Source organism: Canis lupus, chromosome 31 (assembly GCF_003254725.2).
Source record: "Canis lupus dingo isolate Sandy chromosome 31, ASM325472v2, whole genome shotgun sequence".
Taxonomy (NCBI): domain Eukaryota; kingdom Metazoa; phylum Chordata; class Mammalia; order Carnivora; family Canidae; genus Canis; species Canis lupus.
Genome location: NC_064273.1, coordinates 35,828,070 through 35,944,302, shown reverse-complemented (window position 1 = coordinate 35,944,302; position 116,233 = coordinate 35,828,070). Strand labels below are relative to the sequence as shown.

Genomic DNA, 116,233 nt, shown 5'->3' with positions numbered 1-116,233 from the left:
TAAGTGAGTTAGCGTGCCCCGGCTCGTTGGTGAAGCTGGAGTGGGGGCCTGGGCAGTCGGAGTCCCGAGTCCCGCTCCCGAGTGGCGCGGGTCGGCTGCCCAAATCAGGCGAGCTTACGCGTCCGAGCTTGCCTGACGGGTGAGCGTAAGGCTCTCTGTGGGGCCTGCCGCTCTCAGGAGCTCGCAGTCCAGTGAAGGAGCCAGACGTGTGAGCGGGTCATACTCCAGCTGGGGTCAGGGCAGGGTTACAGGGGGGCGGTCAGCAGGGGACAGTGACTGTCAGCATTTCCCAGAAGCCCCATGGGAAGCAGGTGTTGGGAGTTTGGGGTGTGGGTGAGTACAGAGGGGCCTTCCTGGCCTTAGGTGCATGATGGTCCCTGTTGGGAGGTGGGGACGGGGCGGTGTGGGGTGAGGGGGAGGGTGGGGCTGGCTCACGAGGAGCCTGCGAGCCTCCTTGTGAGCATCAAACGATGGCCTGGGTGGCCACGGGATCTGATCATGTTCCAGAGTGTTCTCCAGCTGGTGAAGATAATAGATGGGCAGGAAAGTTCTCGGTCCCTGGCTTACGCCATCACAAATAAAGAGAAGCAGCAAGTGCACAGGATGGAAGGGCCTTCATGTCTTGGGGCGATCCCCAGGAAGGGAAGTGGGTGCAGATGTCCCTCAGAGCTCGTCGGCTGCAGAGCCTAGAGCTGGGCCCTGAGCCTGAGAGCAGAGGCTTCCAGGGTGGGGTGGGGATGCGGTGGGGGCGGGGGGCTGCCTCCCTTACAACCCTGCGTGGCCTCACAGCTGCCCTGGGCTGGTCCCCAAAGTACCCACACCGGCCTCTCCATCCGTACTGGGCCCAGAGGAACTGGCTCTACTGGTTCCGTGAGATCAGGTGATGGAAGCAGGAGAGTCTAAATCAGACCTGGAGCTCTGACCCACAGCGAGGCCCACTCTGCCTCAGCTCAGTGGGCGAGGGGGACAGAAGGTGAGGGAGATGTGGGGCAGTGGGAGCTTCGCGCCCTCTGTGTCTCTCTTCCCCGTGTACTTAATTATGGTTTTTTGTTTAATTTTTTAAATTTTGCCTTTTTATTTCTATATTTAAATTCAACCTGCCAACATAGAGTCTAATCCCCAGTGCTCATCCCAACACGTGCCCTCCTCAGTGCCTGTCACCCAGTCAACCCCCTGCCTATCTCCCCTTCCACAGTCCTTTGTTTGTTTCCCAGAGTTAGTAGTCGCTTGTGGTTTGTCTCCCTCTCTGATTTTCCCCACTCAGTTCCCCTCCTTTCCCCTATAGTCCCTTTCACTATTTCTTGTACTCCCTGTATGAATGAGACCATGTGATGATTATCTTCTTCTGACTTACTTCACTCAGCATAATACCCTCCAGTTCCATCCACGGTGAAGCAGTTGGTGGGCATTTGTCCTTTCTGATGGCGGAGGAATATTCCATTGTGTCTATAGACCACGTCTTCTTTATCCAGTCATGGATATCCAGTCATGGACATCTGGGTTTTTCCCACAGTGTGGCTATTGTGGACAGGCTGCTGTGAACACTGGGGTACGGGTGCTCCCCAGAGCAACGTACACACTCGATGCAATCCCTATCCAAATACCACGGGCTTTCTTCACAAGCCTGGAGCAAATAATCCTAAGATCTGTATGGAACCAGAAAAGACGCTGAGTATCTAGGGAAATGTTGAGAAAGAAAAACAAAGCTGGGGGCATCCCAATGCCGGACCTCAAGCTCTATCCCAAAGCTGTGATCATCAGGACAGTGTGGTCCTGGCACATAAACAGACATAGATCATGGAACGGAACAGGAAACCCAGAAATGGGCCCTCAACTCCATGGTCAACTCATCTCCGACAAGGCAGGAAAGAATTTCCACTGGAAAAACAGTCTCTCCAACAAATGGTGCTGGGGAAACTGGACAGCCCCATGCAGAAGAATGAAACCGGACCATTCTCTTACACCAGACCCAAGGATACACTCAAAATTCTGGAAAGATCTTACTTATGTTTTAAATAGCACTTACGTGACATTTGGTGCGTGAGGTGGGTGTCATTCCTCCTGCCGCCTTACAGACAGGACCCGAGGCGGGGCGAGGCTCGGTGCATGGGCACGGGAGCCCAGAGCCGCACTGCAAAGCCAGGCCCGTCTGGCCCCAGAGATGCACTTGTCTCCGCTGAGCCGGTGGTTCTCAAGGTGGGGTCCCCGGCCAGCGGCAGCACCTGGACACTTGTGACAAACGCGAGTTCTCAGGTCCTACCCAGACCCATGAATCTGGGGGCAGGGGCGATCAGCCATCTGGGTTCGAATGCTCCCCCACTGGGGGTTTGGGCCTCCCCCAGGGGTTTCTTCACTTAGTTGCCACCTTTGCTGAGCACCTACTCACTAAGCCACCTGCCACCGTGATGGGCCCCACAGGCATCCCCTGCCTTCTCGGAGCCTGGGATGAAGAGCCCTGGCCTTACAGCAAAGCATCTGTGGTCAGGGGCAGTTTCGGGGTGTTCTCTGCATCCAGAGGAGTGGCAGGAGCCCTGCAGACGGGTGGGGAGCCGCCGGTTCAAGGGGACTGAATCCAAGGGACAGACGTGGGCGCTTCAGGTTGGGGTCGGCTGGCTGGCTGAGCATGCCTGTAAGTACCCTTTATGTATATTTTTCTGGAGACTTGTTTCTAAGATTTTCTTTATTTATGTGACAGAGGAGAGAGAGAGAGGAGAGAGAGAGAGAGATCACGAGCAGGAGGAGGGGCAGAGGGAGAGGGAGAAGCAGGTTCCTCGCTGAGCAGGGAGCCTGAAGGAGGCCTCGATCCCAGGACCCCGGGACCACGATCTGAGCTGAAGGCAGACGCTTCACGGGCTGAGCCCCCCGGGTGCCCCTCCTGGGACTTGTTTTTAAAACTTAAAGGCAATTAGGAGGAGGCCATATGTCTTTGCTTCAGCATTTTGGCTACTGGACAAGTTTAGGAACAAAACAGAATTTTTCCAGTGGCCCAAAGCCCTGATGTGCAAGCTGCAGGCCAGCTGCCACTATGGGGTCGAGAGCCTGGGGCTCGTGTAGTGACGGGCTTCTCGCAGCGTCTCCGAGGCCAGCTGGGCCGCCTCCCCCTCCTCGCTACTTAGACGGGGTTCCGGGAGACCCAAAGGGAAGTGCAGACCCTCAGCTACAAAAACGATCACCTTTTGCACAGAGTAGGGATGAGCTGAATGTAACCAAGCAAACAGCCCTAAACACCCCAACTGCCCTTGTCCCAGAGAGAGGCCCACCCCTAGCCCTGCCCCCCAACGCCCTCTCAGACCCCGCCGCCCCCTTTCCATAGGAGGGGAAGGGGGTCCTCAGGGCCTTCCTTAGCTGCTGCCTCGTCGGGCACAGGGGCTGGACCTGGAGACCCCACCAGTTCTACTCAGTAACCCGAGGACACCTGTGGGGCAGTGGGTTCCGCCCCCCCCAGGAATCTGTCTCCGTGGGACAGACAGCCTGACAGCGTCCCTCGTGTCCCCCCAGAGCCCCTGCCTTCCAGGCAACATTCCTATGTGGGAAGAGATGGTCTATGCAGGTTGTCCTTTGGGCCGTGTCCTCTCGCCTCTGCTAAGTCCTCGCGGGGCTGACCAGGGCTCGCCGGGGGGGCGGGGGGGCTCCCCTGGGGCTCACGGCCCCCGGCAGACACCGCTCGGCCTGCTGCCATTCTGCTTGCCTCAGCGAGTCACAGGCCTAGACGGATTCCCAGCGTGTGGCCTAGACCCGGCCCGGGGTTGCAGAGCTGCAGGGTCACGTCACCAAAGGGTGTGGATCCGAAAAGGGGAGTCACTGCAGCCCCTTTTGCAGACAATCTCCTGCATGGGGGCGCGGGGGGGGGGGGACTGTTGCATTTAGTTCTCAGAGCAGCCCGGTTGGGGCAGAGGGGGAAACTGAGGCAGGGAGCAGTGAAGTTTCCTTGTTCCCACCAGGAAGTGACAGGGCTGGGACATAAGTACAGAGCCCGGGCTCTCACTCCCTAGGCCGTGGGCCTGGGCTGTGTGCTGGGGAGCCCCCGTTCTGGGCCCTGGCCTCACCTCCCAGGTACCGACGTCATCCTTGGGCACCCCGAAGATGCTGAGAGGCGGGAGTGGATGTGCCCCGGGGAAGCGGCCATGCAGCCCTCCTCCAGTGGCCTTCGTCTCTGGCCCTCCCGGGTCCTGCTCGGGTGTGGGGCCGCCGACAGGCTGTTCCCTGGGTCCTGGCCAGGTCCCCGTCCGCGTGTACAGGAGGCTCATTAATAATTCCGGCTGGCAATCATCCAGGGAGAAAGCAAGCCCCCCCACCCCGCGCTTGCAGCCGGGACAGACCGTGACAAGAGCCAGGCTGCGTCAGGGTGCGGGTCGAGGAGCAGGCCTGCAGCAGTTCACGAAAACAGGCCAGCGCTGCCCGGTGGGCTGGGGACCACCCTGAGGGAGCCCGGGGCGCCCCGGCCGCCCCAGCCCTTGCCCCGGCGCTGTCCCCACAGAGGATGGCAAGCTAGCCCTCCCCACGCCAGCCTCCGCTCGGCCGGACGGAACGCGCCTGCACATCTGCGGCAGCCACCTGTGACTTGGAAAGAGAGCCAAGAAGTGGCGAGACGCTGGCCAGGTGGGCCCGCGAGCCCCTCGCGGGGACACCCCCAGTCTTCCTGTGCTGGGGGAGGACAGGCCCCATTGCTGGCGGCTTGCTCCGTCACTGGCAGCAACAGCAGGCGTGATTGGCAGGGGCCCGACCCGTCTTTCCCTGCTCGTGCCGACGGGGCCGTGTCCTGGGCCGTGTCCTGGCCTGGTCCTTCAGCTGCCCTGGCCACCTTCTCCTCGGCCGTGTCCCCTCCAGGTCCCCCCTTAGGGACCTAGTTAGCCATCAAGTAGCCATCTAGAATGCCTCCCTCCCACTGACCGCCGGCAGCGCCTGCACGAGAACCAGGGCTCCAGTGTGGCACACAAGCAGGCACGATGTTTTGTAGAGAACTGCATGTCCCTAAGGCTCTGGGCATGGGGTGCGAACCTCCGTGTGGGCCTTTCTCATCCTCAAGCCCAATTCAGAATCAACTTCTTCCACTGGCCAGGGATCTACCTGCTGGAGCTGAGAGCATCTCCCACCTAGTGTGTGCCCGTGAGCCTGCCTGGCACCCTCCCCGTCACCCAGGAGCTCAGGGTGCAGTGGGGGCGGGGGCGCAGGGTGCCTCCACGCAGATGCAGTGTGACTCTGGGACTCTGGGTGTGTTACCTGGCCTCACTCACCTGCTCCCTCATCGCTAAAGCAGGTGCTTACCTGGTCGGGGTGCTGGGAGGTGTGCTCGTGTGGCACAGGGTCTAGGCACCATGACCGTCAGCTGCTGTAACCCTATACGTCTTCCTTTTTAGGCGTCACAGCCCCGTTGTGGGACAGCCACAGTCCTCTGCCTGCATTACACCTACGTGTACCAGTTTTTCTTCTCTTCTAGGGGCAGGCACCTGATTGCGAGCAGGGTTCTCAGTGAAGTGCCCAGGGGAGAGGCGCGCGGTCGGCGTGGTCTCTCCAGGCGGCCTGACCGCCTCCTCCCGCTCCTTGCTTCCCCATTCGTTCATTGCTGCAGCCGTCTGCTCATGCATCGTGTTTGTCCGACGCCTCCCCTGCGCCAGCAAGCCCACTCCCTTTGATCCAGAGCTCCCCCCATCCAGACTCCCGTCCCCCGACTGCATTAGGAAGAGTCATTTTAATCTGTGCCAGACGCCCGAGAATAACCAGCAGCAACAAAGATAAGCTTGCTTTCGAACAGTTAATGTGCCGGCTCATAATCCGTCCCCTGTGGATCAAAGGGAGCCCCCCCCCGCCTCCACCGTGTCCCCCGCGAGCTGCAGGTGATTGATCCAGCCCTCCCCATCACGTCACCACCCCCAGCCTGGAGGACTCCAGGAGTTTGTTTGGGTCCCGCATCCGCCTCTGAAGGACCGATGAGCTTGGATCTACGCCGCCCGATGACACACGAGACGTGGAGCTCCTTCTGGAACACCATCAGACGCAGCCAAACATCCCTGCAGACAAAATGCCATCGCTTTGAACTTCTCGTTTTGAAGCTGACTGTTGTCTCAAAGAGGCAGCGGAGGCTCCACAGCGCTGCCCCAAGGAGGTGCCCCACGCACCCTGACGCCCGCCAGCGTGGCCGTGCGCCCGCCTCACTCTGTTGTTGAGATCCTCACAGGCTGGGGGACTGGATTCTCGGCACAGGGTGGTGCCCCAGATCTTGACCCCCTCCCCAGACAGGTCCCAGCCCTGCTACTCTGTCTCTGACCCAGCGACCTCCTCTGCCCCAGCCGGGGTCTGGGGCTAGTTCCCTCCACGCCTCACAGCCTTGCCAATGACGTATGCTCCTTTGGGGGCATGGTTAAGGCTTACAGTTGGCAGTGAATTAATTACACTAAATTATAAAATGACCTTTTTTATTTTATTTTATTTTATTTTATTTTATTTTATTTTATTTTAACGTCTTTAAAAGATGTATTTATTTATTTATTGGCGAGAATGGGGGGGGTCAGAGGGAGTGGGAGAGAATCTCAAGCAGACTCCTCGCTGAGCGCGGAGCCTCAATGCCAAGCTCAATCTCAGGACCCCGAGATCATGACCTGAGCCGAAATCAAGAGTCAGACACTTAACCAACTGTGCCACCCAGGTGCCCCTAGAAGAGCCTTCAAATGGGTTACCCACTTGCTTAGCCAGTGGGCAAGTGGCCATGTGCAGCAGGTGATGGGGGCAGGGAGTGGGGTGATTTTCTTGTGAGAGTTAGTGAGTGATTAGTTCTCTTTCCAGAAAGAGCTGATCAGCTGGTCAGATCTGGCGGAAAGAGTAATGACCACTTATGGAGATATTGCTGGGCTCATTCGTTATTAAAATAATTTTAATCACTCAATCTTTCAAATCCCTACTTAGGCTGGAGGGTATCTCTGCTCTACAGGAGGTAAAGGGGGCCTCAGGCGTCTGTCACCCGACAGCGAGCATCCTCACTTTCCTCCGGAGAGCATCCCCGCCCCCGCCTCAGCTCTGGGTTTGGGGAGGTGTCACCTCCGCGCCCGGGAGTCCCGTCTGTGACCTGGACTACATCTGTGTTTACTCCCAAAGCAAAGGACGTGAAACCGTTAATCGCCCCGTTGTTTTCCCCACCTGCCTCGTGAGGACCAGGTACCTCCCCACCCAGGCTCCCGGGACCCTCTAGGATCTGGGTCTGTATTTCCAGACTTCTCTGTCCATGTGCTCTGTTCCCAGGGCCAAGACGCCCAGATGGGAACGGCGTTTCTGCCTTTTAAGTCTTTGTTTTGCCTCAATTCCTCAGGACTGTGCAAGGCCCTCTTCATTCTTATCTCCACCCACCGAAGCACAAGCCCAGTTTGTAGACCGCCTCCTCCAGGAAGGCTTCTGTTCGACTCTAACCTCAGCACTCGGTTTGCAGGGAGACACAGCCCCCTGCAGGGTTCTCGGCGGTCACATCTGTGTGCACGCCCCCGGCCCCCACTCCTCGAGCGCACTCCGGGGAGGGGCTGGGACTGTCACTTGGTCATCTTGTCCCCTCCTTGAGGCCTTTGGATGTAGATTTGAATAAACAAGCCTAAACAGATGCTGGTTGGATGAATAAAGTTTGGCATCTCGGAGGAGCTGGAAGGATGAGAAAAAGAGCCGTTTAGCCGCTTACAAAGTAGTTGGACGAAGGCCCCCAGAGACCTGCATGCTCACTGGGTTCATTCAGTGCCAAAGGACGGGATATGTCAAATAAGAAAACACCCAGCCAGAACCAGCTCCAGAGGAAAAATATATTTGCTTACACAAGCAGGAAAAATCATCCTCCTCCACAGCTCGGCTTTGCAGGAGGGCGGTCACCTCAGGGGCTCGGCAGCGTCCACACGGGACCAGGTTCACTCCATTTCTGCTTTCTAGCCCTGCGGTTGGCTTGTCTTTTTTTGTCGGGACCCCCCCCACCAGCCGATGCCAAGACAGCAGCTGCTGTTCTCAGCATCACACACAGACCATAATGTTCAGAGTAGAAGAGGAACTTCCCTTCTTGTGTTCCTTTTCAAGAATGAGGGAAAATAGTCTCCCAGAAGCCCCCAGCAGGTCTCTCTTTATGTCTCATTGGCCAGAACTGATCACCTGCCCCTGCCTCTGTTGATTAACTTTGTTAGTTTAGTTGTTTCGTTTTAAAAAATTCTCACACATAGACTGCAACATTAATTTTACCCTTGTGAACCAACAAGATAATTTTATTTAAAATGATAAATAAAGATTCAGTGCTTACCAGGACTCTGCACCTTGGTTTTGGTCTTTTTTCTTTGCTCTCTTCTCTAATGAAGTATTTTATTTTTTTATTTTTTTATTTTTTTAATATTTTTTTATTTTTTATTTTTATTTATTTATGATAGTCACAGAGAGAGAGAGAGAGAGAGAGAGAGAGGCAGAGACACAGGCAGAGGGAGAAGCAGGCTCCATGCACCGGGAGCCCGATGTGGGATTCGATCCCAGGTCTCCAGGATCGTGCCCTGGGCCAAAGGCAGGTGCCAAGCCGCTGCGCCACCCAGGGATCCCGAAGTATTTTATTTTTTATTTTTTTATTTTTTTGTATATTTTTATTATTTATTTTATTTTATTTTTATTATTTTTTTAAAAAAGATTTTATGTATTTGTTTCTCAGATCAGGAGTCTCTCTCATAGTTTGTCTCCCTCTTTAATTTTTCCCCACTCAGTTCCCCTCCTTTCCCTTATTGTCCCTTTCACTATTTCTTATATTCCTCGTATTAGTGAAACCATATGTAAGCTAATTGGAGAAGGGCAATCACCTATGCTATCAATTTGAATTTAAATATAATAAATAAATACCCAGTACTGAAATTGCTGGGTCGTAGGGCAGTTCTATTTTTAACTCTTTGAGGAACCTCCACACAGTTTTCCAGAGTGGCTGCACCAGGTCACATTCCCACCAACAGTGCAGGAGGGTTCCCTTTTCTCCACATCCTCTCCAACATTTGTTGTTTCCTGTCTTGTTAATTTTCCCCATTCTCACTGGTGTGAGGTGGGATCTCACTGTGGTTTCGATTTGTATTTCCCTGATGGCAAGTGATGCGGAGCATTTTCTCATGTGCATGTTGGCCATGTGCAGATCTTCTTTGGAGAAATGTCTGTTCATGTATTCTGCCCATTTCTTGACTGGATTGTTTGTTTCTTGGGTGTTGCGTTTGATAAAGTTCTTTATAGATCTTAGATACTAGCCCTTTTTCTGATATATCATTTTCAAATATCTTCTCCTATTCTGTAGGTTGTCTTTTAGTTTTGTTGACAGTTTCCTTTACTGTGCAGAAGCTTTTTATCTTGATGGAGTCCCAACAGATCATTTTTCTGAATAATTATTCTTGACAAAAGTTCACATTCTTTAGTTTTTAACTTTATGTGACTTAATACCATGTTAGTGGTATCTTTCACAAGGATCTATTAATTTCAAAATTGCCTCATTACTTTTTTTTTTAAGTTTTCCTTATTTATTTGAAGAGGGTATAAATCATGAGCAGGGGGGAGGAGCAAAGGGAGAGGGAGAAGCAGATTCCTTGTTGAGCAGGAAGCCCAACTAAGGGGCTCGATCCCAGAACCCCAAGATCATAACCTGAGCCCAAGGCAGATGCTTAACCCACTAAACCACTCAGGTGCCCCTTGCCTCATTACTTTTAATTTTTCATAAAATTGCCTGGGATTCTCTTCAAAAAGACATTTTGTGGCTGATATAGCTGAATTTGCTGATGAGTTACATGGAGCCTTCTCTGCAAACCCCCGTGTGGCCAGATGGCAAGCAGTCTGTGCAGGTGCCGTCTGAGCCAGCTCTGTTCAAAGAACCGTCTCAGCGTCTCAGTATTTCAGCCCAGATACTTTCACAGGCTCTGGGTTTTGGCTTCCACCCAGAGAATCTTTCATAAATGTTATCATTTGGCAAAATGTGCCAAAGGCTCTTTTTAAAAAAATATCTTGTCAAATGTATATACTGACAACCATAGACCTGCTCAATTTTATTTCCACTCTGAGTCTATATATACATTTACAGATATATGTGTGTGTATATATCTCCAATTAAAATGAGCTCTATCAAACATTCACCTCATCGACGGTGCTGTTCCAAAGAGCAATTTCAGAATCCCAAACTCATTCTCACACACCTTGTAGGGAAGCGTCGCGCAACATATTCATTTCCTCTGCTTCTCTTGTGGCGATAAATTTAAATAGTCTTTCTGTCTGCTGTCTTTTTTTTTTCAATAATTGCAAAACATTTCAAAATAAGATGTTTTTGATTGTCTCTGTGTCGGATACTTTGATTAAAGATGTCCAACCAATTTTGAACAAAATGCAACCAGAGCCTAGCGGGCCCAGTAACACGCACACACAAATCTAGCAGTGCTGTAAGCCATCCATGGTGACTTGTGAACAGCTTTTCAAAGGTGCCACGATAAAAAAAAAAAAAAAAAAAAAAACACAAAATAAACACACACACACAAAGGTGCCACATTTCTAAAATCTGGCGGATGATGGGCCTCCAGGGGGAAAGCACACACCTCTGGACAAAGGGCTTCTTGTTTGTGATCTATATTAGCTGGGTCACTGAGAGTTTAGAGTTCTTTTACTGAAACTGTATATTATGAAGATTTGCAAGTTTTGACACCTGCTGGTTTTATTTCAATTAAAGGTAAATTGCAGCTTGCTAAGACTCATTTATGAATTATGTGTTCATTACAAATAGTTCCAGCTGCATCTCTGCTCCACGCTTTCTTAATTTAATAATAGCGCCTGTTTACATAATGCTGCGTGACGTCAACATTAGCATTGATATTAGCACAACACAAACAAATGGTGTCATCAATAGTGAATATTTAACTGTATTTGCCTTTATATCTTCCACTTTTAAAGACGTCCAATGACATATCTTCCGCGGAATAAATGTTCGGAGCTTTACTTTTATTTAATGGTTTGAATAAAAATTAAGCAATTATTCAAATGAACTTAATTGGCTTTTCTTTTTGAAGCATCTGATAACACGTATATTAAGCCGTCATCACTTAGCTGCAAAATTCCGCCCGTGGAGCCAAGGCCATCACGGCGATTGCCTCCCGTAAGTACGTTAAGAAACACAGAAAAGGAATAAAATTAGTAAAAAAAAAATTTAAAAAAAAGGAATAAAATTAGTTAGAATTGTCATTCGCACCAAGTAAAGCTGTGCCTCACAGACACCAGCCGCACCGGCTGCCTGTGCCGAGTCTTGGTGTGTCGCCAGCCGTGAAAGGATTTCTGACTTTTTTTTTTTTTAAAGATTTTATTTATTTATTTATTTATTCATGAGAGACAGAGACAGAGAGAGAGGCAGAGACACAGGCAGAGGGAGAAGCAGGCTCCATGCAGGGAGCCCGATGTGGGACTCGATCCCGGGACTCCAGGATCACGCCCTGGGCCAAAGGCAGGCGCTAAACCGCTGAGCCACCCAGGGATCCCCCGGATTTCTGACTTTGAGGTGAGGGCTGGTTTACTTAGCAGGCCTGGGTCCTGGGCTTTCACAGTCGGTGGTATCACGGCCCTCGCAGCAGCTAAGTTTGGACAATTTGTGTGAGTCGGGCATTCGTATCAACTTTCTGGAGAAACACAAATCGGGCAGTTTAACATTTTGATTGAACGTGCACTTTGATTTTTTTTTTAAAGCTCATCGTGGCCCAAAGGGCTTTAATATAACCCCATGCTGCCCAACCATGAAATCCTTGGTGGCGGAGTTACACCGTAAAATGCACAACAGCCCCCTCGTGGCAGCCGTCTGACCATGGCCTGGGGGCCGTGCCAGAGCCGGGTCTCCATTTCCTGAACCCCCGTCCCAGCCCCCCACCTATCACTCCTGGCCGCTTCCCATCAACCTTGCCCGTAGGGGCCCGTGGCTCTCTGCACCCTGTTCTGGCTCAGGCTGCTCACTGGACCCGGAGCAGCAGGGGCCCAAATGCTTCTCCCGCCCACCCCGGCCCCAAGTCTGGAAGGGGTCGCCCCCTCCCACCCGGCCAGCTGGGCCTGCGTCCTGCATGCGCTTTATCAGGGATCTCTTCCTCTTGTCCCTGAAAAAGAAGTTTTAGTTACAGAAGCAGGGAAATGGGTCACAGCTGGTCCTTGCCCAGGTCCAACCCTGTTTTCGCTCGCGGTCGCGTCTCCCTGGCTGGCAGGAGGTGGCAGGAGGCTGGCAGGGCCCAAGTGCTTGGTGACGGCCAGCATGCACGGACACGGGGCCCAGAGAGCACGAGGGTGAGGCCAGCCTTCTAGGTCCCACTCACGTGTCACCTGCCGAGGCTTGTTGCATTTCTGTTACTTCCTGAAGCTCTGACAATTCAACCCCTTTACTTTTATCAGCTCAATTCCCTGCAGGGAGGAACTTACCCACATCAGCGAGGGTTCCTTTTTGACCTGACACCCAGCTCCTCTGGGCAAAGTAATATAAGTGCTATTTTCAGGGTGTGTGTGTCTGTGTGTGTGTGTGTGGTAGGGTGTGCCTGAGTGGTGGGGAGGAGTGTGTGTGTAGTAACGTGTGTATGGATGGTAGGGAGGGTGTGAGTGTGCACACGCGTGTAGTAGCGTGTGCATGGATGGCAGGGTGTGAGTGCACACGTGTGTAGTAGTATGTGCATGGATGGCAGGGTGTGAGTGTGCATGCGTGTGTAGTAGCGTGTGCGGGGATGGTAGGGTGTGAGTGTGCATGGACGCCCCGCTGCTGGCAGCCCTGCAGACCAGGCCAGGCACAAGGATGCCCGAGCCACATCCTTCTGGTAGGTGGGCTGGTCCAGGAGCCCCTGGGGTGGCCTTGGAAACGGGGTTCACCCTCTGTGAACCCACAGCGCCATGTCCCCGGGCGTCTGGGGCCTGCCCCCAGCACCCCGTCCACAGGTCCACACGGCTGTTCCCTTAGAAAAGCCCTGTGGGTGTCACGGCTGCTGCAAACCCCACATCTGAGCTCTGCTCTTGGCTTTAACCCCTTCCTGCCCTGAGCAAGTCTTTCAACCTTCCCGTGCCTCAGTTTCCTTAACGCTAATGGCCAATTAATCCCTCCCCGCTCCTGCCCAGACCTCAGGAGGATTTGGCACGAGCACGGAGGCGAGGTGTGCACGGTGCTCGCGGCTCACAGACGGATGCTCTATAAACCCAGGCCGTCATTATAATAAAACGCTGGCCTCCACAGCAGGGGCCTAATTATAGGATCTCCGAACGTTGATAGACAGGGGCGGGTCTGTAGCTCGGGAGACTGCTGGCTGCCACCTGCGGGGCCAGCTTCCCTGTCACCTGGCAGGCTGGCCCGACGTGCTTCTGAGGCTCTTCTGGTTTTGCTGTGGCTTCGCCGGGTGCACCGCGGGTCCCTTTGCTCGTGATCCCAGGCCCTGGTGCCCCAGAGACTGGGCCTGCTGTCCTGGTGCCTCCCCCTATTTAGGGGGAGAATTGATGTGATGCCTTCCCATCCCCCAGGATGGTCTCGGGGAGGAGGTGGGGACAATGTCCCAGCTGCTGAGTGGGGTCCAGAGCTTTCCTCTGTCCTGCTGCCCAGCTGTGCCTGACTGGTGGCGTGTCCCCAGGCTCCCTGCATCGGGGCCCTGCACTTTACCATGACATTCAGACAGGACGTCCCCCTGGGGCAAATGCTGGTTCTTTTCCTAAAAAAAGTCTCAAAAGGAACTGGACTTTTCTGGGAATGACCAGCTCTCATTGAAGGGCACTTTCATTCCTTTTTTTTTTTTTTTTTTTTTATGTAAGGGCAATTTCAATCATGTTTTCTCAAAAAAGCGAAGAGGAAAAAAGAATTTAAGGGAAGAGAGACACGGAAAAATGCACAGCTGACCGCCAGCTCCCAGCCAGGGGCTTCTCGGGGTGCCAGCGCCACCGCTGTGGCCCTGCCCCCCACCATCGCTGCCTGCACCCCTCCCTCGCAGCCCGCCTTAGTCCCTGTCCCGAGGGCTCCCGGCAGGCCTGCCGAGCTGATGAGCCAACCGGACCCCGTGGGTCCCCCCTACCCAGTGGGAGAAAGGCTCTTCCTCACCCCCTCTGCCTTCCATCCCCTGCTGCCGAAAGGGAGGCCTGTCCACACGGCGGTGACACACTTGCGCTTCCTCCAGCCTCCTTAGGAAGAGATGCTCAGGGTCCCTGGGCTTCCAGAGGCTTCCGGCGCACTGCTGTGGGCCTGGTTTGAGAAGCGCAGGTGAAAGCAGAGGACAGACCCGGAGCTTGGCCCCAGCCCGGTGTCCCCAGATATGCAAGGGGCGCTGGTGCATCAGTAAAGGATACTCAGTGCCTCCCCACCCCCGGAGACAGATCCCTACCGATACCTGTGCTGTGGTAGGAACCTATTCCAGCCCCTCTACGGAAGCCGTGGTTACCCGCAGCCTCCGTGGGTGAGATCACGGCTGGGGTGAGGGTGGCTGGTGCCCAGCCCCGAGCCCAGCCCTGCTGCGACAGGCCAGAGACTGTCAGTTCAACACCATGACCCCGTGCGGTCGCAAATTCTTTGTTTGGGGCCGTCTTGTGCCTCAACATCCCTGGTCCTATCCACCAGATGCTGAGAGCAGCCCCCATCAGGGTGTGACAACCAAAGATGTCTAGACACCAGACACTGCTCATGTCCCCTGGGGGCCAGACTGGCCCCCTGTGGTGGATGAATCACTGTCTCAGTTTGAGCCTCAGTTTCCCCTTTAGTGAAATGATAGGAAGGACCGTTCCCTGTCATATGTCGGGGGGGGGGTGTATGGGGGCTCAGAGATGCTGTGCCTACGCTGGAAAAATGCACAGCACTCGCCCTGGGAAAGTGGTGTTTCCGGGAGCCCGAGCGCTCGGGACGGAGCCGGCACGGACGGGGACGGGAACCTCCCGACTGCTGCTGCCCCAACCTGGCAGGTGGCAGTGGTCATTGGTGCTGGGGACTTGCAGGCTAATGGGGGAGACAAGGGGGGCACCCGGGTGGGAGAGCTCAGGAGGGAGACGGTGGGCTGCGGAGCACGGGGGCCGCAGTCCCTGCACCAGCTGCCGGCACCCAGTGCAGGCCCGGCCCACGGTGACATCCCAACACATACGCCAGGGGTGCCAGGTGAGGGACACAGTCAGAGGGGCGGTCCCGAGAGGTCTCCAGGCCTCAGCCCCCAGGACCACACTCGTCCGCCCAGCAGGCCTCAACAGACGCCCTGAAGCTCTCACAGGCCCTCCTCGTGGACTGCAGGCCTGGAAGGCTTCCTGGAGGAAGTGGGGGAAGTCTCCCGTTGAAGGATGTGTAGCGCTCTGCTGGGGGACTGTTGTGGGGTGTGTTGTGTCCTGCCCCAAATTCCTGTGTTGAAGCCCACATCCCCTCCCCACCCTTGGCCTTCAGAATGTGACCGTTTGTGGACCTAGGGTCTTTACAGAGGTAATCAAGGTAAAATGAGGTCACTGGTGGGGGCGGGGAGGAGGGGGTGATACAATCTGACTGGTGTCCTCAGAAGAAAAGGAGACGACGAGGACACAGATGCGGCAGAGGGAGGACAGCGTGAGGACGCAGGGAGGAGCCAGCCCTGGGGGGACCTCCAGCCTCCAGCTGGGGGGAGTGGACTTCTGTGGGAAAAGCCCAGCCCGGAGTCCTTTGTTGTGTGGCCCCAACACAGAGCAGAGCTGCCTTCTGGGTACCCCCCCAGGGGGGCCTTATCAGTAGGGCCTGCCTGCCGGGGCCTGCCTGGAGGTGCCCCAGGGAACCCACAGCTGGGCCAGGAGGGTGGGGATGGGGGGGAGGGAGACCCGGTCCCCCAGACCTTGGGGTTTTCCTTTCACAACACCCCCATCGTCCTTGGGTCCGAGAAGTGCCTGCTGGGAGTGACAGATATGGCAGTGTGACCCCACAGGGTCTCCAGGGGGGCCTCTGAGACCCCTACTCACATGTTGGATGTGGGACCAACTGTTTCCCTAAAGACGCCCCCATGGGAGGACTGTCTCGGGGTGAGAGGGCCGGAGTGGCCCTGCGCATGGCCCTGGTGCGCAGGTGGACCCCTGGGAAAGCGGGGTGCTCGGCCCGTTCCCCAGAGCCTCGCCGTGTCCTGACCCTCGCCGCTGGGCCAGGTGGGCAGAGGGCCCGTCGAGCTCAGTGCTCCCCAGGAACGTTCTGGTCGGGGCTGCAGAGAACGCGGGTCTGAAAGCCCCCAGGGCCAGAGCCAGTGGGGTGGGCAGTCACCTCCGGGGGCTGGGGGCGGGCGCGGGGCCCCACACCTTCCCTGTGAGGTAAGTGTTATTACGCCCCGTTTCCAGGTCCAACAAGACAGGACAGGCTGGGAGGCCTCATAAACCAGACCACGGGCCGCCTGCCCGGGCCAAGCCGCTGGGGGTGGGGGACGGAGTCTGAGCGACAGCAGCAGTGACAGCGGCTCCGAGCGCCGGCCCCAGCAGGCTCCTCCTCGCTCCCTTCATGCCATGCCCTGAAGACCCCCTACGTGGCTGGGAGCGTGGGGGCCACCCTGCGGGGCATGGGGTGCTATAGGCGGCACTGGTCAGCGTTGGTGGGGTTTGAAGACACAGTGAAATGGGGTAGGTTGGGGGCGCCTGGGGGGCTCAGCAGTCGGGCGTCTGCCTTCGGCTCAGGTCATGACCCCGGGGTCCTGGGATCGAGTCCTGCAGGGAGCCTGCTTCTCCCTCTGCCTGTGTCTCTGCCTCTCTCATGAATAAATAAATAAAATCTTTCAAAAACAGGATGGATTGAGTGGGGCCTGGGTGGGGTCCCCCAGCTGGCCACCAGGGTTTACGGGGCAAATACAGTCACGCCTTGCCTGGGGCGCTTTCCTAGGAAAAGAGCCCGAAGCCTTTGGAGGACGTTTTCAGAAGCTGGATGTTGCCCCCCCAGCTTAGAGCCAGCTTCAGGCACGGGGCGTCCAGGCCCCTGCCCGGCTTCGGTTGGCTTCGGTGGACCAGGTTTATCCCTGTCTGGAACACCTGCTGGACTGACCCACTCCAGACCCTCCCCATTGCCCTGGACGCACTCACGCAGGGAGCTGACCCCAGTGGGCTCGCTCGGGACAAGAATGGGAGGGACTAGGAGTCAAGGGTTCTGGGTTCGAGTCTAGATCCTGGCCCTGAACTGTCACTTTTTCACTCTGGGCCTTGGATTCCTCCCTGGGACAACTGGGAAGGTACCGAATGGTCTCGGGGATCCCCCTCCCACCCCGTCTTCCACTCAGTAGGATTCCTACCGTCTCCTAATTCTGTTAGGACCACCCCCACCCCGTGCCCCCGACGGCCAGGCTCCAGGGTGTGTGTGGGATAGCCTCGCTGCTCCTCACACCCTTGACATTTGATGAGGCCCGTCGACCCCACCCCTGTACACAAGCTCTTCACTTTAGAAAACAAAAATTCCAGACAGATCCGTGAAATCCCATTTTCACAAAATAGCCTCCGAATGAAATTCAGAATGCTCTCACTTCGAGTGTAAACAGCGCTCCTCAGCGGCACTGGCGGGGCCTGAGCCCCTGTCCCCGGCGGCCCTGGGCCCGGTGCACACCACATCCCGCGAGCCCCTGCCTGCTTCCAAACCCCCTTCACGTGCCTCGCCGCGTGGAAATGACGGTGTGACCAGGCTCGAGGCCTGGTCTTACAGTGAAGTGAGCTCGCAGGGAGGCAGGTACCGTGATCTGCGACGTGGGTTGTTCTCCATCTTTTTTTTAAAAAAAAATTATTTTTAAAGATTTTATTTATTCATGAGAGACACAGAGAAAGAGGCAGAGACACCGGCGGAGGGAGAGAGGTGTTCCCTTCTGGTTTCCCCTGGCATCCTGCGTGTCCCCTCAACAGGGCCCTCCTAGGGGCATCTGTGGCCTAGAAAGGGCTCCCCCCACCCCACCCCCCTGCAGACAGCCTCTTCCGGTGGAGGCGGCCCCGTCCTCTCTGGGCCAGCCCGTCCCACAGCTCCCGGTGACCCCCGTGTCTTCCCGGGCCCAGCTCCGGCTGCCCGTTTCCACAGAGCACGGCTCTCTACCCACCCACCCCGGGAAATCCAGACCTTCCGTGAGCCACCCCACCTGCACCCCCCCCTTATCTGACTTATCGGGTACCCGTCCCCAAGCAAAGCCATATTTCATACCGAAGGTGTCTGATGAATGCTTAGCAGCCGACAGCCAGAAGCTGGTTGGGACCAGAGGTTCCTGGGAGGGCCTGGTGGGCTGGTCCTATTCTTTCCCCACAGGGATTCCCTTTCCCCTTCTAGAATGGGAGGCCCAGCCCAGTCTTCTCGGCTCACCAGTAGCGGCAGGGGGTGAGGTCATCCTTGGAGCTCCCCAAGAAGAGGATGGAGAAGGTGCTATTATGACCTTATCAGATCCTCTGTGTCGGGGTGCCGGAAGGAACCCCCTGCGCCCACACCCCTCGCGCCCCCCACGCCGGAGTCTTACCTCCCTACCGCCCGCAGGAGGTCGGTGGAGGGGCAGCCAGGAGCATTCGTCCCCTCCAACTCCCGGGGGGCAGCCCCAGCAGTGAGAGACGCCCTCTGGGCCCCCAAAGGGGTGGCTTTCCTGTCAACAGTCTGTCTGATGTCAGGGGTGTCAGAGGCGAGCACAGGTGTCCCAGGGCATTTCAGTGGGGGCGGGGGGGTGCAGCATGGACCACAGAGAGGGAAGCAAAGCTTTGGGGTCTGTGGATCTCCACCCCAGCCTGGAATGGCCGGTTCCTTGGCCTTGCTGAGCATCAGGCCTTGCGCACATCAGCAGGGGGCAGTGCCCTCCGGTGGGGGAAGCCCCCAGCCCGCGCGGCTGGCCCGGGCAGGGACACCTGGGACCCCAGCAGATTGGTCCTGATGATGCTGGAGCTGTGCTCACGGCCAGCCGGGCCCAGGCCGGCCACTGGGGCCCCCAGGACTCGGGACGATCAGCCCTCTGCCCCTGGGATCGAGCCTGCCTGGTGACGGGTCCCTGAGGTCGTCGGCGATGCTCATCAACACGAGACACTTGCCTGCCGGGGGGGCCTCCTGTGACGGGCTGAGGGGGCGCCCCACCCCAGAGGAGCTGGGGCTGCCTCTGGTGCACAAGGACAGGCTTGCTGCTAGAACAGCTCGGGCAGCCGCCCCGGGACCTCTGGCTGCAGGTCAAGTTGCAAGAGGCCCCCAAAGCAGGTGTTCCTCAGACGTGAACCCACCGGAAGGAACCCCGGGGGCCCAGCAGCAACCTGCGTTCCTGATCCGTGGAGGGACGGGGACGCAACCCCCCCAGGGGCTCCCAGGCGAGGCATTTTGGGGGTTCCTACTCAAAAGACAGGGGACCCCGTTGATGCCTCCAGCCCCAGCGTATGGCCGAGGTCCTGCTCGCAGCATCCCTGGCCCTTTGGGCAGAAAGTCACAGAAAGTCCGCAGGGGACCTCGGAGGCGCAGGGAAGCCAGAGGCCACTGGTTCCTTTTCAGCCGTTCCAGCTGCCTCTCCGTTAGAGGAGCCCAGGGGGACGCCGAGTGGGTGGTACGATACACCCAAATGTTTACCATCCGAATGTTTTCATGCCTCCAAATTCATGTGCTGGAGTCCTAACCCCCCAGTCCAAGGGCATTAGGATGGGGGCCTGGGAGGGGGTGAGGTCTCGGGCGTGGAGCCCCAGGCATGGGATCAGTGCCCTGGGAGGAGACCCCAGCGAGCTCCCTTGCCCCTTCCTGCAGGAGCCGACACAGGGAGAACTGAGCCTTCACCAAACACCCAATTAGCCGGTGGTCTACACGGCTCCTGAGGGTGCAGTTCAGCCAAGGGTGCTCACGTTGTGCGTGCATCTCCAGAACGTCATCTTGCACAACCTGAGCTCTATGCCCAGTAAATAACAGCCACCTCGCCGCCTCCCCCAGCCCCTGGAGCCTCTCCCCCACCCCCACCCCCACCCCCACCCCCAGGAACTTGCAGTGACTTCAGTCGTTCTGCAGGATAATGACATGGAGAACATGGGTTGCATGTCCAACGTCAAGGTCTGCGCAGCTGCCTCGGGGGACCGGCCCCTAAACCACCCCCGGGGCTCTGAGTGTCACCGCAACGGACCCGTGGCACCTGGAATCCCGTCATGGGAGCCTCGGTTTCTAAACCAAGGAGTAGGGCAGCCTGAGTGGCTCGGAGGTTTAGCACCACCTTCAGCCCAGGGTGTGATCCTGGGGACCCGGGATCGAGTCCCCCGTCGGGCTCCCTGCATGGGGCCTTCTTCTCCCTCTGCCTGTGTCTCTGCCTCTCTCTCCGTGTATGTCTCTCATGAATAAATAAAATCCTAAAAAAAAAGAAAAAGAAAAAAACAAGGAGTGGAATAAAGGGTTGCAGAAGGGGAGGTGGGTGGGGGAATGGGTTGACTGGGCGACGGGCACTGGGGAGAGGGCACGTGATGGGATGAACACTGGGGATTAGACTATATGTCGGCAAGTTGAATTTAAATAAAAAATGAAATAATAATAATCAAGGGCTGATGTAATGACCCCCCTCAGGCCACTCCCCTTCCCTCTGCTCCGCAGCTGGGCCTGCGCCTCCCACCTGCCTGAGGACGCCGCCCGCCCCGTGCCTGCTCGGCTCCCTTCCTCCAGACCCCTGCTCCGGACGTGGCTCATCCTCAGCGCAGGTGCAGGCGCAGGGCCCAGCCCTCCCCTCAGTGTGGCCGGTGAGGCCAGCGGTCATCACTAGGGAGCACGGAGAGAGAGGGTCAAGAACGCAGACCAATCTCTCAAGTCTCACCTGGAAGCCAGGTGACGTGTCTGAGGCATCCGGGCCTTTTTGGACAGATGGAGACACAGGATGTCAGGGGTCGGGCCTGGGGGGCTTTTAGCCACAGAGCAGCCAGGTAGCTGCTGCTTCCTTTGGTAAGCCTAAGCCGGCTTCAGATGAGACCCCTTCCCTCCTTCCTTCCCTCCCTCCCTCCTTCCCTCCCTCCCTCCCTCCCTTCCTCCTTGCTTCCTTCCTTCCATCCTTTCCTCCCTCTCTCTGTCCTCCCTCCCTCCCTCCTTCCTTCCTTCCTCCTCCCTCTGTCCTCCCTCCCTCCCTCCCTCCCTCCTTCCTTCCTTCCTTCCTTCCTTCCTTCCTTCCTTCCATCCCTTCCTCCTATTTTCTGGTCACTGTACTCACTGCTTTTACATATATCCCCTCTCCTAATTCTCAAAGCTGCTTTTTAAACAGTTTCTAAATGACAGATAAGGAGTTTTGGAGAGACGAAATCCCCGCCTGAACTTGAACTCAGGCCCGTCGGACACCAGGACCCACCTCCCTGACAACCAGGCTCTGCTCCTTGCCCCCCAGGCACCTGGCCATGGGGCCCACCTGCACGTGGCTGCCCCAGGGACGTGGAGCTGACCGGGAGAGGGGGCTCCACCGAGCAGAGCTCCCGAGATGCCCACCCAGCGCAGGGAACGGGATTAAGGCCCATGTCACATCCCATATAAAGCTCCTTTTGTTGAATTCCTTGGCTCGGGCCAACATTCCAGTCCCGTATCAGACTTGCGATAAGGAGACATTCAGGTCCCTCTTTGTGCTTTGTTTTTCTCCTTGGAAGGAGAGACGGGGTTTGAAAGAAGCCCATTGATCTGCACACTGGGCTCTGAGGGGGGAGCCCCAAAGCGCGGGGTGAGGTTTTGGGGAGAGTCACGGGACTTGGGGAGAGCAGATTTCCCCCCAGTCCCTCCGCTGGCACATTCTGCCCCCTGCTCACGCCGTGACCCAGCTCCCCGCCTGCGGGTTGGCTTTCCTCCTTAAGCCCCTCTTCTGACAACACCAAGCATCACGCCGAGGGGAGCCCCGACCCCCAGGCTGAAGCCAGGAGGCTTCAGGGAGGCTCTGGGGCCTGAGCACTTGCCGTGCCTGCCTCTGCTGGCAGCTCCACCCTCTGTAGGAGGCTCTCTGGGCCTGTCCAGGGGCCTGGGGCAAAATCCCAGCTGCTGTGACACTTGGCATCTGCTGCTGGGGGTGACGGGGAGGCCGGGTCCTGCTCTCCGGGGGTCCCCACCTGCCGATGCTGAGCATCACCAGCTGCAGACGCTCCGCAGGCGGGGCCAGCCCCAGGACCCAGACTCGGGGGCGCTCCAGGCAGCAGCCCCCCCGCCCCCCAGCATCCGCTCAAGGGAATGCAGTAGCTACATGGATCCCGACATCGGGACAACGTCGTGCCGTAAGCAAGAAAAGCAGAAAAGCAAATGGCAGAGCGGTTGGCTGAGGATGTGCTCAGTTTGGAAAGAGCCCCCAGAAGCCCCGGCGCTGGCATGCACCCGGGGCGGGGGGTGCCGAAGTGGGGGTGCCTGTAGACCGCTCACTGACGGCAGTGGGGGCAAGGCCGGCAACTCCGTGGCTTTCCGTGTTTCTCGACTGCCCGGACATCTAAGAACAAATTCGCACCCCTTCTGAAGTCTTTGAAAGTCGCGAAACAAGCAGGAGCTTCTGGGGTGACTCTGCCAATGGACTCGGTTCAGAAATGACCACCTCACACCCCGGGGTGTGGGCCTGGTCAAGGGGCCCCTGGGCCGTCAGACAGGAGGACAGAGGGCGGGTGCTTGGTCCAATTTGCAGCCTGGAGGTGTGTGCGCAGCATCTGCCCGGCCCGTGTCCCCGCAGCCTGGGCCTCCCTGGCAGATGGAATGAGGACAGGGACACGTGGCCGTTGTAAGGCCCACACGTGGTGACAACAGCTTTGAGGAGGAGAACTGACCACCTCAGATCTGTTCCCCAGTCACTTAGGGGGGCTGCCCGGAAGGGCGTCCTGTCGCCCGCGGCAGGTGGAGCGGGAGCACCAGGCCTGGGGCTGAGGGTGGCAGTGTGCTGAGTGGACCCGTGGAGCAGGAAGCAGCTGGTTCTCGGGACACCTTGCCATTCAGGGGTGGGGCCACACCCTACAAAGGTTCCAGAACCCGTCCCATTGGTGCATCTTTTAGGATGACCTGGGACCTGCCAGCTTCATCCCTGCAAAGCAAAGGCCCCTCCTGCCATGAAGTCAAAAGCACAAGGCTTCGTCGGCCTCTCTGGGTTCTGGGGCAGCTCTGCACCCTGCACCCTGGGGTGCACGCTGCCAGGTCAGAGGGGGACCAGAGGAAAGAATGCAGGCTAGACGGCGGTGCAAGCAGTCCTGTCCCGGGGTCATGTGCCTCGGCGAATTCCCTGTGACTAGAGGTGGGTGAGGGAGCCAAGGATGTCAGGCGAGCCTCCCGCCAGAGGGGGGTCCAGGGCAGACCCCCAGAGTCCTAGAGCCAGGGCGTTCCAGCTGCAGCAGGGAGCTGCTTGTGATTCAAAGGGCAGGCAGCTGGGCCTCGGGACAATCAGGACATGCCCATGGGACACCACCCCGGGCACGGGGCGCAGAACGAAGTCCTGACACTGCCACAACACGGTCATCCAAGATCCACAGGACATGATGCTCAGGGAGGGAACCCAGCTAGAAAAGGCCACATACCATTAATAGGGACCGTGCAACTCTTTTGCAGAGAGGAGGCAGCCTGCTGGTGGCCTCAGCCTGTGGGGAAGGCAGGCGGGAGCGGAGGGGACGGCCAGAGGTGGTGCACGTTTCTTTCTGAGGTGATGTGAAGGTTCTAAAATTGCACAGGTGATGGGACTCCTGGGTGGCTTAGCAGTTGAGTCCCGCCCTTTGGTTCAGGGCGTGATCCCGGGGTCCTGGGATCGAGTCCTGCATCGGGCTCCCTGCATGGAACCTGCTTCTCCCTCTGCCTGTGTCTCTGCCTCTCTCTCTGTGTGACTATCATAAATAATAAATAAAAATTAAAAAAAAACATATTACCTGGTTAACTGTATGGAATGTGAGTTATAGCAGCTCGATGAGTTTAAAAAGATGTTGTGTTAGAAAACATGACAATAGTAACAACCACGAAACCTGCACGCTAATGTGCTAATAGGGATGCCGCAGCTCAGGTACGGGTTGTGTTCTGTCCTTGACCGGTTCCCGACTTGACTCTGCGCTGCCAGGAGGCCAGGACTCCCCACTGCCTGGAACCCGGGCCTGGGAACGACCCCCCAGCTGCCTCTCTCCCTGCGGAGTCTACCTCCGACCTTTTTCTCTCCATCCCACTGACTGTTCTGCATCCACCCGGGGGAACTGGAAGGACAGGATTCCAGCCCTGTTCCTGGGCTGCTGGCTGTGTGACTTTGGGCCAGTTACTCCGCCTTTCTGGTCCATCCTGTCCTTCTTCACCATAAATTACTGGCCGTGCCCGAGGTCCAAGGCCATCATATTTGACTTTATGGCTTTAGCCACTTATAAATCTGAGCTTTGTCTGTGGGTCTGTTAGGAAATAATGAGAAAGTATTATGAAAATGCCATTGCTCTTTGCTTTTAGGATTTCTGGCTTATAAATTGATAAGATGTTTACCAACTCCAATCTCTCAAGTTTGAACGACGACTGAGAGTGACTTTCGAGGACCCCACTGAAGAAATGAGCCGTGCCCAAGAGCAGCAGCCAACAGGACAGCTTCCCTCAGCCTCCGTGTGCAGAGAGGGACAGTGTCCGGGCCTGCGGGGAGCCTGCCCAGCTCCAGCCTGAGCCCCCGGGCTGCAGAGGGGTCTGCAGGGTGCAGCCCTGACTCTTCACCCCATTCCCCGGCTGCAGGCCCCAGAGCGCTCACAGAGGGAGAGGAAAAGAAAGCTTGACATTGTAAAGTATTTTGAAGTCAACACGGAATGATCATGTTTATCCCTTGTTGCATTTCAGAAATACAGCTGGATCGGAAGAGCTGAGAACAGTTTCTCTTTTGGCATTTTGCTAAATAGAACACAAGGCCCCGTCCCTTTCTGGAGCCCTGGAGCCCGGAAGGCAGGATGCAGGGCTGAAGGGACACGCCCTCTACATGCCCCAGACCTGTTCCCCGAGCTACTCCATTGTTCCCCTCTTACCTCCTTCAGCTACTCCAAGGCTGTTTCCTTTTAACACACCTCACCCTTGAAGAATTTATGACAAAATTAATGCACAGGGAGCCAGGCTGACGGGGGTGGCGGGTGAGAGCAGCTACAGAACTTGCAGAGCGGGGTGCAAAGTAAAAATGCGGGGTTCCTTGTTCAACACGTATTAAGAACTTCAAGAGGTCCATAGCGGAGCTTTAAACCACACGCGGGGCCTGGGTGCGGGCGCCCCGGGGGCAGGTTGTAGGGCTGTCGGCCTTCGGAGCAGAGGGAACAGGACAGAGGACGTGCGTGTCTGTGTGTGGCCCCTACCTGGGGACATGCGCTCGTGCACGGGAGGAAGGTGCTGCATTTCCTGTCCACCCGCTCACCGGTGCTCGTCGCCCCCTGGAGAGGACACGGACACGCCTCCGGGCCCTGTGAGCAGCACCAAGCCACAGGCACGAGAAGAGCGCAGGCCAAACCTCACTGGAAGTTTGCACGGAGCTGGGCTGCGGGCATGATTCAAAGCCTATTAACGAGTCTTACACCGAGTCACCAGCCCTTCCTGCTTGGCTTCAATGGGATAAGCAGGTTTTAGAAAGCACAATAAAAACAGATTTTTTTTTCCCCCCTGACAATGCAACACCAAAATATGAGGAGTGGAGACAAAGTGAGTCCAACACGTTCCATAAATAAATCCATTAAAAAGTGGGTGGAGGGCAGCCCACGTGGCTCAGCGGTTTGGTGCCGCCTTCAGCCCAGGGCCTGATCCTGGAGACCCGGGATTGAGTCCCATGTCGGGCTCCCCGCGTGGAACCTGCTTCTCCCTCTGCCTGTGTCTCTGCCTCTCTCTGTGTGTCTCTCATGAGTAAATAAATAAATAAAATCTTTAAAAAGTGGGCCGAGGGCCAGAGTTGACATCTTGCCAAAGGAGACAGACGGTGGCCAACAGACGCATGAAAAGGTGCTCAGCATCACTGATCATCAGGGAAATGCGCATCCAAGCCACCATCCCCTCACACTGGACAGAATGGCTGGTATTAAAAAGACAAGAGCTGGCAAGTGCTGGCGAGGATGCGGAGAGAGGGGAGCCCTCGTGCCCTGTGGGTGGGAGTGCAAGCTGGTGCAGCCGCTGGGGAGAACAGGGCGGAGGGTCCTCAAAATGTCAAAAACAGAACTCCCAGGGGACCCAGCAATTCTACTGCTGGGTGTTTACAAAAACATACAAATCCAAAAGGTGTTGCAGTCCCGTGCTCATGGCAGCATTATTTATAATCGTCAAGATACGGAAGCTGCCCAAGTGTCCGTCCATGGACGAGTGGATAAAGAAGGTGTGGGGTAGCTATAGAGATGAACACGTACAACGGAACATCACTCAACCGCTAAAAAAAATAACGGATTCTTACATTTGCGACAACATGGGTGGGCCTAGAGGGTACGGTGCTAAGTGCAATAAGTAGGCAGAGAAAGACAAACGCTGGGTGATTCCATTCATATGTGGAATCTGCAAATAAACACAAAATGAGCCAGGAGTGGACGCATAGATGCGCAGACCAAACTGGTGGTTGCAGGGGGCAGGGGGGCCGGGGCATCGATGAGACAGGGGGATGGGGATTAAGAATACGATCTTCCAGGTATAAAATAAGTCAGACGTGGAGGTGTAGAGTAGGGCCAAGAAGAGAGAGTCAATCACGTCATGGCAACCATGCATGGTGACAGGTGGTAACTAGCCTGTCCGGTCACGGGTCTGACCGTTGAATTACCATGTTGTACATCGGAAACTAGTATAATATTGCACGTCACCTGTACTTCAGTTAAAACACACAGACAAAAGCCCCAGGCCAAGCCCCAGTCCCTGGACGCTGAGGGGCCACAGAAGAGAGCTTCCCTTGCAGCTCCCTGACCTGCTGGCTGAGCTCGCCCACAGCTTGCCCTTCCGCCTGCGGAGAAGGCCTGGAGCCAGGAGGAGCGGCCCACCACCCCCGCTGACGTCAACTGACACCGAGGGCCGTGCTCAGGGTCAAGTACATAGTTAGTGGCCGAGGCAGGGGGAAATATCCAAGTCTCCTGAATCCACAGCAGACGTCCTGCCGTCATCCTGCAAGTGCCGGATGGTGTGGAAACCCCACGCTTCTTGGAAATCCCATGATCAGGAGCCTCAACCGCGTACCCCACGTGTGGCTGAGATCTCACTGTCCAGCTGAACAAAGCTCTCCCGGCTCCGCTGGTTTCTATCAGACTCAGTTGAGAGCGTGTCTGGGGAAAATTAATGGGTGAACCTTGATGCAAACAGGGTTTTCAGGGGGCGCCTGGGTGGCTCAGTGGGTTAAACCTTTGCCTTGAGCTCAGGTCCATGATCCCAAGCCCCACCATCCGTCTGTCTGCTCAGTGGGGAGCCTTCTTCTCCCTCTCCTGCTGCCCTCTCTCCAGCTAATAAATAAATAAATAAATAAATAAATAAATAAATAATCTTTAAAAAATATATATTTTTAAATTCATGAGAGACACACACAGAGAGGTAGAGACACAGGCAAAGGGAGAAGCAGGCTCCCTGCAGGGACCCCAATGTGGGACTCAATCCCACGACCCGGGGTCATGACCTGAGCCAAAGGCAGATGCTCAATCACTGAACCACCCAGGTGCCCCAGGTTTTTTTCTTTTTTAATTATTTTCTTGTGATTGATCTTTATTGGTAAATCTTTTTTGTTATTGTTGCTTAAAATGTAGCTTTTAAAAACTACCAATAAGTGTTTATACAAAATTTGGATCATGCTGTACATAAAGCTTTTTGTCACAGACCATGAACATTTTTCTGTATTAAATATCCTTCTGTATCATTTTTTTAACTAGAATATTTTTTTTAAAAATGAGAAGAAAATAAATAAATAAATATTCTTCTGCATCCTTTTTAACGGCGACAAACTATTGTATTATATGGATTTATAATTTATTTAATCAGAGTCTAATTAGTGGTTCTCAATTCTTTACAACTTTTTTTATTATAAACTGGGTTTTTTTTGTCTCTTTTTTTTTTACTTTTTCTAAAAACATTTATTTATTCATGAGAGACACAGAGACAGGCAGAGACACAGGCAGAAGGAGAAGCAGCCTCCACGCAAAGAGCCCGATGCAGGACTTGATCCCAGGACCCAGGGATCACGCCCGGAGCCTGAGGCAGGTGCCCAACCACTGCACCACCCAGGCCTCCCAAGTAAACTGTTTTATTTTAATTCATTGCTGAATGAGGTTCCTTAACTTGGAACTTCTGCAAAATGAAGGAATTTTAGGGGAAAAGATAATATTTTGGCTGAACTGAATATAGGATTACATAATAACAAAGGGTCCCATCTATGAGTAGTTCAGGTACTGACAGTACAGGCTGGTCTTGTGACATCATGGTTCCCTTTCCACTTACACTTGGGAAATGCTCCAGTTGAAGGAGGGACAGAGGGATCCCTGGGTGACTCAGTGGTTGACCATCTGCCTTCGGCTCAGGGCATGACCCCAGAGTCCTGGGATCGAGTCCTGCATCGGGCTCCTTGCGTGGAGCCTGCTTCTCCTTCTGCCTGTGTCTCTGCCTCTGTGTGTATGTGTGTCTCTCATGAATGAGTGAATGAAATCTTTAAAAAAAAAAAAAAGGAGGAGGGACAGGGAAACCCTGGCACTTGGGGTCTTTCTCCTGGACACTGGGGTCTTCCTTCTCAATCCCTCCTCTTCCCCCCAGTGCTCAGCTGCTCATTTGTCATCCTGAAGGGCAAACGTTCATCTCCTGCTCCACCATTGCTACTGCTGTTCCCCATCTCCTGGCCTCAGACATCCATGGAGACGTCACCCTATGTTTGCATCGTTTTATCTTAAATTTTCATCCACTGATGTGGTGGATGACATAACCTCAGTGTTGTTAATGTTCAGCCAGACAAAGCCATATGAACATGCCGGATCCAAGGGGAGACCATGTGAACACCCACATGCACCATGGCCTGCCACTGACATCCACAACCAGACCTTGGTCGCAGGAATCGGAGTCGGGCCATCTCTGTCTTTGCTCTACATGGCTGTATGCCCAGAGGAAGAAGAGAAGGGACAGGGGAGGTGAGGGCTCCGTCTGGACAGAAGTGGGTCTCCATTCCCCGGGCGCTGGGGTGCCACTGCATGGCTCAGTGTGGCTGCCTGCGAATCGGGAAAATCAGACCCGGAGTCCAAGCTGAAAATCTGCAGTTAATAATCAACTTTGTCTTCTTGGAGGAGAACCTCAGTCTGTCCAGGAAGGTCAAGTTATTATTTTTATTTAACAAGACTTTTTTTTTAATACTGGGAAGACTTAGAATTTAGTGTGGAACTGATGGGGTGAATCAACCACAAATACTAGTATTTCGGGATTAGGTTCACAACAAAAATACTGGGCATGTTTGGTATTTATTTTGGTATTTAAAGAGTTTGGAATATTAAGAGGATTTGGCACATTATAGTAACCATTGGATCAGCCCTGTGATTGGGCTTAAATTGTCATTAAGTAGTTGGTTTTAGGTGTGTGATTTCATTGGAAAAGCATAAGAGCATTTTGCTAAATCTATACCTGATATTGGGACAGTCAAGGACGGGTGTTCACCTCGTTCAAACTCTGTTAGATTTAGTGGAGTGGCCTCTACTTGGGGAGCTTTAGTTTCTTCAAGCCATCAGAAGTAATGTAAAAAGAAAAAAAAAAAGTTTACAATGCAAATTAAAATGCTTAAGGGAATTGGATTTATTAAGTTTGTAAATACAATTGATTACGTTAGGGAGTTTGGGAGTTCAAACCGAGTTGTTCAAATATTTGATCAGATTAAGCCTCCCTCCCCCCGAGGGTGATATTAAAATCTGAATTTACAGTAAAATGATTGGATCTGTAGATTGAACTTCAAAACCCAAGGAAAACTGGATGTCAAAATGTGAAATAATATATTTGATATTAATCTAAAATTTAAAAAAACACAAAAATGGTCTTTCTAGCCACAAAATCATCTCTCAAGGACCCCCAACGCCTCACTGATGGATGGTTTTCCTCTGCCTGTGGTTGTTGGACCTCAGCCCACAGGACCCATCATCCCAGGGGGCACCCTGCTCGTGCCCTTCCCACCATCTCTCCACCATGTCACCTCTCACCCAAGGGAATTCCATGTGCATTGGATAGTTGCCCTGTGGTTTTGGGTGGAAAATATGGCTTTCTGGTCGGATTCCTTTAAGACTGTTCTATGAGAGGGGCCCCTGGGTGGCTCAGTCAGTTGAGCATCTGGTTTTGGCTCCGATTGTGACCCCAGGGTCCTGGGACCGAGTCCCACATCGGGCTCCCTGCTCAGCGGGGAGCCTGCTTCTCCCTCTCCCTCTGCCTCTCCCCCTGCTCATGTTTGCTCTCTCTCTCTCTCAAATAAATAAATAAAATCTTAAAAAAAAAAAAAAAAAAAAGAAGACTGCTCTATGAGAAAATAGACATTTTCCTCTGAATCTGACCTGTTCCTGATGCATCCATCCGTACCTGGAAGTCTGGCCACCTGGAGAAGCATTAGTAACTCTGTCCTGCACATGAGCACAAGGAATGAGGTGTGGGAAGGTCCTCTCTAGGGGTAAAGCTGACGAGGTTATTAAATAAAACTCAGGAAAGTTTGCCACTAAGTGACTCTCTTGGGTGTTTTTTTTTACTGAGCTATTTATTGCCCACTGCAGTCGAGTTTTAGAATGTGGGGACTGTCTTTATTCGTATTGAAGGAGAAGACAGCGGCAAACACAAGTTCAACGAACAAACACGTGTGCTGCCTTGCTTGTTGTGTGCGAGTGACGAACTCCGAGGGAGGCCGGACCCGAGAATACTGTGTTCCCGCTGGTCCTACCCGAGCATCCCCATGGAGGACAGGAGGTCGACCAGTTCACCTTGGGGTTTCTGGGAAGACCCATGTGTTCTCCACTCCCACGATGGAGCTGTGAGAAACCCCTGGAACTCTTGCCTTTTGCAATTTCCTCCTGCATCCCCCACCACCGATTCCCGAGGCGACGGCTTCTCTCCTTCAACATCTTCATTACCTCTGCTGAAAAGACAGATCCGGTGCGAGCCTGTCTTGCTCTGTTGCCCCAAATATTAGCACCTACCGCCGTGAGATTCCCCCAGAGAAGCATCCTCCCCAACCCCGAGCCCGGCCTTGCCCAGGGGGAAGGCCAAGATCTGGCTCCAGCGAGCCACTGGGCCATGCCAAGTGCTGGAACCTTCCATGCATAGTTGGTCTTGAACTGCTCTTTGGAAGCGATGAACTTTGTGCAAAGGAAAGCGGATAAAAATTGCATTTTCGGGCAGGGTGTTTCAAGTGCTGCTCCCCACCCCCGCCAGCCCAGGCACTTCTTTGCCAGATCATTCCTTTGGGGTTCACCTTTGCTTTCTCCTTGTGGGCATGTCCCAGGAGTGAGTGAGGCCAACAGGGAGCTGCTGAGTCTGGGTCTGGCTCATCCTCTCTGGCCATGTGACCTCAGCTCGGCTTAGCTTACCCAGCCTAGATTTCTCTTCTGTAACCAGAGACAGTAACAGCCAACACCCAGGGACTGGATCTCAGCCACATTGGCACACTGGGTCCCCGTCTCCCATCTCTGGCGGCGGAGCAGGGTCTCACAAGCCAGCCCGAGGACTACCCAGCGACATGCCGGCCATCCCAGGAACCCCAGGGGCATGGGTCCACTGTTTTGGTGATTTTATATTGATCGGGGTGGGGTTCATGTTAATGGACAGCGAGCTGAATAATTCTGATGGCAGCACAACTGGATTTTGTCCTGCAGAGATGCTAATCGCTTGTCCACCGATAGACCACGGCCCAACAGGGACTGTGTGACGCCGTGTAGGGTCCTAGGCCATGTGGTCCGTCCTTCACAGATTACTGTCCTGCGTCTCTTCTGTACTCTTGGAACCGGCGTCACCACCCCCCGGGCCTCCTCATGCTTGGGACCGATAAATCGTTGACAGGTGCCCACTCTCTCCAAGAGTCACGCTTTTGACTTCTCAACAATCCTCCTTCACTGAGGGCGAGGGCGTCATCCTCTGCTCGCACCCCTGCCCACCGGCCGTGCCTCCTCGGTCCGGGCTCGTACCCTCCTCACCACCCTGCCTCCTTCTCTCGCCTGCCCTCATCCCCTCACCGATTCCCCCAGTCCCAGGCTTGATGTGTCTATTTGCAACCCAAGACTCACCTCTCCAGGGTGAACCTCTCTCCCCTGAATTCTCATCCTGCACATCTGCCCCATGCCTCACGAGCATCCCGAGGGTAACGGGGCCAAACCAAAGCCCTGATTACCCACCAAACCCTGAACTTGTTTCTTCTCTAACTGAGCATGTGGCAACTCCATCCTCTGGTTGTTCAAGCCAAGAGGAAGCGGAGGGAAGCCCAACCCTGAAATGCCGCAGCCCAAAATGTTGCATTCACTCGTTCACTCCATCTCACTGACTCCGGACTGCTCTCTGTTCTCGAACACCAGACGCAGGACCACCTGCCTCAGGGTCCTCCATCTCGCTCACAGCACACACTCAACTGAACTTTGCTGGGACCCCTGCTGGCTCCACCTTCAAGCCTCAGGACCTTTGCACTTGCTCGTCTCCAGCCAGAATTTTTCTTCCCCTACTAACTGCTTGGGGTCCTCCCTCACCAATTCATGTCTCTGCTCAAATCTCACCTGAACATCCGATTGAAAAGTGTGGTCCTCCCCATCAGCCCCTCTCATCTCCAGTTTTTTTTTCAAAAAACTTTTTTTTGAAGTTTTTTGAAAGGACTCTTTTTCAAAGGACTTCCTCTGTCCAACATACTCCGATTCCCTGCTTGTCTGTGTGTCAGTCTCCCGCGTGAGAATGTGAGTTCCGTGAGGTGCAGCCCTTCTCAAGGCACAGTAGGCACACAGCAAGGAAATATTTTGGGGAGAAAGGAAGGCAGAGTGAGCTCACAGGCTGTTATATGAAACAACTGGGCCAGTTGACCCGGTTATGGTGGAAGCCCCGTAATTTAAAGTCCCTGATCTATAGATTCCCTTGTCTACAAGCAAGGCAAACAGCAGAGGAGCTGACCGGGGAGGCAGATGAAAAGCAAGGAAGGGCCAGAGGAGGGGCTAGAGCACTGAGGCCCTAACTGGGTGGCCAGGCCCCACACCCCGGCCCTCGTCCTGAGTAATGGAAAAGGCCATCTCCCTGTCCTTTGCAAATCCAAGCCTTCTCTATCCCACTGGCTTGTGCACCCTTGATAGCAAGAAGAGGAAACCCACAGCCAGCAGGATCAAGGGCTTCCTCACAGCCCACAGATCTCTGCCATGCAGGCAAGGCCCGGCCCCAGGGGGTTCAGGGGCTTCGGGACATCCCAGGAGAGTGTCAAGCACACACTTCCGGAGCTGCAGTTCTCAAACACTTAGCACAAGGAGTCCCTGAGAATTTGTTCACGCTGATGCCTGGGCTGTCTCAGGTCCTCATTCAGAAGGGCTGGGCCCAGGTGTGTGTGTACGCTGCACAAGCTCCTGGGGGATTCTATTTTATATTTATTTTATTTTTTAAAAGATTCTATTTATTTATTCATGAGAGACACACTGAGAGAGAGACAGAGACGTAGGGAGAAGCAGGTTCCCTGCACGGAGCCTGATGCAGGACCCAATCCCGGACCCTGGGATCACAATCCTAGCCGAAGGCAGATAGATGCTCAACCCCTGAGCCACCCAGACGTCCCAACTCCTGGGGAACTCTGAAGCTGGTATTCCCTGGACCACCCTTTGAGCTCAGGGAGTCCTTCAGAACCCACAGCCTACAGCTGGTGAGGAGACAGCAGGACTTCCAGGTCCTCTGCTCACCCTCCACTGGCTTGATCTCCCTTTTTATGAAACTGATCCTAGCTTTGGATTCTTCCTCCAGGGCCCAGACATGACTGTCTGTACCGCTCCCCCCACCAGAGATTGTCCAAAAACCAGAGGGGTGCAGAAAGCGGCCTTGGGGTCATCTCCTTGTTCCCCAACATCCTCACCCCTGTAGAGGAGCAAATGGAGTATAGATCAAAGCAATGAGAATGAAGAAAGTCCTCTTGGGGATGTGTAGGGCAGGACAGGGGGCTCCCTGTGAGAAGCCAGGGCACTGTCCCACATTTATTTTACCAGGAGAGTCCTGTGCTCTGCCTCTTGGCTGGGAACTGGAGGGTGGTCTGAGTTCATCCGGGTGACCCCCAGGACTTAACATGGACCTTGAAAAGTCAGCACTGGGTGGGGATAGATGGATAGATGAGTGAATGGATGGGTGGGTGAATGGATTGGTGGGCGAGTGGGTGGATGGATGGATATGTGAATAGATTGATGAATGAGTGAATGGGTGGATGGATGGATGGATGGATGGATGGATGGATGGATGGATGGATAAACAGCCTTTATTTCTCTGGCTTGAGCTTTGGATTCAATACTCCCCAGGGGCCTTGCCAGTCCTACTTGTCTGGTTTCCATCACTTCAGAGGCAGAACAGTCATCGCGGAGGCTCCTAAGCTAGGAAGGGAAGCGTGAGCATAACTTTCCGGCGAGACAAGAATGAGAAAGGGGTTGTGGGGGTGAGAAGGGGAAGCAATAGCCAAGTGGAGAGGGTGAAGAGATTGGAGGAGACAGAGAAACGAGGTGAAGTAAACTGAGTCTGGCAGCTTTGAAGATCTACCCAATTGCAGGCCCAATTACTTCTAATAACACCTTGTGGCTCCGCGGCGCCTTTCTCCTCGGATCTCAAAGACTTTTACTGACACTGTGAAGCTGCACACATGCCATCGAGGGAGATACTATTATTAGCTTCCTCACCGCCTCAGAGGCAGGAGGGCAAGACCCAGAGAAGGGGAGCCACTGGCCCCGGGTCGCGGGCAGCTCCCGCGGGGCCCCGCCGGTGCACACAGGGCATCATTCCCTCCGTTGCAGCCGCCTCCCTGGCGAGGCGTGTGGTGTGCCCTGCCTTGCCCAAGCTCTCAGAGAGTGTCCCAACTTGCCTCTGTAAGAAGTAGTAAGTCACCGGCTCTCACAACGCACCGGGAGGTCCCAGGGGCTGCCAGCCTCGCGTCTGGGCAGGGAGCCGTGCCTCCTGAGCCCCTCCGTGCGTCAGGCTGTACAGGGATGGGGACACTCTCAGGATTTGGAGCACATGCTTTATCCTTGGGTAGAAGAAAACCAGGGGCAAAGCAGGGCCCCCGAAGATCTGCGGGCTCGCTGCCACCCCCTCCCTGCACTGCTCACTACTGGAGTGTCAAGCCACCCCGCTCCCCCTCAGTCCCTCCCTCTGCCGCGGTGGGCTTCCCTCCCTGCAGCTGCCTTTCCACGGTGCTCCCTGCCCCAGATGCTCAATCCAGCGCCTGTTGTCACCGGGCAGGGCCCAGGGGTCTGTGGGTCAGGCGGTGGGCAGGGCGACATTCCTCGGGCTTGAGTCACTGCGGGGAATTTGTCAAATAAAGCGGCCCTCTCAGGCCCTCTCCCTCAGAAAAACACTTTCTAGCACAGCAGCCAAGAATGTACCCGAAAGGGCGTGATTTCTTGGCTTTCTCACTCCAGAAGTACCCTTTGTACCTTTATTGAAATGAGAAAAATGCAGAGCATTCTGGAGCTGCCGTGGCCTCAGGGGAAGTCCTGTGCAGACAGCAGGGGTGAGGCTGCTAATCACCGTTGCCTGGGGCAGGGAGTCCTCCTCCGGCAGGTTCCCAGGCTTTGGAGGAGGGAGGGGGCAGCCCTGGTGGAGGGGGCCGCCCTACTTTGAATGCAGAGCTACTGAGAAACACGACTAAGAGCCCAGGAATGAAGGTGGAGGTGGGGGGTGGGGGGACCAGGCCAGAGCTGCGCCCTGCTTTTGACACTGCCTGTCGCACACACTCCCTGTGCTTTCTTAGTACGAGGGCCCCACGGCAGTAGGAGTCTGTTCTTGAAAGCTTTGTAACTCCCAGGGCGAGCACAGCTCCTGGCCCCTTAGCAGGCGCTCAAGACTTTCCTAGGAGATGAATAGATGATTTATGGTGGATAAGGGATGGAAGGATGGACAGATGGATGAATGATGAAAAGTGGATGGATGACGAATGGATGATAGATAATGAGGGATGAATGATGAATGTTTAGTGAATGGATGGTTGGATGGGTGGATGGATGGATGGATGATAGTAGGTAGATGGATAGATGGTTGGGTGGATGGATAGATGAGTGATAGTGGATGGATGGATGGGTGGGTGGGTGGGTGGATGATGGATGGATGGGTGGGTAGTTGGAGGATAGTGGATGGATAGATGGATGGATGAGTGATAGTGGATGGATGGATGGGTGGGTGGGTGGGTGGATGGATGATGAATGGATGGATGGATAGTTGGGGGATAGTGGATGGATGGATGGATGGATGGATGGATGGATGGATGGATGGGTGGATGGATGATGGATGGATGGGTGGATAGTTGGGGGATAGTGGATGGATGGATGGATGATAGTAGATGGATGGATGGATGGATGGATGGATGGATGGATGGATGGATGGGTGGGTGGATAGAAAAATGAACAGGATTATGAGATATAAGGAACAGCTGTGGGATCCTGCCAAAGTCCCCATTGTCACAGGCTATTCAATAGTACGATAAAAGGGCCAAGTTTAAATGTGTGGTGTATAGGGAGGAGCCGCACTTGCTGCCACACACAAGCAGTCCACCCAGGACTCTTGGGCCAACCTGTGCCTTTGGGAGTCATAGGGTGTGGACAGACAGGTGCAGGGCTGGGGAGAGGAAGAACCAAGAGAGAAAGGGGAAGCTCTGCTCCACCCTTCCCCCCAAATCAGGCCAGGTTTGCCGTCCTGGGGAGAGTCTATCCTGGGGCCTGGCTCTGCCCCTTTGATGGGGCTTCAGGTGGCCCCATTCCACCTGTCCTTATACTGGCATCTTTCCTCTGGCTAAATCATAACAGAGGGCTGTGATTATTACATTTCCATCTTAAGAAGGACGTAAAACCGAAGCATTGAGAGCATGCCTTTCAAGCTGCGGCATGACTTTACAAGCTGCCAGTGAAGCTCTCCGAGCTGGGGCAAAGGGGGTACTAATTGCAGGTTGGTGCTGGGGGAGAGCCCCCTTTCTGGGGGTTGGTTCTCTGTGGGGTGCACAGGGAGCAGGAGGCTGAGAGGTGCAAGGGGAGCATGGCGACCACTGTCCAGCTGGGCCAGGTTCCCAGGACGGTGACCTCCAACGATAGGCGGTGCCAGGGTGCCGCTTCTTCCTTTCTGTTGAGGCTCTGATACTCACCGCACTCCCACCCCCTTTCCTGTCCGCCTGGCCGAGAAGCATCATTTTGTAGGCTGAGGGGCTTTAGCTGGAATCGAATGAGCTTGAGCCCCCAGGGCTCCCATCTGCACAGCCCCCGGGAGGGTGCAGGGGTCCTGGGAGCCATAGGGTGTTGTAGGCAGGGAGGAAAGTCCAGGGTGCGTTGTGAAGAGGCCGCTTTTAGACAACAGGCTTGCACGATGGAAACTTGATCAAGGCGAAAGGGCCCACGGCGACCACCTGGCTGAACACAGACAAGCCCATCGGGTGACCCACCTGGAAATATCCATAGGCCCTAAGTGACCAACAGGCTACTTACAACCGAAAATAGGAACGTTCCCTATGTTCCCAAACCTCTGCACCTTCTCTCTTCAAATACAGCCCCGACCCACGGCCTCGCGGGGGACAGTGTCTCCTCTGCTGTCCTGCCCCTGCCCCTTTGCGATGCATTCAATAAACTCTCTCCTTTATCCTGCATTGGGTGAATGCTTTCCCTGCCCGCACCACCCGCTCCCACCTGATCATCGGCCCCCATTTGGGGGCCCTCTCCCCCCGCTGCCATCTGATCAAAAGAGACACCACCACGCATTCTAGGTAGGCACTTCCGCAAATCGCCTAAAGAGATTACAGAGGGAAGGCATCCGAATGCCCACAGCCCCAACAATCTCTTGCGATTTGTTGCTGTTCTAAACACGAACTCATATTTGCGCCTCATTCGGATTTACTACTTTTGTACGCTTTTCCTTAAAGGGCACCCCCAATCTGTGTAGACTTCAGTCCTACAAAGCCTGGAGGGTGGTTAGGGTGGGCCTAGGTCCCATGACCCGCGCCTGTGCGTGCAGGAACAGGGAAAAGTGGGCACAGACACACAGGGAGAAGCTGTGCGAGGGCAGAGGCGGGGACGGGGTGCCACGGGGAACAGCCAAGGAGCGCCCCGACTGCCGCGCACACCAGCAGCTGGGGGAGGCCTGGGATGGACTTGCCCTCAGAGCCGCCAGGAGGAAGCCACTCTGCAGACCCCTGACTTCTGGCCCCCGGAGCTGAAGGAGCACCCCTCTCTGCTCCTTTGAGCCACCGGTTTGGGGCAGTTTTGCAGCAGCCCTAGGAATCAACCACCTTTTTAGGGGAGGGAAGGAGGGATCTATAAAAATGAAATAAAATCCCAGTGTCCAGGGGTGGGGCGGGGGATGATGTAGACTGTCAACAACGGACAGGGCGCTAGCAGCGGGGTGGATGACTCTGACCCTCACACTGCGGTCGGACACGGTGGCCGGCACGATTTTTTGGCTCGTGATGACACAGCCCTTCCCATCCCTAGCAGGGAATGGCTGAGATCGCGCCAACACAGCCTCCAGCCCTTCGTGCTTTGGCTTCTCCGGCAGTCGTGGATGATGGAAAAGGTTTTGTTTTGTTTTGTTTTGTTTTGTTTTTTTTCTCTTTAATCATAGCGGCCCGGCTTGCTCATCATTTCTTAGATGGTCTGTGAAGGGAGCGAACACGTTGCCTCCCCACGTTCTCAGGAGTCCTGTAAAGAGCTTCATGAGTCACTGGAGGGTTTTTAAAGATGAATGGCTGGTGAGCCGGCTTCTCAGGAAGATTAGCTGTAAGTCACGGCTGTGCCTGTCAGGCCCGGCCGCTGCAGCCCTGATTCACGGTGGGGGGCGGGGGAAGGCAGGGAGACAGCCTGGCACGGCCCAGAAGGCCCCCAGGCCGCTGTCTTCCGTGGGTGGGGGGCATTTCTCCATTTGGCCATTTCTTTTTGTTGTTGTTTAAAGTGTAGCCCTATAGAAATAGGGAAGTTCTTTTTTATTTTTTTCAAGATTTTATTTATTTACTCAGGAGAGACACACAGAGAGAGGCAGAGACACAGGCAGAGGGAGAAGCAGGCTCCATGCAGGGAGCCTGAAGCGGGACTCGATTCCAGAACCCCAGGATCACGCCTGGGCCGAAGGCAGATGCTCACCCCCTGAGCCACCCGGGTGCCCCCAAATAGGGATGTTCTATATGCACGTATATGTCGTTGTGTGCCTCTGGCTCTCTCTACATCTCTCTCTCTATATATATACACACACACACAATAGGTGGGTGTTCCATTCATTGCCTATACGATAGACATACTATAATGACTGGGAATAGCCCAGTGGTTTTCAGATTTTTAAACCTGGAGAAACTTCTTTATTGTGAAATATGACCTACATAGAAGAACATGCAAAAGAAAAAAAAACCCAAAAAACAAAAAAGCTCGGCTCCCCGGAAGATCACAAAGTAGAGTGAAGCCTCTGTGACCCTCACACAGCGGCTCCTGTGGGAACCCACCACCCACAGTGCCCTGGGCAGGAAACACCTGCTATTTAGGGAGGTGTGCTTAGGTGGTAATTATGACCAGGAGGTTGTTACCGGGTGGTAGACGGGTGGTAGAAGGGAGGAAAGGGTCTGGTGGTGGTGGGGAGCTCGGGGCGGGGGAAGGGCAGCGGCAGCCGGGACTGTGCCCCCGTGCCCCCGTGCCCCCCGCGATCTGTCCGTGGTGTTGTGTGCAGCAGTACTGCGTCCCTTTCCGTGGCCATACAGTATGCCTCTGCATGCATGGATCACACTGTATCTGTTCTACTAACATTTCTGGGCTATTTGACGTTTTGCACTGTTACGAATAGATGGCTGTGAACAGTCTGTCCTCTTCTGTCCTTGTCGTACCGGGGACTACGTGATGGCCAATGCATTCCTGCTTTTTCCCTTTCTTCTTTCTTTCCTTGCCGCCTCCTCCACTTTTTCTCTCTCTCTCCAGCTTTTTCTCTCTCTTCCGCCCTCCTTCCACTCTGGGCACCCCGTACGACTACGACAAGGGCGAGGACCAGCCTGCTCGGTCTTGTGAATGCCCTTGGTGGTGGTCCTTGCTCTGTGCCTTCTCTCTAACCTCCTGAGGGTATACTTTATACCAAATTTCCAGCCCTGGCTACTGGATCCCCACTTCCAGAAAGCATATGCTTTATGCAATTTGTAGGGTGCAGCCTATGATCTCAAGGTCCATAAAGGGCCCAGTTTTTGCTTGGGCAGATTCTTACTTGGAGATGACCAGCTTCCCTCCCCTTCTACTCTTCCAGACCCTGTGAATCCCAGTTATACCCTCCCATAACCCATCTCCTCCCGGAAGCCTGCAAGGTATGCCCTAAACCTCTGAATCCTCCCTCATGTGCACCCAGCACCCTGAGATTCATATCTCAGTCTCCACTTTGTGTGTGCAAGAATGGCAGGTGACTGCCTCAAGCTTTCTGGATGGCATTTTGTTCTATTTCTCTCAAAAATAAACACGCTCATGCTCTCTGGCTGGAGAGTCTCGTTCCTGGAAACTATGCTACAGAAATGCTACCCAAAGTGCCTCAAGATAAACGGATGGGAATATGCATCCCAGTGCAGATCGTGAGCACAGAGCATCAGAAATCATCTAAATGTCCATGAGCAAGAGAGCAATGGTACATACAGCCAATAGAATATCCAGCAGCCATTAAAAATCTGGGGAAGATGTCCAGGGAACGTAGTTCAGGGTGGGGGGTAAGCCACTTTCAAGGCGTCATGTCTAGGACAACACTGTTTAGAAACCCCCAGACCAGCACATGTGCAACCCCGGGAGGCTGTGTTCACTTCCCCTGGGAAAGCAGGATGTCAATGGGGGACCTCCCATGGCTTCCTTGATATGGTCTGTATTGTTCCAACTTGGGGTGAAGCCAGCAATTGTTTTTGGCATTAAGAGAAATAATAATAATACACCTCCTTTGATTTTATTTTTTACATTTTTAAAATCTAAATTCAATTTGCCAACATATAATAATACATTTTAAAGCGAAGCAATGAAACAAATGGTCACAACTCACAGAAGGTACAGTATCAAGAGTGAACCGTCTTTGAAGACCATCCGGCCTCCATCAAGGCTACTCAGATCTTCTAATATATGCAAACGTGGCCACAGGCCCTCCGTGAGTGAGCGAGCAGGTGTGTTCCAGTAAAACTGTTTATAAAAGCGGGCGGTGGGGCCAGAGCTGCGTCTGCCGGCCCCCTGGTGCAGAAGCATGAGAAGGATCCTCAGGCCAGATTGAGGAGAAAGCTGAGAAGTTGCCCACTCGCCCGGGATGGGCTGGCAAAGCCCGAAAACAGGGTGTTTCTTTTCTTGCCCTTGCACGTGGCTTTTACCAGCATCGAAATGATTCTGGAGATTGATTTAATGTAGGTTCAGGTTCACACAGTCTGACCCCCAAGAGCAGAGGGTCACCCATAGCTGGAGACATGGCAGGAAGGGGGTGGACAAGGGGTGACCATTTAGCCAAAAGAGCTTCTCCAACCCCAACTGCCCCACCCTCTGCTTCCGAAGCCCCACACATCCCTGGCTCGGCGCCTGCTTTCTTTCTCTGAAGGAAATGGGGTCGTGAGCATCAGCTAAAGTAGCCATGGCTCTCATTTCACAAGAATGATGAACAAGAGAAATTTCACAAAACACTCTTGGCAAAGGGTGAGGCCATGGGGGGGGCAGGGAGGAGGACGGTGGGTGGTCTAGCCCCGAGCTACAGCTCTGCCCCAGAGCCTGACAGTGCAGGAACAGATCTGGCCATGCAGGGAATTTGTCCCCTCTGGTCGGGTGGGTCTGACCGTGAAGGCCCCACCCCTACACTGACCCTGTGCAGTCCCCTCAGCCACCCTCTGAATTAGGACGGCATTTCCATTTTGAAGAAGAGGGTCACGAGGCTCAGGGAGATCGAGTAACTTTTCAAGAAAAGATTGCTTCAAAACTGCTGCAGGCTGGAGCTGACCGGAGACGCAGCCTGTCCCCTGGCCCCTGCTCAAGGTCAGCACCTCGAGCGCTAAGCCCGGCGAGAGCCTGTCTGCCATCACATCACAGCAATCTCGGGAAGGTGTGTTTGTGGTTTTGTCAGGCTCAGGCCGAGTGGCGTTGGTCAATGTTCCCAGGCAATATTCTGGGGTGGGGGCCTCCGTAGGGGTGACGTGAATGTCTACCCATCTCTGTTTCCTTCCTCTTCCTCTCCTGGCGGCTGTGCCCATGTCCATGTGCGTGTTATGCCAGCTGTGACTTACCATGTACGTGTGCGTGTCACCACCCCACGGGCGGGCCTGACTCAGCTCCCACGCCTGCTGAGCTGCGAGGAAGACCAGAGGGACTTTCCCCGGGCCTGACTCAGACCCGACGTGCAGGGAAGGGCTGCTCGGAAGGCAGTGCTGGCGAGGGGCTGATGGTGGAAGGCTCATTGTCACCTGTGTCAGTTCAGCCCATGAGTGCCATCTCTCACACAGTCACCTCCTGAGAGAGCCGGGCCCGCGGTGGCTATGCCTGTTCCAGGTAGGCGGAGTAGACGGCAGTCCCCCATGTGGAGCGCATCACTCCACAGGGTGCTCAGCACTTGTCTGCTGCACAGAAGAAATGTGTCTAGGACCCGTGTCACTTGTATCTAATCCACCACCTGGGCGCTGGGATGAGTAGCGTGCCCCAAGAACTCATGTCCACCCAGGAGCTCCAAATATGACCATAATAGGAAATGGTGTCTTTGCAGATGTAAGCAGTTAAATTAAAATGAGGTCATAGTGCATTTAACGTGACTAGTGTCCTTACAAAATGTCACACACACACACACACAGAGGGAAACCGCCCATGTGATGGCGGAGGCAGAAGTCAGACTCCCAGGGATGTGTTTCAAGCCAAAGTTCTCCACACAAGGCTGGAGCCTCCAGGAGCTGGGCACAGTGGGAAGGGTCCTCCCCAGAGCCTTCAGAGGGAATGCGGCCCTGACCACACCTTGATCTCAGAATTCACGCCTCCAGACTGTGAGAGAGGAGATTTCTGTGATGTCAAGCCCCCTAGGGTGTGGTCATGCGCACAGCAGCCCCATGACACCAATGCAATATATATCACAGTCTCCCCTCAGAGCCCAGGTCACAGGTAGTGATGAATTAACCCTGCAGGTTCCGTTTTCCCTCCCTCTCACTTCATTACAACTGGCCAAGTGACTGTGAAAGAGAACAGGGACCTGATGATGGTGATAGTGGTGGTGATGATGGTGATGTTGGTGATGGTGATGGTGATGATGGTGGTGATGATTATGGTGATCTTGGTGATGGTGATGGTGATGATGGTGATGATGATGGTGATGGTGGTGATGGTGATGGTGATGATGGTGGTGATGGTGATGATGGTGGTGATGGTGATGGTGGTGATGGTGATGGTGATGATGGTGATGGTGATGATGATGGTGATGGTGATGATGGTCTTGATGGTGATGATGATGGTGATGATGGTGGTGATGGTGGTGATGGTGGTGGTGATGATGGTGATGTTGGTGATGTTGGTGATGGTGATGGTGCTGATGGTGATGGTGGTGATGATGATGATGATGATGATGATGATGGTGATGATGGTGATGGTGGTGGTGATGGTGATAATGGTAATGATGATGGTGATGGTGATGATGGTGATGGTCATGGTGGTGATGGTGATGATGATGGTGATGGTGGTGATGGTGATGATGGTGATGGTGGTGATGATGATGATGGTGGTGATGATGATGATGATGATGGTGATGATGGTGTTGATGGTGATGGTGATGGTGGTGATGGTGATGGTGATGATGGTGGTGATGAATAGCCCTCCTGGCCCTGGGATAAATTGAAGTGACAGTCTTTGCTGCCATGTGGGAAAAGATCTACTGTCACAGAAGTCCAGCCAGTAATGTTCAGGAGAAATTCCTCCTTCTGAATGTCCTCGTGTGCTTGTGAAAATAGCTTCAGCCTTTCAATGGGATGAGTCTGGGCTGTGGAATTCTATGAGTGTCTGAACAAGCCCCTGGGGGCAGCAGCTCTGGGCAAAGAGTCCAATGGGGAGGGATAGGATGGGGTTGTACACATGGATTGACCACCGGAGGAGACCTGGGCCCAATCCCACCATCCCCAGTTCATCAGCTCTCATAACTCAGGGACAAGGACAGCCACTTTCCCTAGGCTGTAAGTCTTCCAGTTACCCTAGAGATCATCCCTGAGTGAGAGACCATTTTCAGAAGATTCTTCAAGAATCTGAGTGTGACTCAGATTTGGGCAATAATTTTAAAATCTTCCTTTTCCTAATCTCATGGTGGATTTCTTAAAGGAGTTTGAAAGCCAGGCTGCAGGACACAGATGAGAGCAGCGAGTCATGTTGCTCCTCGCTTGCTGAAATGGCCCTCAGGTTAACATTTCTTTGTTGATTTTGGATATCTGAGTAGACAGACCACCAACCTCAAGCTGCTTCCTCCACCACCCCATCTCCCCAAGTGGGCCCTGCAGACATCACAAACACTAAAAGGAGGTAGAAAGGCCCCAGATATTGGCAAAGGGAGCCATCGGTAGCCTCAGTGGCCTGGAAGCTGATGATCAAGGAATCTCAGAGATTTTCTCCAAGCCCCCCAGAACAGAAACAGCAGCCCTGGGGTGTGAATGCCCATCACAAGGCTCTTCCCATCATGTCACTTGCAATAATGTTTGCAGAAGCTCAGTGTCAAGGTCAGAATCAGCCCTCCACCCTTCCTCCTGGTTTTCCCCAGAAAAGGACAGAGAGGGTGGACTCTGCCCCCTGGCAGGACAGGAGGAAGGCAGAGGAGCAGGTCTCCTTGTTCAGACACTCCTCTGCCTATCCTCTCCTGGGACGTGTGGTGTGGGTCAGTGTCACCGGCAATGGGCAGGTGCGAGCTGTCTTAGAGCTTCCACAGCTGGTGGATTTCCTAGGACGTCCCCCTGCTCCAAGCAAAACTCATGGGGCATTGCCCCATTGCCCCCTTCCCCTGGTTGGCCTTATGTTAGGGAGCTCTGGGGGGGGGGCCAATCAGATAGGTTGGAGAGAGGTGTTCCTCTGATTTGGAAACTACCATGGAAACTACCATGCTTTCAGCACCCCTCAACCAAGTTCAAGAAAAAGCACTGAACTTGGGTGTCACAAATGCCCTGGGGACACAAGCCCCTCAAAGGCATGTGTGCACACCATTCTTGCCCTCTGTGCAAGCAGTGAAGGCTCAGACAGGATGGGACAGCAGGCTGAGGACTCAAGGCACCACACCCAGGACACCGGGTGGGGCAGGCAGGGTAGATACCAGGACCTTCGTGGATGTCTACATGGGGAGAGATGAGGCTGGATGCAGGATAATGTCATGGCAGCAACCACAGGGTAATTCAGGGGTGCACTTTCAGGAGTGGCCTCCAATCATTCATGTGTTGGTTCATTCATGCTTGCACTCATTCATTCATTCATTCACTCATTCACTTTTCCCTCTGCCTGGAACTGTCCCCTCCTGGAAGGTCTCATTCTCTCACACAGTTTTGGATTTTTGCCCAGGTACTCCCCGACAGAGATGCCTTTGCCGTGGCCGCCCCTTCTGCCTGTGGCCTGTGACCCCGACTGGCAGCTAATATCCCACAAGGGGTTGGGTGGATGGCCCAAGAGAAAGGACACCTGTTCCTCTGCTGGCTACAGGGCGTCTACACCTCCTGTCCTGCCTGCTGGAAGAGTCCTGCCTCTCTGTCCTTCTCTCGGGTGGGAAGGGTGGAGGAGGGCTGATGCTAACTCTGAAACCACTCACCCCATTTCACTAGCAACCCCAACCTTACTCTTCGGCATGGGGGCCAACAGCTTTCCACCCCAGCTCATGTGGCACCCTGTGCCCCTCATCTTCTGTGTATCCAGGAAAGTATCCACCTGTGGGGGCGGAGCCCGTGTCACCAGCCCCTGGAATGATGCCTGGCACCCTGTGTGCACTATTAAAAATTTAATTAAAAAAATAATTGTGAAAAAAAAAAGAAAAAAATTAATTGTGGTTTCTCACCACCACAGAGTGGAAAGATCCGGCACATTTGTCCTGTAAGTGTGTACCAATTAACCTCATTGTTTCAGGGGTTGTGTCCTTTTCCATTGTGTAGAGGTGCCATAATTTATGCAATTATACCTTCGCTGATAAAAATGTGGGCCGTTCTCAGATTTGGCTCTTAACACACGTGTTGCAATAAATATCCAGCATGCACACTTTTGTGGCCTTGGGTAAGCGACAGATACACTTCAAGAGCTGAGTCAACATGTATGAAAGGTTCACATTTTGTTAGACTTTGCCCAGTGGCCCTTCTCAAGGCTACGCCGGTTTACAATCCTTCCAAGTGTGTACGAGAGTGTGACTCTGCTCACATCTGCACCAGGAATGTTATCACCAGAGATGCTTTCAAATCTTTATTTATGGGGCACCTGGGTGGCTCAGTGGTTGAGCATCTGCCTTCGGCTCAGGGTGTGACCCCAAGGTCCTGGGATCGAGTCCCGCATCGGGCTCCCTGCAGGGAGCCTGCTTCTCCTTCTGCCTGTGTCTCTGCCTCTCTCTGTGTGTGTCTTATGAATAAATAAATAAAATATTTTTTAAAAAAGACCCAAATCTTTATTTACAAGACCTTGAGCACACTGTTTCAGAGGCAGGTTGACCTCGTGGTGCCATCTTAATTGTGTGCTTTCATTCTGATGTTTACAAGCATGTGTGTGCAAACCCGTATGTGTGCGTGCGTGTGGCATGTGCACATGTTCTTGTATGTTTTCACGTGTCATGTTGCATACATGCTGGATTATCTGAATGACCACTAACTTGCCAGCCACCGCATGACCCTGTCATCTAGCTACACGGTTTTATAATGACAACCACATTGGCATCTGGTCCCAGTGTATGAACGAAGGCTTTCTAGCTTACCACATGGAGCAAGCCCAAGTCACCTTGACGCAGACCCAAGGAGCAATGCTCACGCCAAGAGCCTGCCCTGCATTCTAGCATCGAGGACCGTCCTCATGCTCGGGATGGGCAGACTGGAGGGTTCTCCCCTTACAGAAACTCCAGCAGTTCACTAGCACTTAGTATAGTAGAAAAAACAAACAAAAGCCACAGTGTAGACTTTCTCATTACAAGTTAATTTTTTGTTCTATTTTGGAGTAGACTCTTAACGTGTTTAGCATCATCAAAATGTGGATTGGAGTTTAGACCAAGTTCTTTAAGAAAAAAAAAAGTAATAATTTTAACAAACAAAACTCATAAGAGGGACAGGGAGACCAGGGACTCACTAGAGCCAGCCAGGGCACTGTGGGCTCCTGGAATGATCCTGCCTGACCACAGAAGGACTATAAAGAGAAAGTGAGGCAGGACCCCAGAACACACTGTTGGGGGGTGGAAGTTGCTCTCAAAGAGAGGAGGGCAGTGACTCAGGGGCCGTTCTAGCCCTCAGAGCTGACCTGAGAGCTCTCTGCCTTGGTCTGCAGGGCTCAGGCCTGGGTATGTTATAGGGGCCACAGCAGACTGTCCCTGGAGGCTGGGAGGTAGGACCACATGGGACAGTCATTGGCCATGCAACCCTGGATGGGCATGTGGGTTGTTTCCACTCATCAAGACCTTGAATAACATAGGAGCTCTTTTTTATTTTTTTAAGATTTTATTTATTTATTCATGAGAGACACACAGAGAGAGGCAGAGACACAGGCAGAGGGAGAAGCAGGCTCCATGCAAGGAGCCTGATGCAGGACTCGATCCCGGATCCTGAGGTCACTCCCCGAGCTGAAGGCAGATGCTCAACTGCCGAACCACCCAGGCATCCCAATATATGAGCTCTTAGAATTCTCCAGGCCCAGAAAATTCTACTCACTGGGGAGCAGACCTGTGGGCTCCTAATGAAATGCCCATCCTATCACTCAGACAGATTCAAGTCTGTTGAGGGGATCTTTTGGTCTTTCCCACTGGCAAGCTGCCCGCTGCATGGGAGGGGTGGCCTGCGTGTGCGCGAGGCCTGCGCCGGCTCTTCTACGTCCTGTCTTCTCATGCAGTCATCTCATCTGTTAACTGGAGCATTTGGTTTTCTCTTCAAAGAGCAACACAAAATATGGAATCGGCCTCCTTGGGTTAGGCTGATTGATTTCTAGGTCCGACGTCGGTTGGATGGCCTACCATCCATGCTGAGTTTTCAAATTTCATACTGTTTCAAGTGAAGACTCTTCAGGAAAGCAGCAGACTCTTCTCGCTCTGCCCTACCCCAAAAAGGAACACTTCACGGAGGAATAAGGTGAGGCTGGGCGCTTGGCATCGCTCCAGAGCCAGCGGAAGAGCATTTCCCAATCTCCTGCCAAACCAGAGGAGAAAGGGATGGCGCTGCATATGAAGGTTCACGCGATGTGGCCTCCCTGGGCTGGCAGCAGTCTCAAGGCAGGATGCGTGCACCCCGGGGAGGTGCACCCGGGGACGGCATGGGGTCGCTGGGGAGGGTTTGCAGTGCAGGGCAAGCCGGTCTTTCCATCAGAGCTACAAATGCATATGTATCTTTTGACCCAATAATTTAACTTCTGGAATCTACTGCACACCCCTACTTGTGTGCAAAGTGATATTATGTACCAGATTATTCATCACCATGTTTTTTAATAATGATGCAAGTTTGGAAAACAGCTATAAATGCATCCCGTTACAGAAGAGTGAGGGGAGCCTGGGTGGCTCAGCGGTTGAGCAACTGCCTTCAGCTCAGGGCGTGACCCCAGGGTCCTGGGGTCGAGTTCTGCATCGGGCTCCCAACAGGGAGCCTGCTTCTCCCTCTGCCTGTGTCTCTGCCTCTTTCTGTGTGTCTCATGAATAAATAAATAAAATCTATTTTAAAAAAACCAGAAGAGTGAGTACATATATTTACAGAATTTCTCTGCAATGGAAGCTCTCTTATCTGTGAAAAGAAAAGGAATAATGGGGCTCTCTGGGTACGATAGGCGGAATGATGGTCTCCCAAAATATGCGTGTCCTGATCCCTGGACCCTGTGACTGTTTCACTTTGCACAGCAAGGGACTGTGCACATATGATCAGGTTGAGGACATGGAGATGAGATTATCCAGGCAGATCCAGGTGGGCTCAGTGGCATCACCAGGGTCCTTGATTGATGCCTGAGGCAGCGGGACCTGGAAGCAGGTCTGAATAAAGAAGAAAGAAAAGAAGGGAAAGAAGGAAAGAGGGATGGGGGGAGGGAGAGAGCAGGAGGAGATAAAGCAGGTGCTTTGCTGGCAGTAGCAGGGAGCACTGAGGCTCAGATCATTTTCTGTGTACACGGCTGACCGGGCCCGGTAACCCAACCTCCCGGGGCCTGGGTTCTTCATCTGTTAAACGGAATCAATAATTTATTTGCTGCCCGATGTTGTCTTGAAGCCTAAATTACTTATACAGGAAAGCACATAGAGCCAGGCCTAGCACGTGAAGGCAGCCAGCACCACAACAGCGCGCTGTCGGCTGTGCAAAAAGACCGGGAAATAAGAATGTCTGTTTTTTTTTTTAATTTTTTAAAAATATTTTATTTATTTATTCATGAGAGACACAGAGAGAGAGGCAGAGACACAGGCAGAGAGAGAAGCAGGATCCCTGTGGGGAGCCCAATGCAGGACTCGATCCCAGGACCCTGGAATCACGACCTGAGCTGACGGCAGATGCTCAGCGGCTGAGCCACCCACGTGCCCCAGGTCCTCGTATGTTTAAAGCCCCTTGTGATGTGGGGCCCACCTGGGTCACCCAGGACGAGCTCCCTGTGTTAGGGTCAGTTAGTTGGTCAACAAACCAGTTCTGCCTGCGACCCGAACTCCCCCTCGCTGTGTGACACGGTGTTTTCACGTGTTACAGGGGTTTGGGCGTAGGCTCTCTGGGGGGTCATTCCTCTGGCTGCACACAGGGTCTCTGGGGACTGGGAGAAACCAGATTCTTCCCCTTGGGGTCTCTGTTGTCCTCTGCCAGGACAGCGTCTCCATTCCGTGCATTGCTCCTTCTGTGATGCCAGGCCTGGGCTCCCTGGGGCGCCGTCCCCCTGCCCAGCCCGAGGGGTGGGGGGTCCCCCCCGGCTGCTTGTCCTTCAAGCCTCTTGCTGCAGCTCCTGGCGCTGTTACTTGTTCATCGTCTTGCTTGCTGGACCGTGTGCTTCAGAGGCAGGGACCATGCCCAGCACAGCCTCGGACGCATCCAGCCCTGAACAGGCCACCTGGTCAGACCTCATGTCCACACAGCGCATCCGAACTTAACCCAGTGTCACCTGCTACCTCATTTCCAGTCCATTAGGCCATCTTAGTATCCTCCGACCGTGGAGGCCGGGCAGCTTTTCATCCCTCCCTCTCCCACTCCTGCTGACCTGCCTCTGTCTCAACTTGGACTCCGTCTTCCGGGGACTTAACTAAACATGCCTTTCCCTCCCTTATACTATTACTCATGAGATCAGAACTGAAAATGACAACATTGTAAACAAAATAATAAATTTTGTTTTAAACTCACTTTACATTTATAAAAAAAAACATTGTATTTTTATATTACATAGTATAAAAGTATTATATTTTATTAAAGTAATTTAAATAAATAGAAATTTTTTTTTAAATAGTTTTGCTATAGAGCATACGACCTCTATGATTTCCTTGCTGTCTGAGGATCTTATATATAATCTCACAATTACATCATTCCCTTAAAGACTTTTTTTCCATTCCCTTATACTATCTCCCCTGAATTCTTACCATCCACCCCAAAATAAGTTTGTCCATCCCTCAGTAAGAAAAAGAAATTTACTAACAGCAGCAAAAAGGCCCACGAGAGTATCTGAGGTATGATGCCAGGCAGGAAGGGCTGAGCCCTCTGCTGGGCGCACAGGACCCCCTTGTCCCTTTACAGAAACGGCTTTAGATTTCTAAGTTTTCTATCAATATTTACTTCTGTTTTCTAGTGTAGCACTATTCAGACTTGTAATACTGGTTTCAGAGCATTTTTCAGAACACCCAGGGGTAGTTCTTTCAAAGTGCATTGAAGAAAATATATCATGCAAAGTTCTATTTTGATCTTTTTTTTTGGTTAAAGATTTTATTTATTTATTCATGAGACACACAGAGGGAGGCAGAGACACAGGCAGAGGGAGAAGCAGGCTCCCTGCGGGGACCCCAATGCGGAACTCGAAACTGGGACCCCGGGATCATGCCCTGGGCTGAAGGCAGACGCTCAACTGCTGAGCCACCGAGGCTCCACTCACTCCTCTGTTCTAATGCATATATAGCTGTTTTCCAAACTTACATCATTATTAAAAACATGGTGATGAATAATCTGGTACATAATATCCCTTTGCACACAAGTAGGGGTGTACAGTAGATTCCAGAAGTCAGATTACTGGGTGAAAATATACATATGGTGTTGCCACTCGGGCGCCCCCATTTTGATCTTTTTTTTTTAAATTTTTTGAACTGTTTTTTGAAGTGATAGACCTTTTTTTCTAAATTTTTAATTTTTGTACTTATAAAGATATATTTTGTATATATCAAGTAGTCTATTTATTTAACAGACGTGCATAAGCTACTTAAATAGAACCGAGAAAGAGAGTTGACATTCAACATATGCTGAAGGGATGACTTTTTTGATGCCTGTGGAGACCCTAGTCGTAGTCTAATCAAGTGTCCATTTCCTGCCACGTCCTATGTTATCAGGGAAAAGCAAATTAAAACAATAATCCAGATGCGACTCTGCACCTACTAGCATAGCCTGAATCCAGAATTCAGACGGCGACAGAGCGACGAGAGCGCTCATTCACGGCTGGCGGGGAAGCAGAATGGGACAGCCACCTTGGAAGACAGTTTGGTGGTTTCTTCCAAAACTAAACCCACTCTTGCCATATGATCCAGCAATAATCATGCTTCTTGGTGTTCCCCCAAAGGCATTGAAGACTTATGTCCATAAGGAAACCTGCACACAGACGTTTCTAGCAGGTTTATGCATAACTGCCAAGACTTGGAAGCAACCCAGCTGCCCTTCCAGTGGGTGAACGGATGAATAAATTGAGGTCCATCCAGTCAATGGGAAAGTGTGCAGCGCTAAAAGGGAATGAGCCATCACTCCGTGAGGAGGCCAGGGAGGATCTTAGGTGCCTATCACTAAGTGGAAGCAGCCCCCAACCTGAAAAGGTGGCAGGCTGTAGGATTCCAGCTTTTATGACGTTATGGGAAAGGCAAAACCACGGAGACGGTCAAAATCAGGGGTTGAGGGTGAGGAAGAGACACAGGCAGAGCAGAGAGGCTATTTCGGGCAGTGGAAACCCCCTATACGATGCTATCACAGTGGACGCATGTCACCATATCCTTGTACAAACCCACGGAACATAGAGCACCAAGAGGCAACCATGCAAACCATGGAGTCTGGGTGAGTATGATGCGTCAACGTAGGGTCGTCCTTGGCGAAAAAGGCACCTTTGGGTGAGTGATGTCGGTATCAGGGAGTCTGCAAATGCGGCGGTGAGGGTCCGTGGAAAATTCTTCTGGCTTGCTCTCAATTTTATCATAACCCCAAAATGGCTCCAAAAATATATATATAAAATATTAAATGAAAAAAAAAGTTCCATCCCCAGGGATGTTGCGTCACTCTGGTTTACCAACTGCCCAAAGTCTCCCCTCTGGGCCCCCGTTTGTCACAGTCTTCCGGGTGAGGCTCCGAGGACTCATCCAGGCAGAGGCCCGGATGGAAGGATGCCTTTTCCATCCCAGCATGAAGCACGCCGCCCTGGGGGTGGGGGGGAGGGGAGGATTCGGTGTGTTTGGTGGATGGGTGACTGCATGAGCGGCCAGCAGGCACGGGCTCATTGGCCACAGGGGACGGGGAGCCAGGAGCGTGCGTTCTGTGACCTCGTGGGAACGCACGGGCGCTCTCTGAGCATCCAGGCCGGAAGCCAGGACGGGTTTGCACCTGGATGTCTGGAGCCCCCCCCCCCCAGTGGGATTGGGGTGCCTCTGGCTGTCCTCGCGGCGCCTGCACCCAGCACCGCAGGGGAGGGCGAGGGCTGGGATGCCGGGGCTTGTTCCCAGCCCGAGCCGCAGAGCTTCCCACACTGCGCTCGGGACCCAGATCAAAGCCCCGGCCAGGCCCTCCGGCTAGAGTTGCTGGAGGCGGGCGCACATTCCTGCGTCTTGGCAGGAGGCGTCCTGGCAGAGGGCAGGCAGGGATCCGGGAGGCTCTGCCTTTGTTTCGAGGACGCTTTCTGAACCCAGATGCACAGATGCTCTCCTAGAGGCTGAGGCCTGGCCTGGCGGGATGGCCCGAGTGCAAGGCCGTGGGCCACATGGGGCTGCAAGGCTGTGGGCCACACTGCCACGGTGCCCCCGCTGTGGTTCCACCTGATGTCCCCATCCTTCCCGCCTGTGCCCGCGTGTGGGGGCCCCCATCACTCAGACCCTCTGCTCCCCGGCGCGCCACCCCTAGAGGACTCGGCCCGCCGTCCTTGGTTTGCCCACGCTCAGCGAAGCTTCAGCAATGACGGGAAGCCTAGAGCTCCAGCAACTGGATTCAGGGCATTTAGCAGGAACCGGTTTTGCTAAAAAAATAAGAGCCAAAGCCTCTTTCATGGTTGCGGCGCTCAAGACAAGGGCAGGGAGCCTTCGGATCGCCTTCCTGAATGCCCCAGAATCCAGAGCAGGTGTTTGCAAAGGGACAAGAGGGGGGCTTCACTTCAGGATTTCCACTGCCTCTCCACCCCCATTTCCTGGGGACGGGTGCTTCTTTTCGCCCAGCACCCTGCGTTTCTGGGGCTGGGTAAGCCCAGGCATCTGGGAGAGTCTGGGCGAGGCTGGCTGAGTCAAGGCAAGGGCTAGAGCTCCCTCGTCTGGGAGCTGCAGCTTCCTGGACCCAGGTGTGTGCTCTGCTCAGGTTCAGCCAGGGTCCAGCAAACAGGAGTCCCAGACAGCCTTCGGCGCACAGGACCGGCTTGTCTGTGCACGACACGTGTGGGGTGGAGGCCCAGAAGCTGGGCTGTGTCCCTGGTCCCGAGGGGCTGATGCTGGTGCCACGCCGCCTTTCTGGCCCGGGGACCGCCTGGCCGCCCACCCTCCACTGAGCCCCTGTCGTGTGGGGTCCAGATGTGCCTCACTGGCCGGCGGCTTAGTGCAAGAGCTTGCCGTCTCTGTGCCACATGGGTGCTGTTCAGTGATGTAGCCTTTCACTGCATTCCCCCTTCTCATAAAAATTAGAGGCAATTGAACAATCAAGGTGATATAAAACCCGGTGCAATAAACCACAATGTCTCTAGATGTAACCCGCGCGAGGCAAGCGTGGAAGCCGCTAGGCAGGAGAAAGCGGATCCCGGGCCCTGGAGAGGGGGACCCCTGGAACCCCAGGACCCCTGGACCCCAGGGCTGACGGTGCTGGTGGGAAGGGAAGCCAGAATGGAAGAAGAGGCTCAGGATGAGAGAAATGTGTCTGAGACAATCATACCCAAAGGGGCCGGGCAGGTGTTTTATTATCTTTTAACTCGCTGGACCTGGGATCCCACATTTGCACCTTCGCGCCCAGGGGATTCGTTGGTCACAGGGTGGGAACGTTTCAACCAGGCGAGCCTCGGGGCGGCCCACGAGCCCCGCAGGGAAATGCCAGGAGAGGAAGGCGTCTTCCAAAGCCGACGTTCGACGCTGACTTGAGTAATTGAAAGCAGGCAAACAGGTGTAAATGAAAGTAAACAGACAAACCCCAGAGAAGGTTCTGGGGTGTCCCGGTAGAGCAACAGGAGCAGTCCTGGGCCTTGACTTCCTTCCCCCTGGACACCTTCTAGAGACGTGGAGTGACTCTTAGACCTTAGTCCTTGAAGAGACGCACGATATTTATCAATATCTAATTTATCAATATTTAATTCATCAAGACCTAATTTATCAGTATCTAATTACATGATATTTATCAATATCTAATTTATCAATACTTATTTCAAGACCTAATTTATTAATATCTAATTACACGATATTTATCAATGTCTAATTTATCAATATTTAATTCAAGACCTAATTTATCAGTATCTAATTACACGATATTTATCAATATCTAATTTATCAATACTTAATTCATCAAGACCTAATTTATCAATATCTAATTACACGATATTTATCAATTATCTAATTTACAATTTATCCCTCGTACCTTAATTCTCCCGAGCGCATGACCCCGGGCTGGTGGTTTCCCGCTGCTCCTGGCTCACCTCTCCTCTCCAACATCGTGCTCCCGCTGCCGCAGTCTGTCCGTGACCATTCCTCAGCGCGTTCCTATCATTTGACCTGGACTCCATTCATTTTGAAACAGGGAATCGAGGCTTTTTAGAAAATGAATTTAGGGTACCCCGGGTTGGGGGCTCAGTGGTTTAGCGCCACCTTCGGCCCAGGGCATGATCCTGGAGTCCTGGGATCGAGTCCTGCATCGGGCTCCCTGCATGGAGCCTGCTTCTCCCTCTGCCTGTGTCTCTGCCTCTCTCTCTCTGTGTCTCTAGTGAATAAATAAATAAAATCTTTATTTAAAAGAAAATGAATTTACATCATCTCAAGCCCCTGTGATCCCTCCAGACCATCCGTGGTGGCCTCCAAGAAAACAGCAGAAGCACAGCCCCAGGTACAGCCTGACCCTTCTCAGGAAAGGGCCGATCATTGGCACAGGTCAGGGTGCAGGTCGCCGGGGAGCCCAGGGGAGAAGGCACGTGCCACCCTGCCCCCTGCTGGCCAGAGAGCACCAAGTCCCGTCCCCCCCCCCCCCGCCCCCACCTGCCGCCTGCATCCTAACAGCTGGAGGGGGGGCATGAGTGGGTGGGAGGTAATCACAGACTGCCCTTGACACGTCCCCATCCCCAGGCCTCTGGGGAGCCAGTGAGCTTGCACAGGCTCAGCCCAGTGGAAAGAGAGGGGAAAAAGTGGGCCTTTTGCTCCTTGGCAAGGGGGAGGAAGGCTCCCCACTGTCCCCATGGGCCATCACGACCTAAGGCGCTTTAATGAGCGACCCCTGCCCCCTGGCCCAGTCTGGACAATGCACCCCAGTGTGAAGCCTCTGGAACTTACGCTGCAAGTCTCAGGCCCCAGCAAGGTGACCTCTTGCCTTCATGGAAGCCGGGGAGCCAGGGGGGTGCATAGCGGCCAAGGTGAGGCCTCCCTTCCTACCTGGGTCAAGCACATCAGGAAACTCCGTCTGGCCTGGCGGAAATACAATGCTGGCCGCGATCGGGCGCCGCGGGTCTGGTGGTAGGCTTGCCGGGAGCTGCATTGGCAAAGGTTAAAAGAAACAGGTAAAATTAATTCCAATCGTATGATTTAACCCCACGTATCCAAAATACTATGGTTTCACCATGTAATGGTACAAACGTTAATAAGGACACATTTTACCTTGTCTGCGCTGTCTCCGAAGGCCAGTGAGCGCTTGGCCCCACGGCACCTCCTCCGAGCAGCCTCGCGGCCGGCCGCTGGGTCCGAGGGGACACAGAGCTCCAGACAGAAGGAGCCGCAGATGCCACAGTCCCACCCCTCCCCGCCAAATAAACTTCATGCCACAGCATTCGACTCAGCTTCGAGCTGAAAACAAGGAGTGTGACTTTCCTTTGTCCGAGAATTTAACTCAGATCTGCCAAAAAGCCTGGGTACCATGGCACGGGTGAGGGATGCGGGGCGGCACCCGGGGAGCTGTAATCACGGGGCTTTCGGTTGGGGGGGGCTGATTTAGATTCAGCACCAAAGAGCAACGCCGGGACAGATCGGGCGCCCGGGACGGCGACACAAAGGGCCACAACATGCTGGAAGCAACAGAAATGTGTTCTCACCACCGTGGGGGCCAGAATTCGAACTCGGCATGTGGGCAGGGCTGGTCCCTTCTGGAGGCCCCGAGACAGAGTCTGCTCCACCTCCCCCCTCCCTGCCCCGGCCAGGGCTTCTGGGGCTGCCGCAACTCTGGGGTAGCTGCTGGGCTCGCACACCCGGCACTCAGCCGCCTGCCTCTGTTCTCACATGTCCTGTCTCTCCTCCCTCTTCTGTGGACACCCGGGATTCCTCGGGTCGTGGGTGTCCCCCCTCCAGCCTCCAGCCCTGCCTTCGCACAGCTGTCCCTCTGTGACCTCTCCCCCTCCAATAAGGACACCGGTCACGGGGGGCAGGGCCCACCTGCTAATACAGGAGGAGCTCATCCATGGGTTGCACACAGGCCACGCCCAGAGCTCTTTCCTTTTTTTTTTTTTTTAAGATTTTATTTATTTATTCACAGGAGACACAGAGAGAGAGAGGCAGAGACACAGGCAGAGGGAGAAGCAGGCTCCATGCAGGGAGCTCGATGTGAGACTCGATCCTAGGTCTCCAGGATCATACCCCGGGCTGAAGGCGGCGCTAACCGCTGAGCCACCCGGGCTGCTTGAGCTCTTTCCTTTTACTAATATCACCTACTTGGATGGTGGAGACAAGCATTGACAGCGCAGGTCGTGCAGTGAGACCGGAAAGGGCTGGCCTGCCTTTATTAGCTTTGCCCCTTGTGTGTGGCAGCTGGCAGAGGCTGCGTCTGCCGGGACTGTGTGATGCGCGTATCAACTCAACCTGGCTTTAATATGAGACTCCATGGCTCTCACTCCCGGGAAGTCTGGGAATCCCGGGGTGGTTTGATCCACACGCTCAACAGTGGCATTGAGAACTTGTGGACATAGTCTCTGCCTGCCTCAAGGGGCCTCCCTCATGGTGACAAAGAGGCTGCTGCAGTTCCAAGTATCCCACCTTCATACGGTACCACCCAGGAGAAAAGAACTCTCGCTTCCAGAATGTGTCTCAAAAAGCTTTTTGTTCTCTCAGGCCTCAATGGGGACAAATGTCACCCGTATCTTCACAGCAGTGAGCTGCCTGCAGGCTCATTTCTGAAGCATCTGTCTGGTCATGGGAATTCTGTGTACTGATAACCTTAGGTCAGGGTTGCCGACTAATCCCTGGGCTCTCAGACAGACTCATCTGGCTGCGTTCGACCGACCGAGGCCTCCGTCCTCAAACCTGTGACCGTGACGTGACTTGAGGGAGCTCAGGAGGCTGCAAGTATCTCCCTGCAGGAACCCTGTGTGGCGGTGGCATCTGACCTGACTTTATTTCTAGAAATGATCCTAAGGAAACCCCCGGAAATATAGGATGCGTGATTTATGCATGAAGATGTTCATTTTGGATTACATTTATTTATTTGTTTGTTTGTTTGTTTGTTTATAAATATTTTATTTATTTATTCATGAGAGACACAGAGAGAGAGGCAGAGACACAGGCAGAGGGAGAAGCAGGCTCCATGCAGGGAGCCCGACATGGGACTCGATCCCAGGTCTCCAGGATCACGCCCTGGGCTGAAGGCAGGCGCCAAACCGCCGAGCCACCCGGGCTGCCCTTGGATTACTTTTAAATTGCAAACAGTTGGAAGCAATCTAAATAAAATCGGTTAGCTGTTTGATGGGATATTATAGACCCATTTCAAGGAATATTTAATTACACAGAAAAATGGTGATGATATTTCAAAGGAAAAGTGCACAGTCTAAACCCAGCTTGGTACCCATGGCAAAAAAAAAAAAAAAAAAAAAAAAAAGGAAGAGGACCATCTCTGAGAGGTAGGGTCTTTCCCAATAAGGTCACATTCTGAGGTCCTAGAGGTTAGGACTGGAACATATGGCTTCTAAGGGGACACAGTACAGCCCATAACTGTCTGCATATATATGTTTAGACACACACACATTTTTTAGAAAGATAATAATGAAATAGAAAAAAGTGCCTTTTCTCGGCCAGTGTAGAAGGATGCCCGCTGGCCCCGCCAGTCTCTGTCCCACTCCCGGCCTCCCCTCTCCCTCCTTCCCCGCAGGCCCGGCCCCAGCTGGCGATGCCGGCCCCCACATCCCCCCTGCCCCTTGCCCTTCTGACTCCGTCTCTGGTGGCAGCCTGCTTTCCTCTGTCCTCCGGTTGAGGACCTGCAGACCAAAGTCACCATTATTCACTGACGCACAGCAACTCGAGGCCAAGAGAAGACCCCGCCTTGGGAGGATGTGGACCGCGGAAGAGGGTTGGCTCCCGGCCGGTTGCGGAGGCCGGTCTGCTCACCTCACTTCCACGGAGCTCCCTCCAGAACGAGCCCCGGGCTGAGCAGGGGCGCAGGTGCAGAACCACAGTCCCCGCCTGCGGGGAGGTCCCTGTGGGCAGCACGGGACACAGGTGCACAGACACCAGCGTCAAGGCTCCTTCTGCAATGCGGGGGCTTCCCAGGAGGTTTCCTGGGGGAGGCAACGTAATAACGGGGTGTCCAGACCTCGAGAGCAGGCTAAAGGGAGTGAGAGGGCACAGATGGGCAGGAAGGCATCAGTCAGGCTGGGCACACAGTGTCCCTTGGGAGCCTAGCGGGAGGCGGCACTGGGCAAGGGCTGGAGCAGGGCTTTACCCTGGATGCCACTGGCAGGGCTGTGTAGGGCTGAGGAGGGGTAGGGGAGGGGTCATAGGATGAAGGCCCCGTGTGGCCAGGAGGGGCTATGGGAGTAAGGGGGCAGCTCCGGGGCCTCGGGGGGAGAACCTCACCCCTTCTGACCTTGGAGGTGGCCCAGGACAGAGAACAGAGCTGGGCCGGGTTTGAGCAGCAGAGGGGAGCTTGCTTCCAGGAGCCGTGGAGCTTGAGCAGACTCCGGGACAGTGTGCTGGAAATTTCCAGCAGGTGTGGGAAGAGGGTGCAGATTCTGGGCTGGGGGACAGACGCCCCCAGTCCAGGGTGTAGCCGGGAGAGCCCCAGTCCCGGGGACACCTGGACTTAGGGACGCCCTGGCAGGATAGGGGCTGGTGGAAGGACGGCTTCCATTCTAGGGCCTTCTGCGTGGACGTGGTCAGCTGGGCCTATCGGCGGGGGATTGCGTAGCCTGCAGGGTCCAGGTAATCCGGGGTTGGCCCTCCCTGCCTCCCCCTGCACCCACGGCTCTTTCTGCAGGAGGCCCAGGCCCTGCCCTCCAGCGTGGCTCTCCCTTCTCTATTGCACTTTCCTTCCGAGCTGGCATAGGGCCACCGTGGCCTGGGAGAGCTCCTGCCCTCCATGGGGTCGCAGCAATGCCACATGGGGGTGGGGGAAGCACCGCAGTCGGCCGGAGGAGGTGGGGCCACATCGGGGCATGTGTCCCCTGCGGAAGTCCGCACGCTGGGACTGGAGGCTGGAAGCCAGAGAGGGAGGCGCCTGCGGAGGGCCATGCTCTCTCCAGAGGCCCCAGGGCAGAGTGATTCCCGGCCACTGTCCCAGCTGCTGGGGTGGCTGGGGACTCTCGGCATCCTTTGGCTTGTAGACGCGTCGCCCCCGCCTCCGCCCGTGTCCTGGTGCATCTCTCCGCCTGTGTCTCTTTAATCCAGGACACCATCGTTGGATTTGGGGCCCAGCCTTGTCCAGACCGGCCGCCTCATACCTTGGTTACGTCTCCCCGATTCCGAACGAGGGCGCATCCGCAGGCGCCCGGGGCTGGCACCTAGCCCCAGCTCTCTGCGGGACGCGGGGAAGCCCCCGCGACGGGAGAGAAGCCCACATGCCGCAATGCGGGCCTCGCGCTTTGCCCCTCGGGCCCTGGGGAGCTAGCCGTCCAATGAGAAAGGCTCCCCAGGGACCGGGGCGTGGTGAGGGAGTAGCTGAGAAACCTCAAGAATGCAGAGCCCCAAACTTCCTTAACCTGAGACAGTGAGAGTCCCGGATCAAAGCATCCCCAGAACAATGCCCCGGGCCGCGGTGTCTTCCCCCGGTGTCTCGTGTCAGGCTCCCGCCCGCTTTTAACCCCGGCCAGCACCGCGTGCGCCCGGCCTCCGGCTCCCTGGGGCTCCCCACCGAAGTCACCAGGCAGGCAGGGGCTGGGGCTCCGGGGCTGCGAGCCACCTGCCCAGCTCCTCCCCGGCCGGGGGCACCTGTGCCCACAGGCAGCGGCTTTGACTTAGGTCCTTCTCAAGCCCTTGGGACCTGCTCCCCGAGCCCCTGAGCCCCTGCGCTCCTGCAGCCTGAGCCCCGGACGGGCTGAGCTGGGCGTCAGGAGCCTGCGGGTTGGGGTCCTGGCCCGCCTCTGCGCACTCCGGGGGCGGGGGGGCGGGGGGGGGGGCGGGACTGGCACGTCCCCGCAGCTGGAAGTCCTGCTCCAGGCTCGGGATCAACCTGTCTCCCAGATTCCAGCCCAGCTCTGCCTGTGCAGCCTCAGGGACTTGGCAAAGGTGCTCAGCCCTGGGTGGCTCGCTCTCCTGTAAAGTGGGCCAGTGCGAGCACCGCCCCCAGGGCCGTGCGGGGTGGCCGGCACCGTGCCCTTCATGCTGCAGCGCGGGGCCTGGCGCTCGCTCGGAGGGTCCCCGCTCACCTGTCACTCTGGGCCTTCCTTTCCTCGCATAACGAGTGACATAACTCCCGGGGTCCCTTCCAGGGTGGGCGCCAGGCACACTCTAGCCCCTGCCTGAAAAGATAAATGGGGACATAGTAACAACAACTCCAAGAGCCTGCTTATTTGACTGGGGCAGTGCCAAGCAGGGGTGCTGGGGGCGCGCCCCCGACAGAGGCCAGGAGAAAGATTTATGCAAAGTGAGGAGAAGAAAATGAAATGGTTTGCTGGCTGCAGCGTGAAGCCTAGGTGGCTGCGGTGATTGGATGTCCTTAGAGCTTTGGCTTGGCGACCTTGAGGCATCTGCAGACTCAGTTTGCGTTCTGCTTAGGCAGGCCCCAGCACTGGAGTCACCTCAGTGTGACGGCCTCCTTGTTTACTTAATTCACACCCTTAATTCACAGTCCCCAAGGCAACCCTGCCCCCTTCTGCACGGTGAGGACCACGTGGGTTCCCTAGACCAAGCCCCTGGCCAGGCCAACCTCACAGGCTGTGACCTTGGCAATCTCACAGGGTGGAACTCACTGGGTCCTGAGGTCAAAAGACCCGAGGTCTGCAGCTCACAGGGCTCCAGGGTCCCAGGGCCCCAGGGTCCCAGGGTCCCAGGGTCACAGGGTCCCAGGGCCCCAGTATCCCCAGCTCATAGGACCCCAGCCCACAGGTTTTCCAGCTCACAGAGTCCCAGGGTCACAGAGTCCCCAGCTCACAGGGTTCCAGGGTCTCAGGGTCCCAGTTCACAGGGTCTCCAGCTCACAGGGTCCCAGCTCACAGGGTCTCCAGCTCACAGGGTCCCCAGCTCACAGGGTTCCAAGGTCCCAGGGTTCCAGCTCACAGGGTCTCTAGCTCACAGGGTCTCCAGCTCACAGGGTCCCAGCTCACAGGGTCCCAGCTCACAGGGTCCCCAGCTCACAGGGTTCCAGGGTCCCAGGGTCCCAGGGTCCCAGTTCACAGGGTCTCCAGCTAACAGGGTTCCAGGGTTCCAGGGTCCCAGCTCACAGGGTCCCCAGCTCACAGGGTCTCCAGTTCACAGCGTCCCCAGCTCACAGGGTTCCAAGGTCCCAGGGTCCCAGCTCACAGGGTCTCTAGCTCACAGGGTCTCCAGCTCAGGGTCCCCAGCTTATAGGGTCCCAGCTCACAGGTCCCCAGCTCACAGGGTCCACAGCTCACAGGGTCTCCAGCTCACAGGGTCCCCAGCTCGCAGGGTTCCAGGGTCCCAGGGTCCCAGTTCACAGGGTCTCCAGCTAACAGGGTTCCAGGGTTCCAGGGTCCCAGCTCACAGGGTCTCTAGCTCACAGGGTCTCCAGCTCACAGGGTCCCAGCTCACAGGGTCTCCAGCTCACAGGGTCCCCAGCTCACAGGGTTCCAAGGTCCCAGGGTTCCAGCTCACAGGGTCTCTAGCTCACAGGGTCTCCAGCTCACAGGGTCCCAGCTCACAGGGTCCCAGCTCACAGGGTCCCCAGCTCACAGGGTTCCAGGGTCCCAGGGTCCCAGTTCACAGGGTCTCCAGCTAACAGGGTTCCAGGGTTCCAGGGTCCCAGCTCACAGGGTCCCCAGCTCACAGGGTCTCCAGTTCACAGCGTCCCCAGCTCACAGGGTTCCAAGGTCCCAGGGTCCCAGCTCACAGGGTCTCTAGCTCACAGGGTCTCCAGCTCAGGGTCCCCAGCTTATAGGGTCCCAGCTCACAGGTCCCCAGCTCACAGGGTCCACAGCTCACAGGGTCTCCAGCTCACAGGGTCCCCAGCTCGCAGGGTTCCAGGGTCCCAGGGTCCCAGTTCACAGGGTCTCCAGCTAACAGGGTTCCAGGGTTCCAGGGTCCCAGCTCACAGGGTCTCTAGCTCACAGGGTCTCCAGCTCACAGGGTCCCCAGCTTATAGGGTCCCAGCTCACAGGGTCCCCAGCTCACAGATCCCCAGCTCACAGGGTCCCCAGCTCACAGGGTTCCAGGGTCTCAGGGTCCCAGTTCACAGGGTCTCCAGCTCACAGGGTCCCAGCTCACAGGGTCTCCAGCTCACAGGGTCCCTAGCTCACAGGGTTCCAGGGTCTCAGGGTCCCAGTTCACAGGGTCTCCAGCTAACAGGGTCCCCAGCTCACAGGGTTCCAAGGTCCCAGGGTTCCAGCTCACAGGGTCCCAGCTCACAGGGTCCCAGCTCACAGGGTCCCAGCTCACAGGGTCCCAGTTCACAGGGTCTCCAGCTCACAGGGTCCCCAGCTCACAGGGTTCCAAGGTCCCAGGGTCCCAGCTCCCAGAGTCTCTAGGTCACAGGGTCTCCAGCTCACAGGGTCCCCAGCTTATAGGGTCCCAGCTCACAGGTCCCCAGCTCACAGGGTCCACAGCTCACAGGGTCTCCAGCTCATAGGTCTCCAGCTCACAATGTCCCCAGCTCATAGGGTTTCAAGGTCCCAGGGTCCCAGCTCACAGGGTCCCCAGCTCACAGGTCCCCAGCTCACAGGGTCCACAGCTCACAGGGTCCCCAGCTCATAGGGTCCCCAGCTCACAGGGTCCACAGCTCACAGGGTCCCAGGGCCCCAGGGTCCCCAGCTCATGGGGCCCCAGCTCACAGGGTTCCCAGGGTCACAGAGCCCTGGCCTCAGAAGGGTCTGTCCTCAGAGGGCCCCTTGCCGGGCTCAGTACTATGCCCCTGCCACTCAGAAGGTCTCATTACTACTTGAACAAAGGCCTTGCATGTTCATGTTGCCCCGGGGCCCTCCAAAGCACGTGGCCCTGCTGCCCCCTCTAAAGGGACCCTTGAGCTTCCCTCTCGCAGACTCAGGCTGCATCAGGGCAGGTATGTGACCTCTGAACCTGCAGGAGAGGGGAGCTGTGAGTACCTGGGTATAAACCCCCACACCAGACGGACCCCAGAATCTGGGCTGCTGATCCGTGTTCGCATGAGTGGGGGTGGGCACCAGAGAAGGGGCAGAAATCTCATTGGAGGAGCCTGGCTGGGGGCCGGGGGCCGGGCTGTGGGGGCTCCTGGGGACAGGGAGGAGGGTCCCCACTAAGGATGGGGAGGACTGAGCGTGTGTAGGGCCAGCAGGACAGGGAGGGGAGGACAGAGGAGAGAGTCCCAGAGCGAGGCCGGGGAGCACAGTGGGGGTGGGGGGCAACGGAGGAGCTCCCCATCTCCCTGCTCCTCTCGGAGGCTGGGCCGAGCCTGGATGACGGAAAGCCCGGTGGCCCCACCGGCTGGGCCTCTCTGCGCAGGGAGCGAGGGCCTCTCTTGGTGTGGGCCAGCACTGAGACGGCGGCGACCACCGTGGGGGATGCGACACCTGCTGGCCCAGAGCAGAGGGTGGCAGGTGGTGGGGTCAGCATGTTGGCCCGTCGAGGCTGGTGGAGCCAGAAAGCGTGAAGGCTCAGTGCTTCCTGCCTGTGAGCCTGCAGGGTTTTACCAGGAGGGTGGGAAGGAGCGAGGGGCCGGGGCCAGGGGCTGGGGGGGCTGCAGGTACAGGTGCTATCAGCCCCGGCCTGCGAGGTAAAAGGACAGGGGACGGCTGTCCCAGGGGCTGCTGGGCAGGGGCACCTGAGAGCCAGAAGGACGAGGGGTCACAGCGTGCAACGCTCAGCATGGCCTTGCCCGGACCGAGGCCTGGCCTCAGCAGGCGGCCGCTGGGGGGTGTCCAGGTGCCCCGGAGTGCCGGGTGCCTTGTGTCTCTGTGGGCCTGGGGGCTTGGGGCCTCCCCGAATGGCCTGTGTGCCCCTGGAGGCCTCCAGCCCACCGTCATAGGAAGTAGCCCATGGAGGTGGAGACCGAGCGTCTCTTCCAGAAGCTCTCTGGTTGGCATCGGCTGGCGGGCCCGGCCTGGTCGGCTCATCCGGGAGCAAGAGTGTGGCCGGGAGAAGCCAGTGTCTCCTGACGCTGCCCCAGGAGATGGGACGGCGCGAGGCTTGCGTGGGCACAACCAGATAGTGAGCCCTCCCTGCTGGAGCACATGCACCTCTGCAGCCCAAAGAGGCGGGTGGGGGACCCGGATGCTTGTGGGCCCCCCACCCCCGTGAGCACAGGCTGGGCGCTGTGGGCAGCTCTTCCCAAGGCCTCCTTCTCCCAACCTCACCCCGCCTCCCCCACCTGGCCTTCAGGATCTTGCACCGTGGAGTGCAGGTCTCAGGGGAGGGGCGCAGGGGCTCTGCACCCCCATATGATGGGCAGGGACCCCAAGGACCAACATTCGTTTTCTGGGGTGACCGTAAGGAACGGCCACGAACCAGGAGCATAAATAGCCGAATCGTGTTCCCTCGCAGTCTGGAGGCCAGAGTCAGAAACCGGGGTGTCAGCGCGCCTGTGTTCTCTCTGAGGGCTGCAGGGGGGGGTCATTCCTCCTTGCCCCCCCTCCTCGCTCCAGCCTCAGTGGTCACGTGGCCTCCTCATGCATCTGTGTGTCTCTAGCTCTTTCCAAGGACTCCAGTCATTGGCCCAGGGCCTCCCCCCGTCCCCCCACCGATCCTGGGGGACCTCATGGGAAGCTTGATCACACCTGCAAAAACCTTAATTTCAAATAAGGTCACTTGAGAGTGACCAGCGTGTGTTTTGGGAGGACGTGATTCATGGCACACCCGGGACTCTGCTTCTCTTTCAAGACAGTGCGTGCTCCCATCTGTTTACTCCTCCCCTCTCCCCCCTGCCCCTGCCACCTCCCACCCCTCTCCACCCGCTGCCCCAGGACTTCCTCCAGGACTTGGCTTCCCTGCCCTGAGCACCCCCTGCCCCCACCAGGAGGTCACCTTCCCCAACTCCCACACTCAGCGGGCTTCACCTCTGCAAGCCTGGCCTTGACCCCCTTCTGCAGGCCTGTCCCTTTCTGTCCCGCCCCCTCCCTGCCAGAGCCTAGAAGGAGCACAGGCTGCAGAGTCCGAATTCCATGGATGGTGCAACCGGGTGGTGCTGGAACCTGGGGCGGTCACCACGCTCATTTGGCGACTCCTTAAAGGGAAATGCAGACCAGATGGTGCACGAAGACCATCGCGGCAGGGCGGGCTCAGGAAGGCCCCCACGGTGGAATGCACCCCGTGGTCCCACCACCATCCCGCCCATCCCTCCCAGCCATCCTGTTCTGAGTGGCCTCCCACCCTGGCTCATAAGTAACCCCTGTGTCCTCCACAGTAGACTCAAGGGGTCTCATCCATCCCTCCCTGCCTGAGCACCCCACCCCCTGCCGAGCCCAGAGTCCTCGCCCCCATGGGGCCCTGCAGCCTGGCCTGTGCTCTGCTCACCCCGCGCTCCCCTCAGCCACAGCCATCCACTTCAGCCACTATCATCGCCGCAAGATCAGTGATGTACTAACTTTTATGGAGTCTGTTCTCAATACAAAATTAATATAGTCTCATGCTAATTTTTTGTGTGTGTGTGCAAATTCCAGGGGGAAAAACAAAAGCTTAAAACCACCTGTATTCTCACCATCCAGAAAAGAAAAAAAAAATCACTTGTAACCTGTTGGGGTCTTTCCAGCACTTCCTGTAGGTAAGTGCTAGGGCTGGAATGTTTGCGTGCCCCCAAAATTCAAATCTTGAAACCCTGATGTCTGGGGTGAGATTAGGGGGCGGGGCCCTCGGGAGGTGCTGGGGTGAGGAGGGTGGGGCTCGTGAAAGAGACCCCAGAGGGACCCCTGGGGCTACATTTGGCTCAGGGCGTGATCCCAGGGTCCCAGGATCAAGTCCTGCATCAGGCTCCCCGCAGGGAGCCTGCTTCTCCCTCTGCCTGTGGCTCTGCCTCTCATGAATAAATAAATAAAATCTTCAAAAAAAATTTTTTTTTAATGAAAGAGACCCCAGAGAGCTCCCCGTTTCCTTCCCCTGTGCGGATGCAGTGGGAAGAGCACTCTCACCCCGCCATGCAGGCAACCTGCAGAAGTGTGGGAGGCGCATTCCTATGGTTCGTGAGCCCCCCAGAGCATGGTATTGGGGTACAACAGCCCCAACGGGCTGAGCCAGTCAGTTCTAAAGCAGAAGTTGAAAGGGTAAGGTTTTGGGTCCTGCTTCGTGGCCTTGATAGCACAGCACCCACAGCCCTGTGCCACCCCGGGGCCTTGGTGTGTTTGTGGGCTCAGCCCAGGGAGGCTGGGAGCCAAACTGGGGGGCTGTTGGGCCCAAGAGGGAGGGCGGGGGCTCTCCGGCTCCCCTGCCCCACTGCCGGCGGGACAGCATCTTGCTTTCGGTGTGGGGGTCACTGTGCAATATGTTTAAATGTTCAAAGAAGCCTTTTAGTGCTAAACTCTGGGGGGACCACTGTTTAGTGCCCCCTCCCGGCGTCCTACACGGCGAATACATCTGACGTTAGTTAGTGGCTCTCTATGGAGACACGTGTTGGGGACTTTGATCACTGTTCCAACGCAGGGGACCTCATGGCTTTGGAGGTAGCTCCTCGTGCCTCCCATGAGAAAGGCCGCTGGCAGGTGGAGGCCACCACCGATCCCCCACGGACGTGTCCCCTCACTGGACACCGGGTCCAAGTGCACTTGCAGCCGCGGCGAGTGGACTGGAAACCCAACAGTCAGGGCCGTGTGACTCTGAGGCTTTAGAGTCCAAGTGCCAACATCTGAAGTCACCTTTAGGGTAATAAATAGGACATAAAAAGAGGGAGAGAGGGAATCAGGGGGGAAGCGAGCTGGGCAAGCTAGCACAGGGTGGAAGAGAAATTTATCTGGGTTTGGAAGCAGAGGGGGAGGTGAGGAGGGGGAGAAAGGCAAAGTGGGGGCAGCCCGGGTGGCTCAGCGGTTTAGCATCACCTTCAACCCAAGGCCTGATCCTGGAGACCCGGGATCGAGTCCCCGCAGGGAGCCTGCTTCTCCCTCTGCCTGTGTGTCTGCCTCTCTCTCTCTGTGCCTCTCAGGAATCAATAAATAAAATCTTCTAAAAAATAAAATAAATAGAATCAAATCAAATCAAATCAAAATCCACTGCGGGGCCAGGGGCCCAGCAGTCAGGAGCGGGACGCACGCTGGGAGCTGTCCTGGTTCGCTGCTGAGGGACACTGCCCTGCGGGTCCGCGCCTCTCCCGAGGCCCCCTCCTGGGGGGCGTGCGGCACAGCCGGCGTGGAAACCAGGGTTTTCTTACTTCAAATATTCAGCTAGACCATGCAGGCTCCAGTAACGAGCCGCCAGGCCCGAGCCTGGGCCCTGCCCACTGTCACCCCCCCACCCCCACCCCCACCCCCGTCTGTCCCTGGCCAGTTGACCTTGTACCGGACAGGGACGTCTTCTCTTATTTGATAAAAGGGTTCTCGGGGCCGTGAGTGGGGTGAGGACAGGGTACTCCGGACCTTTGCACACCAGGTATTCTCAAACTGGGTGCGACTAGCACAGGGGTGACCTCTGGGTGGCTGGACGGCCCACTGAGGCCAGATCACCCCCCCAATCCCCCACCGCTGCGATCGGTGGCAGGTACGCCTCCCCCAGGCTGCCGCTTTGGCATAAGGATTCTTTTGAGATTAGGGTGCCTGAAACCCAGCCTGTGAAGACAGGCTCTCCGGGTCCCCTTCCTTCCTAAGAGCAGGGGAGCAAAGTCCCACAGGAATGGTGCCCTCTCTGTGCCGGGAAGAAGGGCGCCTTCCCGTCACCAGAGGCAGGAAGTTCCACACAAACAGCCCCTGTTAAAATAACTCCGACCTCTGCCCTCCCAGCCCGCCCGCCATATATTATAGCGACGTCCACATTCCCCTCTCAGCTCAACTTGCTGTAAATGCACTTAGGTGGTGCCCGTTCTTGGGGTCATTTCCTTATGAAGGCTCGCACGCCCCATGGAACCTGCAATAAATGAGAGTGTGCTTTGCTCCTGTCCTCTGCCCTATGTCCGCTGAATTCTGGGGCCCAGCTGGAGAGCTTGAGGGGGAGAGAGAGCTCGGCCCCCCACCGCTGCATGGCACTAGGCACGGATCCATCAGATGGACTCTGGCCGTGGTGTAGAGCAGGGCCCTGGGGACCCCCTGAGCCAGGGCTTACCTCTTTGGAGAGGACTCCACTTGGAGGGTCTTGGGGAAGCAGCTAGACTAGGACCGGACTTGCTTCAGGGACACGAGGCACAGCCCTGCAGGTGCATCCAGCTGAGCACTGTCTCCACCCTCAGCTCTGCACACACTGCCCCCCCAGCTCTCTGTGCTCCCCATCACCCATTCTGCAGACACCGTGGGGCCTTATCGTTTCCTAAGAGTAGGACTGGCTCTTGCTTTCACCTGTGATCCCCTACATGCACCTTGTATGTGGTCGGGGTTCATAAGCGTGGGGTGAGTTGAAGAAATGTGTTTGTTGACTGAATGAACAACTCTGCAGGCACGAAGAGGGCATGACCCTATATGGTTACGTTAGCTATTGCTGCGTAACAAATTGACCCAGGGTGCTTGGATCACTTATCACCTCACAGCTTTCATGAGTCAGGAATCCGGGAACGGCTTGGCTGAGTGTCCCTTCTCCAGAGCCCCTCCTAAGGTTGTGCAGCAAGGTCGCCTGGGGCCTCGATCATCCTAAGGCTCAGCTGGGCCCGCTCACTCAGCAGACATCAGCGGGATTCGGCTCCTTGAAGCCGGGCTGTTGGTCAGAGGCTCCCCTCAGATCCCGGCATGGGGGCTCGGGCCTCTGGGACAGGGCTGCTCGCCTCCTTGGAGCGTGCAGGCAGGGCAGGCCATCGAGAGAGAGCCCCGCAGGGTGCAAGTTGGTGCTGAAAATAATTGTGGACGTGATGCTCCATCACTCTTGCTTTCTGTCCATGAGAAGCAAGTCAGTAGGACCGGCCCCGGCTCCAGGGGAAGGGACGGTGCAGGAGGTGAGCACCCCAAGGTGGCATCACCGAGGGCCGGCCTGCCTGGAGCCCGCCGGCCGCCCAGCGCTGAGCACTGGGGTGGAGCCGACTGGAAGCAGCAGCAGCAACAGCAGGGACAAGTGACACTCGCCTCCTGCTAATTATGTGCCCGCCCCCGGCCCAGGGCTTTATGTGAAACACCTGCGGCTCCCCAGCCCCATCGTGTTGGTGTCCTCAACTATCATCTGATAACACGGAGACTCAGGCGGTGAGTGGCTTTCCCACGGTGATCCATGAGGGACGGAGCCGGCCACCAGCCCGGATCGCCTTGGCTACAAGGGTTGAATCCCACTGAGTCTCCATCTCAGCCTTTCTCACCCGTGAATGATCTCCTCTAAGCAGGCTTCCCGGAGGAGGTGGCACCGGGTTCAATCGTGAAGGTGGCAAAAGCCTGTAGCTGGATGACACAGTTGGAGGAAATGCCAAAGTGCCGAGGCTAGGTCCCCCCGACCTCCGCGGCCGGAGTCTGCTGCTGGGGATGAGGAAGCAAAAAAGCATGTCCTCGGGCTACTAATTTCACTGCGTGTTCTGGAACCTGCTACCATATGAAGTACGCTTCTGCCCTGACATTCCTGACAACACCCTGTTGCCACCAGCCAAGGTTTACTCTTGGCAAAAGGACACGTGTGGCCTGGGTTTACAGGTGACCGAGCACCAAACAATGACCAAGCTGCTGTGCCAACGCTCCAGTGATCCTCTCGTCTTGGGGCCTCACAGAGGCATCGGCGCGAGGCCCACTGCTTGCCGGGCTGCTCTGCACACGGGCGTGATGAGCCACAAAGGCAAGACAAATAATTGCACAAGGACGGGGAGGCAAGAGGCTAACAGCAGCCCAGGCCCGCCCCGGAGGAGGTCCGGCCCTCGCCTCGGCCGGAGCGGCCCCGCTGAAGCCCCGGATGGCCTGTCACTTCCAGGAACGGACACAGAGCGGGAGCGCCACCCGTCCCCGGGGCCCCAAATCCATGAGACCTTTTCTGGGCTGCAGGCCCGTCTGTCCAGTGTTACAGGTTGAAGGGGCTGCACACTGCAGGTGAATGAAGGTGTCCTTACAGGTCGGGTGGCCCTGGATCAACATGCAGGAAAAAAAAAAGGAGACGGTGTTTGGGGTCAGTAGCGCTGTGGGGTGGCCTCGGCCGTGGTCACATCTGCAGCACTTATCTTGCAGGCTGTATGTTCTGTGGGGCTCCTTGTGTGGCGCCCGAGTGTCCTGGTGCGGAACCCTCAGGGTATGGGACGGAGGGGAGCTCCCCCGGGGGCGGCTGGAGGAAAGCACGACACACAGATGGCTCGGAAGCACAGGAGTCGACTCTCTCACGGTTCTGGGGACCGGAAGGCGGAGACCTGTGTCACCAGACAGTCAACAGACTGTCGCTCTGTTCCTTGCCTCTTGCAGCTTCTGGTGGCAGCCAGAAATCCCTGGCTGGTGGCTGCTTCGCTGTGTTCACGTGGCTTCCTCCTGTCCGGTGTGTGAAACCTCTGCCTTTCTTTCACAAGGACATGCAATGACATTTAGGGCCTTTCTGGATGACCCAGGACAATCTCCCCATCTCAAGGTCTTTAATCACACCTGCAAAGCCATTATTATTATTATTATTATTATTATTATTATTATTATTATTATTTGCCTTTTCAGGTCACATTCATAGGTTCCAGGAATAGGGCTGGGTTCCTTGGGGAAGCACCGCCTTCCACAGACGGTGACCGCGGGGTGGAGGGGTTGTCCCACGAGGCTCGGGCTCCTCTGACCGCTGCCTCTCCACCCCACGGGGCAGCAGGTCTGTATCGCAAACAAGGTTTTTTTTTTTTGGGTGGGGGGGCAAAAAAACAAAACCAAAAACAAAACCAGGAAACCAATTTAGAGCAACGGCACGACCAGAACTTTGTCAGAAGCACAAGCAAACTGCCTCCCACCTCACACAGTGCAGAGAAAGGTGTTTGCTTTTCTTTTTTAAGTGTACCGAAGTCTGAACAGTGGTTCTCTAGGGAGTGGGAATGTGGGATGACTTCTCTTTTCTCTTTCCTTTTTTATGGGGGTTTTTGACCTGCAGGATGGAAGGAAACCCGGCGGCTTGTCCTGTGGCACCGAGCAAAGACAACGCTGGCCCTCTCTCGAGTCTGGGACCCTGAGCTTTGTGAAAGCACCCTGTCTCCTTTGTGTGGACAAGTGGGGGGGGGGGCGTATTCTTTGTATTTGTTTTTTGGGGGGTTTTGTTTGTTTTTTGGTTTTTTTTTTTTGTTTTTTTTTTTTGTTTTTTTTTTTTGGTGCCAGTTTACCGTGGGAGGAGAGCCGCAGCCAGACTGCCTTTCCCAAGGGCATACCTTAAAGTTTCCGAGATACTTGAGTCTCAGGATAAGCAAACGCTTATCTAGGATTATTTGCCTGGTGATCGAAGTGACTCCTCGAAAAGCCTTTCCCCGCGCTGTGTCAACAGTAACTCTGAGCTAGATGTAAATGATTAACACGTTCTTATGGAGAAAAAGATGCAGAATGCCCATTATGGTGTGTCAGGGTTGCCTACCCCATCTTATTTAGTAGGTGCTCAATATATTTACAAAGCCTAAAGGCTATATAAACGTCCGGGGAGGCAGGCCAGGAAATCTCTCTCGTTTGCATGGCAGCTTTACAGATTAGAAAGCAAATGGAATGGATCATATTTCAAAGAGTTTTCTTAACACCTATTGTCCGCTGGCCCAAGGAATCTCGCCTGGTTTGGGAAGAAAGCTTCTTTCGGAGACAAAAAAAAAAAAAAAAAAAAAAAATCTGGCACCTGTCAGACCCCTTCCCAGAGGGGGGCTAGAAGCCTCCCTTTCTGCCCACCTCCACCCACCCACCCCCGCCCCTGGGTGGCTTTAGACAACTCGTTTTTCTTTAAGGAGGACTGTCGCCTCCACAGTCTGTGTGCTAATAATCCACCAGGGTTAAGTGTCACAGGAGTGGGACCGAATAGTGTCCAAGGACGTCATCGCCCTTCTCCGGTTGCTAGGCAACACCTCCTTCACCAGAGGTGGACAAAACAGGTTGGAGGAGATACCAGAAAAGCAGCCTTCTCCCAGGTCACGGCCCCACTGCCTGCTGGAAAGGGACAAGACAGAGGAGCCTCTCTCGAGGCCACCCACTCAGTTCTCCTCTCCTCCAGAGCCCTGCAGTCAATGGAATGATCTCGAAGCCCCTGGGTGCGGTCGGTGTGTGTTACCAAGTGGGCTCCCTGGGGGCACTGGGCCTGCCCGCTGTCTCATCGGCCGCCTCGCCAGGACTGCGCCAGCACCGAGTGCGGGGGCTCACGGGCTCCACCTGTTCCCTGGATGCCAACGTTGCGCAGCCATGGGGAGGCTCACGAACCCCAGGTTCGGCGAGGGCAGGTTTCAAACGGTCACATGTTTGCAGTGGCTGTCAGCAGGGTGGGACACGACCGCAGTCCCCTCTCCATTTCCCGTCTCCGAGAGTCCCCTGAGCGGGAGGCGATGTGGGAGGTCCCAGTGGGGACCAGCTTTTGGGATCGCACCTCTGGTTGTAGACACCTGCTCAGCTAGGAACTGACTGCCGCCTCTGGGCAACGAGTCTTTAAGAGTCTGCTGATGCTTGCTTTAAAAAGTGGATATTTCGGGACACCTGGGTGGCTCAGTGGTTGAGCATCTGCCTTTGGCTCAGGTCGTGATAGCCGGGTCTTGGGATCGAGTCTCAAGTCCCTGTGGGGAGCCTGCCTCTCCCTCTGCCTGTATCTCTCATGAATAAATAAAATCTTTTTTAAAAAGTGGATATTTCTCCCAGGAATCAGCCCAGCAGGAGTGCTTGCACAAAGATATGCGTGTTTAGATTCACAGTGTTTGCCGTAGCAACAGTAACAGCCAAACAGACAAGAGGAAGACCATTAATGGAGGCATAATGTTATTTTAGCATCTCTGAATAAGGAGACGCTACACAGTCACTAAAAAGAGCAGGGTAGATCTAGGTGTGTGGGTGTGGAAGAGGTCCTTGATGTTTTACCCAGAGGAGCAAATTGACGGATAAGCACCATATAAAACTCTGTGTGTGGATAGATGCGTGTCTAGTCTATTTATGTAACATATATCCTGGGAGCATGTAGACGCATTGAAACACTAGCCTATAAACAGTGGAAAACTAATACCTAGTTCAGTGGGATTCCTGTGGTGTCCCCTGGTGGAAGCAGTCCCCGTTCGGGAACTGGGACCTCTAAATCCGTAGAGCTCACAGTGGTTGGGGGTTGGCGCACACAAATTCCCCAACCGGGTCACTGGGTGAAATGGTAAGTAGGGACCCTCCTACTTTCCATCCCTTGGTTTCCAGACTCCTGCTTTCTACCTATTGTGGACCATATAAAGGCCACTGATGTGGAGGGTCTGATGATGTTCTGGAGGATGGTGCACCCTCCTCATGAGATGTCACCTCCAAAATGGTCTTCAACAGGTCATATCCAGTGGTATTGGGCTGACAGCCTTGGGACGGTGTGGTATGTGATGTGGCCAACGGGTCCCACGGCCACGTACCCATTCATCCATCCCGTTTGTTGAATGCTGAGTCCCCTGGTCCAAATGCAATGCAGGTAATGCCGGTGGATCAAGTGCTCTATGGACTCAGAGACGGTGGTTCTGGCTGAGCTTCTGCAGTCAGGAATTCCCAACCCAGGCCCAGAATATATGCCTATTTTTGTTAAATGTATTATTACCTCTCCCAGTGTCTAGTGCAGTCAACTTAGCCTCTGTGGCTGACTGGTCTCCTTGAGGAGTTGTGTCCGAGCAAGGATCACTCGTGGTTTCTATTGCTGGAAGGCTTGGCACTCAGCAGCAGTAGACAGCTAGGTCAGTCTCAGGAAAGAGGAAGTACCTGCAGTTGCATAGCCTCCTGCACTCACTCATCCTCTGGGCTGGCCTCAGAGACTGGCTAGCCACTGCTGGCCCTGTAGTTTTGTCTACCTGACTGTGTAGCGCCTCTTCATGGGAGCTGTTCTCTGAGTCCTGGTAGTCTGGTCCAGCATGGAAGAAGCTTGGAAGTCACCATTCTGTCCCAACAACAAGTAAATAGCAGAATTGAAAAGTCAGTCATTCTTCTTAGATCTGTAAGAGAAGTGAGGTCACAGGGCAAACCACTGCCCTTCAAAGTGGAGGCACCCACAGATGAATACGGAGAATTACAGTTTGCTGGGGCTGTGGCCAGGGCTAGGAGACCCCGACTGTAATTCCCAAACTGCTGGAGGCTCAGTGTAGACAAGCCTGAGAGATCGAGAACTTCAGGGGACCCAGTCATGAGGGATGGTCTCTGCACTTTTGTGAGTTTTACCTCCTAGAACTCTTGGTGTCAGAGGAAAATCCCCTCATGCTTCTGGCAGGGTGAAGGGATAAAAGAAACACCTTGAAATACAGTAGAGAATTCTTAATGAGGCTCCCTCACAAAAAAATATTCACCAGGGCTTAACCACATAGGTTTTTATCAGCCTCACTGACCTATGGAAAGGAAAATACACAACTCAGCCCCTCTAGTCAACCTGTCTCATGTAAGGGGGGAGGCCTGAGAAACTCTTGAGAAGAGGCATTGGCTCACTGGAAGCCTGAGCCCTGATCAGAGGACTACAGAACGCGTCCCTCCCCACCAACACCTCACCACCATGGTACTAAAGGTTATTTACAGCAGTTCCTTCGACTCAGGTCATCATGTCTGGCTATCGAGAAAAAAAAAAATCACAAGGCAAAAGGCTAAAAAACACATTTGCAGCCAGAGCAAGAGACAGAAGCAGACATGGCCAACATGTTGGAATGATCAGACCAGGAATTCAGAACCACTCTGACACATGTGCAAGGGCTCCGATGGGTAAAGCAGACAGCAGGCAAGAACAGATGGGAAAACGTAAACAGAGAGATGGAAAGAACCAGAAAGAGACAGAAATGAAGAATGCCTTTGATGGGTGTCCTAGTAGACTGGACACAGGTGAGAAAGTATCTCTGATGCTCTCTGATTTATTGGCAGAAACCCACAAAACTGAAATGCAAAGGGAACAAAGACAAAACACCAGAACAGGACACCTGAGGACTGTGGGATGACACGGGGGACATACCCTCTGTGAGGTGGGAAAGGCAGAGGAGAAGAGCAAGAGGAGCAGAAATAATGACCGAGGCTCCCCTAAACTACTGTCAGACACCAAACCACAGACCAGGAGGCTCAGAGAGCACCACCCAGGTCAGTGCAAAAATCACTACATCCAGGCACATCATTACATCATTTCCAAACTGCAGACAATAAGAGATGAAGGAAAAATCCTGAATGAGGCCAAAGAAAAGAAACACCTTACCTACACAGGGCCACAGGCAAGGATTACACCGGCTTTTCCTCAGAAGCCATGTAAGCAAGGAAAGAAGAGAGAGAGAGATTTAAAGTGTGTTGAGAGGGGAAAAAAAAAACCCATCACCTGAGAATCCTATACCCTGCAAAATTCTCCCTCAAAAATGAAGGGAAAAATAAAGACTTTCTGAGACAAATCATACTAAAGGATTTTCTTTCTTTCTTTTTTTTTTTTTTGCCAGTAAACCTGCTTTGCAAGAAGATTTTTAGAGCAAAGGAAGTGATATAGGTCAGAAATTTTGGTCTATATAGAGTAAGGCAGCATAATGAAGGAATAAGTGGAGATGAAAAGAACAATTTTTATTTTTCCTATTTTTAATTGATTTGGCATAAGGGTTTGTTCACGATGATAATACCCACATATCGTTGATTATGTATACTTATGCATATATTATATATGTACACATAAGCATACACATTGTGCTTATTTACATATGTAATACATAAGCATATATAGAAACATATATATAGGAAATAATTAACTACAGTTTTATATTTAAAGTGGGATTTCTGGTAGATAGCAGATAGTTGGATCATGCTTTCTTATCCAATTTAAAAATCTCTGCCTTTTGATTCTGATATTTAGGCCTTTCGCATTTAGTGGAAGTTGTTGATATACTTAAAGGTAAAATGCCATCTCGCTGGTCGTGTTCTATTTGTGCCATCTGTTCTTTCTTCTCTTTTTTAATTATCCCATTTCATCTCTATTCTTGGCCTCATTAGTCACACATCTTTTCAAAGTGGATTGGTCCACTCTGGAGAGTTCATAATTTACACCTTTAATAGAACACAATCTACCCCCAGATGCTATTTTGCTGTTCACCTGTAGAGCCGGGACTCTACAGCCGTGTCCTTTCACATCACATTGTCTGAGTGAGTGTTGTCTTGCTTATGTCTACACATGTGAAGAACCCCCATTACAGTGTTTGCTCCAGACAGTCAATTATCTTATAAAGCTTTTTGGGTTTAATTTCTCTCTAGAATCATTTCTAGAGCTGTTTTTTTCTCTTGTGTACATCCCAGGTTCTCTCTGCTCTCAGAATCACTAGCTTGAAGAAATTTTCTGAATATTTCTGGCAGTGTATGTCTTTGGCTAAGTTTTGTTTATCTGAGCAAGTGTTTGTTTCATTTTAATTTTTAAAGATGTTATCTTAAAAGTTTCATAGGGTTGACGGATTTTTCGTTTAGTATTTTATTTTTTAAAAAAGATTTTATTTTATTTATTTATTCATGAGAGACACACAGAGAGAGGCAGAGACACAGGCAGAGGGGGAAACAGGCTCCCTGTGGGGAGCCTGAAGGGGGACTCGATCCCAGGACCCTGGGAGCATGTGCTGAGCCAAAGGCAGATGCTCAACTGCTGAGCCACCCAGGCGTCCTTCTTTTAGTATTTTAAAGATGTCTTTCCATTGTCTTTTGAATTGTATCATTTCTAGTTAGACTCTGAAGAAATTCTTATGTTTGTTCTGTATGGAGCATGTCTTTTTCATGAGGATGCCTTCAAGATTTCTTCTTTTCTTTTGGTTTTATAGTCAGACTTTTAATGATGGGCTCAGGTCATTGTTTTTTGTAGGAGTGGAGGGCTGATATTTTTATCCTACTTGGGGTGCTCTGAGCTTGTGGGATCTATAATTTTATGACTTTTGTTATTTTTAGAAAGTTAATGATAATTTTGAAGAAATTAAATATTTCTTCTGCCTTATTGTCTCCCCTATTTCTAGGGCTTTAATTACAGACATTAGTGATGACTTAAGACTGTCCTAGAGCTCTTTGAGGTTTTATTCTTATTTTTTCCCCTACTGTTTTTTCCTTGTGTTTTAGTACTGGGAATATCTATTAACTTATCTTTAAATTTTATTTTATTTTATATTTTAAAAAAGATTTTATTCATTTATTCATGAGAGACACAGAGAGAGGCAGAGACACAGGCAGAGGGAGAAAGCAGGCTCCATGCAGGGAGCCTGATGTGGGACTCGATCCCAGGACCCCAGGATCACACCCTGGGCCCAAGGCAGGTTCTAAGCCGCTGAGCCTCAGGGATCCCTTATCTTTAAATTTTAATGATTCCACACTTGGCTGTGTCAAGTCTACTGATGAGCCCACTGAAGGAATTTATTTTTGATATTGCATTTTGGTTTTTACATAATCTTTTTGACTCTTTCGTATAGTGCGCAACTCTCTGCCAAAATTCTCCATCAGTTCATATATGGAATCCATGTTTTACTCCTGATTATTTAACATATTAATCTTAGTTATTTTACTTATTTATTTGAAGCTTTACATCTCCCACATGATTCAATGCTTCAGTTCATCCTGAATATAACTGTTATTCTCAATTTAACATTTATCATTCCCATGCTTTTATTTATGAATTTACCACACATATCCCTCCTAATAATTTAGTCCATCTCTTAACCTCTCTTACATATTTGCTACTTTTTAAACTCTTTTTGCTGCATTTGGAATATTTTCTTTGGATCTGCCTTCTGATTTCTCTAATTCTCTCTTCAGCTGAGTCTAATATTCTGTTTAGGTTGTTCACTAAATTTTTAATTTTCATTACTTGATTTTTTTTATTTCTAGAAGTTGTCTTTGTTTCCCTCACTTCTGTTTGTTTCTTCTTCTTTAATAGGTTCTCACTCTGTTTTCATATTTATAGTTCTGTCTTTTATTTCTTTAAACATTAACTTGGTGTTCTCCTTTTATAGAGATGCTGTACATTACATTCCCTAATTCATTTGTCTTATAATTGGAAGTTTGTAACCTTTGGCCACCTTCACCCATTTCACTCACCCCTTGCCCCCACCTCTGAAATTCTCTCTCTCTCTTTTTTTTTTGATTCCACATATAAGTGAGATCCTACAGCACTGTTGACTCTTGAACAACATGAGTCTGAATGGCCTGGATTTAAAAAAAAAATATAGCATAGTACTGTAAAAGTATCTTCTCTTCCTTATGGATTTTAAAGATTAAAAAAAATTTTTTTTATTCATAGAGACACAGAGAGAAAGAGAGGCAGAGACACAGGCAGAGGGAGAAGCAAGCTCCACACAGGGAGTCCAATGCGGGACTCGATCCCAGGACTCCAGGATCACATCCTGGACTGAAGACGGCGCTAAACCACTGAGCCACCCAGGCTGCCCTGTCTTCTCATTTTTGATTGAATATCAGATATCATGTGCTAGTGTTTCTTCCTGGAAATGGGTGGGTCTCTCCAGTCAGGTTATGTGTGTGATGGGGGGGAAGTTTGGATCAACCTGCTCAGATGTTGACCTTGGTTTGGGTTTTATTGTTATTGTGATGACCTTCAAGGTACCTAAGAGTTTAGATTCTTTTATGGTGGGTTTCCAGGGCCGTGTGCTTAGGGCAAGGGCTGGAGGCACAGTGTTCTTGCTCTGCCCTGAGTTTTCTCCTGCCCTCGTGTGTCTGGCACGTGGAGGGGACCTCTACACATGCCTGCCTCCCCCTCCAATGACTGATCCTCCTCCTGCAGCTCTACCAGCCAGGCTGAGTTGGACCAGGAGGGCTCTGTTGTCCTGGCCCAGGGTCAGTCTTGAGCAGGCCTATGTGCCTGGGTCGTGGAGGGTGAGGCTTTCTCACTTCCTACTGCTTCTCCCTGCAAAACAGGCCAGACTCCACTTTGTAGTTGGGGAGGGTTTATGTGAGCTTCCCCTGCCCCCCCGCCTTTTGCAGCGCTCTGATTCCCGGCCCCTGTTCAGTGGGGGTAGCTCTTCCTCTGCCCTTCCCCATCTATAAAGTGAGTCTCGGGTGCTGGGTGTGCACCTTCCCCCTACACCCTCCAAGCCCCCCTCCCCACCCCCAGCTGAGCTGTTGGAGAAAGGGCTCCTTGAGGAGGGGCTGTTGTACTTACACTTATATATGTCTTTGAGATAAGAACTTCAAAATATGTGAAAATAAACTAGAGGGACAAGCTGCATCAGGAAGGCACAATTTATTTGGCTCACATAGGGTTGGTTCCCCGCTGGAGACAGAAGCCCCTGGAAAACCAGGGCTTCCCAGGGGTGGGGGGCACACTTCCCAGGGTCACAGAAGGATCCAGATCATCCTGCTCCATCCTTGTCACTGGCTTCAGAGGGTCTGCTGGGCATGTTCTTCATCTGCCCCGTGCAGAACCTGGAGACCCACCGAAGGCTTGTTCCAGGAAGGGTACAGGTGTGGCCCCCATGCCTTGGGAGTGGCTGGGCAGGAGGCTCATGGTCAGAAGCAGGTCGGGGTGCTACAGGAGACGGGCCTGCAGACCAGGGTGGGGCGGGAGGGCTGGCAGGACCCAGGGGACTGGCAGGAGGAGGTCACAAACACCAGGGGCTTGCAGCTCACGGGCAGGCACACGGAGGACTGGGAGGAGGGGACGACATACACGGAGGGCCGGCAGCTCACGGGCACGGACACGGCAGGCTGGCAGCTCACGGGCATGGACACAGAGGGCCGGCAGCTCACGGGCACGGACACGGAGGGCCGGCAGCTCACAGGCACGTAGCAGGACGCCTGGCAGGGGCTGGAGGTGAAGCAGGAAGCCTGGCAGCCCGGAGAGCAGCTGGTGTGGCACATGTTGGTGTGGAGCTGGGCTGGTGTCAGGGAGGAGGGTGGAGGTGTCTGGAGGGTGCTCCCAGGGCGGCCTTTATACCCCGGCTGGAGCGTCCTGGAGCATGACTGCCTGTTGACTTCCTCAGTTGTTTCCAGCATGCTTCCCCCCGCATCCTGTCGCGGGTGTGCTCTCCTGTGTCAGGCTCCACCATAAATAGGTTTAGCGTAGAGGCCAATTTCTTCTTCTGTAAACAGGTTGTTCTGGTTTGACTTTGCGTGGGGTTGGGGTGATCTCTCCAGGCCCGCACTGTGCACACAGCACCACTGGCTCCACTCCGGACTGCATCCTTCATCCCTTCTTGCCTCATGCCGTCTGGGGGCACTTTGGGGCAGTGATGCATTCTGAGCTTTTGTTCTGCACAGAGAACATTAAAGTGGGGATCCCTATGCTGGGAAGCAGGGAAGTCTGTGGGACAAGTCGGGCCTCTGCTTGTTTTGTAAATAAAGTTTTATTGGAAACAGTCATGCTCGTTTGCTTCCGTGTTGTCTGGGGCTTGCTCTGTAATGCGGGGTGCTTATCGAGAGCAGGCCACTGCCAGCCTGAAATAGTTACTCTCCTCCCTTTATGGAGAGGTGACCCCTTCTGCCTCCTAGTAATCTATGCAACAGCTGGTTTGTTCGTGCAACACATATGTATTGTGTGCCGGCCACAGAGACGTGCTGGCCCCGTGAGCCTTGCGGGCGAGGAATGAACGAGTGTGTGAAAGTTAATGCGTGAAATGATTCCAGAGCAGGCCAAGTCCCAGAAAGAAAAACAGGTTCAGCAGGTAGAGAAAAATGAAGGTGCTGGTGGGTGGTTTGGGGCCCCCCCGGGGGGAGGCGATGCCGAGCTGGCATGCAGGTGACGTGGCGGGGGCAGGGTTCCAAGCAGAGGCAGTTGTGGGGGTGTGAGGACGCTGCCGCAGAAAGAGGCACATTCCTGGAACAGCGGGCGATCCTGTAGAGGGGGTGCTGGGCTGCAGGGGGCCAGGCTCAGCCCACACGCTTGAGGTCCAGGCATTGCACACCCGGGCCCATGGGATGGGAAAGACTGTCCACGGGAAGACACGTGAGTGGGAAAGACCCAATGTGAAGAAGAGAAAACAGAATTAAGACACACGAAGAGTGACTAGGGGACCATATCAGGAAGTCTAACAACGAGCGATCCCAACCCAAGGAGGAGCAGAGAATGATATTGAGACGTAAATAGTGGACCAAAGTCCCCGATGGTTTTTCAAGTAGGCTCCATGCCCAGTGTGGATCCCAACGGGGGGCTTGAGCTCACCACCCTGAGGTCAAGACCTGAGCTGAGATCAAGAGTCGGATCTTTAACCAGTGAGCCACCCAGGACTCCCCCCACAAATTTGTTTTTATTTAAATTCTAATTTACAGATCCAAGAGTCTCAGAAAACCCCTAAAGTCCCACATAATCTGGCACTGAGGTCGAGGCCCCGGACTCCAGGGTGCAACCGAGCAGCTTCAGATTCCTGCTGCTTCACCCGGTGGTGAGAAGGCCCACACATCAGGGACTCTGACTGCACCTTCGTGTAAGTGGGGTCCCCCCCACCCCTTGGATGGTGACAGGGATTGGTGACTAATCAGGGATGAGCGGATCCATGTGCAAGGGTCCCGCACGGCGCCTGGTGCAGGGCTGGGACAGTGTGACATGTGTGACGTGGCCATGGCCGCCGGCCACGAGGAGTCCTGCTGCTCAGCTCTGGTCTGTCGGGAAGATTCTGGATCACGGAATTTCCGAATCGATCCCGGTCTGGTGAGGGGGACGGTGCTTGTGTGGATGGAGGATGGTGTATCAGCTCAGGGAGGCCCCCCAACATCCCGATGTGGGGGTCCCCTGTCCCCAGCTGATGGTCCTTCACCATCCTACCCGGGCTCTGAATCCAGAACTCCCGGGGCCGCTGGGTCATGGCAAGCCTGCAGCTGACACGGGGTTTCCTGAACTGAGTCACTCGCACCAGGAACTCCGGGGAGAGACGCGGAGGAGGAGGAGGAAAACCATCAGGCAACTGCAGGAAGGGACGCCACAGCTGGGTATAAAGGCCACCGGGGAGGAGCCTCCAGACCAGCCTGTCCTCGTCCCCGACTCCACTCCAGCCCCACTCCACCATGTGCCACACCAGCTGCTCCAAGGGCTGCCAGCCGGCCTGCTGCGTGCCCAGCTCCTGCCAGGTGTCCAGCTGCGTGCCCAGCTCCTGCCAGGTGTCCAGCTGTGTGCCCAGCTCCTGCCAGGTGTCCAGCTGTGTGCCCAGCCTCTGCCAGGTGTCCAGCTGCTTGCTCAGACCCTGCCAGGTGTCCATCTGCGTGCCCAGCCCCTGCCAGGTGTCCAGCTGCGTGCCCAGCTCCTGCCAGGTGTCCAGCTGCATGCCCAGCCCCTGCCAGGTGTCCAGCTGCGTGCCCAGCCCCTGTCAGGTGTCCAGCTGCGTGCCCAGCCCCTGCCAGGTGTCCAGCTGCGTGCCCAGCTCCTGCCAGGTGTCCAGCTGCGTGCCCAGCTCCTGCCAGGTGTCCAGCTGTGTGCCCAGCCCCTGCCAGGTGTCCAGCTGCTTGCTCAGACCCTGCCAGGTGTCCATCTGCGTGCCCAGCTCCTGCCAGGTGTCCAGCTGTGTGCCCAGCCCCTGCCAGGTGTCCAGCTGTGTGCCCAGCTCCTGCCAGGTGTCCAGCTGCGTGCCCAGCTCCTGCCAGGTGTCCAGCTGCGTGCCCAGCCCCTGTCAGGCGTCCAGCTGTGTGCCCAGCCCCTGCCAGGTGTCCAGCTGCGTGCCCAGCTCCTGCCAGGTGTCCAGCTGCGTGCCCAGCTCCTGCCAGGTATCCAGCTGTGTGCCCAACCCCTGCCAGGTGTCCAGCTGCGTGCCCAGCTCCTGCCAGGTGTCCAGCTGTGTGCCCGTGAGCTACAGGCCAGTTGTGTGCTTTCCAGTGAGCTGCAAGCCTGCCGTGTGCCTGCCCGTGAGCTGCAAGCCCATCGTGTATGTGGCCTCCTCCTGTCAGTCCTCTGGCTGCTGCCAGCCCTCCCGCCCCACCCTGGTCTGCACCCCTGGCCCCTGCGGCACCCCTAACTGCTGCTGAGCTGTGGCCTCCTAGGACCCCCTCCTCCCTGCAATCAGAAGTAGCTGCTCTGAGCTCCTACCAGGCAGCCCAGGCATCATCCATCTCAGACCTTCTGGACCCAACTGGATCATCTTCCAGCAAAGCCGCTTGATCCTCATTAACCAGGCAGAGCGGGTCGCCCACTGGGTCCCCCGGCCTGGGTCACCCACACAGCACCCAGCTGGCTGGTGCAAGTGCCCAGGCTCTGCAGCTGCCCCCACGAGAGTCTAATAAATCCCGGAGCGTGTGCAAAGCCCCCAAGTGTGCGCGGCGTGTATCCTTTAGTGCCTTTCTCGAAACTGCTTTCTCCGGGTGGCTCCCCAGGATCCAGGAGTGCTCCCTCTGCCGAGGCGCCCCGGTTACTAGATGGCCATGCCCAGGCGGCGAGGGGGCGAGTGGGCCTCCTGCTCAGCCTGAGGCGCCCCCGGGGCTTCCTTTGGTCCCACTTTGTCCCTCGAACCACCGAGGTTCGTTCTTGCTCTGCTGGGAGGGACTGAGGGTGCGTCTCCAACCTTCCCACCTGCCTTTTAGGTACAAAGGTCCCCACTCAGCCACTGACATACGAGGCCAACCTGGTCGAAAACCGGGACGTGTATGCTCCGGGGAAGAGCACAGCTCCTCCTTCGTCCACGGGGACAGGTCTCTGGGGGTAACTCCCCCCCGGAGTCGCCAGCGTCCCCCTCCCCAGGACCGGTCAATACAGCCCTGCAGGCGAGGCGGCTCCGCAGACGGGCGACCTGAGGCTCGTGCACTGGGAGGTGGGCCGGGTGGGCCGGGTGGGCCCTCGTCATCCACGGACTCGCGAGAAGATAGATGGGCAGGGGGCACAGAAGAGGAGGCCGTGGGAAACGGGATGCTGCGCTGCGGGCTTGGAGCACAGAGTGGGGAGCATGGAGTGCGGAGCACGGAGCACCGAGCAGGGAACACCGAGCAGGGTGCAGGGAGCACTGAGCAAGGAGCACCACACAGAGAGACGGAGCAGGGAGCACCGAGCAAGGAGCATGAAACAGGGAGCAGGAACAGAGCAGGGTGCAGGGAGCACTAAGCAGGGAGCACCACACACGGAGCACGGAGCAGGGAGCCCCGCTCACAGAGCAGGGAGCACCGAGCAGGGAGCATCGTGCACGAAGCAACGTGCACAGAGCACGGAGCAGGGATCCCCCGAGCAGGGAGCACCGAGCAGGGTGCAGGGAGCATTGAGCAGGGAGCATCACGCACAGAGCACGGAGCAGGGAGCAACGAGCAGGGAGCACCGGGCAGGGAGGACCGAGCAGGGTGCAGGGAGCACCGAGCAAGGTTCAGGGAGCCCCGCTCAGGGAGCACCGAGCAGGGAGCCCCGAGCAGGGTGCAGGGTGCAGGGAGCACGGAGCAGGGAGCCCCGAGCAGGGAGCACGCAGCAGGGAGCCCCGCGCGGGGACGGCGCTGCGCCCGGGGGCCGGGGGACAGGTGTGCGGGCGCTCCGCAAGGACCGGGCCCCCCAGAGCGCGGCCGCCGGGACCTGAGCGTCCGCCGGGGTCGGTGCTCCCGCAGCGCCGGTGCGTGCGTCCCCGTGGCCCCCGCGCAGACTCAGCCCCTGCGTCGCCAGCCTCGACGCCCGCCGTCCGCGCTCCCGCGTGGGGCCCGCGTGGCTCGGGGTGGGGACCCCCGACCCGCCAACCCGCCCTGCCCCGACGCGCCTGCGCCCCTTGCGGGGGACCGCGGACACCCTCGGGCTGACTCCCCGGGCCGGGGCGCGGGCCGCCGGGGACACACGAGGGCAGGGCAGCGCCAGGGGAGCCGGGGTCAGCGGGGGGGGGGGGGCGGGGGGCGCCTGAACCAGGACGTGGTCCCCGGGGAGCGCCCGCGGGGTCCTGACCGCGCCGGGACCGCGCACCCACGGTTCTGGGAGCGCCCGGCACCCCCAGGCCTCGGGTCGCGAGCATGTGAGGGTCGGGCCGGGGCGCCTGCGGGGCTCCCTCCTCCCGGCCCCGAGAGCCCCACCATGTGTCCAGCCGGGGACCCTCCCCCCCGGGCGCCCCCGGGCCCGCCACAGGCAGCGCGCAGGCCCCGCCCCGGGGATGCCCTTGAGGGGTGGGAGGGGGACCGCGCTGCTCCCGGGTGCACCAGGCCGCCGCCCGCAGAGGGGCTCCCCGGGGTCGGGGTGGGGGCTGGGGGGCTCGGAGGGTGGGGGCGGTGGGGGCTTTGAGGCTGGGGGTGGTGGGGCTCGGAGGGTGGGGGGCTCGGAAGGGGGTGGGGGTTCGGAGGGTGGGGGGTGGGGGCTCTGAGCGCTGAGCCATGTCTCTGCAGCGGAACAGGCATCGTGGACGCTGACACCTCCGATGCATTCTCTCCTTGGGCAACCGGGGCTGGCTGGTCGTGTAGACGCCCTGTCTGGGAGCAGTCTGGCTGACTGTGTAGATGCCCCATCTGTGAGCAGTCTGGATGACCGTGTAGACGCCTCAACTATGAGCAGCGTGGCTGACTGTGTAGAGGCCCCTGCATGAGCACACTGCCTGGCCGTGTAGACACCCCACCTGTGAGCAGCCAGGCTGACTGTGTAGATGCCCAATCTGTGATCAGTCAGGCTGACCGTATAGATGCCCTGTCTGGGAGCAGCCAGCTGACTGTGTAGACATCCTATCTGTGAGCAGTCTGGTTGGCTGTGTAGATGCCCTAACTGTGAGCAGTCTGGCTGACCTTGTAGATGCCCTATCTGGGAGCAACCAGGCTGACTGTGTAGACGCCCTGTCTAGGAGCAGCTGGGCTGACCGTGTACATGTCCCATCTGTAAGCAGTCTGGCTGGCTGTGTAGACACCCCATCTGTGAGCAGTCCACTGACCGTGTAGATACCATCTATAAGTGGCTGGGTTGGCCATGTAGACGCCCCGTCTGGAAGCAGTCCAGCCGACCGTGTAGACACCCCAGCCAGGAGCCGTTGGCCGCAGGCAGGCTGGCCAGGCCTTTGCAGGGTAACTGAGCCTCCTGCAGGAATCGTCAGGTGGTCCGGGGTGTCGAGCCGCCAGCCCAGGGCAGGGGTGCCTCTTGCAGGGCCCCACCCAACCCTCCCGCACACTATTTTGGCACCGTTGTGGGCCGCTGGTTTCCTCAGGAGTCAACATCTGTGCCCTTCACAGCCCTGGGGTCTGGGGTGTGGAGCCTCCCTTCGCCTCGGGGTGCGGAATCCACCCGGGTCTCCGCCTTTATCTGTGCAGATGGTCTGGTTTTCTTAAAATTTAAATGAACAAGTAACGGGCACAAGTTTTGAATCAATTCAGGTGAACTGAGGGGTTTAAGAGCCCAGCCCCTTTCCCTTTCGAGGCCCCTTGGCTCTGGGTCCTCCCCCGGGGTAGAGCCCGCCTGGGGCCAGGGGAGCCAGCCTCTGAGGGGGCGCCTGTCCTCTCCCGCCTGCCGCGCCTCTGCTCTTCTGCCCCCGGGCCTCTCCCCCCTGTTCCTGGTACAAGACATAAGGGGGGCCTGATGCCGGCCTGGTTGGTCTGCCTGGTGCCCGCCTGGCCCCCCAGCGCTGTGGTCCCCTGAGACTGCAGGCCCGTCCTCCCCCGCTGTCCCGAGGGTTTGTCCACAAGGCACCTTTTTGCCCCCATCTCCTTAATCAGGCCTCGAAGCCTTGAGTAGAGTGGATGATGCCTGACCCACCCTGCACCCCTCTCAGGGCCTAAGGGGATTTGCGGGGCTCAGAGCACCAGCCCTTGTGCCCACCCAGCAAGCGGCCGCTCCCCTGTGTGGGGACCCCTCCCCAGGGGAGTCAGCACGGTGCTGGGTACTGAGCCTCGGGGTCCCGCCGGTTAGGGTCCTGCAGCTCCCCTTCACCTGCAAGGGCAGGGGGCCGGGTGGGCCGGAGCCCGAAGGCCACTCAGGGTGCGGGCCTTCTGCGGCCCTGCTCACCTCCCGGGCCCAGGCTGGGAGGGATCCGCACTGTGGGTGGGTGGGTGTGGGTGTGTGTGGGTGTGGGTGTGGGGGGGTCCTGGGAGGGGAAGGGCCAGGTGCATGCAGGCGACATCCGCATTCAGACCTCGGCTCTCAGGGGCTTTGAGCTTGGTCGTGAGACTGTGTCGTCACTGTTTGCGGCCCCCCCAGCAGCCACGGCTCCAACCCGGGGGCTCTCGGGCTCAGAGGAGGAGGGACAGACACACGGCCATCTCTACTTCACGACACAAACGCTTTATTGATTACAGTGATTGGCCTTTGTCACACGGATTACAAGCCAGGCTCTTGCAGACGAGGGCCTCGGGGCCGCAGGTCGCCCCTGCTGAGGGCTGCGGGCCGTCTCCCCAGAGAGGGGCAGGCGGCCTGTTCAGGTTCCCAGTTGGCAGCAGCCGCATGTCCACCGGGGGCAGGGAGTCCCGGGGTTGGGGGACCGGGGGCTCAGCAGCTGAGATGTCAGCTCCCGGGGCAGTTCAGGCCGCTCAGCTGCAGGCGGGGCGGCAGGCCTGGCGGGAGCACAGGGGGCGGCACAGCAGGGACACGCTGGAGGCCTGGGGGCGGCAGCTGGGCTGGCAGGGGGAGGGAGGGGCGCAGCAGGCGGGCCTGCACACGGGGCGGCAGAGGAGGGACACGCAGGAGGAGGGTCTGCACGGGCTGGGCTGGCAGCAGGGGGAGGCCTGGCAGCAGACAGGGGTGCAGCACACGGGCTTGCAGCAGACAGGGGTGCAGCACACGGGCTTGCAGCACACGGGGGTGCAGCAGACAGGCTTGCAGCAGACAGACACACAGCTGACTTCCTGGCAGGGGGAGATGCTGCAGCAGGAGGGCTGGCAGCTAGACTGCTGGCAGCAGGGGGAGGCTGAGCAAGGAGATGCCTCACAGCACACGGGCTTGCAGCAGACAGGGGTGCAGCAGACAGGGGTGCAGCACACGGGCTTGCAGCAGACAGACACACAGCTGTCTTCCTGGCAGGGGGAAGAGCTGCAGCAAGAGGGCTGGCAGCTAGACTGCTGGCTGCAGAGGGAAGCCTCACAGCAGACAGGCTTGCAGCAGACAGGGGTGCAGCAGACGGGGGTGCAGCACACGGGCTTGCAGCAGACGGGGGTGCAGCAGACGGGCTTGCAGCAGACAGACACACAGCTGTCTTCCTGGCACGGGGAGGAGCTGCAGCAGGAGGGCTGGCAGCTAGACTGCTGGCAGCAGGGGGAGGCTGAGCAAGGGGATGCCTCACAGCAGACGGGCTTGCAGCAGACAGGGGTGCAGCAGACGGGCTTGTAGCAGACGGGGGTGCAGCAGACGGGCTTGCAGCAGACGGGGGTGCAGCACACGGGCTTGCAGCAGACAGACACACCGCAGCCCTCCTGGCAGGGGGAGCAGCTGCCGCACGAGGGCTGGCAGGAGCCGGGGCAGGCTGGTGGGCAGGGGCTGGACCCGCAGCTCGCAGGGGTGCAGAGGAGGGTCAGGCAGGAGGCCGGGGCGCAGCAGGGGGGCTCGCAGTAGCTCTCGGGACAGTCGTCCACCTGCCAGGAGGGGTCGGGGCAGGAGTCGCCGGAGCCGGGCAGGCAGGCGCGGCCGCCGTAGCTCAGGTCGCTGGAGCAGACAGACAGGGTGGAGGCGGCCATGGTGTGGGTGCTGGGGTGGGTGTGGGTGTGTGTGGGTGCGGGTGTGAGTGTGTGAGTGTGAGGTGCTTGAGCCATCTGTCAGCTTTTATACCCTCCAGGCGTGTGTGTTGGCCCGGGCTCCCCACGCCTCCCTTCCGTGTTGGCCCAGCGCTGGTCGCAGGGGACCCCTCATTAGCGCCACTTTATTTTCTACAATTAGTTTTTACTCATTAAACCAGCGAGTGGGTTGCAGGAGGCTGTTTTCCAGAGTCTGCGCTTTGTTTGGCTCCACACAACTTGTGGAAACTACTGGAGGTGGGGTTGGCGGAGTGGCCGCCAGGGTCTCTAAGGTCACCCTCACGCGGGGGCTCGCTGTGCCTTCGGGACCCGTGCACGGGCCGCGCCAGCGTGTGAACACGGGGGAGAGACTCCCAGCACCGCTGCAGGCCCAACTGTGAAGCGCCGCCAAGCAACGTAAAGAGGGTGAGACACGCACAGAACAGGACGACTTGACCAAAGACCCCGGGCAGTGCGTGCCCACCGGGTCAGAAACACAGGGCGGCGGCGTCTTCTACTTGCCACCCCCCCACCCATCCGTCTTCACTGGTGTCATTTCAATCAAAGCCCAAAGGGAATCTCTTTGGCACATAAATTGAAGATACTGAACGGCCCGAAAATATTGGCAGGATGCACGGTGGGCGAAAGGTTAGTATGATTTTAAAAATCCTCACAACCGGGGCAGGAGAAGGTACGAAAGAATCAAATACAAGATTCGAATCCTTCAGATTCCCAGTTAGCGGTGGAATTGCCGGGTCCCGTGGTAACTCAGTGTGAACGTTCGAGGAACTTCCAGAAGACTGCTGTCCTCAGCCCCTGTGCCTTTTTACTTTCCACCGGCAAGGTTTCTCCACATGCTCCCCGATGCTGCTTCTGTTCTGTTCTTTTTATTTATTTCTAATTTTTAAAAAGGTTTTATTTATTTATTCATGAGAGAGGGGCAGGGATACAGGCAGAGGAAGAAGCAGGCTCCCGGCGGGGACCCCGATGTGGGACTCGATCCCAGGACCCTGGGGTCATGACCTGAGCTGAAGGCAGACACTCAACCACTGGGCCACCCAGATGCCCTGATTCTGTTCTTTTTTCTTTCTTTCTTTTTTCTTTTTTAAATTGCAATCACCCTAGTGGGGCTGATGTGGCATTTTATCGTGATTTCGATTTTCCCTGATGCCCAGTGGATATTGGGCTTCCTCTCAAGTGCTTGTCGGACGTCGGCGTATCTTCTTCAGAGAAATGTCCATCAAAGTGTTTAGCTCATTTTTAATTGGGTTGTTTGTCTCTTGGCTGTGGACACTAGACCCTTATCAGAGTGACGATTTGCAAGTATCTCCCCCATTCTCTGGGCTGGCTGTTCACTCTCTGGAGAGCATGCTTGGTTCGATACATAAACCTTCTAGATTTTGGTGAAATCCAATTAATGTACTTTTGTTGTTGTTGTTGCCTGTGCTTTTGGTGTCACATCTAAGAAACCGTTGCCAACTCTAAGGTCATGCAGGTTCACCCCTACGGTTTCTTTCTAGTGCGTGATAGCATTAGCTCTTATATTTAGGTCTTTGATCCACTTTGAGATGATTTTTTAGATATGGTGTGAGAAAGGGCTCAACCACTGGTCTTTCTGTTCTCTGACTTTTGGCAGCTCTTAAATATTAGGGATATGGCACATTTTCTATGGTACTGGCTCTGAATATTATTTCCTATCTTGTTTTTTTGTCTTACACTTTCCTTATGGCATTTTCATTCCCTATCTATCTATCTATCTATCTATCTATCTATCTATCGTCTATACATCTTAATATAGAATAAAGGCAACATAGGGACACCTGGGAGACTCAGCGGTTGAGCGTCTGCCTTTGGCTCAGGTCATGATCCTGGGGTCCTGGGATCGAGTTCCGCATCGGGCTCCCTACAGGGACCCTGCTTCTCCCTCTGCCTGTGTCTCTGCCTCTCTGTGTGTATCTCTCATGAATAAATAAATAAAATCTAAACAAAAAACAAAAAACAAGGGGAGCATCAGATAATCGAAAAATTCTACAGTTCTCTGGTGGTTCAGTCTTTTCCATCTTAATTCCAATTTCTTCATCGTACGACCAAACCCTTTACCCAGTAGTTGGGTGTAGTGAAAAGAGTGTGTGAATATTAGTGAAGAGAAACTTCGCTAAATGGAGTAGAGGGGCATGCAGCGGGGAGCTGAGGGCCCTACAGCTCCTCTTCAATCCCAAAGCCAGCGGGAAGAGAGGGGCCCTGCTCTTGCTCTTGCTGCAGCTTTACTCCCCCCAGGAGGAGGACGTTTTCTTCTGCTCATGGCAACAGCCCCGCCAATGAGAAAAGCCTGGACGCTTCCAGCTCCCAGTTTACGCCGCCAAAGGGCTTTCAGTTGACAACAGTCTCCCTAAACCACCGCCCGCCCCCACTCCTCTATCAAAGAGCCTCCTCTCTTCTATTCTCACTTGTCCCGGATTGCAATTCTCCATCATCCCAAATGCACCCATCTTTCGCTGGTAAAACAACTAGCAGTTTTATTTTTAAGGTTAGCAAGTGAAAAATATAAGTAATCGATCACAGAATGGATAAATGCAACGAGTGCTTTATTTTTTTAAAAAATCTTATTTATTTATTCATGAGAGACAGAGGCAGAGGGAGAAGCAGGCTCCCTGCGGGGACCCCAATGCGGGACTTGATCCCAGGACCCCTGGGTCAGGCCCTGAGCCGAAGGCAGGTGCTCAACCGCTGAGCCACCCGGGTGCTCTGGAAGTGCTTTCTTTAGAGTCAGAGAGCCCGTTTCTGGGTCCTCCCAGTGTCCCCCTGGGGACCATAATCGCTCTCCGTGTGTTTCCGGTAGTCCATCGGTGTAGGAGGGTAATAAGGCCCATTGCGGCCAATCCCACTGGTGCTGCCCCCAGATGCTCTCCGGCCTGTCACCCACCACACCTGCCCCCGTGAGGGTCTGCTACTGACAGCACCCCCCCACCCAGGGCTCCGTGGGAGCACTGCTGTCACCACCCAGCTGGGGATTTACGGTCACCCACGCACCCCCACCCCAGCTTCCTTACGCTGAGATCCTCCCCCTGGGATCAGGCTGGAACGAACTTGACCTGAAGCCACACATCTTGTCTACCTTCTTATTCCAGTTTCCTGGGCTGCCTGCCCCGCTCCTGGGCTTGTGCACGTGTCCTCGTCACTGGCTCGGCTCCTGGGAGAATTGCGTCACTCCCAGGGCCGCGATGGGGACGAGAGGTGACAGCGTGCGGAGCGCTCCGTGCCTGCGGGGTGTCGCGTACAGGTGAGCACCCCTCCCACAGTGGCTGCTGCTGCGGTCGTCTGGCCGGCCGTGCCCCCGCCACCCTCGGCCCCCTCTCCGTGCCACAGCGGGGTGCTCCCACGACTCCACTACCTGGCCTCCCCTTTCACCCCTGAGCTTCTCCTTTCAGGGTTCAGTAGCTTCGTGTTCTTTTCAAACCTTCCCCCGTCTCCCTTAGCACCGGCTGGCACTTCTTTCTGAATCCCAGTGCCATCTGTCCCCTGGGCCAAACCATGGAGTTCATAATGGTGAAGTGTCTTGGTTTTTATTTTTATCTATTTTTAAATTTTTTTAATGTCCAATAATTTTATATTATGCATATATATCCCACATTTAGGATATATATTACATTATTACAACATCCAATAAATTTATTATTATTTCACTTAGGGATTTTTCTCTTTAAGGAAGTCTAATAATTTTGCTAGGATATGTCTTGGAGTTGATTGTTGAAGTTCAATTTTCCCAAGTACTTGATGGACTTGTAAAATATGAAGAATCAGATCCTTTTTTATTTCTGGAAACTTTTCTTTTCTTGTGTGTGTGTGTTTTATTCTTTTTTTAATTTTTTTAAAGATCTTATTTATTTATTCATGACAGAGAGAGAGAGAGAGGCAGAGACACAGGCAGAGGGAGAAGCAGGCTCCATGCAGGGAGCCCGACGTGGGACTCGATCCTGGGACTCCAGGATCACATCCTGGGCCAAAGGCAGGCGCTAAACCACTGAGCCACCCGGGCTGCCCCTGTGTATGTTTTAAAATCAAGATTTTTAAGTACCATATACATTTAAATACAGGTTGTGTTTCTTTCTCTTTTTTTTTTTTTTTTGTATTTTTTTATTGGAGTTCAATTTGCCAACATATAGCATATCACCCAGTGTTCATCCCGTCAAGTGCCCCCCTCAGTGCCTGTCACCAGTCACCTCCACCCCCCGCCCTCCTCCCCTTCCCCCACCCCTTGTTCGTTTCCCAGAGTCAGGAGTCTCTCATGTTCTGTCTCCCTTTCTGATATTTCTCACTCATTTTCCCTCCTTTCCCCTATGATCCCTTTCACTATTTTTATATTCCCCGAATGAATGAGACCATATAATATTTATCCTTCTCCAATTGACTTACTTCACTCAGCATAATACCCTCCAGTTCCATCCTCATTGAAGCAAATGGTGGGTCTTCATCATTTCTGATGGCTGAGGAATATTCCACAGTATACAGAGACCACAGCTTCTTTATCCATTCATCTGTCGATGGGCACCGAGGCTCCTTCCACAGTTTGGCTATTGTGGACATTGCTGCTAGAAACATCGGGGTGCAGGTGTCCCGGTTTTTAAATTCATTTCATGCATATAAATCTGGTCTCTCCAAACGGCAGCACAAGCCAAGTCAAGATAAATAACTATTTTTTTTAAAGATTTTATTTATTTATTTATTCATGAGAGACAGAGAGAGAGAGAGAGAGAGAGAGAGAGAGAGAGAGAGGCAGGGACACAGGCAGAGGGAGAAGCAGGCTCCATGCAGGGAGTCCGATGAGGGACTCGATCCTGGGTCTCCAGGATCACACCCTGGGCTGAAGGCGGCGCTAAACCGCTGAGCCACCCAAGGTAAATAACTATTTCATGGACTCCAGGCCACGTTCATTGACTCCAGGCCTCCGAAAAGGGAGATGTCTCTCAGGTGATGACATAGCACAGTTTGTCTAGCTGGAAGCTGTTCTATTTTGCTGAGAGGTACGTAAAATCATGAGGCATCTTTACGATTGGATGAGATCTGAGTCTTTTTTTTTTTTTTAAAGATTTTATTTATTTATTCCTGAGAGATGCAGAGAGAGAGAGAGAGAGAGAGAGAGAGAGGCAGAGTGACAGAGGAGAAGCAGGCTCCCTGCAGGGAGCCTGACATGGGACTCGATCCCAGGACCCCGGGGTCACACCCTGAGCTGAAGTCAGACGCTCAACCGCTGAGCCACCCGGGTGCCCCAAGATCTGAGTCTCGATAAAATGTGGATGTAGGATGTGTGTATCCTCGGTACTCTGCGGCAGAGTCTCCTCCATGTACCCCCTGCCCCGGCAAGACTGTGCCAGCAACAGTCGAGGCACAGGAGTAATAGAAGTAAGAAGCACTGATGCTAAGTAGGAGGGGCAGGTGAGAGGGCCTCCCAGAGCGGGCAGCCAGCACACGTGTCTTACAGCAGTGACCGGGCTTAGTGTCCCTAGGCGGCCCTCTGGGGAGCCCAGAGCAGCTCTTCCTGCGGGAGGCAGAGGGACACCTCACCCTGTGACCTGTGTCCTGTGTCCTTTGTCCTGCTGCTCCATCAGTTCACGGAATGCAGCCGGATGGGTCTGGCCTGAGATGGAGTGTTTGCAGAGCGAGGGCCGTGGGGACAGAAACACTCTGTGGTTTCTCAGCAGGCTCACCCAGCAAGTGGGGGTCAAGGGCCTTGCGTGGCTGCCCTCGGGAGCCCCCAGCCACCCCCATCTCGGGCGGGGCATCCTTTCCCGTACACATGCCGGCACCTGCACTGATCCAGCAGACGTGAGAGCAACATTAAGTCACCTGGAATGTAAATATTTGGGTGTGGGGGTGACCGAGTTCATACCAACCCCATTATATACTTTGTGTACATTCTTGTAAAACAGGAAGGAAAACAAAACACTTCTCTGATAAAAATAGTTCTGTTTTATGTGGAAACACTTTCCTGCTGACACCCCAACAGTACATGGTCGTTCATCAGAATCAGGAAAGGTCTTCCAGGGAAATCTCTCTCTGTCCCTCCCCACCCCCACCTACTGGCCCCCTTGCCCCCGAGGCCAGGTGAGGGAAGGCCACCAGCAGAAGAAGCTCTAACCTATAGGAAGAACGAATAGAGCCAATCCAGCAAACAGAAGCTGAGGTCCAGGGAAGCGGAGATTTTGCCTTTGTGCCGTACACCTTAGTGGTGGACCCCGTAGAACTCGCGGCCCAGACATGCATCCAGCCACGTGTGCGGGGCTCTGGGGGCAGGCGGGGCCCCCCAACACTTCAGCAGTCATTGCTCATCCCGGGGGTCCCCTTCGGTGTCCTGCCATGTGCCTCCTGTGTCCTTGTGAGCAACAATACAGGGGAGGCCAACACGTCCTCCTGACTCCAGCCCCCGTCTATCCCGATCCTACTATAAACCTCATAGGAGCTCTGGGTCACCTGCCAATAACATGCGCCCTGACTAACCCAGGTCCCGCTCTGGGGCAGTGGCCCCACGGTGCCATCAGGGACCCGCACCCCTTCCAGCACCCTCCCCTACCATCCCCGATGATGATGGTCCTTCCTCAGACCATTGCTCTGTGATCACAGACGGCGCCCGCTGCTCCAGGTGCTCCTGCCGTGGTCCAAGGAGGAAGGAGGAAGGGGAGAAGGAGGTGCCTGTTTCAGGGAAGGACGTGTTCCCCAAAGCCCCAGCAGGTCCCTGCTGACGTCTTGTTTGCCAGAAGTGTCCTGCGGCCACCCCGAGCTTCGAGAGAGTGAATTGCCAGTCCTTTCCCCAGGAGCCTTATCTGGCCTGTTCGTTGGGATGTGGCAGGGGGATGGATGGATGTTGGGCTGGCTGCCACCTGTGTCTGCCCCTGGCGGGGGTGGGGGGGGGCGGGTGGTGGTGAGTGAGGAAACCAGAATCCTGCCCCACGAGGTGGGGGGTAAGTGTGGGGAGGGGCGGGCACATGCCAGCAGGCCACGTTCCCTTGCGAAAATCACAGGGTCCTATTGCCCATTTCTCCCTACTTTTTGGGGCATGTTAATAGAATTCTCACCTTAAAGGACTAAGATCGCTGGATGCTAGTGCATTGCAGCCAAACCAACTTCCCTTCCGGTGGCGCAGAGAATCCCACGCGCCGGGACAAGCTTGAGGGAAAGGAAGGGGCGGCTCTGGACGGTGCGGGAGGCCCCTGGACAGGGCAGAGGGGCTGGGCACCCGTGGCCCCGCTGTGCCAGCCCCAGCCTGCTTTGTGGGATTTTCACCTCGGACCCTCGGCGCCCCGGCCACGGTCAGTGGGGAAACCTGAACGCCCTTCAGAACAACATTATTCTGGATCCAACTTCCCTGACCCACTTTTTCACCCTGGAGAGTAAACCTGAGTCCAGGGGTGTTAACTGTTTTTGAAAAAAAAAAAAAAATGCAAGAAAAAATGGCAAATATTGACACAGGCCTGGTACTGCACCAGTCACCGCCCAGGGGGCCGCACCTGCCCCACGTGCACCATCCCCATGCCCTTGAGGAAAGCAAGGTTGTCCCCGATCTCCAGCGGATGGTCGAGTGGGCTGCCCCGAGTCCCAGTTCACACCCGTGCATGTTCCCCAGAGAGGATGTGCGAGTGGCCAGAGTCCCACCGGGACCGGTGTCACCTGCATCCCCCCGTGGGCATCTCTGGGTCTGAGGTCCCTGCCCCCATCCATCTCCGGGCGCCTCAGCCCCCGGGGCGCTGCACCCCCGCAGGGGACCCCACAGCCTGGCGGCCCTCCCCCGGCTTCCCCTGGAGTCCTGCCCGCCCCTGGGGAGACGGATGCTCCCCTGCTCACACGCCGGGAACGGCATCCCCACTCAGAGAAACCAAGGATGACGGGCCTTTTGTCCCACTGTCCTGGATGGGAAGAGGGGAGGCCCCAGATCCGGGGACCCCTCCACCCAGCGAGCCTGCTGGCTGATGCAGCCCAGGTACAGCCTGGCACCTGCACAGGCAGCGAGCAGCCCCCGGGCCCAGGTGCCGGTCCCCTCCCACCCTGGCACCTCCACGGTCCCACCTGTCCCGTGCCCACCCTCGGGGTCACCACTGCCAGCCCTGGCCCCTTCCTCCATCATCCTGGGCTCTGGCTCCTGCCCCCCTCCCCATTCTCTGTGAGGGCCTGGTTCAAAACCAAGACACAGCCTGCTGCTCCCAGGACGTCAGGCAGGATTCAAGGCCCTGAGGAGGCCAGGAACCAGCCCTGATCGTTGGGCTGTGCAGGCCCCGCGGGTGGAACTGGCCTCGAAGGAGTAGAGGCTGGGGCTCAGCCTCCTCTCAGGCCGACAGGCGGCCCCTCCGGGGGTGTGGGCCCCTGGGCCCCACCGCAGCCCCGTCACCCCTCTCCTGCTATCTTTGCCCCTTTCCCTGGCTCCACCTTTATCTCTGTGCACTGTGGATGCCGGCAAGCCTGTGAGCCCTCGGAGCAAGGTAGGTAGGTAAACAGAGCTCCGCGGCCTGCCCGGGGGAGCCTGGCACTTCCCCATGGTGCCAGGCAGCGCGGGTCACGGGCGGGCACCACGCAGCCCAGAAAGTACACACCGGCCACTCACTGGCCCTTGGGCAGCCCGCCCAGCGCTGCTCTTTGTCGGGTGGCTTGGCCCCTAGTGCCGGTTCTCTGACGGAGCCTCGTCCCTGCAGAGAGACGGGGACAGTTACCCCTGCCCCTCGGCCTGTCACTCCTCGCCTCTTCTGGGGCCGCCCCCCCCTCCTCCTGCCCAGGGCCCCAGCACCCGGCACAGACTCCGAGACAGGGCTCCTCAGTGACGGCAAACATCTCCCGGTGGGGTTCGGCCCGAGGCTACAGACGGTACAGAGTCCGTCCCTTGTCACTCTGGTTTGGGGACCTGCATATAGATGCTCCCTGGGATTCATTATGCGGGGCTGTGTCCCAGCCACTATCCTGAGTGGGAGGAGGACCCTGTAGGGTGTGGGGAGGCTCCCTCGGTTCCAGATCCAAAGCCTGGAACAGAGTGCGACGTGATGGTTGGCTTCCATCCGAAATCAACGTGAAGAATAATGCAGGTGACTTTCCAGGAGGCCCCGGGTGCGGCACCTGCGGACGGGGTGTGGAGGGAACCCCTGGCCCCGGCCAGCCCCGACTGCTGCGGGAGGCAGAGCGCGTTTGCAGCCCAGCCCGTCGCTCTGTCCTTCCCCGGGGCGACCTGTGTGCTCTGTTTGGTCTGCACCTGGTGAGTCACCGGCCGAGGGCTCGGGAAGGTGAGGAACTGGGTCACTGTCGGTATACCAAGGGACAGGGGGACAGCTGTCAGGAACCAGAGTTCTTTGCGGCCAAGTGCAGTCTCCCACTCCACAGATAAAGAAACTGAGGCCAGCTCTGGCCAGGCCCTTCTCCCCTGCTGTTCCTCCAATGTGTCCACGGGGCAGCAGTCCTCTGCCTAGTCCCCAAGGAGGACACCCGGCTCCTCTTTGCTTCCACAGCCCCGCCAGGCAGTCCCACCCCAAGACCCCAATGCCTGCCCGTGTCGAAGGCAGGTGGTCCTCTGGCTTCCCATAACCCCGAATACCTACTAGTCTGCTCTTGGGGAAATCCGGAGATCCCAGCACCCGTGGGAGCAAACCTCCTGGGGACTTAGGTTACTGTTGGGATGGCCTTCAGGAGCTGGAGAGGCAAGGGCAGTGCCCCGTCTGACGTGAGGAGGGACAGCCTAAAAGCCATTGAGGCGGCACCCGGCCGGATTCCATCACCCGATTGCTGGGTTTGCTGAGCCCAGTCATCTTTGCCAGCGTGTTACCCTAAATCACGTCCTCAGGAAAGTCAGCGGCAGGCAGGCCATCACTCCCAGACCTGGTCCCTGCAAACCCCGACACCCTAACTGTCCCACCTCCCCTGTGGCCACCCCCGGAGGAATTGCCTGCGAGTGGACAATCGGTAATGTTGGCCTTTGTTGGTCGATTCTGCAAACTATGCATCAGACCTCCTTTCCAGCCCTGACGGGATGACAGTGAATTCAATGCACAAAGTCCCTGATGTTATGGGGCCTCCATTTTAGGGAAACAGGTGCCCTGGCTGGTGGTGCAATGGAGCAGATGTGTCTCAGCAGGGTTTTTTTTTGGGGGGGTGGGGGGGTATTGTTTTGTTTTTTTAAAGAATAAGCAAAAATAAAATAAAAAAGAAAAGAATAAGCAGCTGGTGGAGAAGCTTGCTGTGGCCATGAGATCACGTCCCATCATCAGACATACTCTTCACCACCGTTGGTGGAGGTTAACTGTGCCACCACTGTGACTGCAGTAGCCCACACCCTACGGCAGAGGCGTACGCGGCTACATTTGCGTTACGACCCCTCTCTTCAAACATCGGGGTGCATTTTCACTTCCACAGACGTAACTGCTTATTCAGACCCCCCATCTGTCTGTGTGCTTTTCTCATTTGAAATAAATAACCCCACTTCCTGTTGTTGGAAGATGTGCAGCTTATGAAGAGTTATCTTGAGTGGATCCCAAAGAATACAAATGAGCCACTGGTGCGGTGCGAGTCGTAAATTAACACTTCGGTCTTTGAGTTTATTAAAGCAAATGGCTGTGGATCGAGTAAACTGAGACATAAATATTTGGAGTGTGGAGAACTACAGTTTGACCGAGACTCCGAAGGCTATCTTAAGGAAAAGAGAGCATATGATAACTTGCGTTTGTTCGTCAGGGTTTTGAGTGAGTTCCACTTCTGCGTATTTGGACTGAGTAGAGAGTTTAGACCAACAACCCCAGTGAAAGCAACTGGGTAAACTGTTTTTTAAAACAGTTTAAAGTGGGGATCCCTGAGTGGCTCAGCGGTTTCGCACCTGCTTTTGGCCCAGGGCGCGATCCTGGAGTCCCGGGATCGAGTCCCACGTCGGGCTCCCTGCATGAGGCCAGCTTCTCCCTCTGCCTGTGTCTCTGCCTCTCTCTTTCTCTCTCTCTATGTCTATCATAAATAAATAAAAATAAATCTTAAATGAATGAATAAATAAATAAATAATAAAACAGTTTAAAGCAATTGGAGCCCTAACAAGGCAGTAAAATGGTATGGACATAGATTCAGAAGAAGATGGAAATCTGGAGAGGGATGGTCAGCATTGGATGCTGCCTCTGTGCTGAGGGTGTCTGTGGATTCACAAAGAGAAGGCCAAGCATCTGAGTAGCACTTTGGCCACCTCGTGGGGCAGGAGGTCCAGGACAGGAATCCAGGCCTGCCAAGTCTAGGTTTTTATAACTCCCTGAAACCTTGAGTTGGGAACACAATGGGTCACACGTTAGAGGTCAAGAGGAAGAAAAAGCCACTCAGCCCCCACGTGGACCACCGCGTAGCCTCAAGACACCCACGTGGTCCCAAGTATGTCAACCACTGAAATTGTATTAAGGCAATCCCAGGTTGGTGGTACCTCCCAGTACCTGGCTGAAATAGGAGAAAATCCTGTCTAGAGAAAGGTGATATCCCACCGCACCTCAAATTTTTTCTTTTCTTTTCTTTTCTTTTCTTTTCTTTTCTTTTCTTTTCTTTTCTTTTCTTTTTTTTTAAATTTATGATAGTCACACAGAGAGAGAGAGGCAGAGACACAGGCAGAGGGAGAAGCAGGCTCCATGCACTGGGAGCCCGACATGGGATTCGATCCTGGGTCTCCAGGATCGCGCCCTGGGCCAAAGGCAGGCGCCAAACCGTTGCGCCACCCAGGGATCCCCACCTCAAATTATTTCTAAGCGATCTCTGAAATACAATGTTTGGCGCTCTATCAAAGACAACCAGAAACACAAGGAGACAAGACAACATAAATCAGAACTAGCGAAAGGAACAGACAATAGAAAGAGGCATGCGAGGGCTCTGGGTAAAAGAATTATCAAACACAATCACTACAGTAATCATGCTTATGGTGTTCAAGGTCATAAAAGGCGATATTCAAAATTTTTAGCAGGAAACAAAAAACTTAAAGAAAAAAGTGAGAAAAGTTTGGGAACAAAATACAAATTCCACAACTGAAAAAATACATCACAAATTGAGAACACAGTGAGTGTGTTTTACAGCAGGTTAGACCCAGCTGAAGAGAGAATTAAAACCTGGAAGGTAAGCCAGAAAAAAAAAAAAAAAATCCAGATCCAAGCAAGTGGTGACAAAGAAACCGGAAAAGACAAAAGAGGGCACTAAAGATGGAAGATACAGTGAAAGTGCAACATTTCAGAAGCGGAGAGAATGGACACAATGATATTTGAAGAAATGGCAGCTGAGAAGGTAATTTATTTTTTCTCTTTATTTAATAGGGAACTAGGCTCACCGTTCTTTATGACTTTCTCCTTCGGGAGCTGAAGTGCATTAAAAAAGACCCAATCATCACCATCACATAACTAGGGCGAAAAGACTCTATTTTAATGATATGGAAACAGATGAATTTCACGCAAGCCTAAACAATCTTCTTTACAACTATCATTCCTTACTTTGGCTAATAAAGGAATGATAAAAATAGAATTATTTTAGCTAACACACTATCCGTAACTGTTTTGGTGATTTAGGAATACAGATGAGCAGCTTTCCAAGCACTTGAAATGAAAAAGAAACTAAGATTGTCCTATGACAGTGAAACTGAAACTCGGAAATAGCTCCAGGGGGAAAAGATGTGCAAAACTTTCTTAATTGTACAGAATAGCTCCCGGAAAGTGTGGCTTGACAATGACCTGGATGATGTAATGTCTTGAGTAAGCTCTACGCCTGACGTGGGGTTTGAGCTCACAACCTCCAGATCAAGAGTCACATGCCCTCCCCACTGAGCCAGCCAGGTGCCCCGACAATGACCTGAATGATGCTATCTTGACCTAATTAGGTGTGGGGATGTGGGGCAGACTTATCAGCCAAAGGAAGCAGAAAAAAAAAAAAAAAGGTGGTCACAGAAATAGATATTCACTGGGCTCAGGAAGCACGGTCCAGGGCAAGGACTGTCACCATCCCCATACTCCAGACAAGACTCTCCCATCAAAACACCTTGTATATGTTTGAATAGGAATGAACTCCCAGGGACGCCTGGGTGGCTCAGCGGTTCAGCAGAATCTGCCTTCGGCTCAGGTCGGGATCCCGGGGTCCTGGGATCGAGTCCCCCATCAGGCTCCCCGCAGGGAGCCTGCTTCTCCCTCTTCCTGTGTCTCTGCCTCTCTCTGTGTGTCTCTCATGAATAAATAAATAAAATCTTAAAAAAAAAAAAAAAAGGAATGAACTCTCATTTATTCAACTAATTCCTTTATTTGGGGTCCAGGTCTCCCATTGCAATTTTCTGGTTCCATTTGGGCTTCCAAGCTGAGTATCCACGTGAAAAAAATGGTCACTTGGGCAATTGTTGATTATAGGCTGTAAGTTAGCATTTATACCTCAGACTGTTGGGTTGATTGATGTGAGTCTACTGCTGCAGAAGCATCTACTCAAAAGCTAGGGATCTGAATCCATAGGGCTGGGGCCCCAAATCTAGACACATGTTACGTTTGCCAAAATATATACCAAACTGTGAGTCCTCTTGGATTTGTTGTTCATTCTCTGGTTGCAGCTCCAGTGCTGTTATTGGCTAAAAATGGTCTTATTTTTCTAAATGTATCTTTTGAAAATGAAACCACTATGATTACACACAATGAAGGGTCATCATCAAACAGCTTATCCCTCCCTCACCCCTACCCATTCCAGTCATTAAATGGTCACTTCATTTCTTCTGGAATGTCTGGAATCTACCACCATAACTTTAAAATACTGAGCATATTCTATTTACGAATTTATTGATTTGAGATACGTAGAAGAAAAAACTAGAAATACGGTGAGTTTCTACCTCCCAAGAGTTTTCCTTGCCTTTATTTAGAACGTAAGTTTTGAAATTCTATATCGATGATCAGATTGATATTTTACGCATATGCTTTCTTTTTCACTTATAGCTTCTCTTTCAAATCATGCTATTTGCTTTATGAATGTAGTAATTTTAATCTCACAAAAGGTATTCATGATAGGGGCGCCGGGTGGCTCAGTGGTTGAGCGTCTGCCTTCTGCTCAGGTTGTGATCCTGGGGTCCCGGGATCGAGTCTTACATCAGGCTCCCTGCATGGAGCCTGTGTCTCCCTCTGCCTGTGTCCCTGCCTCTCTCTCTGTGTCTCTCATGAATAAATAAATAACTTTTTAAAATAAAAGGTATTCATGATAATCTTTAAATGTTCTTCTATTCACAGAATAATTTGTGTCCTTCACATTTTTTCAGTTCTTTGTATTTGTTTTAGCTGTACTAGTATACTACAGCTTCTCTGGAAAGTCCAGAAAAACTTGGATCTACACTTGCATTTGTGGGAGGCAGACTCACAAAGTGGTCCCTGCAACCCCCACCCCCCACAACCACTCCCAGTCCTGGAATTCACACCGTGCAATGCCCTCGCCTCAAGCGTGGAGAGATGTGTGCCTGGCTTCTAACCAACCCAACACCACAATGGTGTCTGGATGTATGTGGTTCCAATCATGTAAGGCTTCATCATTCTTTTTTTTTAAGATTTTATTTATTTATTCATGAGAGACACACAGAGAGAGAGAGAGAGAGAGAGAGAGAGAGAGGCAGAGACACAGGCAGAGGGAGAAGCAGGCTCCATGCAGGGAGCCTGATGTGGGACTCTATCCTGGGTCTCCAGGATCATACCCTGGGCTGAAGGCAGATGCTCAACTGCTGAGCCACCCAGGGATCCCCAGGCTTCATCATTCTTGGTGGAGTCTCTCCCTCTTGGGTTTCTCTTCCCTCTCCCTCTCCTTCCTCCCCTCCACCCCAACTTTGCTCTCCTTCTCTTGCTGGCTTTAAGGAAACAAGCGGTCATGGTGGATAACCCTGCATGACAGGAATCTGGGGTGGCTCTAGGGGCTGAAGGTGGCCTCTGGCCAACAGCCAATGACATGCTGAGGCCTCAGCCCAACAACCATGAGGAGCTGTAAGGTCAAGAGTGGGCTTGGAAGTGACCCTTCTCCATTCAAACCCGGGAGGAGAACACAGCCAACCTGACACCTCGATTACAAGCCTGTCAAAGACTCGAAGACTCCGAAAGAGAGAATCCAGCTAACACATGCTTGCACTCTATTTATTATGGAAACACGAACAAGTTTATAGGAAACTGTGTTTTCTGAAATTAGAAGACTGTAACCATGCTGAGTATTGTCCAGTTGTAGCAGCTGTTAATATATTCTGGACACAAGTCCTTTGTCAGATATTTGTATTAGAAATATTGTCTCCCAGTCTCTGTGTTGCCTGTCCATTTGCTTCATGGTTTTTATTGGAAGATCCTAAATGAAATCACCTTTTTTTCTCTCATGTCCAGGGCTTTTGGCATCCTGCCTAAGAAATATTTGCCTGCCCAAAGATCGAACTTTGCAGTTTTAGTTTTTACATTTAAGGCAATAATTACTGCAAATTAATTTTTGTGCATGACACAGGGAAGCGGTTTAGGCTCATTTTTCTAATACAGATATCCCCTTCATCCATCTCCCTGGCTCCCTTCTCTCCACTGAAATGCGTTGGCTCCTTTCTCAAAACTCACTTGACCAGATACATGTAGGTCTATCCCTGGATGCTGTTCTGTTGCACTGGTCTATCCTCGGCCGATACCGCTCCATCTTGATTACTGTAGCTGTAAAGTAAATCTCGACATCAAATAGTGCAAGTCCTCCAATTTTATTCTTTTTTAAAAAAAAAATTGTCTCTTCAGAGAGACATGTAAATTTTAGAATGAATTTTGAAAAATTTTACAATAAAATGACTCAGATTTTGCTTGAGATTGCATTTAATCTGTAGGATACTTTGGGGACAACGGACATAGTGTGGTTTCCAATGGAATCTTTGGATCCGAAAACATGTTCTATCTCTCCTACTTAGACATTTTTACATTTCTGTCTGCACTGGGTTTTAGTTTTCAGTGTAAATGCTTTATAGATACACTCTGTTAAATTTATCTCCATGTATTTGATCTTTTGATGCTATGGTAACTATTTTTTTAAGGTTCGTTTTCTAGTTTTCTAGTATACAGAAAATTTTGACTTCTAAAAGCACTGGCCTTAGGGGCGCCTAGGTGGCTCAGTGGGTTAAGCATCCAACTCTTGGTTTTGGCTTAGGTCATGGTCTCAGGGTCATGAGTTCGAGCCTTGTATTGGGCTTTGCGCTTTGGAGTCTGTCTAAGATTCTCTCTCCTTCTTCCTTTTGCCGATTTTCTCTCTCAAAAAAAAGAAAAAAAAAGAAAAGAAAAAGAAAGAAAGAAAAGAAAATACCAAACTTGCATCCTGCCACCTTCCTGTATTTGCTCATCAGTTCCGCCCATTTGTTTGTGTTTTGTAGATTCCTTGGGATTTCCCACGTGGCACGCCCAGTCATGCTGCCTGTGAACAAATGTCATTTGACTTCTTCTTTTCTGAGCTTTAGTCCTTGTGTGCATTTTTCCGGTAAAGCGCTGAGCTGAGATGAGAGTGGGCACCTCCCCTGTTCCTTCCCCGTTTTACACACGAATTCTATGTTTATGATTTCCCTTTTCTGTTTCGGTGCTCTCTGCAGCCTTCCTACGAGGTGTGTAGATAGGAATTTCCTTCTTACTTATTTGCTTTGGAGTCATTCCTAAGACTTGATGTCTATCAAAGTTCTGGAAAGTTCCTAGCCATGACCTTTTTGAGTACTGCAGCCTTCCCACTGTCTCTACTATCTGCCTGCAGAATTCCGCTTAGATAATCATCAGATTTTTCTCACCCCATCTTCCAGGCCTCCGTCTCTTCCATCTCTCCCAACTCTGTCTCTCTCATGTCCTTTCCACTTCTTTGTCTCCCTGGGCTATGTTCTGGATAGGTTTTTTTTTTTTTTTTCTTTTTTTTTAATGTGTCTTCCAACTTACTATTAAATGTTTTTACTGTTTAACTTTTTGCTTTGAAATAACTCCAGACATCGAAGAATGTTGCAAACAAGGCATGCAGAAGTCTCAAATATGCTCCACTCCGATTCCCCAGGTGGGTGATGACACCGTCCACGACCACTGAAGTCAGGGAGTGAAACTGGTCTAACGCCGCTGTCTCGCCTGCACACCCAGTCAGACTCCCCCAAGTTCCCCCCCTCCCCGGGTGTCCCTATTCTGGTCCAGAGTCACAAGCTGCATGTCATCACGGCCATGCCTCTTTAGTCTCCTTGTATTCTGGGCTCTCTTTGACTTTCATGATCTTGACTCTTTGGAGGAGTCCTGGTCGGTTATTTAGCAAAATGTCCTTCCATGTGCGTTTCCCAGTGTTTCCTCCTGACTAAATTCCAGTGATGCATTTTTGGCAGAAATGCCACCTTACCAGGAGGAACTGGTATCACTTTGTGCTGCTCCTGGGCTGTCACCTGTGCTGCCTGCCTCTCACTAGTGCACTTGGGCCATGGTAGTGATGGATCTTCATACAAGACATTCCCCTTCCGCTCAGAGTAATAAGCTCACTCTAGGACCATTTACTGGCTGGCTCCTTCTTCTGGCAGTGGGTTTATTTGTCATTCATTTGTCACTGTATGCCCTGGATATAAGCTTTGGAGACACCAGCTGTCGGCATGGGCCGCTATCAGTTTCCCCCCTTGGAGGGCCTGATGCTTTATCACCTGCCTTGAAGCCCTGCACAGTGCAGCTCCCTCTGTACTTGAACACAGGGAGTCCCTGTCCCTGCTCATAGGGCTCACCCGGGCTCCCAGTCCCCTCTGGAGGAGAGATGCACCATCTCCCACTAGGCTGGATGTCTCCAGGGAGTGTGTCTATGAGCTAACAGGCTCCAGGGCCAGAATGACCCTGCCACCTCTCTGTTGTCTGGGTGACCAGCAGGACTGCTTTAGGAGAGGGCATTGAATGACACTCTGGAAGCTCTGTAAGGAGATGAGCAGGGCATAGGAAAAACTCACCTGTGCTCAGGGCATGCACCTGAGAGCCAGGTGGTCAGTGAGCAGCCTAGACACATCCTCTCTGAGGTCTGGGCACCTCTCAATGCTCTTTGCATGCGGCTGCCAGCAAGCATCTATGCCCACTGCCTCACCAACTCTGCTTCCTCCCCTTTACCCTGGGTCTCCCCACCTCCCTGGGCCTCTGTGCTCATTCTTTCTCTTTGGAGAGGGTGTCCTGCACACAGGAAGGGGGTGAGACAAGCCCAAAGACCCCAGCCTAGAGAAATACGTCCTATGGACTTTGCCAACCTTCAGGGAGCCGACAGTTCTGGAATTTACCTTAGTGGTGACTGGCTACGTGACCAGGAAACAGGAACCAGGTGTCTGTTTGCACAGCTCCCTTCCATAAAATGGAAATAGTGCTGCAATCTGCTTTGCAGCAGCAGTGTGAACCGAATCAAGTGTTTTAAAGCCTTGTAAAATCACCTGGAACACAGAGGCGTAATGAAAACGCTGTTAAATGTAACCAAGCTGCATGAGCTGCCTCGAAACACCCACAGAATGCTGGTGAAGTCAAAGTACCTCCTTCCCGACAGCTCTTGCACCTCCACGTGGCCGTCTCCAGCCAGGGGGTGCAGGGGCCTGCCCTGCTCCTCTCCCCGGACGCCCTGCACTGTGCCCTCTGAGCCCCTCACAGCTGCCCAGGGTCAGAGACACCCCTCCAGTCCCTCTCCCCTCCTTCTGCCTCCTGTGACTGTCTGCCAGGCCCCTCGGGCTCTCATCAGCTCTTGGCCTCAAGGTGGTCACGGCCCGGCTTGGTATCCGGAACCTGGACCCATTGTCATACGGAGATTAGGTCAACATGCTAACGGAGTGTTTGCTCTTGAAGCTGAGCTCAAAGCAATTCCCAGGAAAATTAGGAAGATCTGGCTGGCAGCGGGGTCTGTGCAAAGCCTAGCTGTGGAAGGTGTGGAAGGTGTGGAAGGCAGAGGCTCTGGGCCGCGGGACCCGCAACTGGGGCGGCAGCAGCGGGGGGAGGACCCTGAGTCCCACAGGGACGAGGATCACCTGCTGGAGCCACCACAGGGAGTCCCCAGCAGGCAGCCACACCACAAAGGACACTGGGGCAGGGGCCCGGGTGCATGATCCCCAATCGACCCCGTGCAGCTTGGGGACGTGCACTGCCCAAGCATGGGCTCCAGCAGCCCCTCGGGACAAGCCCCTGCCGGTGGCCCACCGCGCATCCTGGCCCTGAACAGGGCTTGGCACATAATCAATCCAGCAGGAGGAAATGGGACTTGGGGACAAGACAAAGGAGCCAGGGCAGCCTCGGGCAGCAGAGGGAGTGCTGGACGACTTCGGAGCAGGGCAGGTCGGGGGCGTATAGGGACCTGCCTGGGGACCCAGCAAGCCTGCTACACGCGTGCCAAGTTTCCTGAGCTGGGATCACGGCTGCTGGCTGTCGTCTGCCACAAGAGGAGGGGGCGGGGCAGAGGGGTTGACCCTAAAGCCAGGCTTGCTTCTTCTGGGGTCCCCGTTCTTTACAGTGCTTGGGTACAAGGTCACCTCTCTGGGGCTTTCAGTGGACTCAGGGCCCATCTGGCGAAGACTGTAACTTGGACAAAGATTACATTCAGGGCCCTTTCGTTCCCTCCTGGGACTTTAGGTCTCTAAGCCTTTTATAACCCAGTGCTCCCCTGCCTTTCTCTTTTCTATGTGGCTAGCTGTCAGAGGGCAGGAGGAGGGCAAGTAAATACAAATTCTCACTAAAGTGTAAAAGATGGATAGGGTTTGTGTTAAGTTAGACCTCTTGAGAGAATCCCATGTAACACAGAAACCAGTCCCTAAAAGTGGCGCCCAGGCCATTATTGGCAAGGCTAGTAGAATTCATTCACTCGTTTTATTTCACTGGAGAAGCAGATGAAACTACCCACACCCCCTGGCCCCTGACCCTGTGGCGGGATACAGGCTGTGCTTATTTCTATGCAGGACAGTGGTGCCCATTGCCCCCCACCCTCCCCAAGGGTTCCCGGGTTGGGGGGAGGCCTGGGAGCTGTTCTCTTGACCCCTCCCTCCAAGAAAGCCCCATCTAGGAAGTGGGAATCCGGCTCCTGGGCTGTCCTTACCTCCTAGGAATAGCCCCAAAGGATTGCATTGCCTCTGTGCCCTTCGGATTACAAAGGAGGGTTCAAGGAGCCCCGAGGGAAGTCAACTGTAGGACAGTCATCGGGATAACTCAGCCAAGGCCAGATCTAATTTAAGAAAATGTTGAAGAAAAAATAGAAAAAAAGAAAAAAAGAAAATCTGAGGGAATCTTTAGCTCAACGGTTAAGAGCCTGGCTCTGGAGTTCACACTCTAACAGTCGCCAGCTATTGGCCTTTGCACAACAAACATACTATCCCCGAGTACCCATAAAATGGGGCAGTGCCTCCTCTACAGATTTATTTACGGTGATAAACTTAAAAGTGCTTGTGATGGTGAGTCGTCCATTCGGCGCACGTGGCCTCTGCATGACCCGTGCCTGCTTCCCGGGCAGGAGCAGGTGCCCCGGGACCGCAGACGCGTCATCCAGGCCCACAGGCCAACCGCAAGGGGCGCGAGCGACAAAACCGTAAATTCTGGAGGCGTGAGCTCATCCGAAGGTCAGGGACAGCTTCACGGAGGAAGGAGGGCTCCGAGGCCAGGGCTGAGGGTGGTTTTGGCAAAGAGGATGTGCGGGGTGTCCGAGGCAGGCAGTGTGGCTGGGACGGCCTGCAGGGGAGAGTTTGCACGTCACGCCGAGGAGTGGATGAGAGCTGGCGTGAGCTTGAGGGAGGGCATCCGCCCGCGCACTCAGCCATCAGCAGGGTTGTGCCAGGAAGAGGACGTGCTCAGACAGCAGAGTATATTCGAAGTTCCCCTTCGCACTCTTTGTCTCCGTGCATGGCATCTGAAAAAAAAAAAAAAAAAAAAAAACAACAACCTAAAACCCTATTTCATTGGATTATGGTGACATGGTTCCTAAAGATCAAGTAGAGGAAGCGGGTCCCAGAGTGCACACGGTTTAAACAACATTTAATTTTGTGTCATCGAAGGGAGATCCCGACGAAAGCGGGCAATTCCGCCGGCCGATTTTAGACACAAATTTTAGACTTCATTTAAAATGTATATTGAGGGACACCTGGGTGGCTGGCTCCTGATGTCAGCTCAGATCATGATCTCTGGATTCTGAGATCAAGCCCTGCGTCCGACTCCAGCTCGGTTCTTGGCAGGGAGTCTGCTTAGGGTCCTCTCCCTCTCCCTCTGCTCCTCCTCGCCAACCCCCCCCATTCTCTCTTTCAAATAAATAAATACATCTTTTAAAAAAAATAAGCAGAATAAAATGCACATTGACAGTTGCTTGAAAGACTACTGTATACTGAAAACTGGTTTGACTCTTTTTTTCAGACTGATTTGCTATAAATTGTGATACTTAACGTGTGAGTAATATTATCAGGGCGCCTACTCAGAGTTTTGGGGAGAGGAAGGGGATAATGAGGGCTTGACCAGCAGGTGATGATTCTGCATGGGAACGTGTCATGCGTTGCCCTTGAGCTGTTGGGGAGGGTAAATCATGTGAAAAGAGGAAGATACGGGGAATAAAAGAGGGACTCCCCGAGGAAGTTCATGCTGTGTTGAGCATCCCTCAGATGCCCTTTGAAGAAAAAAAAAAAGCTCTAAAAAGAGTTCATATTTAGAAACAAGGAAGCTATCAGGCACTGGGGAAACTTTAGTTCCCAGGTACGAGTGACTCATAAACCACACCAGTCACCCCGGAAGTCAACCATTTTGCCGAAAGGTGGAGAAAGGCAGGAGGATGTCACTGTTGGGGCAAATGTGTTGGAGGCATTCCCTGGGAATTTGCAAGAATTATTCTGGTGTGTCTCAGCAAGAAACTGACCGTGGGCAGGTGACAGTGACCAGGGCCCCATTGGAAAAGCCAGACCCAGGGTCAGGTCTGGCTGTGGCCGCCTTGCACCAGTCCCTGACAGCCACCACCTGCCCTTCCGGGGTGGCCTCTGCGTGAATTCCAAAATGTTTTCCTTCACAGAAAATCATGGTCCCCAAGCTGAAAGTACATATGCAGGAGGTCTAAAATCAAAGTGAATCGTAGTGAAAGCTGCCTCTTCTGGAAGCTACATAAAAATGAAGCATGGAGGGGAGTCTGGGGGGCTCAGGGGTTGAGCATCTGCCTTCGGCTCAGGGTGTGACCCCGGGGTCCCAGGATCAAGTCCCACATCTGGCTCCCCTGCAGGGAGCCTGCTTCTCCCTCTGCCTGTGTGTCTGCCTCTCTCTGTGTCTCTCATGAATAAATAAATAAAATCTTAAGAAAAGAAGAAGAAGAAGCGTGAAGGGATGAAGGAGTGCACCTGTCGTGATGAGCAGCAGGTGATGTACGGACGTGTTGGATGACTCTATTGTACGCCGATTAATATACGTTAACTTTACCAGAACAAAAATAAATCACCTTTAAAAATGACCTCTGAAAATGACCAAAGAGGGAGGAGGTGTGTGAGTTCCCCAGATACGGGGGGACTTGAGAACCCCCCGTCCATCTCCTCCGTCACCTCTGGTCCTCTCAGACTTCCCGTCCCCTTCCGCTTCCCATCCCTGTGCGTCTTGGAACGCCCACTCCCCACGCCGTGACCATCCCCTCCCTGTCCCCATCTCAGAGCCCGTGCTTGCCTCTGGTTCTCAGGGTAGCCCTTCCTTACTTGCCCTCGAACCCGAAAGAGCAGCGTGCGTCCGCGTCATGCCCCCCCCGCTCCGTCCTGCGGCTGGCGGCCACCTAGACACAGTTCCAGCTCCACAGAAACTGCTAGAGTGAGAAGCTAGAAAGGACACCTCCCTTCCAGAGCTGCTTCTGCTCCACCAGTCAGGGTCCCCATGCCTCCCAGGCCCCTTGAAACCTGGGAGTTAAGGATCTACCAGTTGGGGCTCCCGGGTCCCCCCAGGCCACAGGCCACCCCCAGTTGGGGGGAGCAGGGAGGCCTGGCTCTGCGTACATGGGAGCGAAAGGAGGATGGAGGCAGGACGGGAGAGGGGTGGCTCCGTGCTTTCCTCAGGGCTGGAGCTGCGAGGGGCAAAGAATCATCTTTTCTACCCTCTGTCCTTCAGGCCTCTGTTCAGGAACATCGCCCTAGAGCTGCAGGAGCTGTCTGGCCTCCTGGGTGCACCTGAGCAGCCCCTCCAAGGACGGGGTGGGCAAGCTTCCTGGTCCACAGCTGCCTGAGAGACAGAGCCTAGGACAGAGGTGGAAGGTCCTCTGGCCATGGCAGGACACACACGATGCCAACTGGTACAGTGTCAAGGGAGGGAAATGAGGAGCATGGAACCAGGGACTCCTCGAGTGCCCGCCTTTGGAGGCACAGAGGAGGAGCTAGCAGGGGCCCCAGTGCAAGACAGGCAGACATTCCACGGAGGCCCATGTGCTGGCAAAGTCAGGGTCTGGCAGGGGAGGTGGGTGAGGACTGCACGGTGGCAGGGGGACTGAAACGGGGGGAAGGCCCCAGAGCCACCTCAGAGCAACTTCCGGAGCTCCAGGTGGACGCCAGCCTGCAAGCCGGTACAGAGCTGCAGGTAGCAGGTGCTGTTCCGTGAGGTTCGACCCGGACAGGCCAGAAAGGAGCGGCGTGAGACAGGGTCTGTGAGTGGCAGGATCCCACACACTGGGCGGCTTATGGACAGAGGGACGGCATTTGTCTGACAGTCCTGCAGGCTGAAAGTCCAGGATCAAGGCCCCAGGAGAGCTGGTGTCTGGTGAGCCCCGCTTCCCGGTTTGCACTGGCCGGGTCTTCCTGCTGTGGCCTCCCATGATAGAGGGCGGCAGGGGGCTCTCCGGGGTCTCTTCTGTGAGGACACTAACCCCATTCACCAGGGCCCTACCCTCATTACCTGAGCATCACTCAAGGCCCCATCCCCTAATACCATCATCGGGGGCGGGAGTGGGGCAGGAGGTGGGGGTGATGCTATTTAACATAGGGATTTGGGGGGACACCAAAGTGCCGACTACAGCAGGGTCACAGTAGACATCACCTGCCACCTGCAGGAACCACATTCCCAAGTGGGTGACCTACTAGGTCAGCATTTGTGTAGAGACAAGCCCAACTCTTGAGGAGCTTTGGGGGAGCTGGAGGGGTGCCGTGAGGGCAGCCTTTCATCATTCTCTTGTTCCATTGAGCGGTTGCCGTTTTCTTAAGGGTTGTTTTCTCGCTTGTAAGGCAAAACCCTCCCAACTTTGGATGTGGGTTAAGATGCAAAATGCTGTGTCACATGTAAGTGCGGCAGGTGGTTCACGTCACCGGCTCGCTGTGACTGTTGGTCCCCCTGGGGGTTTGGCTGCCCGAGCGCCTCGACCACGGGCCCTGGGAACCCAAGGAGCAAAGGCGCATGCATCCTGGCCACCACAGTGGGGGCCCTCAATCCAAGTCGCTGGTCCTCCCTTGTCTGCACTGTTGGCTGGGTAGTGAGGGGACGACGGGATGAAGTCACACTGTCCTGGATGACGCTCCTTCCTTTCCTCCAGAACTGTGATTTTAGCCGGAGTCGACCTGTGGAGGCCTATAATCTTGGAGGTTGTGTGTGTGTGAGAGACAGAGACAGAGACAGAGACAGAGACAGAGGCAGAGGGGGCTGTAAGCCCATTGCCCTCCTGAGAGATAAGAGTTGGGTTTGCAGACCTGCCAATTCCATTGAGGATCCACTCACGACCCTGGTGGGACAGTGATTCTGCCCCAGGTAGAGCCGTTCAAAATCAGCAAGGGGTGTGGGCCATGGGGCGTTCGAGGGCTCTCCCCACTTCCACCTCAGTAGGGTCACAGACCCCGGCTGTAGACAAAGGTCTCAGAAGGTTGACACACCACAGACGTCTCAGTGTGGGACCGGAGGGGAGGGGAGCCAATCCCCTTCACAAGCCTCAGTTTCCCTACGTGTAAGATGAGGGAACGGAACCAGTCCAGCGTTCTCAGAGACGCACCAATAATCCAGCTCTCACAGAGGCACGCCCTTTGAGGGGCCCCTGAACAAGGCTGACAGCAGCCATTCACAGTGACAGTGTCACCATGGCAACCGAGGCATGCCACCTTGGCGTCGCCGCACCGATACCTCTAAAGTGTTGCAGGAAAGAAAGAATCCATACACTGTAGTTCCATATTCTCGCGGCAGCAAGGCAGCCGAGCGGTGGATTTCAGGGTGTTGCAAGAGTGACCCCCACTCTGGGGACTTCAGCCCCAGGAGAGGCACAGCGGACACCCCCGGCCATTGGAGGACAGAGCCAGCGAGAAGGCAGGCCCAAACCTGCAGAGAGCGGAGCCGTGTTTCCCCAGGTGTGACCCCCCTGGGTTAAAATGCAGATTCCTGGGCCCTGCCCCAAGCCCACCGACTCGGATCCCCTGAGGGCAGCCCCAGGGAATCTATATTTTGCACCAGGTGCTCAAGCGGTTTTCATGCAAAGTGCGGAAGACAGAGACGAGCCAGCCAGCAGAATTTGAGTTTTAAAAGGGAGTCCTTGAACCCCGCTAAAGTTGGCCAGCTTTTATTTTATTTTAGCAAACAGGTCTCACCTAAATCAGCCCAGAAATGCCCGGATGGAGACAGCCGTGTTGATCAACACCTTGATTTGGGTGCACACGCAAACAACAGCCCCCCACAAGCTCATCTTCTCGACCCGCACAGGACCATCGTCTGCTCCTTATGCATTTAAGTCTGCAACTCTTGTTCCAGGAATGCTTATACTTGGGACGGATTTTCAAATTTCAAGGCAGGGATGGTACCTTACTTATCCCAGACTGGGATGTGTCAGGGCCAGAGGCAGTACGCAGTGGGGGTGCTCCATGTAAATGCCTGTTGAAGTGAATTAAAGAGAGATGTTTGCACAAAGGCTATGAGGCTTCCTCGGAAGCCCCAGATAAGCACCTTATCTTCCACCACCACCCAAGGCTTGCCCCAAGAGCACACTATCAGGTGACTGCAGCCATATGTACACTCAGGACTGGTCGGGCCTCCCCACTTCACTGTTAAGGAAGTAACCCCAACATACAATAAATTGATGTGTCCAAAGTCCCCCAAGTAACAGCATAGTTGAGATAAGAGTTTTGAATCCATCACGTTCCCAAGAGCCAACAGAGGTTCCAGATATGAAATGCAGAAGTAGGCCTAGGAGAATTAGAAGTCAGCAATTCTTTAAATTAGCCACAGATCCTCTTGATAGTCCCAGTGCGTCCAAAAGACATCAATTTGGCCCATGTATGAATTCTTTGTTTAAAATAAAGATGAGCAGTATTTATTTGTACCTTTTAAAGGGCTTGGTGATCCGTTAAGCCCAGGTTTCCAGAGCAGTTCCACACCTGAGTCAGCCTCCTCTGCTTGTTCCCATGTCCTTGGCTGGAGAACCTGTTACTCAGTGGGTGTCCACCGTGGCTACCCCTGGGGAGACCTGAGAGTCCCGTCACTGTGGCCTCACCCCGTATGCACTAAAGCAGAACCACAGGGTATAAACCCCAAGCATTAAAAGGTGTGAAACACTCCCCAGTTGTCTCCAGTATGCAGCAAGATGGCATCCGCTGCCTTCCTTCATGGCCTCATGCCACTAAACGGAACTTTCTCCTCCAAACAAATGCCAATCATGTCACAAATGAGTGAGAAAAATC

At 54.5% G+C, this 116,233-nt stretch overlaps 3 protein-coding genes and 2 long non-coding RNA genes across 6 annotated transcripts; 3 read left to right on the top strand and 2 right to left on the bottom strand.

The window, feature by feature from the left end:
* Nucleotides 1-52,152: 52,152 nt before the first annotated feature.
* Nucleotides 52,153-79,856, top strand: LOC125754156 (uncharacterized). Its single transcript, XR_007407671.1, has 3 exons — nucleotides 52,153-52,307; nucleotides 66,625-66,725; nucleotides 79,403-79,856. It is a non-coding gene; the product is annotated as an uncharacterized LOC125754156 (long non-coding RNA).
* Nucleotides 79,857-80,344: 488 nt separating this feature from the next.
* On the bottom strand, nucleotides 80,345-81,329 carry LOC112669264 (keratin-associated protein 12-1-like). 2 transcript variants are annotated; one of them, XM_035709386.1, is made up of 2 exons: nucleotides 80,786-81,329; nucleotides 80,345-80,541 (listed from the first exon to the last, which is right to left on the bottom strand). In XM_035709386.1, the coding sequence occupies exons 1-2, from the start codon at nucleotides 81,109-81,111 to the stop codon at nucleotides 80,469-80,471; spliced, it is 399 nt and encodes a 132-aa protein (XP_035565279.1). In that variant the 5' UTR covers nucleotides 81,112-81,329; the 3' UTR covers nucleotides 80,345-80,468. The 2 variants fall into 2 exon arrangements, with proteins under 2 accessions (XP_035565279.1, XP_025318018.1); XM_025462233.2 differs by having other exon boundaries at nucleotides 80,345-81,329.
* Nucleotides 81,330-82,801: 1,472 nt separating this feature from the next.
* On the top strand, nucleotides 82,802-84,066 carry LOC112669263 (keratin-associated protein 10-4-like). Its single transcript, XM_025462232.3, has one exon. The coding sequence runs from the start codon at nucleotides 83,116-83,118 to the stop codon at nucleotides 84,064-84,066; it is 951 nt and encodes a 316-aa protein (XP_025318017.1). The 5' UTR covers nucleotides 82,802-83,115.
* Nucleotides 84,067-88,491: 4,425 nt separating this feature from the next.
* On the bottom strand, nucleotides 88,492-89,675 carry LOC112669261 (keratin-associated protein 10-12-like). The gene is made up of 2 exons (XM_035709358.2): nucleotides 88,718-89,675; nucleotides 88,492-88,654 (listed from the first exon to the last, which is right to left on the bottom strand). The coding sequence occupies exons 1-2, from the start codon at nucleotides 89,629-89,631 to the stop codon at nucleotides 88,492-88,494; spliced, it is 1,077 nt and encodes a 358-aa protein (XP_035565251.1). The 5' UTR covers nucleotides 89,632-89,675.
* A 3,129-nt stretch (nucleotides 89,676-92,804) lies between these two features.
* On the top strand, nucleotides 92,805-93,775 carry LOC125754108 (uncharacterized). The gene is made up of 2 exons (XR_007407529.1): nucleotides 92,805-92,947; nucleotides 93,566-93,775. It is a non-coding gene; the product is annotated as an uncharacterized LOC125754108 (long non-coding RNA).
* The last annotated feature ends 22,458 nt before the right edge of the window (nucleotides 93,776-116,233 follow it).

Coding starts and splice junctions, on each gene's coding strand:
- LOC112669261 (XM_035709358.2), bottom strand. CDS start 89,631: ATGGCCGCCTCCACCCTGTCTGTCTGCTCCAGCGACCTGAGCTACGGC. Junction 88,655..88,717: donor TGCACCCCTGTCTGCTGCAA/GCCCGTGTGCTG, acceptor CAGCCCGTGCAG/ACCCTCCTCCTGCGTGTCCC.
- LOC112669264 (XM_025462233.2), bottom strand. CDS start 81,111: ATGCTGGAAACAACTGAGGAAGTCAACAGGCAGTCATGCTCCAGGACG.
- LOC112669263 (XM_025462232.3), top strand. CDS start 83,116: ATGTGCCACACCAGCTGCTCCAAGGGCTGCCAGCCGGCCTGCTGCGTG.